The sequence below is a fragment of the Thamnophis sirtalis genome, unplaced genomic scaffold (genome assembly GCF_051295495.1).
Source record: "Thamnophis sirtalis isolate CommonGarterSnake01/CBP01778 unplaced genomic scaffold, rThaSir2_p1.2 scaffold_1, whole genome shotgun sequence".
In the NCBI taxonomy this organism is placed as follows: domain Eukaryota; kingdom Metazoa; phylum Chordata; class Lepidosauria; order Squamata; family Natricidae; genus Thamnophis; species Thamnophis sirtalis.
In genome coordinates, this window is record NW_028261381.1 from 172,571,706 (window position 1) to 172,709,278 (window position 137,573).

A 137,573-nucleotide genomic window follows, 5' to 3' on the forward strand; every position below is an offset into this window, starting at 1 on the left:
GGATATCAGTGACGTTTATTAAACTGCTAAAATGAGGCGAGGGAGTTCCTATCTCTCCGATATCAAATTTTTGTACAGGTGTATTTCCCGATGGATAAAATCGAGCAAGATTGAATAAAATTGAAACTGACTTTTTAAGTCACTGCCGACATCTCTTTTTTTTTAATTGCTCATTCTACTAATGACCATATTTTTTTCCCCAAAGCTTTGAAGTCCGAAATTTTGAGCCGTGGGGATGGGAAAAACTCCAAATTACGGGCTCTCGGTTGCTACGAGAGAAAGAAAATTATTGAAACGATTGGAATGGCAGACATTTCTCATGGGAATTGGAGTGGGGGGGGGGGTTGACAGAGCCGAGGTGGCACAGTGGTTAGAGTGCAGTACTGCAGGCCGCTTCAGCTGACTGTTATCTGCAGTTCGGCTGTTCAAATCTCACCGGCTCAAGGTTGACTCAGCCTTCCATCCTTCCGAGGTGGGTGAAATGAGGACCCAGACTGTTGGGGGCGATATGCTGACTCTGTAAACCGCTTACAGAGGGCTGAAAGCCCGATGAAGCGGTATATAAGTCTAACTGCTATTGCTATTGCTATTGAATGTGTTTGTTTATTGCACATGGCGAGGAATGTGTGCAAAAAAAATGGAGGTTTGATCCTTTCAGAATTTGGGTCATCATGAACTTGGGAAGAGCGAATTTCAAACCGATTGCTGCACACCGAAAAGAAAAGGAAAACAGAGGGATAGAATCAAGATCACGGGAAGTGTTAATACCACTCGGTAAAACCAGGGGTGGGTCTCAATTTTTTTTACTACCAGTTCGGTGGGCGTGGCTAGATGTGGGGGGGCATGTCACTGAGTGGGCGTGGCCAACCTGACATCACTCACGCACACTCAGTCACATGACCTCCTCAAGAAGCCATACCCAACGAAACAGTGGCAAAAAGTTTTGACCGGAGGGGAGTGGGGAGCTCCAGCCATGCCAGAACTAAGGACCCAGTAACAATAAAAAAAGTTTTTTGTCCTCCCTGGCCCCCAGGAACACTCTGCACGGGCTCAGTGAAGGCAAAAATGGCCCTGTTTTTGTGAAAAATGGGCCAGTTTTCGCAAAAACGGAGGCATTTTTCCCTTCCCCCAGCCCTGCTGATGCCTGCAGAGTGCTTCTGGGGGCTGGGGAAGGCAAAAATGCCTCCGTTTTTGCAAAAAAGCGGCTTGGCACAGAAATTCACGGGCAGATCTTCACACTACTGAAACTAACAAAAGAATGAACGAATTGTTTCCTGCAAACGCCCCCTCCCCTTTCGCTCCTCTTTTATTTCCTATGGGAGGGGCCAATCATCTCCAAGGCGTGGCTTTACTCCCAAGTCAACCCCTGATTTCTCATCTCCTGGCAGCTCTGTGCATGCGCACACTGGGAACAGACTCCACCTGTTCCTCTGCCTCACTCAGCTCCAGAGGCAGCTGAGAACTGTCAGAAGGCCTCGGGCCCTGTCTCTGCCTCCGACGCAGAGCAATAGCAATAGCAATAGCAGTTAGACTTATATACCGCTTCACAGGGCTTTCAGCCCTCTCTAAGCGGTTTACAGAGTCAGCATATCGCCCCCAACAACAATCCGGGTCCTCATTTTACCCACCTCGGAAGGATGGAAGGCTGAGTCAACCCTGAGCCGGTGAGATTTGAACCGCCGAACTGCCGAACTAGCAGTCAGCTGAAATGGCCTGCAGTACTGCACTCTACCCACTGCGCCACCTCGTCAGTGCCTTCCCCAGACTCCAGGGCTGGTCCATGTTCCTCACTGTCTGACTCCGCTGCCAGTTCCGCTGGCGGGCCACAACGAGTGGTACCTGTTTAACTACTCGCATTTGCATCCTTTCGAATTGCAGGAGTTGGGCCAAGGACGGGAGCCCTAATTTCCATCCGATCGCAGAGAGGCCCAGCCTTCTGAATTTCGCATGTGCGTCGTAAGTCCATCCCTCCTCCCCGCTTTTGGGGTCGGTCATAACATTGAATGGTTGCTAAATGGCCGGTCGTAAGTCGAGGACTACCTGCATTTTCCCCACAACCCTGTGAAGCCGGCTGGGCCGAGCGGGAACCACCTGGCCCAACATAACCACCACGCTGCGCCAAGGTACCAAAGAAAGCGGCATCCTGTGTTTTAGCCAACAACGTTCTCTTGTTTCCCAAGCAATCTGTTCGTCTCGGTGGTTTCTTGGAAAAGGAAAGCGTAGGCTGGGAAACGGAGTTTTTTACCACCCTGCCAGTTTTTCACTTCAACAAAAAAAACACAAAAAGCTTTAGACAGAGTGGAAAATGAGAGGGCGGCACAGATGCCAAAGAGAGGATTGCGAGCCCGTTGGCATTCTGCGGTGCCACACTGGAAGATTAAAGAGACTTGGGGAATTTACAGATATGACTAAATCGGTTTTGCAACATTATTGATAGCAGGTTGTCGGATTAAGATACCTTTGCATTCAGGGGTGGAGCGTGTTTTGTTGCGGCTGTGTGTGTGGTTTTGAGCTTTTAAGGGTGGCTTTCTGAGCAAGTGGATCGTTTTTTTTATAAATGGACAGTTGTTTTAGTTAGTGTGCCTCAACCTTAAGTACTTTAGGAGGTATGGACTTCAACTCCCAGAATTCCCCAGCCAGAATTCCCCAGCCAGCCAGCCATGGCTGGCTGGGGAATTCTGGGAATTAAAATCCACAGATCCATTTGAAGTTCTAACAGCCTTGGAAATAGTGACTTACATCCTGACCTTACAAACATTGAACCACCATCCAGGGTAAAAGTAAAGGTTCCCCTCGCACATATGTGCTAGTCGTTCCGGACTCTAGGGGGCGGTGCTCATCTCCGTTTCAAAGCCGAAGAGCCAGCACTGTCCGAAGACGTCTCCGTGGTCGTGTGGCTGGCATGACTCAATGTCGAAGGCGCATGGAACGCTGTTCCCTTCCCACCAAAGGGGGTCCCTATTTTTCTACTTGCATTTTTTACGTGCTTTCGAACTGCTAGGTTGGCGGAAGCTGGGACAATTAACGGGGAACTCACTCCGTTACGCGGTGCTAGGGATTTGAACCGCCGAACTGCCAACCTTTCTTTTTTTTTTTTTTTTTTTTCATAATAGACACCTGTGTTTTGTTTTGTTTTTCTGATTTTTTTTTTGTCTTTTTCTGTATTATCTGTAATTGATTGATATATTAAGAAAGATGTTGTACCAGTTTTAAACTAAAACTAAAAAAATATTTAATTTAAAAAAAAAAAAAAACCGAACTGCCAACCTTTCTGATCGAAAAGCTCAGCGTCTGAGCTGGTCGTATTATCAGATCCGGTTCCATGATGACTCATTTAACAACATTGCTTAGCAGTCCCAATGATGTTCGTAAGTCGAGGAATAACCGCTAACCTCTCCATCTGGGATCTCTGCATCTTTTTCGAAATCTTATGATGTCCTTTTTTATATTTTATAGAACTGAGGAGGAATTTCCTGACAGTGAGAACAATTAACCAGTGGAACAACTTGCCTCCAGAAGTTGTGAATGCTCCAACACTGGAAGTTTTTAAGAAGATGTTGGATAGCCATTTGTCTGAAGTGGTATAGAGGTTTCCTGCCTAAGCAGGGGGTTGGACTAGAAGACCTCCAAGGTCCCTTCCGACTCTGTTATTCTATTCTATTCTTTTTTTTTAAGCTTTTAATCTTAAATTATTCTGGTTTTAGTGCTTCATTTTATGGATTGAATTGCACACCGCCTGGAGCCCTTCTCTGAGTGAGATGGGCTGTTAAAGGAGTGTGGAAAAATCAATAAATAAGGAAAGGAGAAGGGAAGGTAGGATGGAAGGACGGATTTGTAGGCTCAAAATGAGAAGGGCCGTAAACAGGCAGTGCACTAAACCAGGTCACTTATTTATTTATATTTTGTGTTTTAAACGGCCCATTTCCCTGGTGGCTGCGTTTTCACAATCCTGTGTGTGGTGTGAGTGTCATCCATTCGAGGGAGTTTTCAGAAAATCTGGACCTACTTCAGATTTGGGTATGTCTAGTTGAATGAAAAGAAGGACTTGGGGGGTAACATGATAGCGGTTTTCGAATATTTGAGGGGCTGCCACGGAGAAGATGGGAGGTCACCCAATTCTCCAAAGCACCAGAAGGCAGGACAAGAAGCAATGGGTGGAAACTAATCAAGGAGAGGAGCAGCCTGGAATTAAGGAGGCGCATCCTGACAGGACAATGAATCAGTGGAAGGGCTTTCCTCCAGAAGTTGTGGGTGCTCCAACTCTGGAGGTTTTGAAGAAGATATTGGACAACCATTTGTCAGGAATGTTACCGGGCCGTCATGGCAAACCTATGGCAAACGTACCACAGGTGGCACGCTTAGCCCTCTCTGCGGGCACGCCAGCCGTCGCCCAGTGGTGGGTTTCAAAAAATTTTTAGAACCTCTTCTGTAGGTGTGGCCTGCTTTGTGGGAGTGGCTTGCTGGCCATGTGACTGGGTGGGAGTGGCTTGCTGGCCATGTGACCGAGTGGGAGTGGTTTGGCAGTCATGTGACTGGGTGGGAATGGCTTGCCAGCCATGTGACCGAGTGGAAGTGGTTTGGCAGTCATGTGACTGGGTGGGAGTGGCTTGCCGGCCATGTGACTGGGTGGGCATGGCCAACTTGTAAAATGTGGTGAAACTCATTTAACAACGCTCTTGCTTAGCAACCAAAACATTGGCTCAGAAACTCTGGCATTTGAAGCACGCAAGTCTTAAAGCTGTCAAGTTACAAGACCCTCACACCTCTAACCCTTTAGAAAAAAAACCCCCGGGGGTGTTCAAACTTGACAGCTTTAAGACTTGTGGACTTCAACTCCCAGAATTCCTCCTCCAGTCATGTTGGCTCAGGAACTCTGACATTGAAGCACGCAAGTCTTAAAGTTATCAAGTTACAAGACCCTCGCACCCCTAACCCTTTAGGAAAAAAAAACCTGGGGGTGTTCAAACTTGAGAGCTTTAAGACTTATGGACTTCAACTCCCAGAATTCCTCCTCTCGCTCTTCATCTTGATGTTGTGTGGACAGGCGGGGGGAGGGAGCAGGAACCGGTTCTAAACGGCACGGTAGATTTGTGGAACCTCTTCTAGAGAAGAGCTTAGAACTGGCAGGAACCCACCCCTGGTTTGTTCCAAAGGGACTTTTTTTTCAAGAGGCAACTGGACTCTCTGGTTTTTCTTTGAAGACATTTCGCTTCTCATTCAAAAAGCATGAGACAGTTTTAAGACTATAAAGTTTAGATACGACTCTTAGAGGCGGGCAGGGCGATTGGTGAGCCAGCCAATCAGTGAGTGGCAGGCAGGGCAAGTATGGTGCGGACGGGGGTGGGGAGCTGGAACCGGTTCTAAATGGCACGGTAGATTTGTGGAACATCTTTATAGAAAAGGTTAGAACCGGCAGGAACCCACACCTGCCGTCGCCCCAATACGCCTCCTGCCAGCCAGCTGGTCTTTAGGTCTCAGGGCACATGCACAGTGGGGGGGGCGCATGCAGGTGAAGCGTGTACACATGCATGGGGGGCTGCATGCACGGGGGGACGCTTGCCTTGCATTTTGGGGGCTCACGCAGCACCCCTGCACCCTGTTTCGGCTTCCAGGTTGGTGCAGGAGGGCTTCCAGGCCCAATGTCGGAAGTGTTGGAGCAGGGTGCATAGGTGTGGGGAGCACACGGGGGTTGCACATGCACACACGGGAAGCAGGGTGTCACCCCCCGCATGCAATTGGGGGCACGGCATTGTGGGGTGTGCTTTCGTGATGACCAAAAGGTTAACCACCCCTTGACTAGGGTCTCCCGCTAGAGCAGAGGGGTTGGACTGGAAGACCCCCAAGGCCCCTTCCAAATGTGTTGCTCTGTTATTCACTGGAGCCGTCAACACTGCAACCGCATTGGATTCTTGGACGCCGTCCTGGAACTCAACAACAAAGCCGTTGCTTGCCTTTTAACTCACACCCAAAATTGTGCAAATCCCAAAGAGCGAGATTTTTGGCCAAGGGAAGGCCTTCCCCGGGAGACAGACAGTGGCGGGAAAAGATTAATATTCCAAAAGGCAGCAAGGCTAAACGATGTGTTAAGATCAACGCGCCTCCTCCTCCTCGTGGGTTTCCACCACACCGTTGGCAACCTGTTGTGGTGAGATGGGCAAATCTGGAAACACAAAGGCAGCGAGAGGGGGGGGAAGGGAGGGAGGGAGAGGGGGGCGAAGCGGGCGGCGGGATCTGGCTGACGCTCCCTGTCTTAACATTCCAAATTCTTGGCACAAGCGCAGGCCAAGGAACATGTACAGACAGACACGTACAGGCTATGCAAAACACACACACACACACACCAAGAGAAATTTCCTGGAAGGAAGACCTGGATCCAGACACACAGAGTGTGTGTGTTTGTGTGTGAGAGAGAGAGAGACAGAGAGAAACAGAGAGACAGAGAGCGAGAGACAGACACAGAGAAACAGAGAGAAAGACAGAGAGAGAGAAACAGAGAGAGAGAAACAGAGAGAGAGAGAGAAAGACAGAGAGACAGAGAGCGAGAGACAGAGACAGATGAGAGAGACACACAGAGAGACAGAGAGAGAAACAGAGAGACAGAGTGAGAGAGACACAGAGAGAGACACAGAGAGACAGAGAGAGAGGGGGGGAGACAGAGAGAAACAGAGAGAGACGGAGACAGAGAGAGACAGACAGGCAGACAGAGACAGGCAGACAGAGAGAGAGAGAGAAGGAGACAGAGCGAGAGACAGACACAGAGAGAGAGACACACACAGAGAGAGACAGAGAGAGAAACAGAGAAACAGAGCGAGAGAGAGACAGAGCAAGAGACAGAGAGACAGACGAGAGAGAGACACACAGAGAGAGACAGAGACAGAGAGAGAGACAGAGAAACAGAGAGAGAGAGACAGAGTGAGAGAGAGACATACAGAGAGAGAGAGACACAGAGAGAGACACAGAGAGACGGAGACAGAGAGAGACAGACAGGCAGACAGAGACAGGCAGACAGAGAGAGAGAGGAGAGAGCGAGAGACAGACACAGAGAGAGACACACAGAGAGAGAGAGACAGAGAGAGAAACAGAGACAGAGAGAGACAGAGAGAGAGACAGAGAGACAGACGAGAGAGAGACACACAGAGAGACAGAGAGAGAGAGAAACAGAGAGAGAGAGACAGAGAGTGAGAGAGACATACAGAGAGAGACAGAGAGACAGAGAGAGACGGAGACAGAGAGAGACAGACAGGCAGACAGAGACAGGCAGACAGAGAGAGAGAGAGAAGGAGACAGAGAGAGAGACAGACAGAGAGATTGAGAGACAGAGAGCGAGAGAGAGAGAGGGAGAGACAGACAGAGAGAGACAGAAGGAGACAGAGCGAGAGACAGACAGAGACAGAGAGCGAGAGAGAGGGAGGGAGGGAGAGAGGGAGAGACAGAGACAAGAGAGAGAGAAGGTCCAGCAGGTACCAAGGAGAGCCACGGAAGTGGTGTTATTGCAAAAGAGCCTTGTGGGATTCCCGCTCACCTGCTTCCCTCCAGAGGGAAACTTGGAATAACCATTTTTTCATTCTGCTTTTTCTTCTCCCCTCCGGCCTCAACGCAGTCAGCCAAACTTTTCTTCAGTTTGTCTGCAGATCTTGGACAAAGATTGTCGAACGCATCGCAGGTCGTCCTGAACGTACGACCACATTTATTGTTAATTTTAATCGAATTTTAAATGTTATTGTTAATCTTAATTGGGTTTGTTTTTTGGATACTCTAATAATTATTATTTTTTAACTTTTGTAATATGTGTCTTTTTAAAGCTGGTACGCCGCCCTGAGTCCTTGGGAGAAGGGCGGCATATAAATCCAATAAATAAACAAACATACAAACATTTGAGTCCCCCAACACTTAACGTTGCTCCGTGAGAAATGTGTGAATTGTGAGTTTTGTCCCGTTTTACAGCTTTTCTCGCCACATTTGCTAAGTGAATCACTGCGGTTGCCAGAGGAGAAACACTGGCTGTTAAGTGAATCTGGTGTCCCGGTTGATTTGGCTCGTCGGACGGTCGCAAAAGGGGATCCCGTGTCCCTGGGACATTGCGACCATCGTAAATGTGAGCCGGTGGTCAAGCATCCAAATGTAAATCACATGACAGCGCGGACGCTGCAACAGTCGTAAGTGTGAAAACCGGTCACAGGTCCCTTTTTTCAGTGCCGTTGTAACTTCGGTCACTAAATGAACTGTTGTAAGTCGAGGACTATGTACAAAACCCAGCTGCCAAGCAGGACGTGATGGTGGCTGTTGGGAGTATACTCCTAGTGTTGGGTAGACAATATATATCTTATCTCCAACAACAAATGATGGTTGTTGCTTTAAATGAGTGGATGTACTCAACAGTTGTAATTAACTTTACTATAAGTAGGAGTCAAGAGCTCACTCTCTCTCTCTGCTTGTCCTATGCTTGATGACTGGAATGTGAACTGCGACAGTAAGCAATTGTTTGTTCTTTGAATTGTGTTTGGATTAATATCTACTATCACTGCTTGTGAAGCAATTATCAGTAGTAAAGCTACTTGTTTTTACTAGCAGTGTCTGAAACGCTATTCGTGTGTTTCTACTAGCAACATTCTTCCTCTCTAGCTGTACATTCCTCTCAGTGGTGGGATTCATATAATTTAACAACCGGTTCTCTGCCCTAATGACCATCTGGGTAGGTGGGGCTCTGTGGTCATGTGACTGGGTGGGCGTGGCCAGCTCAAGGTTACTCAGGTCGAGGGGCGCTTCGCCTTAGCTGTTACAATATCATAAGGGTTAACCAGAGAGGCAGATTCTGTAAGCAGGGCAATAAAGATTAAGCTAGAAACAACACCAGAATGTTTCCTTCCTGCCTTCCTTACAGGATTAGCCCTGTAAAGTGGAAAGAAACAAAAGGAGATTTCTTCCAACAACCGGTTCTCCCAACTGCTTAGAAAGTTACCAACCGGTTCTCCCGAATAGGTGCGAACCGGCTGAATCCCACCACTGATTCCGCTGCACTACTTTCTGTCTCCCAACGGAGATACCCCTAACAGTGGCGATCACAGGTAGCCCTCGACTTATAATAGTTTGTTTAGTAATCGTTCGGAGTTACAACAGCCCTGGAAAAAAGTCACTTACGACCGTTTTTCACACATATGACCGTTGCTGCATCCCCATGGTTGCGGGATCGTAATTTGGACACTTGGCAACTGACTCATATTTATGATGGTAGCAATATCCAAGTGTCACACGTTTACGACCTTCGAACAAGGAGAAAGGAAGGAAGGAAGGAAGGAAGGAAGGAAGGAAGGAAGGAAGGAAGGAAGGAAGGAAGGAAGGAAGGAAGGAAGGAAGGGGGAGAGAGACAAAAGGAAGTTAGGAAGGAAGGAATGGAGGGAGAGAGAGAGAGAAAAAGAGACAAAGATAGAAAGAGAAAGAAAGAAAGAAAGGAAGGAAGGAAATAAAGTGGGAGAGAGAGACGAAAGGAAGGAAGGAAGAGAGGGAGAGAGACAAAAGGAAGTTAGGAAGGAAGGAATGGAGGGAGAGTGAGAGAAAAAAAGAGACAAAGATAGAAAGAGAAAGAAAGAAAGAAAGAAAGAAAGAAAGAAAGAAAGAAAGAAAGGAAAGAAAGGAAAGAAAGGAAAGAAAGTGGGAGAGAGAGACGAAAGGAAGGAAGGAAGAGAGGGAGAGAGACAAAAGGAAGGAAGGAAAGAAGGAAGGAAGAAAGAAAGAAAGAAAGAAAGAAAGAAAGAGAACTTATGACCACAATTGAGCCCAAAATTTTGGTTGCTAAGCAAGAGCGTCGTTAAGTGAGTTTCACCACATTTTCCAAGTTGGCCACACCCACCCAAAGCCCCTGAGGGCAGGACAAGAAGCAATGGGTGGAAACAAGTCAAGGAGTGAAGCAACCTGAAATTAAGGAGAAATTTCCTAAAAGTGTGAACAATTAACCAGTGGAACAGTTTGCCTCCAGAAGTTGAGTGATTCATCATTGGAGGTTTTTAAGAAGAGGTTGGAGAACCATTCGTCTGAAACGGTATAGGGTTGCCTGCCTAAGCAAGGGGTTGGACTAGAAGACCTCCAAGGTCCCTTCCAAATCTGCTATTCTATTCTCTTTAATGATCTTTCACCCATGATTGCTTGCCGTGCCCTCAGGTGCCATGGAGAATAGCCTGATCACCATCTTCTCTCTCGAGAGCCCCTCAAGTGCTGGAAGGCTGCTATCATGTCACCCCTGCGTCCTTCTCTTCATTAAACTAGATGTTCCAATTTTTTGCAAATTGTTCATTGTATTTTAGCTTCCAGAGTCCTAATCGTCTTTGTTGCTCTTCTCGGCATTCTTTCTAGGGCAGGGGTGTCGAACTCAAGACCCGGGGCCCGGATCCGGCCGGTGGGGTACTTAGATCTGGCCAGTGGTGAGATTCACCCAGTTTGCACCGAGTCAAGGTGGCGCAGTGGTTAGAGTGCAGCACTGCAGGCTACTTCAGCTGACTGCGGTTCTGCAGTTCGGCTGTTCAAATCTCACCGGCTCAAGGTTGACTCAGCCTTCCATCCTTCCGAGGTGGGTAAAATGAGGACCCGGATTGTTGTTGGGGGCAATATGCTGACTCTGTAAACCGCTTAGAGAGGGCTGAAAGCCCTATGAAGCGGTATATAAGTCTAACTGCTATTGCTATTGCTATTCGGGGTAACTTTCTAAGCAGTTTGGAGAACCAGTTTTGGGAAGAAATCTTTTGGTTTTTTCCCACATTACAGGGCTAATCCTGTAAGGAAGGCAGGAAGGAAACATTCTGGTGTTGTTTCTAGCCTCATCTTTATTGCCCTGCTTACAGAAACTGCTTCTCCGGTTAACCCTTATTACCATTGTAACAACTAAGGCGAAGTGCCCATCAACCTGAGTGACATTGACTTGGCCACGCCCACATGATCACATGACCACCGAGCACCACCTACCCTGCTGGTCATTAGGGCAGAGAACTGGTTGGTAAATTATTTGAATCCCACCACTGGATCTGGCCCACAGAGTTGCCCTGGAAACAGCGAAGGACCCGCCCACGATGCTTCTGCCAGTGAAAATGGAGCTCGGGAGGACCACACACAGCAGAGTGCTCGGGTCACCACAGGGGCTCCCAATGTCCAGCTGGCCACGCCCACCTCGGCCTTGCCCACCCCAGCCCTCCAAGGTCAAACGCAACCCTGATGCGACTCTCAATGAATTCGGGTTTGACACCCCTGTTCTAGGGTATCAGCATCTTTAAGAACAACAGATCCCAAAAAGTTAGCTTGTATGTATCCGAATTTACAATTTAAATGCGGTGACAAAACCGCAAGTTCTAAAGCGCTCTGACGAATGAGCTCTGAATCGCGCCGGCAACAGCGCGGCAACAGAAGCGCACTGTAAACCTCAACCTAACCCTAACCCTAACCCTAAACGTAACGCTAACCCTAACCCTAAACCTAACCCTAACCCTAACCCTAAACCTAACCCTAAACCTAACCCTAACCCTAACCCTAACCCTAACCCTAACCCTAACCTAACCCTAACCCTAACCCTAAACCTAAACCTAACCTAACCCTAACCCTAACCCTAACCCTAAACCTAAACCTAAACCTAAACCTAACCTTAAACCTAACCCTAAACCTAACCCTAACCCTAACCCTAAACCTAACCCTAAACCTAAACCTAAACCTAACCCTAAACCTAACCCTAAACCTAAACCTAACCCTAACCCTAACCCTAAACCTAACCCTAACCCTAACCCTAAACCTAACCCTAAACCTAACCCTAAACCTAACCCTAAACCTAACCCTAAACCTAACCTAAACCTAACCCTAACCCTAAACCTAACCCTAACCCTAACCCTAAACCTAACCCTAACCCTAAACCTAACCCTAAACCTAACCCTAACCCTAACCCTAACCCTAACCATAACCTAACCCTAAACCTAACCCTAAACCTAACCCTAACCCTAAACCTAAATCTAACCCTAAACCTAACCCTTACCTTAACTTAAATCGATGCGCTGTTGTAAATCTCCCTTCTGTCGCCGCGCTGTTGTCGCCGCGTTGATGACGTTGCTTTGGTCGGGTCAAGATTGTACTGGCGTTACGTGTTATCATATATGGTGGACTTGTAAAAAAGTTAAAGCATTTTGGATAAAAATATGGTGGATTATTCAAAACATTCTTAAAAAGAGGATAAAGTTCACTCCCCAGCTGTTCTTGCTAGGTATAATTACAGACTGTGCAGTTACAGAGACTAATTTGATTCTGAACTTAACAACGGCAGCAAGACTGTTGGTGGCGCAGTACTGGAAGAAGGAAGACTGTTGGTGGCGCAGTACTGGAAGAAGGTGGCACAGTGGTTAGGGTGCAGTACTGCAGCCACTTCAGCTGACTGCTATCTGCAGTTCGGCGGTTCAAATCTCACCGGCTCAAGGTTGACTCAGCCTTCCATCCTTCCGAGGTGGGTAAAATGAGGACCTGGATTGTTGTTGGGGGCGATATGCTGACTCTGTAAACCGCTTAGAGAGGGCTGAAAGCCCTATGAAGCGGTATATAAGTCTAACTGCTATAAGAATTGCCTACTATTCAAGAATGGACGTTAAAAGTAGTGAACTTAGCAGAGATGGCCAAAATCTCAGCATATTTGAACGATCATTCAGATCAGAAATACAAGCTGGAATGGAGAAGATGGATTGACTACATTCAAAATAAATATCGGGCTAAGAAATTTCAATTAGCTTATGAATGGATGAACAAGGAATGTTACAATTTATCTAACGTTAGCTTAATCAAAGGGGAGTTAAAGAGGGAGGTAGGATGCTATAGTTAGTCAGCTTATCTTAGTGTATGATTGTTAAATGTTTATACCCTGTATTTTGCCCTGGGAGGTTAGGGGGGAGGGAAGGTTGGAGGGGGGGTAAGATTGGGGCGGGGGGAGGAAAGGGGAAACATTTATAAAGTCTATTAAAACTCTTTAATAAAAAAAAAGAATAGCAGAGTTGGAAGGGACCTTGGAGGTCTTCTAGTCCAGCCCGCTGCTCAAGCAGGAAACCCTTTACCATTTCAGACAAATTATCTTGATTTATGGACCAAATGGAATCAGAAGTCAAATGCCTTTTTTTTCCTCTTTTTCCGTTTTCCCTACAAATTTTCCTTCCCTTTTCCCTCCCTTATTTTTCTACAATTTTCTTTCGCATTTTGTATTATAAACTAATAAAGAAGATCCACATGATTGTTTTTTTCCCCCTAAATCAACATCTAATTTTAACTGCATGACCAAGCAACCAGTTTGCTTATTATTATTATCATCATCTTCATTATTTTGACTGTACTAGCAACAAGGAAGGCAGCCGAGTTCTTAAGGATAATGCGGTTACTATGATGAGGGACTGTTGCTAGCACCTTTGAGGAATACAATCAAAGAGAAACAAAACTGCATAAACCTGATCGTGCTTTTAACAATTCAAACGGTGCTAATGTCAGTCTTAATTTGGGAGAATAAGTGATGCCAAAGCTGCTGTTTGTGTTTTTCTGGGTTGTTGATGTTTTTTTTTCCGCTGAGTTGGTCTCTTTTTTGTGTGAATGAAAATGGAATTATTTATTTATCACACTGTTTTCCTTGTGTCCTGCAGCCAAAGAGAGAGAGAGAGTAAGAGAGACAGAGAGTGAGAAGAGACAGATAGAAAGGGAAAGAAAGAGGGAGACACAGAGACAGAGACAGAGAAAGAGAGAAAGACAGAGAGAGAGACTCATAAAGAGAGAGAGAAAGACAGAGAGAGAGACTCATAAAGAGAGAGAGAAAGACAGAGAGAAAAAGACAGAGAGAGAAAGACAGAGAGAGATCGAGAGATCGTGCTTTTAACAGTTCAAACGGTGTTAATGTCAGTCTTAATTTGGGAGAATAAGTGATGCCAAAGCTGCTGTTTGTGTTTTTCTGGGTTGTTGATGTTTTTTTTTCAGCTGAGTTGGTCTCTTTTTTGTGTGAATGAAAATGGAATTATTTATTTATCACACTGTTTTCCTCATGTCCTGCAGCCAAAGAGAGAGAGTAATAGAGACAGAGAGTGAGAAGAGACAGATAGAAAGGGAAAGAAAGAGAGAGACACAGAGAGAGAGAGAGACAGAGACAGAGAAAGAGAGAAAGACAGAGAGAGAGACACATAAAGAGAGAGAGAAAGACAGAGAGAGAGAGATTGTGCTTTTAACAGTTCAAACGGTGCTAATGTCAGTCTTAATTTGGGAGAATAAGTGATGCCAAAGCTGCTGTTTGTGTTTTACTGGGTTGATGATGTTTTTTTTCAGCTGAGTTGATCTCTTTTTTGTTTGAATGAAAATGGAATTATTTATTTATCACACTGCTTTCCTTGTGTCCTGCAGCCAAAGAGAGAGTGAGAAGAGACAGATAGAAAGGGAAAGAAAGAGGCACAGAGAGAGAGAGAGAGACAGAGAGACACAAAGAGAGAAAGACAGACAGACAGACAGAGAAAAAAGACAAAGTGAGAAAGAGAGAGAGAGAGAGAGAGAAAGAGAGACAGAGAGAGAGAGACAAACAGACAGACAGAAACAGAGAAAGGCAGAGAGAGTGATGGAGAGAGATTTAGAATTCACAGATACAATCCACAAAGAAATCTCTGGTTTTTTTTCCTGCTTACATTTTAAAAGGCACAACAGGAAAGAAAAAGGCAGGAGGAAAAAGGCTTAGGTTTACTTCCTTACAATTTTTTCTTTCTTTCTTTTTTAATAAGAGCTGGAAGGAAAAACAATGCTCCCTTTTCACAAATGCCGGTGACCCTGCAATGATAGAGGTTGTTTTAAAAACAAAGGCAATTGTGCAATGGAGACACACCTTTCTTTTACACATGTTGAATGGGCAAAGTGGTATTGGATTTGGGTACTTGAGAGACCGCCTGCTGCCAATCACCTCCCAAAGACCCATTAGATCACACAGGGCTGGCCTCCTCCGGGTTCCATCTACTAGCCAATGCCATCTGGCTACTACCCGGGGGAGGGCCTTCTCTGTGGCGGCTCCGGCCCTCTGGAACGAACTCCCCGCAGGGATTCGGACCCTCACCTCTCTCCAGGCCTTCCGAAAAGCCGTCAAAACCTGGCTTTGCCGGCAGGCCTGGGGTTGATGAGTTCCCCTCCCCTCTCGACCTGTGTGGTTGTGTGACTCTTGCTTATTTTAATTATCTGTATTCTGTTTTATGTTCCCCCTTTTCCCTTTTTGAATTGTTCGCCGCCCCGAGTCCTCCCGGAGAAGGGCGGCATATAAATAATAAAATTCAATTTAATTCAAAGTAGCTAAATCTGAATAATAGAATTGGAAGGGATCTTGAAGTTCTCTTAATCCAACCCCCTGCTCAGGCAAGAAATATTATCCCATTTCAGACAAATGGTTATCCATTCTCTTCTTAAAAACTTCCAGTGTTGGAGCATTCACAACTTCTGAAGGCAAGTTGTCCCACTGATTAATTGTCCTCGCTGTATTTCTCCTTATTTCTAGGTTGGTTCTCCCCTTGATTAGTTTCCATCCATTGCTTTTTCTCCTGCCTTCAATTGCTTTGAAAAATAGGTTGGGCCCCTCTTCTCTGTAGCAGCCCCTCAAATATTGGAAGACTGCTATCCTGTCTCCCCTAGTCCTTCTTTTCATCAAACTAGACATACCCAGTTCCTGCAACCGTTCTTCATATGTTTCAGCCTCCAATTGCCCTAATCCTTTTCGTTACTCTTACAATACAATAGCAGAGTAGGAAGGGACCTTGGAGGTCTTCTAGTCCAACCCCCTGCCTAGGCAGGAAACCTTATACCGTTTCAGACAAATGGGTATCCAACATCTTTTTAAAGACTTCCAGTGTTGGGGCATTCACAACTTCTGGAGGCAACTTCTGTTCCACTGGTTAATTGTTCTCACTGTCAGGAAATTTCTCCTCTGTTCTAGGTTGCTTCTCCCCTTGATTAGTTTCCACCCATTGCTTCTTGTCCTACCCTCAGGTGCTTTGGAGAATAGGTTGATCCCTTCTTCTTTGTGGCAGCCCCTGAGATACTGGAAGACTCCTATCATGTCTCCCCTGGTCCTTCTTTCTATTAAACTAGACATACCCAGTTCCTGCAACCGTTCTTCATATGTTTTAGCCTCCAGTCCCCTAATCCTCTTCGTTGCTCTTCTCTGCACTCTTTCCAGAGTCTCAAAATCACTTTTATATTGTGGTGACCAAAACTGGATGCCGTATCCCAAGTGTGGCTTTACCAAGGCCTTATAAAGTGGTATTAAGACTTCACGTGATCTTGAGTCATGGGCTCATGCATGAGGGAAGACATGATTGCAGTGTTCCCATATTTGAGGGACTCCCACAAAGAAGAGGGAGTCAAGCTATTCTCCAAAGCACCTGAGGGCAAGACAAGAAGCAATGGGTGGAGACTAATCCAGGAGAGAAGCAACCTAGAACTAAGGAGAAACTTCCTGACAGTGAAGAGGACAATGGAACTACTTATTACCTCCAGAAGTTGTGAAGGTTCCAACACTGGAGGTTTTCAAGAAGAGACTGACTTTGTCTGATAGTGTCTCCGGCTTGAGGAGAGGGTTAGACTAGAGGACCTCCAAGGTCCCTTCCAACTCTGTTATTCGGTTATCTGTTGCATATTGGACAATAGGCTTGAAATTAAATGACTATGGACACTAGGGGGCAGTCTGCCCCTATATCTTTAAATTGCATTGGCAAAGGAACAGACATTTGAAAAAAATAAATAAATCTGGGAAACACTTCCCACTTTTTGTGTGTGTGTGTGTGTGTGTGTGTGTGTGTGTGTGTGTGTGTGTGTGTGTGTGTGTGTGTTTCTTGCAAATCAAAGGGAGACTTTTCTCCAGATGTTCTTTGAACCGGAAATCCAGTTTGTTTGCTTGACAATAGAGGAGAAGCAGAGCCTGGCTCGATTCCCAAAACACGCTTAGTCCCTTTTTACTGAATTACCATTTCTTAGCTTTTGCAATGGATGGCTGTGAAGGATGGACCATAAGGAAGGATGAGCGCCAAAGAATGGAGGCCTTTGAGCTCTGGTGCTGGAGAAGAAGACTCCTGCACTGAGTCCCTTGGACTGCAAGGCCATCCAACCGGTCAGTCCTAGAGGAGATCAACCCTGACGGCTCTTTAGAAGGTCCTAAATCCTGAAGAGGAAGCTCAAAGACTTTGGCCACCTGATGGGAAGGAAGGACTCCCTGGAGAAGAGCCTCATGCTGGGAACGATGGAGGGCAAAAGAAGAAGAAAGGGACGGCAGAGAATGAGGTGGCTGGATAGAGTCCCCGAAGCAGCAGGCGTGAGCTTAAATGGACCCCAGAGGATGGCAGAGGACAGGAAGGCCTGGAGGAACGTTGTCCATGGGGTTGCGATGGGTCGGACACAACTTCGCAACTAACAACAAAGCTTTTGCATAGGACATCAAATCTTAACATTAAACCAAGGCTTGGATTCACATCTTTCGTTCATTTACTGTTACAACAGCACTGAAAAACATGACCTTTTTTCACACTTATGACCATTGCAGCATCTCCATGGTCACAGGCATCCGAAAATCAACTGACTCGTATTTATGATGGTCGCAGTGTCCCTGGGGGGGCGGGGTGTCACGTGATCCCCTATGGCGACCTTCTGACAAGCGAAGTCAATGGGAAAGCCGGATTCACTTAACAACCGAGTGACTCACTTAACAACAAGCAGGGATTCACTTGCCACCCGTGCCAAGGAAGGTCGTCAAATGGGGCAAAATTCGCTTCACAAATGTCTCACTTAGTGACAAAAATTTGGGGCTCCGTTGTGGCCCTTAATCAAGGACTAGTCTTTGACTTACGACCCCAATTGGGACCCCAATTTCTGTTGCTAAGTAAGGCAAGGTGAGTTGCACCTGATTTATCACCTCTTTTGCCACGGTTGGTAAGCAAATCATTTCGGTTGTTAAGTGAACCACGGGGTTGTTAAGTGAATCTGGCTTCCCCTACTGGTTTTGAAGATCGGAAGCCAGCTGGGAAGGTCACTGCAACCGTCATAAGTACATGTCAGTTACCAAGTGCTCGGATTTTGATCAAATGACCATGGGATTGATGCAACAGTCATAACAGCGAGGACCAGTCCTAAGTCCCTTTTTTTCAGTGCCGTTGCAACTTCGAACTGTCACTAAATGAATGGTTGCACCTCTAGGTATTAATGCAATAGGACCACCAGGGGGCAGCAAAGCAATACCGGTCCTTGCAAATCTGGTACTCATCCTCTTACCACTCTATCTATAAACCCGCCTCAATTCTGGGACTGCTATGATGTCACATAGCTTCTGACCAATCACTGTGCAAGGAAGGGAAAAAGTCTTTTTAGGGCTCCATTCAGAAAATTATTGGATCCCATTGAGTTTCACTTGGAAAGAAAAGCAAAATGGCCAAAGATTTCTGCAATGGAGAGTCAAGGCGGTGTTTTGGCCTGGCGGAGTGAAATGCATCGTTTCAAGTCTCCTCCCACCCCAAATTATGATTTCTCTCCATCAATTCTCTGCACAGATACTTCCCTCTGCAGCACTGTTTGCCAACCGGCAACTTTTAAGAAATATGGACTTCAACTCCCAGAATTCCCCAGTCATCCATCCAGCCAGCCATCTCCATCCATCCAGCCATGCTTGCTGGGGAATTCTGGGAGTTGAAGTCCACTTGTCTTAAAATAATGGAGGTTGACAAATACAGTTCTATAGACGTTGTCACTTAGCCATGGTCTTCGTAGGTAGCCAGGATTTTAGCCTCCTGCTCATGAAAGAGAAACCAAGGGTATTCATTTGGCTTGCTTCTCTCTCTAACCAGGTTTGTGCCCTAGTCGCAGGGAATTTTATCACATTTTATCTGGAGAGAAATTCCACATCTTGATGTAGAAAAGTTAGCATCCACCCCTCTCCTAGGAAAATGAAATGTTTTAGGGAATATTAAAAGGGCAGAATGAAGGAGAGAAGGAGAGAAGAAAGGAGGGAAGGAAGGAGGGAATGTAGGAGAGAAGGAAGGGGGGAAGGAAGGAGGAAAGGAAGGGGGAAATGAAGGAGAGAAGGAGAAAAGAAAGGAGGGAAGGAAGAAAGGAAGGAGGGAAGGAAGGAGAGAAGGAGAGAAGGAGGGAAGGGGAAGGAGGGAGGGAAGGAAGGAGGGAAGGAAAGAGGGAGGGAGGGAAGAAGAAGTAGGACCGTTGTAAGATAAGATGGATCTATGGGATGTTAAGAAAGCAATCTTCAAGTATATTGTCACCTGTAGGGAAAAATTGTTATAAATACATATTATTAATAACAGTTATGAGATCATATAATTGTGAATGTATATATGAAATTGATAAAATAAAATAAAAAATTTAAAAAATAAAATAAAAGGGCAGAATGTTTTCCCCTAAAAGGGAGGCACAAACTCACCCCTCCAACTTTTGTCAATGGGCCATTAAGGCCCGAGCCGGTCTATTCTACATAACAAAGATCCCCTTCCTAAAGGCAGAACATTAATAGGAATCCCAAAGCCCCTTCATTACATCATCACCCAGCAAGCGTCAACCAAGCTTGGGGAAAGTGACTTAGGATTGTTTTTCACTCTTACGACCGGTGCAGCATCCCCACGGTCATGTGATCGGAATTCAGATGATTGGCAACTGACTCATATTTATGATGGGCGCAGAGTCCTGGGGTCATGTGATCCCCTTCGGTGACCTTCTGGCGAGCGAGGAAGCCAGATTCACTTAACAACCGTGTGACTAACTTAAAATCTGTGGTGATTCACTTAACGACGGTGGCAAGCAAGGTCAAAAAATGGGTCAAAACCCGCTTAACAAATGTCTCACTTAATAATGGAAATTTGGGGTTCGATTGTGCTCGTAAGTTGAGGACTACCTGTATTCCAAATTTGGCATTTCAAATTTCAAAGAGTCTGCACTAAAACCTACATGGAATATTCCCCGTCTAGCAAGATATTCCATCGCATTCCCATTTTTTTCCACCAACTTTCCCATTCCGACCCCAAATTGAGATTCAGTGTCCAATCTACACACAAACAAACACAGAAGGGCAAAAAGGGAGTTAATTTTTCCATAAAGATTTTCCTTTTGCACAAAACACAGGAATTTGGATTTTTCTGTGCGCTGCATCGCCATTTTCAGCTTCATAAAGATCGAGAAATGCAGAACAAAGACAGGAGCAGAAATCCATAGCAGATTTAAACAGAGCCATTCACACACACACCCCACAAAAAAATCCACCCGGCTTAATCTGTGAAAGCAATTGACTTGCTATTTTTATTATATTTATATTTATTGCATTTATACAGAGTCCTGAGTTATGTTCAGGAGCTCAAGGCAGCATGCAAGAAAGGGGGTTCCTGACTTACGACCATATTTCAGGGCAGAATTTCCATTGCTAAGCAGGAGTTGTTAGAGCAAGACTGGAACTCCCAGTCTCCTGGTGATTGGCCCAAAGTCACCCAGCTGGCTTCTGCCCCAAAGGCACGACTAGAACTCACAATCTCCTGGTGATTGACCAAAGTCACCCAGCTGGCTTTTGTCCCTAAAGCAGGACTAGAACTCACAATCTCCTGGAGATTGACCAAAGTCACCCAGCTGGCTTTTGTCCCTAAGGCAGGACTAGAACTCACAATCTCCTGGTGATTGACCAAAGTCACCCAGCTGGCTTTTGTCCCTAAGGCAGGACTAGAACTCACAATCTCCTGGAGATTGACCAAAGTCACCCAGCTGGCTTTTGTCCCTAAGGCAGGACTAGAACTCACAATCTCCTGGAGATTGACCAAAGTCACCCAGCTGGCTTTTGCCCCTAAGGCAGGACTAGAACTCACAATCTCCTGGTGATTGGCCCAAAGTCACCCAGCTGGCTTTTGCCCCTAAGGCAGGACTAGAACTCACAATCTCCTGGTGATTGGCCCAAAGTCACCCAGCTGGCTTCTGCCCCTAAGGCAGGACTAGAACTCCCAGTCTCCTGGGAGTTCAGCCAACTTTCATGCCTAAGGCGGGACTATTACCCCCAGTGTCCTCCTGGCGATGGGCACAAAACCAACCAGGACTAGAACTTACAGACCCCAGTTTTTTCGCCGGGCGCCTTCACCCTTAGATTAGACCAAAGTGCTTCGTTCCGAGGTAGAGTACCGTTGCACATGGAGGCTCTACCCACATTTGAGAAGGGCAAGAATTGCGCTGCGGGATGCCAGCCGAAAAAGAAAGCCATTTTCTTTTCTGGGAAAGCATTTCTGACGGCATCCTCAAGGGGTTTCCTCCCCTCCCCACTTAAATACTTTACAAGGTAAGGCTGAGAGTAAAAGAGGCCCTGGGAGACGATTGTCCTTGTCCTTCCCCACTCTAGTCCTCCCCCCTTTTTAAAGGGTTACTCAAATCCCAGACCTCTAATAGTTCCAAGGTTAGCTAATTATCCTCTCCAATCCTTTAGCTGTTAAGCTGCTCCATCCCCTCCCACTCGGAGAATTAATTCCCTTCCCCTCCAGCCCTTTTAAGCTTTAAATCCCCCCTCCCCTCCCCTCCCCTCCCTCTGCCTTGGGAAAGAGCAATGCTTCCCCCCCCCACCCCTTTTTAAACTCCACACCCGACTCCAGATCCGCCCCCCCCTCCACTTCTTCCCTGGGGGTTAAATCAATTCTCACCCCCCCCCTCCCGTTTCTTTCCATTCCCAGCTTCAGCCCTCCAGACCTTAATCCAATTTTCTTCCCCAGTCCTATTAAATCAATGCACGGAACAAAGGCACTAGTCCTTTTGAGGCGGCCAATCTTCTCTCTCTCTCTCTCTCTCTCTCTCTCTCTCTCTCTCTCTCTCCCCCTCTCTCTCTCTCTCTCTCTCTCTCTCACACACACACACACACATGGACACAAACACAAATAACACGGTTATTTGGAGCCTTAAAAAAATTCAGCCGGCTCTTGGCTGTTCAGGGGACGCAGGCAGTCCTCGTCTTACAACCGTTCGATTTAGTGACCGTTCAAAGTTGCAACAGTTCACTGAATGACTGTTCAGACTTATAACAGTTCATTCAGTGACCCTTCAAAGTTACAAGGGGCACTGAAAACAGGGACTTGTGACCGGTTCTCACACTTACGACCGATGTAGCATCATCACGTGATCAGAATCCAGACACTTGGCCACGGACTCGTATTTATGACGGTTGCAACGTCACGGGGCTGCCCTTTTGCTTCTTCTGACAAGCAGAGTCAATGGGATAGCCAGATTCGCTTAGCGACCGAGGGACCAACTGCAGTGATTCATTGAACAACTGTGGCCAGGAAGGTATGGGGCAAAACTTGATGCTTAGCAACAAAACACGATGCTTAGCAACAGAAACTGTGGGCTCAATTGTGGTTGTAAGTCGAGGACTTATGGTAGCTATATGCTTGGAATCCCTGGCCTTACACATTGAAATGGCAAAGAAATAATCTCTCTCTCTCTCTCTCTCTCTCTCTCTCTCTCTCTCTCTCCCCTCCCTCCCTCCATCTCTCTATCTATACTATCTATATCTATATCTATATCATCTATATCTATATCTATATCTATATCTATATCTATATCTATATCTATATCTATATCTATATCTATCTATCTATCTATCTATCTATCTATCTATCTATCTATCTATCTATCTATCTATCACCTATCTAATTTATCAGCAGATCAATCGAAGCTCCTCAGGATTTGAGTCCACCAGGGTGGGTTTTTCCCCACCCACCTCGATTTTCTACATTGTGCTCATCAGAACAACCTACGCATGATTGTGTGAGTTTGTGGTTTTCCGAATTCACCTAGTCCAGGGGTCGGCAAACTTAAACACTCAAAGAGCCATTTGGACCCGTTTCCCACAGAAAAGAAAACACCGGGAGCCACAAAGGTCCTAACCGGAAGCCCCCTGTTCAGTTCTGCAGCTGACCGGAAGTTCAGTTCCCCCACCATAGAGTCTCCTCCTAGCGCGGCGCCCTTTTTCCTCTACCTGTCATAACCGAAAACCCTATCGATTGTGGAGACAACTGGAAAACTCTCCCCTTGCCATAGAGTCTCCTCCTGGCCCACTGTGCTTCTCCTCCCCCCCCCCCACCGGAAGCTCCTCTCAAAATTGGGGCGCCGACCGGTGACGGAGCTACAGCAGAGGGAGGAAAGAACCACATGCGGCTCCAGAGCCGCAGTTTGCTGACCCCTGACCTAGGGCAGTGTTGGCAAACCTTTTAGGCACCGAGTGCCAAAACGGGAGCCTGTCTGGGTGTGTGCCGGGAACTAGAAAACCAGCCGCCCGGTGCACATGCGCGCACCAGGAAGATGAACTTCTGTTTTCCGGCATGCGCCTGCGCACTGACCAGCTGGTCTCCGTATGCACATGCGCACGCCAGAAACTGGATGATCATCTTTCCGGGCCACGCATGCACACCGGGTGGCTGCTTTTCCAGTTTCCGGCACTCCCGTGCGCATGAAGACCATCTGGTCTGCAGAGCAACAGGTGACAGCTTGCGTGGCCAGAGAGATGGCTCTGTGTGCCACTTCTGGCACGCGTGGCCAAGTTCGCCATCACAGACCCAGGGATCGCAATTGCAATTTAGGCCAGCCTGTCTTATAAACCTGCCAATTTCATTCAGGGAGACGATAGAACCGAGGAAAGCACACTTCGTCCTTGTCTTACACAGCAACATAGCTTGGGCCCAAAATTTCTGCCGCAAAGAGAGATGGTTGTTAAGTGAGTTTTGCCCCCTTTTACGACTGTCCTTGCCAGAATTGTTAAATGAATCCACTGCCGTTGTTAAGTCAGTTACACAATTGACAAGTGAGTCTGGCTTCCCCATTGGTTTTGCTGGCCAGAAGGTCACAAAAAGGTGATTGCATGACCCCAAGACACTCCTGTTGTGGCCCGCCAGCGGATCTGGCAGCAGATTCGGACAGTGAGGAGGGTTGGGGAGGAAGATGGGCCAGTCCTGGAGTCTGGGGAAGGCTCTGATGAGGGCTCTGTGTTGGAGGCAGAGAGGGGACCAGAGCCATCTGACAGTTCTCAGCTGCCTTTGGAGTCAGACATCAGTGAGGCAGAAGAACAGCTGGAGCCTGTTCCCAGTGTGCGCATGCACAGAGTGGCCAGACGAAGGGAACAGCTAAAGAACAGGGGTCGACTTGGGAGTGAGGCCACAGGTGGACGGTGAATGGCCCCTCCCAGAGGAAATAAAAGAGGAGCGACAGGGGAGTGGAGTTTGCAGGACAGACAATTAATTCATTCCTGCATTCTTGCCAAGTATTGAGGGCGTCTGAAAGATATCGGCCTGGCCTCTCTCCAAGCCTGATGAAGGTCAGGAATTGTGGACTATCTTGAAAGACCGTGGGAGAGGAAAGATTTGGCTGGAGAGGAATCCACTGTCAATGAAATAACAGGGATTTATCGGGATGAGGACTTGGCTTCGTGCTGCTGGGGAAGCCTCAGTCAGAACAACTGCAACCATCATAAATGTGAGTCAGTTGCCACCTGAATTTTGACCACGTGACCACGTGGGATGTTGCAACAGTCATAAGTGTGAAAAATGGTCATACGTTACTTCATTGTCATTGTAACTTTGAACGGCCACTTAATGAACTGTTGTAAGTCAAAGGCTACCTGTAGATCTCAGACTATATATTTGGGGAATAGGTTTAGTTCTTCTGAAGAAGGATTAAACAAATCTTCCAATCTGTTTCTCGAATTTTCCTGCATCAACACAGCCCAAAAATATACAGCGGTTTGTCATTTCCAAGATTCTAAGTGGGGAATAAATAAATTGACACTTACAGCTTGAAAATTAATTAGTAGTTATGACCGGCCTCTCCTCTCCCCTTCTCTCCCTCAGTCTAACTCCTTAGCATTAGAGTGTTTTTCAGATGGGGAGGGGGAGTAGAATGTCTAAAGAGGAGTCACATGCTGGCAGTTGAAACAGAATTCTTTTCCGGTGAGGAGGGGGAGTAGAACGTCTAACTCCTTAGCATCAGAGCGTGTTAATAATAATATAAGAAATACTAATGATCTGATGGTTGTTTCAGAAAATCCTTTCTTAGTGAGCACCTAGAAGCCAAGAGGAACATACGTGCCAAATTTCAAGTTTGTAGACTTTACGGTTCTGGAGATTTCATGATGATGCGTGAGTGGTATTTCGCTTTTATATACTGTACATAGATTCAGGGTTGGTCTGGTTTCCCGCTCATCTATTAGTCTCTATTGCAGTGTTGGGTTGCAGGCGGTATGCCCCAGTACGGGTGTACCGGAGCCTGCCCAGAGGGCCCGGAGGGCCCGCCCGCCTGAGCTCCTTACCTGTCCTTTAAAGCCTTCGGCGCTTCCGCGCACAGGCATGGCGCATACAGTGCCTGCGCGACGCTCCACCAAGCAGCTGGAGCGTTGTGGAGGCTTGAAGAGGCGTTGCTGGCAGGTACGACGCATGTGCGCGCCACTCATGTCTGCACGCGCACTGCACGCCTCCTTGTGGGCGACGCCGGGCTCGTTCCAACTGTATCGGTTGGAACGGGATCCGGAACCCACCACTGCTCTATTGCAGCATTTCTCATCCTAGGACAGTGTTTCTCAACCTTGGCAACTTGAAGATGTCCGGACTTCAACTCCCAGAATTCCCCAGCCAGCGAATGCTGGCTGGGGAATTCTGGGAGTTGAAGTCCGGACATCTTCAAGTTGCCAAGGTTGAGAAACACTGTCCTAGGCCATGTTAAGCCGTGTAAACTTCAACTCCCAGAATTCCCCAGCCCGCTTGAAGTCCACACCGCTCTAATAAATTTAATTTTTACTCCCTTTTTCAACCATAATTCCTTCTCACCCTCTGGACAGGTAAGAGTTAATCCTTCTGGGAGATCTTGGAAGGGTTAACCTGGTTGATCTCCTTCTCATTCCCCTGGCCTTGGGGGATTCATTTACCTCCCCCCCCTCTATTTCCCCCCCCTTTCCCCCTTTAATCCTGTTTTTTCTGTCTGGTTTGTCCACCCTCCCCCCCCCATTCTTGATCAAACTGAATCCACAGAGCCCAGCTGTTTGGGAAGCTTGCTGTCCCACACCCCACAGCCCTTTGGCTCGCACTGGTTTCCTTCTTCTTTCCTTTCCTTTTCAAGGGTTAAAAAAAATATCACCTTCCTTCCCTAAGTCCAGACTTTGCAGAGTTCAACTGCTCCCCCCCCTCCCCTGCTGCTTTTGTCCTGGAAGCTTTCTGGATCTTGAAGGGTTAACTCTGTTCCACATTGGCTTGACCTGTGTCAAGTGAAGCCGAAGGGTCTTTTCCCCTCCTGTTAAGAAAAATCTCTCTTCCTCCTCTCTGCCCTCTTTTCCCCTGTTCCCCCTTCCCCCCTTTTCTCTTTGTCCCCTTTCCCCTGTCCCCCTTTTCAGCTTCTGTCCCCCTTTTTCCCTGTCCCCTTTTCTCTCTGTTCCCCTTTTTTCCCTTCCCCCTTTTCACCCTCTGTCCCCTCTTTCCCCATCCCCTTTTCTCTTTCTCCCCCTTTTTTCCTCTGTCCCCACTTTCCCGTCCTCCTTTTCTTTCTTCCCCTTTTCCCTGCCCCCACTTTCTCTTTGTCCCCCTTTTTCTCTTTCCCCCTTTTCACCTTCTGTCCCCCCTTTCCCCATCCTCCTCTTCTCTTTATCCCCCTTTCTCCTCTGTCCCCCTTTTCCCTGTCCCCCTTTTATCTGTCCCTTTCCCCTGTCCCTTTTCTCCCTTTCCCCCTTTTCACCCTCTGTCCCTCCTTTCCCCATCCCCTTTTCTCTTTCTCCCCCTTTTTTCCTCTGTCCCCACTTTCCCCTGTCCTCCTTTTCTTTCTCCCCCTTTTCCCTGCCCCCACTTTCTCTTTGTCCCCCCTTTTCTCTTTCCCTTTTCACCCTCTGTCCCCCCTTTCCCCATCCTCCTCTTCTCTTTATCCCCCTCTCCTCTTTCCCCCTTTTCACCCTCTGTCCCCCCTTTCCTCATCCCCCTTTCCTCTTTATCCCCCTTTTTCCCTCTGTCCCCGCTTTCTCTTTGTTCCCCTTTTTCCTGTCCCCACTTTCCTCTGTTCCCCTTTTCTTTCTTCCCCTTTTCCCTGCCCCCACTTTCTCTTTGTCCCTCTTTTTCTCTTTCCCCCTTTTCACCCTCTGTCCCCCCTTTCCCTATCCTCCTTTTCTCTTTATCCCCCTTTTCCCTCTGTCCCCACTTTCCCTCTGTCCCCCTTTTATGTCCCCCTTTTCTCTCTGTTCCCCTTTTTTCCCTTTCCCCCTTTTCACACTCTGTCCCCCCTTTCCCCATCCCCCTTTTCTCTTTATCCCCCTTTCTCCTCTTTCCCCCTTTTCCCTCTGTCCCCACTTTCCCTCTGTCCCCCTTTTATCTGTCACCCTTTTCTCTCTGTTCCCCTTTTTTCCCTTTCCCCCTTTTCACACTGTCCCTTTTCCCCATCCCCCTTTTCTCTTTATCCCCCTTTTCCCTCTGTCCCCACTTTCTATTTGTTCCCCCTTTTCCCCTCTATCCCTACTTTCCCCTGTCCTCCTTTTCTTTGTCCCCCTTTTCCCTGTCCCCACTTTTTCTTTATCCCTCTTTTTCTCTTCCCCCCTTTTCCCCCTCTGTCCCCCCTTTCCCTATCCTCCTTTTCTCTTTATCCCCCCTTTCTCCTCTTTCCCCCTTTTCCCTCTGTCCCCACTTTCTCTTTGTCCCCCTTTTCACCCTGTCCCCACTTTCCCCTGTCCCTTTTCACCCTTTGTCCCCCTTTTTCCATCTGTCCCCCCTTTCGTCTTTCCCGTCCCCCTTTCCCCATCCCTCCTTTTTCTCTGCCCTCCTTCTTCCCTTGCCCTCTTTTTACCTTCTGCCCCCCCCCGTTTTCCCTGTCCCTCAATGTCCCCATTTTTCCCTCTGTCCCCCCTTCCCTTGCTCTCTTTTCACACTCTGTGCCCCCCCTGCAGCCCCTCTCCCCCCTTTTCCCTCGGCCCTCCCTTTCTCCTTCCGTCTCCCCTTTCTTCCTCTGCCCCCCCTTTCTTCCTTTCCCTCCTCATCTTAAAAGGGTTAAAACAAATCTTCTCCCCCCCCCTTGCAACCCTTTTCCCTCCCCCCACCTCTCAGCTTTTCCACCCTTAACCCCTTTCTCCACTCCTTCCCCCTTTTCAAGGGTTAAACCAATTTTCATCCCCGCCGGCACTTCAAGGGTTAAGCTTAAAAAAAGAGAGAGAGAGAGAGAGAAAGAAACGGGGGGAGGCGAAAGAGAGAGAGAGCGAGCGCTTCCCTTCTCTCTCCCCCCCCCTCCTCCTCCCCTCTCGGCTACTTCGCGTTCTATCCAGATTGACACATTTGCTACGGGAAGCCGCGCCGGACCAATCAGGCGCGTCCTGGGGTTTTGTGGCTTTCCCCCCCTTTTTTTCCCCCCCTCCTCCTCCCCCCCACGTGGGCCGCGAGCGCCTTATTTATTTCTTCCCTTCCCTTCCCTTTCTTCTCCTCCTCCCCCCCGCCCCTCTCCCTCCCCCCCTCCCTTCCCGGCGCTCTGATTGGCTGCGGCGCGTTCGACTGTGGCGAAAGAGAAAGCGGCAGACCCCACGTGGAGCTGGCGGGCGTTCCATTGATCGCTTCTCCCCCGCAAAGCTGCCGCGGGGGGGCGTAAAAGAGAGAGAGAGAGAGAGAGAGAGAGAAAGCGAGGAAAGGAAGAAGGGGCGTTGAAAAGAGGGGGGCTTCTCTCTCTTTCTCTTTCTCTCTCTTTTTTTTTCTTTCTCCCTCTTGCAAACACCCCGACAGGGCAGCCCTGACCCGGAGCCACCCCGCCCACGCTCTCCCTTTCCCCCCCCCCCCCGCAAAGGAGGAGGCGCGGGCGAATCCTGCGCCCCTGGGTGAGTGTTTCTCCCCCCCCCCCGCGGTGGAGGTAGATCTCCCCTGTCTCCTTCGGGTCCGTCTCCCCAAAGGGGCTGGGTGGGTGCAGCGCTTTCCAACGGTAGGCGGTGGGGTTTAGGAAAGGGAAGGGTGGATCTCTTTCCTGCTGGGGGGGATCTACTGGGTCGTACCTGCTGCTGGACTATTGTTAGGCTGGGAGAAATCATTTGGGGGGGGGGCGATTTTGTATCCGGGACTTGTCTTTTTTTTAAAAGAAGGGCAGGGGGGGGGGGCTTCCTAAATCGGATAAGGCGCGAGTTCCTTATTCGTGGGAAAATAGGTGGCGGTGGTTAATTGGGGCGATGGTTAATTGGGGTGCTTGGTGTGTGTGTGTGTGTGTGTGTGTGTGTGTGTGTGTGTGTGTGTGTGTGTGTGTTGGGGAGGGCTGTTCCTGTTATTTCTTTCTTTAATACAAAGAGGCATCTGGGGTTAGAAACCCCCCTCCCCATCCCCCTTGTTTTATCTCGTGCAGCTCCCCTTCCTCTCCAAATACCCACGAATTAAACTGTGATTAATGTTACTTTGCTCCTGGTTTTTCCCCCCCTCCCGTTAAGCTGGGTTTCCCTGGGAAGCAAGCAAGAGAGGGCTGGTTGCCAGCTCCAGGGGTGGCAGCATCTCTCTCTTAAGTCCTTGAAATCTCAGCCCAGTGCCTATATTTTTATTTAAATTTTTATTTCCTTCCCCCCCCCCACTCTCCTCGTGGCACAAGGGATAATAGACCACCCTGAACATGTGCCCAGTGCTTTTTCCTGGCTCCTGAAAGAAGAGAGCCAGTTTTAGCTTCCCCACCCATAAGGATTGGATGGATGGGGTGGGTGGGTGGGTGGGTGGGTGGTTGTTGGGACAGGGTGGTGGTGGAGGTTTTAAGATCCTTTAGTCAAGATCCGTAGAGAGTGTTTTGTTCGATGTTGTATACCAGTTTGCAAGAACTTTGGAAAAAACAAGCTTGTATTGTTAATTACCCCACCAAAGACCCCACTGGGTAAGATCAAATCTTAATAGGCGTTCTACACGCATTTTCTGAAACCAGAACTAACATCTGGTGACCCACAACGTGGTTAGATTGGAGGTTGATTGGGGGGAGCGTATTCAGACAATACAGGTAGTTCTGGACCTACAATTAACCCCCCAAATTTCTGTTGCCAAGTGAAACGTTGGTGAAGTGAATTCGATTTTTCTCGCCGCTCATGTTGTTAAGTGAGTCGCTGCTGCCATTGTTAAGTTGGTAAAGACGGTTGTTAAGTGAATCGGGCTTCCCCCGTGAACTTTGCTTCTAAGAAGCTTGCAAAAGATTACACGGTTCCGGGACACTGCAACCGTCATAAGTATGAGTCAGTTTGTTGCCAAACATCCGGGCATTTTGGAGGCATGTGACCACGGGGATGTTGCAATGGTCGTAAGTGTGAAAACAGCCGTACATTTGGTTTGTTGCAACGCCGTTGTCGCTTTGAATGGTCGCTAAACGAGCTGTTTGTATGTCGAGGACGTTTAGCCTGCTTAGAGAAATGAACTTTTAGTCTGTTTGTGTGCTTAGCGAATGCATTGATTTTGTTCGGCCGGATTTGCCCAGCAGACAAGAGAAGACTAAATCATCATTAAAGGCAGACTGTCTGAAGCCCACTTTGTTTTCAGATGCTTTATGAGTTGTGCAAACACTTCCTTTTCAATCATTGAACCTCTTTCCTCTAAATTGGGGGAGAGTAAGAGGCACCTGCAGATGTGAAGTTTCCATTTGTTGGAACTTTTGGCCTGGGAGATGGAGACTCCAGTTGCAGAAGCAGTCTATCTCCCACCCTTTCACTTCTTTTCCCCAATCTGTCCATGCGCCTCCTTATTAGAGTCTCAAATTTCTAAGTTGTAGGCCAGATTATGGCTGTTTTTTTATATCCCCATCTGTTTTTTTTCCCCAATCCCAATTTGGGATTCCAGCTTTTTTATTTCAAAAATTCATTAAGATACGAGTTTTTTCCCATTTGAAGGACAGCTAGTCCTCAACTTACAACAGCTTGTTTAGTTACAACGGCACTGGAAAAAAAAATGGCTTAGGACCAGTTTTCACACTTAACGACCGTTGTAGCATCCCCATGGCCACCTGATCAAAATTCAGACCCTCGGCCTCGTATTTATGACGGTTGCTGTGTCCTGGGGTCACCTTGGCGACCTTCCAACAAGCAAAGTCGTTGGGGAAACCAGATCCACGGAACAACGTTTTAACGACGGCAGTGATTCACTTAACGAAGGCGGCGAGAAAAGGCGTAAAACAGAGCCGAACTCGCTGAAATGTAGCCACATACATTTCGGGGGGGTCGATTGTGGTCGTAGGTAGAGAGGACGGGCCTGTCTGCTTTATCTGCAGGCGACATCTCGCTTTCTGACTGCATCAACGTTCCAGTTTCAGGTGGTGGTCGTATGTCGAGGACCGCCCCCCCGTTCCTGCATGTAGTTAATAAATCGGTGAAAATAATTTGAGTTTAAAACTGGTTTATTGTGGGGGTGTTTTTGTCGTTGTTGTCTGGTTGTTGTTGTTTTTAAGGAAAACCCTGCTAGCAATCCCAGTTTGAGCGTCCTTACACACACACACACAACACACAACACACACACACACACACACACACACACACCTTCCCTTCCCCTGGGGCCGATTTTCAGTTTTTTGCACATCCTTCCTGATAAAAGCTGGCTTTGATACGGAGGAATTGGGGAAGGGTGTGTGTGTGTGTGTGTGTGTGTGTAGTGAGGAAGAAGCCGCAGCTGGGAGGTTTTTATATCCTTACCTGCGAAGCAGGCAGTAACTTGTGGTGGGGGGGGGAGACGTTAAAATTAATCGAGGGGCGCGTGTAAGGACAGCTGAAAAGAGGGAATGGCGTGTGACATAAAACAAAACAAAAAAAGAATTAAATGGAAAAGAGCCGCCGTGGGGTCGGTCGGTGGGAGGTCTCTTTCTTCCTGGACCCTGGAGAAATTAAAAAGGAAAAGGGGGGGGTGAGTTGTGGCTCCTCCTCCTCCCCCCCCTCCCCAGTCACACATGTGTTAAAAAGGAAATTTATGCTTCCTGAAGTCTGCAGCCTTGGGAATTGGAAGCGGGAGGAGGGGGAAAAAAAATTACACGCCCTTGACATGCCCAGAGGAGGCCTTGTTCGCCCTGTAATTTCCTTCTCAGCAGACAGCCAATATCCTTCCGGTCTGCGAAGGGCCTTGGAGCGGTCAGCATCTCTCAAACCGATGATGTGTTTTGGGTTTTTATCCGGTTAGGGCAAAAAAAAAAGAAAATCTCTCTAGCAGGGTGGCTTTCCAGCAGTCTTTGGAGGTAGTCCTCGACTTACGACCGCAGTTGGGGCCAGAATTTCCGTTGCTAAGCAAGGCGGTTGTTTAAATGAGTTCACGCTCGATTTCACAACCTGTTTTTTTGCCTTGGTTGTTAAGTGAATTGGTTGTTAAGTGAATCGGGTGGTCGTTAAGCGAATCCGGCTTCCCTCCCCCATTGACTGCTTGTCGGAAGTCGGACGGCAAGGTCATATAAATCGTCATAAATGCAAGCCGGTTGCCAAGCTCCCAAATTTTGATCCTGTGATTGGGGGGGAAATGCTGCAGTGGTCATAAGTGCGAGGACTGGCCATAAATCATTTTATTCAGCCCCCCCCCCGTTCAGTCACTAAATGGATGGTTGTAAGTCGAGGACTACCTCCAAAGACTGCTGAAAAGCCACCCTGCTAGATTTGCTACAGGCCTCTGTGGACACAATTTAGGTTGCTGAAGGAGAGGGTCTTATAATATTTTGTGGCTTGTGGATCTTATTGCTTTTTGTTATTTTATTGCTTTTAAAAAATAGAGCATTTTAGTGATTTAAACCCCAATTTTTCCCCACGATGGGTTCCTTATTGCTATCCTAAATCAGGATTTAAGCCATGATTGCAAAGAAGAGAATACAATGGATAAACCAGAATCAAATGGTGTAGAAGGGCTTCCTACAAGAGGCAATGACCCCCATATTTTGGAAAGGAGAAGAACAATGTGTGGCAGGCTTTCTGGGGTGCTAGTCCTCATGAAGCTCTTGTTTCCCCTCACAAACAGAAGGATGACGCTCATCCCCAATACGTGACTTCTGGGTTTCTTTTATTTCTTATTCATCTGTTCCCGTCGCTTCGACGATGTGGTGTAAAATAAATTAGGTGTAAAATAAATGGATGATGCCGATAGGCAACCCTGTTCGGTTCCAATCACGGCGCATTTTATGACTGCTGGGATAACATTCGCGGCTCATTTTGAAAATCCGGTCCGCCATTTCTAGACTGCTTTTTGCTTACAGCTTTGTACTTAAAAGGTGCTTAAAATCCAGAGTTTCACAACCTTGGCAGGTTTGAAGACGGGTGGACTTCAATGAACAGAATTGCCTCAGACGGCATGGTGGCTGGGGGGATTCTGGGAGTTGTAGTTCGGCCATCTTAACATGGCTGAGATGCTCATAATTTCTGACCTTGGACCAGGTCAAGATGACGCATGCTTCCAATTTAACCATCTAATGTCTTATTCTCCCTAGGTTAACCCCAGAACCTGGGTTTCCCCCAAACCGGAGACGTAGTGGCCTTACCTAAAATCACAAACCTATGGTTGATTTACAAGGATGTTCTCCCAGAATCGGCCCCCGGTAAGTTATCTCTGAGTTGTTGTTTTTTTAAATTATTATTATTTCCCTTCCACCTCCAATCTTTAGGTTTCCAACTCCATCCGGAAAAATTAAAAATATACTTTATTTTAGGTTGATTTAACTCCTTATCCAAATGTCAGTTACTTTTTTGTTTTAATAAATAACGCCAGCCAGCCAACATCCCTAATACTCTTTCTCCTCTCCCCCCCCCCCCGGTTTTCCTCAGCAACAATAGGTGGGACACAGGCTGAGAAGACCCAGCTGGCTTTCAGGGCTAAGGTGGGACTAGAACTCACCATCTCCTGGTGATTGGCCCAAAGTCACCCAGCTGGCTTTCAGGGCTAAGGTGGGACTAGAACTCACCATCTCCTGGTGATTGGCTTAAAGTCACCCAGCTGGCTTTCAGGGCTAAGGTGGGACTAGAACTCACCATCTCCTGGTGATTGGCTTAAAGTCACCCAGCTGGCTTTCAGGGCTAAAGTGGGACTAGAACTCACCATCTCCTGGTGATTGGCCCAGAGTCACCCAGCTGGCTTTCAGGGCTAAGGTGGGACTAGAACTCACCATCTCCTGGTGATTGGCCCAAAGTCACCCAGCTGGCTTTCAGGGCTAAGGTGGGACTAGAATTCACCATCTCCTGGTGATTGGCCCAAAGTCAACCAGCTGGCTTTCAGAGCTAGGGTAGAACTAGAACTCTCCATCTCCTGGTGATTGACCTAAAGTCACTCAGCCAATTTTCAGAACGAAGGTGGGACTAGAACTCACCATCTCCTGGTGATAGGCCCAAAGCTCAGGCTGTGTTTTTAATTGGGGGAGGGGGTGGGCAGAATGAGAATTTAACTGATGACTTTATTTAGACAGGAAAAATAAGCCTTTCATGAAGACTCAACCTTCTGAAATACATGTAGTCCTCGATTTACAACAGTTCATTTAGTTCAAAGTTACAACGGCCCTGAGCAGAGTGACTTATGACCGTTGATCACACTTACAACCATGGTAGCAACCCCATGGTCACATGATCAAAATTCAGGCACTTGGCAACTGACTCATACTTTACAACGGTTGGGGTGTCCCGGGGTCACGCGATCCCCTTTTGCGACCGCCTGATGAGCAAAGTCAATGGGGAAGCCAGATCCACTTTACAACCAGGTTGCTGATTTAACACCCACAGTGATTCACTTAACAACAGTGGCAAGAAATGGGGCAAAATGCATGTAACAAATGTTTCGCTTAGCGACAGAAATGTCGGGCTCGATCGTGGTTGTAAGTCGAGGACTACCTGCAGCTTGCTTTGATTGATTGATGATTCATTGATTGATTATCAGCTGATTGACTCTCTCAACTCTCTCATTGATTGACTCTCAGCTCTCGGCTCCACTGTGCATGCGTGCGCCTCCTGCTGGCCAGCTGATTTTTGGGTCTCTGTCGTGTATGTGTGTGGAATGGGGTGCCTTCGGGAGACATGCGCGGGTGGTGGGAGGAGTGCGGCCTGATTTTGGTCTCGGGAGGCTGCAGAGATGCTTATTAGACCCCAAATGGGGCGCAGAGGGTAGTTGTGCATGTGCAGGGAGTGGGGAGGTGTGGTTCCCTCGCGGGTCGTGAGGGGGGTGTATGGCATCCCCCCGGTGGCTCATTTCTGCTCCCAGGAGGCTGCAGGAAGGCACTATTGCATGAGTATTACATTAAGGTGTGGGGGGGAGGCGCGCCTTCACCCCGCGGTGACCAAAAGGTTCGCCATCACTGACATAGACACATAAACTCCATGAAGATCTCCATATCTGGTCCTTCAGATCTTCCACACCTGCCCACCTTGCCCCTGTAAATCAAGTCCATTCCCCTTGATTCTGAGCCTCCTCCTCCTCTTCTTCTCTTTCCTTCCCTCTTTCCCAGGATCAAAACCTTCTGCAGGGAGTTGAGCTTTTGCATCGATTGACCAATTAACTGCATACTAACAAATCACTGTCGGCTCTTAGTGACCAGATAGATGGATTCTGTCCATGGAAATCTCCCTCCAGCCTGGTCCTTCGGCTCCTCCGATGGTGCCTCCATTTTCACTTTCCTTGTACTGGTGGCCCTCCTCCTCCTCCTTCTTTTTTCCCTTCCACCTTTCCCAACATCAGAGCCTTGGCCAGAGAGCAGAGTCGTCACTTCATATGGCTGAAAACGTAAATAGGAGCCTGTTCAGTGCTGCTGCCACATAGAGCAAGAATTGTTCTGCGTTTTCTTGACTGTCCATAGAATAGAAGAATAGAATAACAGTTGGAAGGGACCTCAGAGGTCTTCTAGTCCAACCCCCTGCTTAGGCAGGAAATCCTACATCACTTTAGACAAATAGTTATCCAACATCTTCTTAAAAACTTCCAGTGTTGGAGCATTCACAGCTTCTGGAGGCAATTTGTTCCACTGATTAATTGTTTCTAACTGTCAGGAAATTTCTTCTTAGTTCTAAGATGCTTCTCTCCTTGATTAGTTTCCACCCATTGCTTCTTGTTCTACCCTCAGGTGCTTTGGAGAATAGCTTGACTCCCTCTTCTTTGTGGCAGCCCCTAAGATATTGGAAGACCGCTATCATGTCTCCCCTAGTCCTTCTTTTCATTAAACATTAGACATACCCAGTTCCTGCAACTGTTCTTCATATGTTTTAGCCTCCAGTCCCCTAATCCTCTTTGTGGCTCTTCTCTGCACTCTTTCTAGAGTCTCCACATCTTTTCTACATCGTGGTGACCAAAACTGAATGCCGTATTCCAAGTGTGGCCTTACCAAGGCCTTATAAAGTGGTATTAACCCTTCACGTGATCTTGATTCTCTCCCTCTGTTGATGCAGCCTAGAACTGTGTTGGCTTTTTTGGCAGCTGCTGCCCACGGCTGGCTCCTATTTAAACGGTTGTCCACTAGGACAATAGTCTTCTCAAGAGTCTTCTCCAACACTGCCTTCAAAGCCATCAATGTTCTTCTTCTCCAGATTCTTCAAAGTTGCACTTTTAATTCCATAAAAAGTCACATGGAAGATCTTATCTTGCACAATTCTGATCTTTGTAGGTATAAACTTTGCTTTAAATCCATTGCAGATTTCTTTTTTCTACAGTGCTTCAGAGGGCATAGAAATAAAAACAGAACGAGCTTGTGGCAAAAAAAATAAATAAATTGGCATGTCAATTGCGGATAGTCCTCGACTTACAACCATTCATTTAGTGACCGTTCAAAGTTACAACGGCACTGACGGTCATCGCAGCACCCCCCCCCCCGTGGTCACGTGATCAAAATTCAGACATTTGGCAACCGACTCATATTTATGGCGGTTGCCTGTGTCCTGGGATCGTGTGATCACCTTTTGTGACCTTTTGACAAGCAGATTCACTTAACAAACATGTTACTGACTTAACAACTGTAATGATTCACTTAACAACTGTGGCAAGAAAAGTCGTAAAATGGGGCAGAATTCACTTAGCAATAGCACTTATCTACTGCTTCGCAGTGCTTTTCACAGCCCTCTCTTAGCGGTTTACACAGTGAGCCTCTTGCCCTTCCAACAATCTGGCTCCTCATTTTAACAAACTTCGGAAAGAGTTAACCTTGGACTTAACAAATGTTTCACTTAGCAACAGAAATGTTGGGCTCAACTGTGGTTGTAAGTCGAGGGCTACCTGTATTATATACCTTGCGGTGTAAAGATTTCTAGTGGGAGAACTCCAATGCTTGGAAATTCTTTGTTATGAAATGCCGAAGTGGCAAATGTTTTAAGTGGCTGGGATGAACTCATCCCTTAAAGCCAAGCAGAGTTCATTTGGTGGCGCTTGGTTCGTGGGAAATCACCTCCGAGCTGATTGGAACGTCAAAATTAAAAATGTCTTTTGCATCATTTTGAATGCTGAAAATTAGCCCAGGACATCTGGAGCAGAAAGCAGAGTCATTCATGCACAAACGGTGGGGATGAGTGATGTGCCTTGAAAGCAAATTTTCTGGTGTGGGTTGGTTAAAGCAGCGGTCACCAACTGGTGATCCATGGGCCACTGGTGGTCCTCGAGAAAATGTTGGTGGTCCACAGACAAATTATTTGCATTTTTTTATATTGCACTAAATCAGGGTTTCCTCAAACTACGGGCCCTGGGATGGATACGTGCAGGGAACGCTTGTGTTGCTGCAGAGAGTCTCCCCCTTCGGGATATTTTGGTGTGGGTCAGAGAAATTCCAACTTGGGGTCTGCTTCAGCCTCCTGGGGGGGGGGGGGGACTTTGGCCGAAGACTGGAAGGAAGCACAGCTGGTGGCAAAGAGCCAGAGGGCCTCGTTCCAATGGGACTGCATCATGGCCTGGAACTGGCTGAGCCTCCAGGCGCCGGTACCTGGCCTTGCACTCCCGCAGGTCTTCCCTCTGCTTGGAAAGCCCACACTCCTAGTCCTCGGTGATGTGCTTCTGCTGAGCCTCCTTCTCGGTCAGATCCAATTTGAACTGAGCTGTTTTGCCAATTCTTTCTCATGGGGGCTACTTAGCTCCAGCAACTGCTTCCTGTTGGGGCCCTAAGGAGCCCGGGTAGGCATGTGAGGAGTGGCTGGGAGGGGCCCCTTGATGTGAGTGACATCAAGTTGGCCACACCTACCCAATCACATGACCACCTAGCCACACCCAGCCAGCCAGTCATTAGGCAGATCATTTTAGTGGTCCGCAAGATTTAAAATTATGAATTTAGTGGTCCCTGAGGTCCGAAAGGTTGGTGACCTGTTCTGGCCCCACTCCATCCGGTAATGAACGCAGACACAGGCTTAGCTGTTTGCCACTCTTTATTCACAGCAATTATAATCCTGTTGGCTGAAAGCCCAGACACGACTCACTGGCAAGACGTTGGCAGCAACCCAGACTCCCAACAGACACGGGAACACAAGGCAGACCAGACAAGGAGTTCTCCAGATTATTACGAACGGTTGTGTCCTGCAAAAAGACTCCTCCCAAAGTCTCCTCTTATATAGTCTCTTGGGAGGGGCCAAGCCACAACCACCTGGGCTTCATTATCTCTTATGAATCTGTCTCCGTAACTGTTGCCTCCATTTCTCTGCCCACTGTTGCCTGGCGTCAAACTCCCTTTGATCTTCCCCACTGCTCCATGCCTCAGACGCTTCCTGGTGGCCAACCAGCCTCTCTGGTCCCTGCTCTTGAGTCTGAACCCTGCCCAGGGTCCTCCACATCTTCCATAGCAGACTCATAGGGGTCCTCGCTATCGGAGTCCATCGGCAGCTCCAACGGTTCCTGCTGGGCCACAACAGTGACCCCCTGGGTTAAAGCATTTTTAGATTTATAAAAGTTTTCCTCCAAGCAATTCTTTCATCTGGGGACGTCGAACCATGGCAATTTTTAAGTCTCGTGGACTTCAACTCCCAGAATTCTCCATCATGGTTATGTGAATCCAGGTCATGAAGTGACCCCCATTGTTCGCAATGGGCCGATTTGCAGAAGAATTGCATAGGATGCTCCTTTAACAATCATTGTGCGACCGGACAAATGGATGGCCACTTTTATTGCAGTGGTCATTAAGCGAATCACCCTTGGGAAAGAGGGAGGGAGGGGAAGGGGGGGGCAGGCAGGCCTCTTTCCAAAGGGGACAACGGAATGGGAGGGGGGAAACGAGGGCCGGCGCGTGATGCTTGCTCTGCCGTGGGTCATTTTGCCACTGTCTCTCGCCGTCTCCCTCCCAGGCTCACCTGCAGACGCCGCCTATGGCCACCACGGCTGTTGCCGCCACGGCTGCCGCCAGCGTCGTATCCACCACCCCTCAGTCTTTGAAACTGACTTACCCGGAGATTTTGGACCGGATCAAAGAAGAATTCCAGTTTTTGCAGAACCAGTACCACAGGTAAAAAAAAACAGACGGCCGTTTTCCCAGGGGTTGTTGAGCTGGATGGTGGGGCTTCTTCCTTTGATCCTGGTGAGTGTGTGCCTCTGTGTGTGTGTGTGTGTGTGTGTGTGTGTGTGTGTACACCCCGAAGCCAGCCTTTCAATTCCTAATTTAATCCTCGGAGCTGCCGTGAAGCGTTTGGATGGTTTTGGTCCCTCTGGGTAAGGAGCCTTTTGCAATCCAAAGAGGCCTTTGATTTTAGCGACCACAATTGAACCCCAAATTTCGGTTGCTAAGCAAAACTGTTGCTAAGCAGGTTTTTCCCCGTTTTGTGACCTTTCTTAAAAGGTCTAAGGGACGCGGTGGCTCAGTGGCTAAGACGCTCAGCTTGTAGATCAGAAAAGTCGGCCGTTCGAAAAGAGCCAGCGCTGTCCGAAGATGTCTCCGTGGTCATATAGCTGGCATGAGTCTCAACACCGAAGGCGCACAGAACGCTGTTCCCTTCCCACCAAAGGTGGTCCCTATTTTTCTACTTGCATTTTTTACATCCTTTTGAACTGCTATGTTGGCAGAAGCTGGGACAAGTCACGGGAGCTCACTCCGTTACACAGCGCTAGGGATTCGAACCGCCGAACTGCTTTCTGATCAACAAACTCAGCCACTGAGCCCTGATTTAATTCATTGATTTATTCATTGTATGTGCCGCCCATCTCACCGTTGGAGGGACTCTGGGCCACTTACAAGAGGCTTCAATGCTAAATATCAAACCGGTTAAGCTGAATGAAATTGAGAGTTTTTAAGCTGTTCAAGTTTCTAGGACTCATGACTGCGCATGGTGCGTGAGGACACCGGACAGTGCGAGGAGGGTAGCTAAAATGGGATGAGGGCCGTGGTGGCACAGTGGTTAGAAGGCAGTATTGCAGGCAAACTCTGCCGACTGCCAGCAGTTCGATTCTCACCGGTTCAAGGTTGATTCAGCCTTCCGTCCTTCTGTGGTCGGTAAAATGAGGACCCAGATTGTTGGGGGCAATATGCTAACTCTGTAAAGGAGTGGTGCGGTGGCCTACTGGTGGAGCTCTTGTCTCACAATCAGGAGGCTGTGAGTTCACTCCTAGGTAGAGGCAGATATTTCTCTCTCTGGGCGCAAAGGGAATATATCTGCTGGACAAAACTCCGCATTGGCGACAGGAAGGGCATCTGGCCATTAAACATTGTGCTAGCTCCATTCAGTTGCTCAGACTCCACCCCGCAAAGGGATTATGGGGTCTTTAAATGATGATGGTGATAAGGCTGACTCTGTAAACCGCTTCTGGAGGGCTGCAAAGCACTGTGAAGCTGTATATAAGTCGGAAGCGCTATTCCTTTTGCTTCAAAGCAATTTTGGGGAACGCGGCTCTCTTGGCTGAAGCTGTGAATAGATTATGCAAACTAGACAGGGGCTAGAATACATTATGCAAATGTGGATCTGTATTTGCATGATTTATGCAGGGAACCGCATCGAGGTTTTCTTCCCTGGGAAAACGGTATCTTTGATCGGCACCGTTATTTTGAGTTTTTTTTTTTTTCTAAAAGGGAAAGACAATTTAGCAGGAATGGGGTACAAGGTTAGGCTGGGCTTGTGTGAACCGGGCCTCCTCAAGGGCCTAGAGCAGGGTGTCAACCCTGAAGCTGAGCTGACCAAAGCCATCTTGGGGCTTCATTGTTGCCACACTGGAGCCGAGGTATAGGGGGGGGGGGAATAGAGATAACGGGGGTTTTGTAGCCAAAATGAAATACTTTCTCTTGGGAACCAAGGACATTCTCACCCCTGGCCAGAGGAAGGAGGAGTGATGTCCCCGGGCAACCAGCCAGCGCCTTGATTGGACCACGTGACCGGATTGTTTGGGGTTGAGGGGGAAACTTTCACTTTTAATTAGGTGGAAACCGCGGGAACTTTCAGGGTTGGTTTTCATCAGATCTGCGCCAATAGTTTTTGGGGAAAATAGTGGAAGTTTTTAAGAAGATGTTGGATAATCATTTGTCTGAAGTGGTGTAGGGTCTTCTGCCAAAGCAGGGGTTGGACTAGAAGACCTCCAAGGTCCCTTCCAACTCTGTTATTCTATTGTAATCTATTGAATTCTATTGTATACTACCCTATCCTATCTTTATTCTCTATTCTACTCTACCCTACCCGACCCTCTTGTTCTGTTCTACTCTACCCTAATCTACCCTCTTGTTCTGTTCTATTCTATTCTCCTCTGCCCTGCCCTACCCTGTTGTTCTATTCTACTCTACCCTCTTGTTCTATTCTATTCTACTCTATTCTATCGTACTCTACTGTACTCTGCCCTACCCTCTTGTTCTGTTCTAATTATATTCTACTCTATACTACCTCTTGTTCTGTTCTACTCTACTCTACCCTAACCTACCCTCTTGTTCTGTTCTCTTCTACTCTACTCTACTCTACCCCCTTCTGTTCTATTATATTCAACTCTATTCTATCTTACTCTACTCTACCCTACCCTCTTGTTCTGTTCTAATTCTATTCTACTCTACTCTACCTCTTGTTCTGTTCTATTGTACTCTATTCTACTCCACCCTACCCTCTTGTTCTGTTCTACTCTACTCTACCCTAACCTACCCTCTTGTTCTGTTCTCTTCTGTTCTACTCTACTCTACTCTACCCTACTCTACTCTACTCTACTCTACTCTACTCTACCCTCTTCTGTTCTATTCTATTCAACTCTATTCTATCCTACTCTACTCTACCCTACCTTCTTGTTCTGTTCCATTCTACTCTATCCTACCCTCTTGTTCTAATTCTATTCTACTCTACTCTACCTCTTGTTCTGTTCTATTGTACTCTACTCTACTCTACCCTACCCTCCTGTTCTGTTCTACTTTACTCTACCCTAACCTACCCTCTTGTTCTGTTCTACTCTACCCTAACCTACCCTTTTGTTCTGTTCTGTTCTCTCTACTCTATTCTACCTTACCACTTGTTCTGTTCTACTCTACTCTACCCTACCCTCTTGTTCTGTTCTGTTCCGTTCTACTCTACCCTAGCCTCTTGTTCTGTTCTAATTCTATTCTACTCTACTCTACTCTACTCTACCCTACCTCTTGTTCTGTTCTACTCTACTCTCTTGTTCTGTTCTATTGTATTCTACCCTATCCTATCCTCTTTTTCCATTGTATTCTATTCTACTCTACTCTCTTGTTCTGTTCTACCCTACCCTACCTACTCTCTTGTTCTCTTCTATTCTACTCTATTTTATCCTACTCTACTCTACTCTACCCTACCCTACCTCTTTTTCTGTTCTATTCTATTCTACTCTACTCTACTCTCTTGTTCTCTTCTCTTCTACTCTATTTTATCCTACTCTACTCTACTCTACTCTACTCTACTCTACTCTACTCTACTCTACTCTACCCTACCCTACCTCTTTTTCTGTTCTGTTCTATTCTATTCTACTCTCTTGTTCTCTTCTATTCTACTCTATTTTATCCTACTCTACTCTACTCTACTCTACCCTACCCTACCCTACCTCTTTTTCTGTTCTGTTCTATTCTATTCTACTCTCTTGTTCTCTTCTATTCTACTCTATTTTATCCTACTCTACTCTACCCTACCCTACCTCTTTTTCTGTTCTGTTCTGTTCTATTCTATTCTACTCTACTCTCTTGTTCTGTTATGTTGCATTCTACCATATCCTACCCTCTTTTTCTGTTCTACTCTGCTCTACTCTCTTGTTCTGTTCTGTTCTATTCTATCCTACCCTACCCTCCTGTTCTGTTCCATTCTACTCTACCCTACCCTCTTGTTCTGTTCTAATTCTACTCTACTCTGCTCTATATATCCAATAATGCTATTCTTTGAGAAATCTAGCTGCCTTGGAGTTGTGCTTGCTATGGATGTATTACTTGACACCCTGACACAGGGGTCCCCAAAAACCAGGCAGTGGCATGCCAAAAAACCCGGGCCATGCAAACAAGCGAAGTCCCATCCGCGGGATGCAAGCAGCACACAAAACCACGTCCCCTCCGGTCCATGGGAAAATCCTCTCTCTACGGAACCGGTCCCTGGTACCCCTAAGGTTGGGAGGGGGGGTGTCTCTGGCTTAGAAGCTCATCCAGACACCTCTGTTTCTTTGAAGGAGCTCGAAGGACGGTGCAATCTGTGGTCTTCCTTTTATCTTCACAGCTTGAAGCTTGAGTGCGAGAAACTGGCCACGGAGAAGACAGAAATTCAGCGACATTATGTCATGGTGAGCAACTTTTATGGTGCTGATTAAATGCGAGGCTGAGCTTGCCAGGAAAGGGAGTTTTAGAGCCCTCCCTCTTGCCTCTTCATTGGCCTGTAGTTGAGGATGATGGGAACTGTAGTAGAAAGCTGTTCTGACCCCCCCTCGTCCCACACCAGCACACACTCCAAGCCAAAGATAAGTTACGGCATTTAATTAACAGACAGACAGGTCCTTGACAGCAAACCGGCACAGATAAGCCTTGGCAGCAGTCCAGCCTGCCAAGCTCACCATAATGTTCTCCGACATTAGTTCCTGCGTTGACTTCTGCAAAAGGGGCGTGTGCACAAGCAGTCCTTTTTATAGTCTGGAGAGGAGCCTAATGACCACCAGCTGAGTGCAATTACCTCCTGTACTTGCGCAACTGTTCCTGACGCCTATTAGCTCTCTGGTGCCAGGCATCCAGGAACAACTCACTACTGGAGTGCGGACCATTCTCCCTTGTCTCCTCCCCACTGGTCCAAGGCTCAGGCGCCTCCTGGTGGCCAACCAGCCTCTCTGCGCCCTGCTTGGAGTCGGAACCCTGTCCAGGGTCCTCCACATCCTCCAGAACCGATTCATAGGGCCCCTCGCTGGCAGCTCCAACGGCTCCTGCTGGGCCACAACAGAAAGCTATCATCAGGGGAGCGAGTGGGAAGGTTTGACACTGCTGCCGAGTGTATTTTCCTGTTTTTTGGGGGGGTACAAGGGCTACGTTTTTCCAGCTGAATCTGTTCTGACCCAGCTCCCCAAACACAACAAACCGTCTGATGTGAACTCAAAAGATTCCTAGATTTTGCCCGAAGCCCCAGCAAAAAAAGTTTATCTGTTACCATAGGCTAACAAGTCAAGAAGATAAATAGTTGTCTGCCACCTCTATTCATCTCCGCCCTCTGCCTTTTATCCCCAGAGTTAGGATAGGGCCTTGCTAGCAACGATAGCTCTTCTATCCCAAGGACCGGCCCATGGATTTCCACTGCTCTCCTCTCCTTGGCCTTCTGCATATCCGTGCATCGGGCACTGGTCCCAGGTGTTCCTCCTCTTCCTCATCAGTCACCTCCAGATTTGGGGGCTGTTGACTCTCCCTCTGAGGGCTGACGGAAAGCCTAGGCACCGCCTCTGTCTCTCTCTCTGACGGCTCCATTCCCTCTCCCCCCTCGGAGGTCTCAGGCTGCCTTGATGCCTTCCCTGACTCCCACACCTCCTCCTCCTCCGATTCGGCTGCTGGAGGTGCCAGCGACAGACAGGCCCCAACACAGTCATCCCCGACATACGATCGCAATTGAGCCCCAAATTTCTGTGGCTAAGTGAGACGTCTTTTAAGTGAGTTTTGCCCCGTTTTACGACGTCACCGGTCACGGGTGCTAAGTGAATCTCTGCAGTTTTTAAGTTAGGAACGCGGTCGTTAAGCGAATCTGCCTTCCCCCTCGACTTGGCTTTCTCAGAAGGTCTCCAAAGGGGATCGCGTGACCCCCGGGGACACTGCGACCGTCATAACTACGAGACAACCAGGAGTAAATCACGTGACAGCGGGGATGTCGCAACAGCCGCGAGAGTGTGGAAAAACTGTCCGAAGTCACTTTTTTCAGTGCCGTTGTAACTGCGAACGGTCGCTAAAATGAACCGTTGTAAGTTGAGGACTACCTGTGCTGTGTTTGCAAAAAAGGAGAGTAAAGTAGGGCGGGGGACGGGACGGGACTGGCTGTGGAGCTCAGTGCTCCCCGGCTTCTCCATCTTGACCCCTCCCTTCCAGAAATAACGGTCCTCGACTTACGACCACAATTGAGCTCAACATTTCCGTTGCCCAGCAAGATAGTTGTTAAGTGAGTTTTGCCGCTTTTAACGACCTCTCTAGGTGTAAAAGGAGTCCCTGAAAGTTGTGATTTGACACCTGCAGTTTAATAGGGGTGGGAAACTGGCCTCTTGGTGTTTCAAAATCCTTTATAGAAATTCCATGGCTAACCTTGGGGTTACTTTTGTCTTCCAGTATTATGAAATGTCCTACGGGTTGAACATCGAAATGCACAAGCAGGTAAGTGGACACGCGTGTTGGAGGCAGGCGTCGGGAACCTCTTTTACTGCGACGGGGAGTCCTCGATGTACGACCACAATTGGAACCAGAATTTCGGTTGCTAAGCAAAGTATATGCCGTATTTTTCGGAGTATAAGACGCACCTTTTTCACCCCCCAAAAGAGGGTGAAAATCTGGGTGCGCCTTATACACTGAATTACAGCATTTTTGGCCACCCAAAACCCCGCCCTCTTCACAAAACTGGACGTGCAGAGGGTTTGGGAGGCCTGCAGAGTGCAAAAACTTTTTCTTTTTTAATTTAACTCTTCAAAATCTGGGTGCGTCTTATATTCCGGTGCGTCTTATAGTCTGAAAAATAAGGTGTATATATATAGAGAGAGCTGTTAAAGGAATCGTGTTTGATTTTACCACGTTTTTCGCCATGGCTGCTAATCGAAACGCTGCCGTTGTTAAGTGAATCACACAGTCGTCAACAGTTCATTTAGTGACCGTTCAAAGTTGCAGCAGCACTGAAAAAAAAGGGACTCATGACCATTCCTCATGCTTATGACCGTTGCAGCACGCTCCCACGGTTGTGTGATTTACATTCGGATGCATGACAACTGACTCACATTTATGACGGTTGAGTGATTCCCCTTTTCTTTACGGCCTTCTGACAAGCAAAGTCGAGGGGGTAACGGGATTCACTTAACAACCGGGTCTCTAACCTGCATGCCAAGCCCCCCAATTTTCACCATGTCACCCCAGGGAACGCTGCAATGGTCATAGGGGTGAGGACCTGTGTCGTAAGTCCTTCCTTCAGAGCCCTTGTAACTTTGGGCAGTCGCTAAATGAATGGTTGTAAGTCAGAGATTTGTCTGAAATGCTGTAGGGTTTCCTGCCTAAGCAGGGGGTTGGACTAGAAGACCTCCAAGGTCCCTTCCAACTCTTGTTATTCTAAATCAGTGTTTCTCAACCTTGGCAACTTGAAGATGTCTGGACTTCAATTCCCAGAATTCCCCAGCCAGCGAATGCTGGCTGGGGAATTCTGGGAATTGAAGTCCGGACATCTTCAAGTTGCCAAAGTTGAGAAACACTGTTCTAAATAGAACAATGGAAGACTGCATCTATTCTTTTGTTACGTTCAAAATGGGGATGTTTTAATTCCGAACGAGGGACTGTGGCAACTCACCTGATTGGAATTTTCATCCTGATTTGTTTTTTTCCCCATTTGCTGCAATTTAACCTTTAAAGGTGCAATGGGGGCTCCCATGCCGGCTTAGCAGCTCGATTTAGATTAATCCTCTCGCCAGTCTGTCGAAAATCGCCCCCCCCTCCATAAATGTGACAGGTTCCGAGGAGCAGAGAAAGGGCATTTAGCCCCCACCCCACCCCTGTCCACCGTACGAGAGACAGGCAAACCCAGGTTTTGACTGCATCTGTCTTCCAAATCTGAACCAGCCTCCTGTATGGGGCTTCCCTCTTCCCATCTGGGAATCCCGATGATCCACAGCTGTGATGGATTCTGGATCCCGTCGCAACTGGTACGCTGCGCACGGGGCCAGGCGTTCTAGTTGGGCTCCGTGCGACACGCAGCTGCTCGGCGGAGGTCACGCAGGCGCCGAACGCTGTGCCCGTGTGCACAATTGGCCCATTTGCATCAAAAAACAGTAAGGAATGTGGGCAGGCGGATGGGCCAAATGAGCCTCCGGTACGTGGCTGCTACTCCCAGCTACCACTGGTATGCCCGTACCACCCTGTAACGTTCCCGTGGTTCGTCCATGAGGCCAATGTGGAGAAAAGACAGGACACGAACTTTCTCGGGATGGAGCAACGACCCAAATTGGGGGTCTGGTAGCCCCTTTTATTGAGATAGGACAAAGGCAGGAGGAGCAGTAGCATGTGAGTAAAAACAGCCTGTAAAAATACAATTTCTAATCTACTGCTCAGGGAAGTTCTGTCTATATATGGTCAAATCCTGGGCGTCATTGGTAGGGCACATCTCAGAATGTTATGTTATGCACTATCAGGATGTTATGGCGTTTTAGGAGTTTGTTTTCTCCTGTGTGGTTCAGCGTGGCTCTGCATGCCCTGGTATGAAGTAGGCCATGGGTGACCCACACCTACACAAGGAACTATATTACAACACCACCCGGATCCCACCACTGATCCACAGAGTCGGAAGGAACCTTGCAGATTTTCTAGTGATGGCAAATCTTTTCGGCACCTGCCGAAAAGGGAGCACTTCACACTCATCTGGGCCGCGACCAGGAAGAGGAGCTGCCCAGGAGGGGAGAGATGCGCGTGCTGGAAAATGAACTTCCAGTTTCTGTCACGCGCATGTACATCGGCCAGCAGGTCTTCCGGTTACTGCCGCGCATGCTGATGCAACTATCAGCTGGCTGGCGCACATGCTCACTCCGGAAACCAGAAGACCAGCACTTCCGGCACTGTCGCATGGACAAAGGCCAGCTGATCGTTGCATACACATGCGCACCAGAAACCCGGAAGAGGAACGGATGCCTCCGCGCGTGCCAGGAGACATGGCTCCATGTGCCACTTTTGGGCATGCGTACCATGGGTTTGCCATCACGGTTCTAGTTCAATCCCCTGCTGAAGCAGAAAACCCTAAATTGTTTCAGACAAGTGGCTGTCCAACCACTTCTTAAAAGCCTCCAGCGCTGGAGCATTCACAACTTCTGGAGGCAAGCAGTTCCACTGGCTAATTGTTCGAGCTTTCAGGGAATTTCTCCCTAGTTCTAGGTTGCTTCTCTCCTTGATTAGTTTCCACCCATTGCTTCTTGTCCTGCCCTCAGGTGCTGTGGAGAATAGTTTGACTCCCTCTTCTTTGTGGCAGCCTCTGAGATTTTGGAAGACTGCTATCATGTCTCCCCTAGTCCTTCTTTTCATTAAACATTAGACATACCCAGTTCCTGCAACCGTTCTTCATATGTTTTAGCCTCCAGTCCCCTAATCCTCTTTGTTGCTCTTCTCTGCACTCTTTCTAGAGTCCCCACATCTTTTTTTACATTGTGGTGACTAAAAGTGGATTCCAAGTGCGGCCTTATAAAATGATATTAAAAGCCGATGTTCCATATCCGTATCCTCCCCCCCCCTCTCTCTCCTGTGTGTTTCCTTGTGATGTTGTGTGCTGTTGCATGGCAGGATTTACAACCAGCTTCAGGTGCTGCTGGCCTGGCCAGTTGCCAGAAAGCTGTCACAGCTTCCCTTCCCTCCCCCTGTTTTATTTTAAGGAGAAACTCATAACTCCGGGCTGTGACAGCCTCCAGGTGACAAATGAGAGCAGGCCTGATGTATAAGCTTTGTGGTTATCCCCTCGGCCGGCTGGCCAGCCCGTGCTGCTCGATCCCTTCTCCCCTTTCTCTATTAGAGACCCCCCCTCCTCTCTCTCCCCCCAAAGGCTGGCGCCTCCCCTTCGATTAGATTTGCCCAGCAGGTGTCTTTTTAATGTTATTCAAGGCGCCCCCCCAGGCCCCCCCTTTCCCTCATCACCTGCTTTATTGCCAGCATAAAAAGGTCACACCATTCAGTTTGATCCCGGACGAAGCCTCCTCTTAGAGTTAGCTGCTTGGTGGTCGGGTTGCGGTGGTGATGTGGGTTTCCTGATCTCCCCTCCACCCTTCTATTTCTTTTTTTTTTCTTAATTATTTTTCCAAAAGACTCTGCCTTCCTGTCGGGGAAAATGGTGCTCAGGGATGTGCGTAGGCAGGAAAACAGCCTGATGACAAAATATAAAAGAGCGGGAGAGAGAGACACACACAGAGAGACAGACAGACACAGACAGAGAGAGAGGGGAGGACAGAGAGAGACAGAGAAATAGAGGGGGGACAGAGACAGACAGAGAGAGACAGAAAGAAAGAGACATAGAGACACAGAGACACAGAGAGAGAGAGAGACAGAAAGAGAGAGAGACAGACAGAAAGAGACACAGAGAGAGACAGACAGAGAGAGACAGAAAGAGAGAGAGACAAAGAGACAGAGACAGAGTCAGAAAGAGACAGAGAGAGACAGAAAGAGAGAGAGAAAGAGACAAAGAGAGACAAAGACAGAGACAGAAAGAGAGAGAGAGACAAAGAGAGAGACAGAAAGAGAAAGAGACAGAGAGAGACAGACAGAGAGAAAGAGAGAGAGACAGACAGAGAGAGAGACAGAGAGAGAGACAGAGAGAGTCAGAAAGAGACAGAGAGAGAGACAGAAAGACACAGAGAGGGAGAGACAGAGAGAGAGACAGAAAGACACAGAGAGGGAGAGACAGAGAGAGATACACAGAAAGAGAGAGAGAGAGAAAGAGAGAGACAAAGACAGACAGAAAGAGAGAGATACACAGAAAGAGACATTGAGAGAAAGAGAGAGAGAGACAGAAAGACAGAGTCAGAAAGAGACAGAGAGAGAGAGAAACAGAAAGAGACACAGAGACGGAGAGACAGAGACAGAGAGACAGAGAGAGACAGACAGAAAGAGAGAGGGACAGAAAGAGACACAGAGAGGGAGAGACAGAGAGAGATACACAGAAAGAGAGAGAGAGAAAGAGAGAGACAAAGACAGACAGAAAGAGAGAGATACACAGAAAGAGACATTGAGAGAAAGAGAGAGAGAGACAGAAAGACAGAGAGAGTCAGAAAGAGACAGAGAGAGAGAGAGAAACAGAAAGAGACACAGAGACGGAGAGACAGAGGCAGAGAGACAGAAAAAGAGAGAGAGACAGACACAGAGAGAGACAGAGAGAGAGAGACAGAAAGAGACAGAGACAGATGCAAATGAAAGGAATCTCTTTTTTGAGAAATGAAAGCTAGGAAATTGAGGGAGGGGTTGTTGAAGTGGTTCTGTTAGCAGAAAAATAGGAGAATTGCAATGGGAGAAATTGTCATTCTTAAGGCAAGAGCCTCCGCCCCCAAAAAGGTAAAGGTTCCCCTCACACATATGTGCTAGTCCTTCCTGACTCTAGGGGGCGGTGCTCATCTCCGTTTCTAAGCCGAAGAGCCAGCGCTGTCTGAAGATGTTTCCATGGTCATGTGGCCAGCATGACTAAATGCCAAAGGCGCACAGAATGCTGTTCCCTTCCCACCAAAGGTGGTTCCTATTTTTCTACTTGCATTTTTTACGTGCTTTCGAACTGCTAGGTTGGCAGAAGCTGGGACAAGTCACGGGAGCTCACTTTAGCCATGGCCATTCGTTAAGCCATTTGGTGTTTAGTCATGCCGGCCACATGACCATGGAAACATCTTCAGACAGCGCTTGCTCTTCGGCTTAGAAACGGAGATGAGCACCGCCCCCTAGAGTCGGGAACAACTGGCACACATGTGCAAGGAGAAGCTTGACCTAACATTTAAAGATGTAGCTTGATATGGGTGTTTTTTTAAAATTTCAGTATAGGTAGTTTTGACTTAGAACCAATAATTAGCCCAAAATTCCTGTTGCTAAGGGAGACCGTTGTTCAGTGATTTTTGCCCCATCTTATGATGTTTTTTTGCCACCTTTGCTAAGTGAATCACTGCAATTGTTAAGTTAGTAACGCCCTTGTGACTTTGCTTTCCAGAAAGTTGACGTTAGGGGAATCACGTGACCCCCCCAGGACACTGCAACCGTCGTAAATGTGAGTCAGTTACCAAACGTTCAAATTTTGATCGTGACCCTTCCAAGTTACAGAGCCCTGGGAAAAGTGACATTACAACCGTTTTTCACACTTAACGACGGTCGCAGCCTCGCCAAGGTCACGTGATCAAAATTCAGACGCTTGGCAGTTGACTCGTATTTATGACGGTTGCAGTGGTTTGGGATCAAGTGACCCCTCCCCCTTTTGCGACCACCTGACATGCGGTAGCCAGATTGACTTCACAGCCACGTGCCTAACTTAACGACTGCAGTGATACCCTTAACAACTGTGGCCAGGAAACGGAGCAAAAGTCCCTTTGCTAGCGTCCCACTTAATACATCAGAAACCTTGGCTTCAATTGCGGTCGTAAGCCGAGGACTGCTTGTATTCCAGGAAGGAGTTAGGACATTTTTTGAGGGGGGAGGGGGAGTAGGGATGGAAAGGAATCCAGAAAGAAAAGTATTGTGTATATATTTGTGTGTTCCTTCTCCTTTGCACGCTGGAAGGGCGGATGGATGGATGGCAAGCAATTTTAGGCCAGGAGCAGGAAATCTGGGCAGGCGGTTTGATCGTTTCTCATCCGGGCAAGCGTTAAAAGGCCACTAAATTGAACATTAACGAGCTGAAAGTGAATTGGAGACAGCTTCCACCCCTGCAGCCCCCTCCCCTCCACCGGAGGTGCCTGGCCACAAGTGCATTAGAAAGGCAAATCCATTAAGCAGCCCCCAGGAGAGAATTAAATTTTTCCCAGAAAGTACTTACTGTCTCCGTTCCTCTCTTTTCTCCTTCTCCCTCTCTCTCTCTTTCTCTCTTCCTTCCTCCCTCTCTCTCTCTCTCCCTTTCTCTCTCTCTCCCTTTCTCTCTCTCTCTATCTATCTCACTCTCTCTCTCTCTCCCTTTCTCTCTCATTCTCTCTCTCTCCCTTTCTCGCTCCCTTTCTCTCTCTCTCTATCTCAGTCTCTCTCTCCCTTTTTTCTCTCTCTCTCCCTTTCTCCCTTTCTCTCTCTCCCTTTCTCTCTCATTCTCTCTCTGTCTCTCTCCCTTTCTCTCTCTCTCCCTTTCTCTCTCTTTCTCATTCTCTCTGTCTCTCTCCCTTTCTCTCTCTCTCCCTTTCTTTCTTTCTCTCTCATTCTCTCTCTGTCTCTCTCCCCCTTTCTCTTTCTCTCTCTCATTCCCTTTCTCTCTCCCTTTCTCTCTCTTTCTCTATCTCACTCTCTCTCTCCCTTTCTCTCTCTCCCCTTTTCTCTCTTTCTCTCTCTCTCTCCCTTTCTCTCTTGCTCCCTTTCTCTCTCTCTCCCCTTTCTCTCTCTCTCCCTTTCTCTCTCTCTCCCTTTCTCTCTTTCTCTCTCATTCTCTCTCTGTCTCTCTCCCCCTTTCTCTTTCTCTCTCTCATTCTCTCTCTCTCTCCCTTTCTCTCTCCCTTTCTCTCTCTTTCTCTATCTCACTCTCTCTCTCCCTTTCTCTCTCTCCCCTTTTCTCTCTTTCTCTCTCTCCCTTTCTCTCTTGCTCCCTTTCTCTCTTGCTCCCTTTCTCTCTCTCTCCCTTTCTCTCTCTCTCTCTCTTTCTCTCTCTCTCTCTATCTCACTCTCTCTCTCTCTCTCTCTCTCCCTTTCTCTCTCTTTCTCTTTTTCCTGGCAAGTGCTATCATTTTTTAAAAAAACAAACAAACTAGCTTTATATCCCTGCCAAAATGAATGCTAATGGGGAGGGGGAATATTTTTAAAACCTTGCCCTTTTCCTGACCAGTTTTCCATGTGTTGGCGGGTTCCCATGGTGAAATGAGAGCGAGGCTCTCTGTGCATTCTCAGAAGTCCTCTTACTCCTTAAATCACTGAGGGCGATCCCGTTTTTGCATTTTGGAGAACTTCAAAGCAGTGGCATGCTTCTCTCTGGCAAGGGGGCGAAATACAGGGAGTCCTCAAGTTACAACCGTTTGTTTAGCAACCGTCTGAAGTCACAACGGCACAGGAAAAAGTAATTTATGACCGTTTTTCATGCTCGCGACCGTTGCAACATCCCTCTCCGTTGGCCACGCGATGAAAATTCAGGCGCTTGGCCACTGACTCATATTTATGACGGTTGCAGTGTCTCGGAGTCGTGGGATTCTCCTTTTGCGACCTTCTGACCAGCAAAATCAATGGGGGGAAACTGGAATTTGCTTTACAACCATATTACTAACTGAACGACTGCAGGGATTCACTTAACAACTGTGGCAAGAAAAGTGATAAAATGGGACAAAGCTCGCAAATACAGGTAGTCCTCAACTTATGGCCGCCACAATGGCTGTTAAGTGTCTCACGTAGCAACAGAAAGTTTGGGCTCCATTGTGGCCGTAAATTGAGGACTACCTGTATTTGCAAGACTTGGGGATTAGAATATCATGGAATTATAGAAGCGATACAGATCTTGCAGGAAAGCTAGTCGTTTGATGTGCATTTATTCGTGGCACGACAAAACCGCGCTCGACTAAGCCGCGCCCGATTAAACCGCGTCGCTGACGTCATCAACAGGGCGACAACAGCGAGCGTGGAGAAAGAAGGGCGCTTTAAATAGCGCTTTGAAAGCAAGCCGATTCAAGTTAAGGTAAGGGTTAGGGTTAGGGTTAGGGTTAGGGTTAGGTTTAGGGTTAGGTTAAGGGTTAGGGTTAGGTTAAGGTTTAGGGTTAGCTTTAGGGTTAGGTTAAGGGTTAGGGTTAGGGTTAGGTTAAGCGTTAGGGTTAGGTTTAGGGTTAGGTTAAGGGTTAGGGTTAGCTTTAGAGTTAGGTTAAGGGTTAGGGTTAGGGTTAGGGTTAGGTTAAGCGTTAGGGTTAGGTTTAGGGTTAGGTTAAGGGTTAGGGTTAGCTTTAGGGTTAGGTTAAGGGTTAGGGTTAGGGTTAGGTTAAGCGTTAGGGTTAGGTTTAGGGTTAGGTTAAGGGTTAGGTTAAGGTTTAGGGTTAGCTTTAGGGTTAGGTTAAGGGTTAGGGTTAGGGTTAGGTTTAGGGTTAGGTTAAGGGTTAGGATTAGGTTTAGGGTTAGGTTAAGGGTTAGGTTAAGGGTTAGGGTTAGGGTTAGGTTAAGGGTTAGGGTTAGGTTTAGGGTTAGGTTAAGGGTTAGGATTAGGTTTAGGGTTAGGTTAAGGGTTAGGTTTAGGGTTAGGTTTAGGATTAGGTTTAGGTTTAGGGGGGTTAGGTTTAGGTTTAGGGATTAATTTTAGGTTTAGCGTTTACCGCGTGCTTCTGTCTCCGCGCTGTTGTCGCCCTGTTGATGATGTCAGCTACGCGGTTTCGTCGAGCGCGGTTTAGTCGAACGCGGTTTTGTGGTGGAACCCGTTTATTTCATTTTCATTTCTGCCGATTTGAATTTTGGAGCTGACCAACACTGGCGTTGTTTATTTCAAACTAATTTAATTTCAAATAGATTTAATTCAATTGATTTCATTGGAAGGAATCAAACTGCTCGCTACACAGGGCTTGTAACCCTCGGCTCAGAATCTGCGCTTGGTGTGGCTAGCCAAGGCTCGTGAAACCGCAGGAAATAGAAACAGCCGAGATCATAAAACCTGTCCTCCAATTATGACCGTCAATGGACTCTTGACCACTGTGGTTATTTTATAGCCGTCATGACTTAATGACCTTCACGGGCGGGCTTCCGTGACGGTCGTAATTTGAGGAGTACTGGGGAGTTGAACCCAAGATCCCGGTGAAAGGCAGTGGGAAGGCTGTTTTGTCAGGTTGGCGAGTGGGCGAAAGCGTTGAGGTGAATGAGCAGGAGGCTTGGCCTGATTTCAAAAGCAGAAAAATGCAAAGGACAGGTTGTTGCGTTACACTCCCTGTTAGGAATATAATCTAACGGTTGGGTTGGCAATATATAAATCATGTTAACAATGCTATACCTGTTTCTTTAAGTCATACTGTAGAATGTGGATCGGTTGCTGGATTTTCAGATGGCGGGATCAAACTTTGAGGGAAACAAAATAGTCCATGGACATGCTAAAGTTTAAAAGCAGAAAGTTCCGCATGAAAAGCAGATAAGCCCTGGGATCTAAGGAGGATTTTTCTGACAGTGAGAACAATCAAACCATGGAACAGAAGTTGCCTTGGGAAGTTGTGGGAGCTTCATCCCCGGAAGCTTTCAAGAAGAGGCTGGGCTGCCCTCTGTCAGAAATGGTGTAGGGTCTCCTGCTTGGGCGGGGGGTTGGACTAGATGACCTACAAGGTCCCTTCCAACTTTGTTGGTCTATTCTATTCTATTCTTTATTTTCTATTCTATTTTTTTATTTCCTATTCTAGTCTATTCTTTATTCCCTATTCTATTCTGTTCTATTCTATTCTATTCTATTCTATATTTCCTATTCTATTCTTTATTCCCTATTCTATTCTATATTTCCTATTCTATTCTTTATTCCCTATTCTATTCTTTATTTTATATTCTATTCTTTATTCCATATTCTATTCTATTCTATTCTTTATTCCATATTCTATTCTATATTTCCTATTCTATTCTATTCTTTATTCCCTATTCTATTCTATTCTGTATTTCCTATTCTATTCTTTATTCCCTAATCTATTCTTTATTTTATATTCTATTCTTTATTCCATATTCTATTCTATTCTATATTTCCTATTCTATTCTTTATTCCCTATTCTATTCTATTTTATTCTATATTTCCTATTCTATTATTTATTCCCTATTCTATTCTGTTTTTTATTTCCTATTCTAGTCTATTCTTTATTCCCTATTCTAGCCTATTCTTTATTTCCTATTCTATTCTTTATTCCCTATTCTATTCTTTATTCCCTATTCTATTCTTTATTTTATATTCTATTCTTTATTCCATATTCTATTCTATTCTATTCTTTATTCCATATTCTATTCTATATTTCCTATTCTATTCTATTCTTTATTCCATATTCTATTCTATTCTATATTTCCTATTCTATTCTTTATTCCATATTCTATTCTATATTTCCTATTCTATTCTATTCTTTATTCCATATTCTATTCTATTCTATATTTCCTATTCTATTCTTTATTCCCTAATCTATTCTTTATTTTATATTCTATTCTTTATTCCATATTCTATTCTATTCTATTCTATTCTATTCTATATTTCCTATTCTATTATTTATTCCCTATTCTATTCTATTCTATTCTATATTTCCTATTCTATTATTTATTCCCTATTCTATTCTGTTTTTTATTTCCTATTCTAGTCTATTCTTTATTCCATATTCTATTCTATTCTTTATTCCCTATTCTATTCTTTATTCCCTATTTAGTCTATTCTTTATTCTCCATTCCTATTCTATTATTCCTATTCTATTTCTATTCCGTTTTGTGGGAATTCAGGCGGATGTACTGTAATGGCGTCCTCCCTTTCTCCTGCCCTCTCCCCCCTCCCCTTTCCCCCTTGCAGACGGAGATTGCCAAGAGGCTGAACGTCATCTGTGCTCAGCTCATCCCCTTCTTGTCTCAGGAGGTGAGTGTCACGATAGGTTGATTCCTTTCTCCCGTCCTACTTGCAGAGAGGATGTAAGATTTTCAGCTTTAAAAAAACAACAACATACAGGAACCAGTTTGGCCCAGTCATGAAGGCACCAAAGCTAGAAAAAGGGAGGTGGAGAGTTCTAGTCCCATCTTAGCCATGAAAGCCAGCTGGGTGACTTTGGACCAATCACAAGGAGATGGTGAGTTCTAGTCCCACCTAATGCACAAAAGGCAGCTGGGTGACTTTGGGCCAGTCACCAGGAGACTGGGAGTTCTAGTCTCACCTTAGGTATGAAACCTCTCTGGGTGACGTTGTGCCAATCACGGGGAGACTGGGAGTTCTAGTCTCACCTTAGGTATGAAACCTCTCTGGGTGACTTTGGGCCAATCACCAGGAGACTGAGAGTTCTAGTCTCACCTTAGGTATGAAACCTCTGGGTGACTTTGGGCCAATCACCAGGAGACTGAGAGTTCTAGTCTCACCTTAGGTATGAAACCTCTCTGGGTGACTTTGGGCCAATCATGAGGAGACTGGGAGTTCTAGTCCTCTCTTAGGCACAAAAGTCAGCTTGGTGGCTTTCGACTTGTTTAATTTCAAGTTTATTGTCAAATACATTCTTGAAACAATTTATTGCTGGGTTTTGTCCCAGATTCAACCTGGTCCAAACTCAGCATGCAGGTTCCTAGTTAGGTACAGTAATTAAAACACCAGGCTACAAAGTGAGAAATCATGAGTTCAAATCCTGCGTTAGCCATGAAAGCTGGCTGGAGGACTTTGGGCCAGTCACCAAGAGACTGTGAATTCTAGTCCTGCCTTGGGGGTGAATGCCTGTCAGGTGACTTTGAGCCAATCACCAGGAGGCTGTGAGTTCTAATCCCACCTTAGGCATGAATGCCGGCGGGGTGACTTTAAGCCAATCACCAGGAGGCTGGGAGTTCTAGTCTGTGAAGTGATTCTGGGCATCTTGGACGTAAAGAGGAAGATAAATCCAGCATGACAATGATTTAAAATAGACCCAGAATATCCAAAGTTTTGTAAATGATAATCATATTTCTCACCCCTTTTGTTTTTTCGGTAGCACCAACAACAAGTTGTCCAGGCGGTGGAGCGGGCGAAGCAGGTGACGGTGGCAGAACTGAATGTGGCAATCGGGGTATGTAGGACTCTCTTTTCTGTCTCTTGCTGAGGTTTTCTTGGTGCCCAGAAGGACTGTGGTGGTTTCTGGTGAATTTGGCATGTGGCACGCTTCTCTGGGTTTAAGGGGAAACTTCTCATTGCCGGGAGTTGTACAAGATGACGCAACTTTGCTTCTAGGCGTTGGGAGTTCACCACCTGTGGTGGCTTTGAGGAGACTTCTGGGAAGTGCAAAGGTTGGACTAGTCCAGGGGTCAGCAAACTGCGGCTCTGGAGCCGCATGTGGCTCTTTCCTCCCTCTGCTGCAGCTCAGTCACCGGTCGCATGACAGAGACAGGGGGGAGGGGGAGCTCTCAAATCTCTATGTGTGTGTGTGTATGAGAGAGAGGGAGAGCGTGATCGGGGCATTCAAGCTGCTGGCAATGGTGGGGAGGTGGAAGGAGCCACCTGAGCAGCCATTTCCCCTCCTAGTGCGGCAAATTGCTTCAGTCAGGGCATTTAAGCTGCTGGTGGCAGCAGCCACCTAAGCCAGGGGTCAGCAAACTGGCTCTGGAGCTGCATGTGGCTCTTTCTTCCCTCTGCTACGGCTCCGCCACCGGTCAGTGCCACAATTTTGAGAGGAGCTTCCAGTGGCCGGGGGGCGGGGGGGGGGGGAGAGAGAAGCACAATGCGCCAGGAGAAGACTCTATGGCAAGGGAGGGTTTTCCAGTTGTCTCCACAATTGATAGGGCTTTCGGTTATGACAGGTAGAGGAAAAAGGACGCCGCGCTAGGAGAAGACTCTGTGGTGGGGGAACTGAACTTCCGGTCAGCTCCAGAATTGAACAGGGGGCTTCCGGTTAGGACCTTTGTGGCTCCCGGTGTTTTCTTCTCTGTGGGAAATGGGTCCAAATGGCTCTTTGAGTGTTTACATTTGCCGACCCCTGGACTAGGTGATCTTTAAGAGTGCCTTTCAGCTCCACAACTTTGGAATGTTTTTTTCCCCTGCATAGTGCAGAGGGTTGGAAAAGGATCAAAAATTGGCTGGAGGCAATAACAGGGGTTAAAATAGAATGGAAAACTGAATTTTTTAAATTAGGAATAATGTCTATGAAATACAAAAAAAAAGAAATCCAGTATTTAATATAATTACGGTGGCAAGGATTGCCTTTGCCCAGAAATGGAAAAACAAATTAATTCCAGCAAAGATGAAATAATAAGAAAAGTTATGGATTGTGCTGAAATGGACAAACCAACTAAAGAAATCCAGGGGAAAGAAGAATCAGAATTCTATCAGATATGGGATAAATGGTATAGGTGGATGGAGGAAAGAAACAAGAATCAATGAAGGAATGTAACAAAACTCAAAAAATAATAGTTATGAGTAAAATAAGAGGGTTACGGATGGTGAAATCCAAATGGAATACAATAGAAGGGGAAATAATATAAGGTGAGTGGTATGGATTGACAATTGCTATTAGAAAGAACAGAAAGCTCCTGTTTGTATTGTATTATATAAATGTGGTGTACGTCTAGGTTTTATGTGTGTGTATTTTACATGTTTGTTAATAAAAAATAATTTTTTTTAAAAAAAGATCAGGGGTGACAAACTCAATGCCCGCGGGCCGAATCTGGCCCACGATGAGGCTGAATCCGGCCTGCGTGGCCCTCCTGGAAGCTGTAAGGGTCCAGCCCGCCTCACTTTGGCCTGGCTCACACCATCCCAGCGTGCATGCGCGCGGCCAGACCCAGTAAGAGCCAAGGTGGCGCAGTGGTTAAATGCAGCACTGCAGGCTACTTCAGCTGACTGCAGTTCTGCAGTTCAGCGGTTCAAATCTCATTGGCTCAGGGTTGACTCAGCCTTCCCTCCTTCCGAGGTGGGTGAAATGAGGACCCAGACTGTGGGGGCGATATGCTGACTCTGTAAACCGCTTAGAGAGGACTGAAAGCCCTATGAAGCGGTATATAAGTCTAACTGCTATTGCTATTGCTATTGTCCTCCATTGCTGCGTGCAGAGCAGCTAGTCTCTGGGACTACGATAAAAAAAAAAAATAGTTCAGACCTTCCAAAGTCGCGAGATTATTATTTTTTTGTGAGAAGTTGGAAGCTCTGAGCTATTTTCTTTTATCGTAGCCCCACAGAGTATTTTAATTGCTCAGCACGTGGCAGCAGCGGAAAGAGCTGTTAGTGAAGGGATGTGGCTGCCTTGTGAAGGGGGGGTGGGCAAGGATTTGGGCTGGCTGAAGGGCCCACGGGTAAGCTGTGGGGGGTGGTGGTAGGGTATCTCTGCACCACCACCCCCGCCTCACTTCGTTCTTTGCCACTTCTCATCGCTTGCTGCTGTAACCTAGCAAGGGGCTGAGAAACGCACTGGTGCGACAGTCAAAAAGCGAGGAAATTGGGGGGGGGGAGTATGAAGGAAGGCGGTGGAGGGGTGTGGAGCTTTCCTTCCCCCCCAACGCCCTGCAATGGCTTATCTGAGCATCCCGCCAGCCTGTCGCTGAAGCGCCACAACTGCCGTTGCCACATGGTTAGAGAGAGGGGGGAGCTCTCAAAACTCTCTCTGTGTGTATGAGAGAGAGGGAGAGCGTGATAGGGCATTTAAGCTGCTGGCAATGGCGGGGAGGGGGAAGGAGCCACCTGAGCAGCCATTCCCCACCCCCCACCCCCAGTGCGGCGAATTGCTTCAGTCGGGATATTTAAGCTGCTGGCGGTGGCAGCCACCTAAGCCAGGAGTCAGCAAACTGCGGCTCTGGAGCCGCATGTGGCTCTTTCCTCCCTCTGCTGCAGCTCCGTCACCGGTCGGCGCCACAATTTTGAGAGGAGCTTCCGGAGGGGGGGGGAGAGAAGCACAGTGCGCCAGGAGAAGACTCTATGGCAAGGGGAGGGTTTTCCAGTTATCTCCGCCATTGATAGGGCTTTGGGTTATGATGGGTAGAGGAAAAAGGATGCCGCGCTAGGAGGAGACTCTATGGTGGGGGAACTGAACTTCTGGTCAGCTCCAGCATTGAACAGGGGGCTTCCGGTTAGGACTTTTGTGGCTCCCGGTGTTTTCTTTTCTGTGGGAAACGGGTCCAAATGGCTCTTTGAGTGTTTACGTTTGCCGACCCCTGACCTAAGCGGCCATGATTGCTGCCTCCCCAACCGGCCAGCCAGCCCCACCTGACTTGCTTCCTGCCTGGCCAGCCGGCGCACAACCTCGCCGTTCTCCTCCTCATCGTCATCCTCCCTCCAGCAGTGGGTTCCGCGGGACAGGCCCTCATTCCTGCTCCAGCGCAAAAAACTCCGGCGGGCTGGATGCGGGTGGGAAGGGCCTGGCTCCACAGTGCTTCCTCGCTCCATTGAAGACTTTGTTCAGCCTTCAAACAGTAAGCCTGGGCCACCTAAGCGAGCAGCACAACAGGGCCATGGACAGCGTTAGTGTTCTGATCTAGGTGTCCCAGTGGCCTGAAGCCAAGTCCTAGTCCCGATAAACCTCTTTTATTTAATTTACAATCACAGACCTTATCTAGTTTGGAGAGCTGCCAGGACGATATCTTCAAAACTTGGCCAGGAGTCTTGGAGAGTCAGGAACCAATTAAGCGAACTAATTGTCTCCTGCAAACTCCACTCCCCTTTCGCTCCTCTTTTATTTCCTCTCGGAGGGGCCATTCATCGTCCACCTGTGGCCTTACTCCCAAGTCAACCCCTGTTCTTTAGCTGTTCCCTTCATCTGGCAACTCTGCGCATGCGCACACTGGGAACAGGCTCCAGCTGTTCTTCTGCCTCACTGATATCCAACTCCGAAGGCAGCTGATAACTGTCGGATGGCTCTGGCCCCCTCTCTGCCTCCGACGCAGGGCCCTCAACAGCGTGACCCGTCAAAAGCGTGAACGTCATAAGCGCGCTGACAACACCGCGGCGCTAAAACCGCGATTTCAAAAGCGCGCCGACAACAGCGCGCCGACAGAAGTGCGATTTCATTTAAGGTAAGATTTACAGTTAGGTTGAGGGTTAGGTTGAGGGTTAGGTTGAGGGTTACGTTACAACGCGCTTCTGTCGGCGCGCTTTTGTTGGCGCGCTTTAGGGCTAATTAGTCGCTCATTCGTCACGCGGTTTTGTCACCGCGCTTTAGACACCGCGGTTTAGTCAGGCGCGCTTTTGTTGCGCACGCATTTGTGGTGGAACCCCTCAACAGAGCCTTCCCCAGACTCCAGGACTGGCCCAGGTTCCTCCCCAACCTCCTCACTGTCCAAATCTGATGCCAGCTCTGCTGCCTGTTGAGGGGCCACAACACCCAGTTCCTGCACCCGGTCGATTCCAATTCCTCAGTTGACCATAAACACGAGCAAAACTCACAACCAATTTCTCACTTAGCAACATTACTTTTTGTCCTCGGTGGTGGTCGTAAGTCGAGGGCTACCTGTAGAGAATAGTTTCTGGCAAAAAAGGTTGTGATTCATGATCACACAACGGTGGGACGCCGCAAAGATCAGGGAAGGCAACCTGGTTTGCCGAGTTGCCGAAATTGTAATCCTGTGATGACACGAACGGTTGTTGGTACTTCAAATCTGGGTTGTAAGTAGAGGCAGACCTTACAACAAGCCGTAAGTCGGGGTTTCCTGCTTGGGAGAAAAGGAAATTGTTGATTGCAAGCCCAGGCAGCATTTTCTGCGTTTGATTTCTTTACTTCTATGCTCTCCATCTTGCCCAGAGGCAGTTCTGGAAGATTTACAAACAATAAAATAAAAATTTTCAGTAGGGAAAGCTGTATTCACTTAACAACCACACGATTCATTTTACAACCGCACTGATTCGCTTACCACCTCTGGCCAAAAGCTCGTGAAATTGAACTCCCCTCATTTAACAGCCGCCCTGCTTAGCAACAGAAATTTAGAATGGAATGGAATAAGGAATAAGGATAGAATAGAACACTGATGGCTAATCTTTTCTTCACCAAGTGCCGAAAGCACCCGTGCACCCATAACGTAATGTGCGCGTGCCCCCCCCTGCATGTACACCCCCCCCATGCACCCGTCCTCCACTTCTGAACATGTGTATGTGACCCCCATGGAAGCGCAACATGGGGATGGCGTGTGCAAGCCCCGTGCGTGTGCCCCACCCCTTGCAGATGTGCAGCGGAGACCCGGAAACCAGCTGGCCGGTGGGAGGCGCTCGCACATGTACAGTGGAGCTGAGCTGGGGTGGCAGCTCACGTGCCCACAGAGAAGGCTCTGCATTCCACCTGTGGCACATCTGCCAATAGGTTCACCATCACCGGAGTAGAATATGGAATGGAATAAGGAACGAGGATAGGATAGGATAGGATAGGATAGGATAGGATAGAATAAGGAATTAGGGTATGGAATTAGGATAGGATAGGATAGAATAAGGATAGGATAGGATAAGGAATAAAATAAGGAATAAGGCTAGAATAGGATAGAATAAGGATAGGATAGGATAGAATAAGGAATAAAATAAGGAATAAGGATAGGATAGAATAGAATATGGAATAAGAATAAGGATAGGATAGAATAAAGAATAAGGATAGGATAGGATAAGAAATAAGGAAAGGATAGAATAAGGAAAGGATAGAATAACGAATTAGGATAGGATATGGAATTAGGATAGGATAAGGAATAAGGATAGGATAGAATATAGGCTAAAGAAAATAGAAGGATCTAGAAGATCCAGAAGATAGGCTCAAGATACAGAAGGATCTTGACAAACGTGATTGGGCACTATCTAATAAAATGAAATTCACCGGTGAGAAGAGTAAGGTTCTACATTTAGGCAACAAAAATGAAATGCACAGGTACAGGATAGGTGGTACCTTGCTCAATAGTAGTAACTGTGAGAGGGATCTTGGAGTCCTAGTGGACAACCATTTAAATAGGAGCCAGCCGTGTGCAGCAGCTGCCAAAAAAGCCAACACAGATCTAGGGTGCATCAACAGAGGGAGAGAATCAAGATCACGTGAAGGGTTGATACCACTTTATAAGGCCTTGGTAAGGCCACACTTGGAATACGGCCTCCAGTTTTGGTCACCACGATGTAGAAAAGATGTGGAGACTCTAGAAAGAGTGTAGAGAAGAGCAACAAAGATGATTAGGGGATTGGAGACTAAAACGTATGAAGAACGGTTGCCGGAACTGGGTCTGTCTAGTTTAATAGAATGGAATAAGAATAGAACAGAACAGAAAGCAATAAAAATGGAATAGTAGAATAGGATAGAATAATTTTATTGTCACTTTGAATGCACACTAATCAACATGCATTGAAATGAAATTTTGTGGCGTACAGCTCTCAGAGGGCCACCACTTCCAAAACGTACACCACCTACTAAATTCCGACCCCCAATTGTGGTCGCAAGCCGAGGACCCTCCGTATTTCTCCGCCTCGTTCACTTGTGCAAAACGCTTGCGGGGGTGCGAGGAACGTCCCTCGGATCAGCTACCTTGGCAATTTCCGGGTGCTTCAAAACTCCCCCCCCTTTTTGGAAGTCTTAAAAATGCCTTGTATTTTTGAACGCTCTGCCTGCCTGCCCGTTGTACAGGGGAAGAAGAAGGAGGAGGAAGGTTTCTATGCCCTTGGAAATTGCCAACGTAGCTGGCTCCAGCTCAACTGCACCGAGGCCTTTGTGGCGACTCGATTGCTTCTTTTCTTTAATATTTGATTTGAGGGCCGTAATTCGAGGGCGAGAGGAGGCTCGGCTTGGATCCTAATGGATGTCTTGCTTCTTCCTGGCTCCCCCCCATCCCCCTCCTCGCCCGATTTGCTGCAAATTCGGGCTGAGCCTTCCTCTTTCTCCCCCCCACCCACCCACCCCCCGGTCCTTTTTTTTTTTTTTTTGCAAGCTTCTTTTTGAGATCATTCATTATTTACCGAGCTGAGCCTCTCGTCTCCTGCAAACTTTGATGGATTTTGCTGCGTTTCTCGGGATTGTATTTTGTTGTTGTTGTTCAAATCGTCTTGGCCTTCATTTTCGTGTCTTTGCATCTTTTATGGGGGATGCACGGGCCCGGTTTGGGGAGGGGTGGGTGGGAACTCTCCCTTTGCAGGAAGGTAACTGCAAAATTTAGGGGGAGCAAGTGCAAGGTCGGCCCATAAGCCCCAGCTGGGATACGTAAGGGGAGAAAGAAGACACAGCTGACTAACTGCTAGGTATGAATTCAGTCAAAGGTATTTTGATTTGTGGCATCCTTGGTGGTCTCTGAGCTTAGTTGTTTTCTTCGAGGCGTTTCATGACCCAATTAGGTAACGTCATCAGGGCGAGAAAGGAATGGGGTTTGTGCAGAAAGGGGACTGTTCTGACCCAGGCTTCCCAAAAGCACAGAGCTGACTCCTCGGCCTGATAAAACCCCTTTTATTGAGTTTAAAGAGAATTCCTCTCCAGCAAAATCCCAGCCGGGAGTCTTTCAAGAGATTTCACAACTACAGGCCTTGATCAGGCTTGGAGAGCAGCCAGGCCGATATCTTCCAAACGCCACTCTGTAGCAGACAATACTTGGCAAGAAGTCAGGAACAGATCTTCACCCTAAGGAATTTGTTAGGTAAGCTCCCCGTTGGGAGAGCGAGTACGTTCAGAGAAGCATCGTGTGTTGGAGAACACACAAACCAGCATACAGAGACACTGCAGTTTAAATAGGCGTTTACTTTCGTGGAAATAGAGGTATCCGAGTCCATCAAACAGTCCCAAGTCATACACGGATAAGACAGTCAGTCATCAGTGTCTTTCAGTTAAGGGATAATCCAAATAACATAGTCCAGTATCATATAATCAGTCCGGTACTCAAAGATTGCTAGCAGTTGCAAAACTTACAATAGCTCACGGCACTTTCTAACAACCAGCTTCCAAAACACTCAGATCAGATCAGCCCAGCATCTAACAAACAGAGAGCTAACAGTCGTTCTGGCTCCCTCTTATGGCCGATTAAAGAAACAGCAGCCAATCACATTTTATAGCATGATTTAAAGAAACGGGTACAGCATTGCTATATGATTTATATATTGCCAACCTAACCATTAGATTATATTCCTAACAGAATTGAACTAATTGTTTCCTATAAACTCCCCTCCTCTTTCGCTCCCATTTATTCTCTATGGGAGGGGCCATTCACTGTCCACCCGAAGCCTTACTCTCGAGTTGACTGTTGTTCCTTAGCTGTCTGGCAACTCTGCACATGCGCACACTGGGAACAGGCTCCACCTGTTCTTCTGCCTCACTGATGTCTGACTCCGAAAGCAGCTGATAACTGGCATACGGCCCTGGCCCCTTCTCTGCCTCCGACGCAGAGCCCTCATCAGAGCCTTCCCCAGACTCCAGGACTGGCCCAGGTTCCTCCCCAACTTCCTCACTCTCCGAATGTGCAGCCAGATCCACTAGTGGGCCACAACAAGGACAGCTGTGGGGTCCTTGGTGCTCGCTCTACAGCTGTTTGTTTTCTTTCAGACGTTTCATGGCCCAACTACATAACATCATCAGGGCTAGTGGGGACATTAACATTAGCTTGATAATTAAGAAGCAAGCAATACCCCAGTCAAGGAATTGCCAAACAAGCCAGCAGTAAATATCCCAACCAAATACCACTCCCATCGATGCTGGCAGGGAGAGCCACTGGGATATAAACTGAGACGCAAACCCCACGCTCCACTAGCACTGATGATGCTACCTAGTTTGGTAAGGCAACGTCTGCAAGGAAACAACCAAGCTCAGAGAGCACCAAGGACCCCTCATTTCAACCCTAACCCGCAAATGCAGGTCGTCCCCGACTTACAACAGTTCCTTTAGTGACCGTTCAAAGCTACAGTGACACTGAAAAAAGTGACTTATGACCACTTTTCACATTTATGTCCATCACGGCTTCCCCGCAGTCACGTGATTTACATTCGGAGGCTTGGCAACCGGTTCATACTTATGACGGTCGCAGCGTCCCGGGGGTGGTGTGATTCCCCTTTTGCGGCCTCCTGACCGGCAAAGTCTAGGGGGAAGCCCGATTCACTTAACGACCGTTGTTGCCGATTTAACAAGCTGCAGGGATCCGCGTAACGAAAGGCGGCAAGAGAAGTCGTAAAACAGGGCGAAACTCGCTGAACCCATTTCTCACTTAGCAGCATCAATCCTGGGCAGCAGTTGTGGCTGTATGTCGAGGACTACCCTGTTTCCCCGAAAAATAAGACCTCTGCGGATAATAAGCCCAATCGGGCTTTTGAGCGCATGTGCTAAAATAAGCCCTCCCTGAAAATATTGCAACACAGCAGCAGCCGTGAGGTGACCACGCTCGCCGCCTCCCAAGGACCGGCCCATAGATTTCCACTGCTCTCCTCTCCTCTGCCCTCTGAGCATCCAGGCATCAGGCACTGGACTCAGCTGTTCCTCTTCTTCCTCATCAGCCGCCTCCAGACCCGAGGGCTGTTGACTCTCCATTTCAGGGCTGACGCCTGGCCAGGATTCGCCTCTGTCTCTCTCTCTCTCTCTCTCTGCCAGCTCCATTCCCTCTCCCCGCTCAGAGTTCTCAGGTTGCCTTAATGCTGACCCTGCCTTCTCCCCTGATTCGGCTGCTGGAAGGGCAGGCAGTCGACAGGCCACAGCCTGAGGAGATGGGGAGTGTTCTGGCCCAGGATGCAACCAACAATCAAATCTTTCATTGCCCTGCTACCCTGTTTTCCTCAAAATTAAGACCTCCCCAGATCATAAGTCCAATCGGGCTTTTGAGCGCATGCGCTGAAGTAAGAAAATAAGCCCTCCCCAAAAACATTGCAACACAGCAGCAGCTGTGAGGTGACCACGCTCGCCGACTCCCAAGGACTGGCCCATAGATTTCCACTGCTCTCCTCTCCTCTGCCTTCTGTGCATCCAGGCATCAGGCACTGGACTCAGCTGTTCCTCTTCTTCCTCATCAGCCGCCTCCAGACCTGAGGGCTCTTGACTCTCCATTTGAGGGCTGACGCCTGGCCAGGATTCGCCTCTGTCTCTCTCTCTCTCTCTCTCTCTCTCTGCCAGCTCCATTCCCTCTCCCCGCTCAGAGTTCTCAGGTTGCCTTAATGCTGACCCTGCCTCCTCCCCTGATTCGGCTGCTGGAAGGGCAGGCAGTCGACAGGCCACAGCCTGAGGAGATGGGGAGTGTTCTGACCCAGGATGCAGCCAACAATCAAATCTTTCATTGCCCTGCTACCCTGTTTTCCCAAAAATTAAGACCTCCCCAGATCATAAGTCCAATCGGGCTTTTGAGCGCATGCGCTAAAGTAAGCCCTCCCCCGAAAATGAGCCCTCCCCAAAAATATTGCAACACAGCAGCTGCCGTGAGGTGACCACGCTCGCCTCCTCCTCCTGCCCCTCAAAAATAATAAGACCTCCCCGAAAATAAGGCCAAGCACTTATTTCGGCGGTCAAAAGAAAATTAAGACCCTGTCTTAATTTCGGGGAAACACGACCACTACAGACAGGATGTGGGTAAACCTACATCCTGCTTTTCCCCTCAAAAAGCAACCATCCACAATCAGTGTAACACAGTCACACCAGCTGGGCCCACCCGTCGCCAGAACCCAAAGGTGCTTTTTCAAAAGGCAACTGGGTTTTGTTTTTTCTTGAAGAGGTTTCGCTTCTCATCCAAAAGGGTTCTTCCGTTCTGACTGACTGGCGGGGAATGGAAGGATTTATATTCCTTGCAGTTAGCAGGGAATCTGATTGTTAGCATTTTTTCCGAGAGTCCTCGAGGCCCCTTGGACATTTATTTTATACAGGTGACCCCCTGAGGGCACAGATAAACCTCCAAGTGGCCTCAACGACTCTCGAGAGCGTTAATGATCAGATGGGATATAAATCCTTCCATCCTCCACCCATTCAGTTACTGCCTTAATCACTGCAGGGATTCGCTTAACAACTGCGGCAAGGAAAGGTCATGAAACGGGGCGAAAATCACTGGACTGTCTTGCTTAGCAACGGAAATGTTGGGCTCAATTGTGGTTGTAAGCCGAGGACTCAGGGCGGTATTGGAGCTTGCCCGTTATTAGTCACGACAGTCGTAAAGCAGATCGTCACATGACCCACCCCATTTTTTGACCTTTGTTTGCAAAGGTCGTTAAGTGAATCACCATGATCCACGGGGAACCCCTTACTTGTTATGGGGCATTTTTGCCTAAACCTGTAAATGTGGATTGATTTCCCCAAGGTCCAAAATGTGATCCCGTGACCACGGAAGGCAAGGGGGGGATGGATTCATTGAAGCTTTGGAACCTGGTCGTAGGGACAGGTAGTCCTCGACTTACAACAGGTTCATTTAGTGACGGTTGCAGGATCTCCATGGTCGTTTGATTCACATAGAACAGAAGAATAGAATAGAAGAATAACTTCATTGTCACTTTGAAAGTACACTAATCGGCATGCATTAAAATGAAATCTCGCGGCCTACAGCTCTCAAAAGGGTCTCCACCTCTAATATACACAACATAAACAGGAAATCATACACAAAGAAATAAATGCAAAATTATGGCTATACCCACATACGTTATATAACACAGAGTGACAGCACAGTCTTGCTCCGTGATGGCGTGCTTACGGCACAGATGATTTTCGGGTCTCTGCCGCACATGCGTGGGGCACATGCATGAGATTTGGGGACGGGGGGGGGTGCAGCATGCCCCCCCCCATGCCCCATTTTACATCCCAGGAGGCTTCAGGGAGGCCTGCTAGGCCCAAAATGGCCTATGGGGGGGATCGTGCGTGCATACGCGGGTGATAGGGGAAGCAGGGGGGTCGTGTGCACAGGGGTGCGGGGGGTGCGAGGGGATGTTGCACGCGCAGTGCATTATGGGTGTGGGGGCGCGCACGCGCGCACACACACACACACATACAGGACAAAAAGGTTAGCCATCACTGGTCCAGTTTGCTTGACAACTGATGTACGTGACTTAACACTTGGAATACGGCATCCAGTTTTGGTCACCACGATGTAGAAAAGATGTGGAGACTCTAGAAAGAGTGCAGAGAAGAGCAACAAAGATGACTAGGGGACTGGAGGCTAAAATTTGGGCAACAAAAACGAAATGCACAGGTACGGTATAGGTGGTACCTTGCTCAACAGTAGTAACTGTGAGAGGGATCTTGGAGTCCTAGTGGACAACCATTTAAATAGGAGCCAGCCGTGTGCAGCAGCTGCCAAAAAAGCCAACACAGTTCTAGGCTGCATAAACAGAGGGAGAGAATCAAGATCACGTGAAGTGTGATCCAATAAGATCCCATAGATTAGGCCTCCTCCGAATTCCATCAGTCGGTCAATGTTGACTGGCAACTACCCGGAGGAGAGCCTTCTCGGTGGCTGCTCCGACCCTATGGAACGAACTCCCCGTGGAGATTCGTACCCTCACCACCCTCCAGACCTTCCGCATAGCCTTAAAAACCTGGCTGTCCCGACAGGCCTGGGGCTAAAGACTTCAACCCCACCCGAATAGTATGACTGTTGCGCTTTTAATGATGTGTTGTCTTTATGTGTGTATCTTGTTTTGTTTTTCCCTCCCCCTGGATTGTGAGCCGCCCTGAGTCCCCTCAGGGAAAAGGGCGCCATATAAATAAAGTTAAAACAAAACAAAAACAAGTGTTAACACCACTTTATAAGGCCTTGGTAAGGCCACACTTGGAATACGGCATTCAGTTCTGGTCGCCACAATGTAGAAAAGATGTGGAGACTCTAGAAAGAGTGCAGAGAAGAGCAAGAAAGATGATGAGGGGACTGGTGACTAAAACATATGAGGAACGGTTGCAGGAACTGGGTATGTCTAGTTTAATGAAAAGAAGGACTAGGGGAGACATGATAGCAGTCTTCCAATATCTCAGGGGTTGCCACAAAGAAGAGGGAGTCACAACTATTCTCCAAGGCACCTGAGGGTAGAACAAGAAGCAATGGGTGGAAACTAATCAAGGAGAGAAGCAACTTAGAATTGAGGACAAATTTCCTGACAGTGAGAACAATTAACCAGTGGAACAGCTTGCCCCAACACTGGAAGTCTTCAAGAAGATGTTGGATAGCCATTTGTCTGAAATGGTATAGGGTTTCCTGCCTAGGCAGGGGGCTGGACTAGAATACCTCCAAGGTCCCTTCCAACTCTGCTTTTGTATTTGCATGACGGACGCAATGTCCTGGAGTCATGTGACCACCTATAAAGGAAAGCCAGGGGGGGGGGGGTCAGATTCACTTAACGACACTACACCGATTTAACAAAGGTGCCGAGGACAGTCGTTGAAATGGAGCAAACTCCCTTAACAAATTTCTCACTTAACAAACAAACATTTTGGGGGCTGAATTGTGGTCGTTGAGGTTGAGGACAGTCTGGAATTTTTGGTGGGGATCTGTTGTAACTTCGAAGGGTCGGTTGTATTTATTTTTTTTAACCACACCCACTGTGGAAATCTTGGGGGACGCTGCCTTGCTCAGATAATCTGAGAGCCAAGGTGGCGCAGTGGTTAAGAGCAGCACTGCAGGCTACTGCTAGATCAGCAGGTCAGCGGTTCAAATCTCACCGGCTCAGGGTTGACTCAGCCTTCCATCCTTCCGAGGTGGGTAAAATGAGGACCCAGATTGTTGGGGGCAATATGCTGACTCTCTGTAAACCGCTTAGAGAGGCCTGAAAGGCCTATGAAGCGGTATATAAGTCTACTGCTATTGCTATTGCTATTGCTAATCTGCCTTTGAAGGGTTCGCTGACAGCTGTCCCTTATCTTTCTAGCTACCCATCTCGGCTTTCCATTCAGCTGCCAAGGCTCCTCGCAGCTAATATCTAATTAATAAAAATTAATGTAGCAATAACGGCATAAACCATAAAAGGGGATGCATTAAAACCAGCCCTTGCTGTGTCTCAATGCAAACACGGCTTCATTGTTTTATAGCCGTGTTTTTCAACCGGCGTGCCACACACACAGTTGTGCCAGGGGATTGTTTCTCCCACGCCATGAGGTTCCCCCCCCCTCCTTTTTGTATTGTGTGTATTCTGCACAATCAGTGGTGGGATTCAACAATTTTTAATACCCCTGGGATGGTGAATTCTAGTCCTATCTTAAGCCCAAAAGCCAGCTGGGTGACCAGTTGGACCAATCACCAGGAGACGGTGAATTCTAGTCCTATCTTAAGCCCAAAAGCCAGCTGGGTGACCAGTTGGACCAATCACCAGGAGACGGTGAATTCTAGTCCTATCTTAAGCCCAAAAGCCAGCTGGGTGACCAGATGGACCAATCACCAGGAGACGGTGAATTCTAGTCCTATCTTAAACCCAAAAGCCAGCTGGGTGACCAGTTGGACCAATTACCAGGAGATGGTGAATTCTAGTCCTATCTTAAGCACAAAAGCCAACTGGGTGACCAGTTGGACCAATCACCAGGAGACGGTGAATTCTAGTCCTATCTTAAACCCAAAAGCCAGCTGGGTGACCAGTTGGACCAATCACCAGGAGACGGTGAATTCTAGTCCTATCTTAAGCACAAAAGCCAACTGGGTGACCAGTTGGACCAATCACCAGGAGATGGTGAATTCTAGTCCTATCTTGGGGCGCAGGTGGCGCAGTGGTTAAATGCAGCACTGCAGGCTACTTCAGCTGACTGCAGTTCTGCAGTTCGGCTGTTCAAATCTCACCGGCTCAATGTTGACTCAGCCTTCCATCCTTCCGAGGTGGGTAAAATGAGGACCCGGATTGTTGGGGGCAATATGCTGACTCTGTAAACTGCTTAGAGAGGGCTGGAAAGCCCTATGAAGCGGTATATAAGTCTAACTACTATTGCTATTGCTTAAGCACAAAAGCCAGTTGGGTGACTGGGCCAATCATCAGGAGACGGTGAATTCTAGTCCTATCCTAAGCCCAAAAGCCAGCTGGGTGACCAGTTGGACCAATCACCAGGAGATGGTGAATTCTAGTCCTATCTTAAGCACAAAAGCCAGTTGGGTGACTGGGCCAATCACTAGGAGACGTTGAATTATAGTCTGTTAAGCACAAAAGCCAGCTGGGTGACCCTGGGCCAATCTCTAGGAGACTGAGTTCCAGTCCCTCACTCTCAGCTCAACCCACCTCACAGCGTGATGATTGTTGGGAAATTAGGAGGTAGGATGATTAAAAATGCTAGCTGCCTTGAGTTACTTACAAAGTATTACAGGCAGGATTTAAGAAACCAAATAAGTACTCGAGGCAAACTTCAAAACGTTAAAATGCAAACATAGGAACAACAGCACTTTTCTGAACCATTAAAAAAAAAAACACCCGGTTGGTCGACTTCTAAGGCTCTCCAATGACTTTCTGTCTCCCCAGCACCAGCTCCAAGCTCAACACCTCTCCCATCATGCACCCCCCATCCCGTTGACCCCTCACCCATCCAGCGTCCAGTCTGCCAGCCTGGCGAGCCTTGGTAGCGCTTCTGGGCTGCTGGCGCTGTCGGGAGCATTGGGGGCGCAGGCCCATCTGGTGGCCAAGGATGACCGAGGGCTTCTTGATGCCGACCGAGGTAAGTTTCTCCAGATAAGGTTCGTTTCTTTGAGAGTGAGCTATGAAAGATTTTCCTGATTGATCAAATTTGCCTAAATGTGGTGGTGGGGGGGAGGGGAAAGGCTGAGTCTGGCTAGTAGGGCAGCCCTGGCAACTTTAAGGTATGCAGACTTCAATTCCCAGAATTCCCTAGTCACCATTTGTGTACTTCAACTCCCAGAATTCCCCAGACACCATTTGTTGGCAAACTCCCAGAATTCCCTAGCCAGCATTTGTGGACTTCAACTCCCAGAATTCCCCAGACACCATTTGTACACTTCAACTCCCAGAATTTCCTAGCCAACATTTGTGGACTTCCAACTCCCACAATTCCCTAGCCAGCATTTGTGGACTTCAACTCCCAGAATTCCCCAGACACCATTTGTTGACAAACTCCCAGAATTCCCTAGTCACCATTTGTGGATTTCAATTCCCAGAATTCCCTAGACACCATTTGTACACTTCAACTCCCAGAATTTCCTAGCCAACATTTGTGAACTTCTAACTCCCACAATTCCATAGCCAGCATTTGTGGATTTCAACTCCCAGAATTCCCCAGACACCATTTGTTGACAAACTCCCAGAATTCCCTAGCCACCATTTGTGGACTTCAACTCCCAGAATTCCCCAGACACCATTTGTGGACTTCAATTCCCAGAATTCCCTAGACACCATTTGTGGATTTCAATTCCCAGAATTCCCTAGACACCATTTGTACACTTCAACTCCCAGAATTTCCTAGCCAACATTTGTGAACTTCTAACTCCCACAATTCCATAGCCAGCATTTGTGGATTTCAACTCCCAGAATTCCCCAGACACCATTTGTTGACAAACTCCCAGAATTCCCTAGTCACCATTTGTGGACTTCCAACTCCCAGAATTCCCCAGACACCATTTGTACACTTTAACTCCCAGAATTTCCTAGCCAACATTTGTGGACTTCCAACTCCCACAATTCCCTAGCCAGCATTTGTGGACTTCAACTCCCAGAATTCCCCAGATACCATTTGTACACTTCAACTCCCAGAATTCCCTAGACGCCATTTGTGGTCTTCAACTCTCAGAATTCTGCAACCGACATTTGTGGACTTCAACTCCCAGAATTCCCTAGCCAATATTAATAGATTTCAAGGTCCCAGAATTCTTAAAAATGCCTTAAGAGCTGCCCTGTTTGAGAAACATTGCTGTAAAGCTCGTCGGCTTTCATTGTGGTTCCCCAGAGATATGCAGAAACATTGAATGTCTAGTTTAAAACAATTCTCCCAACAGGTGACTAGCTCACATTGTCTGATATTTGGGGAGGAAGGGCGGGGGGGGGGGAGCATGCTGGTTTGGGAATTCTGGAGACTTTAAAGTTGCCAGGTTTGAGAAAATGCAGTACTGGTGTTTTGAGTCGGTTTGAAAGAATGTCTCGATCTTACAAAATCTGTTTGCTCGTCTGCATTAAGGTTGCTATTCCCGGTGAAGTGAGCTTTATAAGGTGAGAATTTTGAGGCTCCCAACCAAAAGTTAGAAATGGGGGTAATGAGAAAAAAATGTCAACTGTTCCTAAAAGTAAAAAGAAGTGTAAATGTGGAGCAGTTGGCCCGAAAACTGTTTTGAGTTTGCGGTTACTAGCTCATTTATTTATTTCATTCAGTGTATTTAGCTCAAGGGTGTCCAACTTGAAGACTTGTAGACTTCAGCTCCCAGAATTCCCTAGCCACCATGGGGAATTTCCCTAGCACGGCTGGTTGGGGAATTCTGGGAATTGAAGTCCCCAAGTCTTAAAAGTTGCCAACGTTAGACCCTCTCTGATTAGTTCCTGCTAGGTAGTATATCACCGGGACGCTGTGGCTCAGTGGCTAAGACGCTGAGCTTGTTGATCAGAAAGCAGTTCAGCGGTTCGAATCCCTAGTGCCGCGTAATCGAGTGAGCTCCCGTTACTTGTCCCAGTTTCTGCCAACCTAGCAGTTCGAAAAGCAGGTAAAAATGCAAGTAGAAAAATAGGGACCACCTTTGGTGGGAAGGTAACAGCATTCTGTGCTCCTTCGGCGTTTAGTCATGCCAGCCACATGACCACGGAGACGTCTTCGGACAGCGCTGGCTCTTTGGCTTTGAAACGGAGATGAACACTGCCCCCTAGAGTCGGGAACGACTAGCACATGTGTGCAAGGGGAACCTTCACCTTTTACTTTTAGGAGTTGATATATGATAGCTTTATTGATTAGCCTATAGGCACAAGGTTCAAACGCATATCACCCAAAAAATCTTATACAAACAATTTAAAATAAGAGTAAGGTAAAATACAATAGTTATAGGATAAGATTTAGATAATTAATGGACGGTTTATAGGTAGTCCTCGACTTACAACCATTCATTTAGAGACCTTTTGAAGGTAAAACGGGGACGACAAAAGTGACGTAGGACCAGTCCTTGTACATATGACTGTTGCAGCATCCTGGGGGGGTGGGGGGGTTTCACATGATCGCTATTTGTGACCTTCCTGGCCTACTTCCGGCAAGCAAAGCCAATGGGAAAGCTGACAGGGAAGGTTGCAAATCTCTACGGTGTGATGACTCACTTAATGACCGCAGCGATTCCCAGAAACAGCAAAGAAAAGGAGATCGTAACTTTGCTGAGCACTGGAAAAACCTCATAAAATCAGATACAGCCCCATGATGCTTCGCGTCACGGCTGCCCTGTATAGCGACACGTTTTCCTGGTCGTAAGTCGAGGACTACCCGTATTTCTTAGATTATCGGCTGCAAAGGTTTACCCATGTCAGTGGTCGAGGAGAAGAGAATTTGGAGTCCTTTTTGTTGCTAATCACCAGGTCCCACTTATTGCTGGCCCAAGGAGGCAAATGCTAGCATTCCAATAGAGATCATTTTAGGGGTGCAACTTTGACAAGGAATGAGAAAAAAAATGCATCAATTTTAGGGGGGGGGCTCCTCCTTCCCAAATGTCCTTGAAACCGCCCCCCCCCTTTCCTCCAATTAAAGAGGCGGAGTGCAACCCCGTAATAATTTAATTTTCACCGTTTGTGGGAGAGTGTTTTTATGCACAGTTTGCAGGCGGGATGGGTGGTGTTTTCTTCGTGTTTTGATACTAAAACCCTTCTCTTCTTGCCTTGTTGCCGTTCCGTGTTGCCATGGCGACAGAGAGAGACCCCGGACCCGTAAGTCTCTTTGCTTCCCCCACCCCATCCTTTCTTTCTCTGCACCCTGCCCCTCCCAATTGTTTCTCCTTCCTTCGAACCCCCAGCGGGGAAGGGAGGCTCTGAACCAGAGAGAATAGGAAAAGGCTGTTTATCTCCCCAATGGAGTATGAATGTGTGTGTGTGTGTGTGTGTGTGTGTTGTATTGTATTTGTGCTGATAAATAAATAAAGGGAGACTAGTATAGATCTATTTCAAGCTATTTAGCTCTCATCAGCTAGCCATACCCTTACTGGGATTAGAACCTGTGCTTCTAATTTGGGCATTACAGGGGTTGTGACTTTAAATACACACACACACACACACGCACAGACAGACAGACAGACGTATGTATATATGTGTGTGTATGTGTGTGTGTGTATGTATGTGTATATATATATATATATATATACACACACACACACACACACATACACACACACACACACACTCATACAATATATATATGTGTGTGTGTGTGTGTATATATACATACATACACACACATATACACATACATACATACATATATATAGTATGTATTGTATTTGTGCTGATAAATAAATATAGATATATATACATATAGTATATATGTATATCTATCTATCTCTATATGTGTGTGTATATGTGTATATATATATATATATATATATACACACACACACACACACACACACACACACACACACATATATTGTATGTATGTATGTATGTATATATATGTGTATATATATATATACACACACACACACACACATACATACATACATACATACATATATATATGTATGTATATCTATATCTATCATCTATCTATCTATCTATCTCTCTCTCTCTCTCTCTCTCTCTCTCTCTCTCTCTCTCTCTCTCTCTCTATCTATATATATATATATATATATATATAAATATATCACAAGACTCTGATAAAGATGTAAGTAGGGTGATGCTTGCACAAGACAATGAGAACCAAGAAGCTTGTACAAAAATCCTATAATTTGAAATTTGCTTCGGATTTTTTGGCCTTTAATTGAAATAATTGGAGACAATCAAGGAATAAGGACCAAGACACTTGCAAAAACATCTGACAATCTGAAATTTTCTTAGGGTTTTTTGGCCTTTAATTCAAATAATTGGAGATAATCAAGGAATAAGGACCAAAACGCTTGCAAAAACCATTTGAAATTTGCAGGGGGTGGGTGGGTGTGTTGGCCCTGAATGCAAATAACTGAGGCTCTTTCAGGACCCGATTCTGCAGGCTGAGCCCCCGACCACTTTTTTCCACTCAGAGCCCCCTCCGAAAACGTCTACACTCGGGGTGACATGTTCATCAATCCCGTACAAGATTTTTTTTTTCCTTGCCAAGCAAAGCAAGAAGGCAAAATCAGAAAAAGGAGAAATGACAAATCAATGCTTTGACTTCCTTTATTAAAAAGCGTTGTGATCACGTTTTAGGACGTTTTCCCATTCGTTTTCCCGAAAAATTGATATTTCTGTTTTTTTGGGCAAAACGATGCCCATAGAAAATCACCGATTCACCTAACGACTGCCTTGCTTGCTTAATGACCCCTGCAAACAAACAAACAAAAACAACAAAAAAACAGATTGTAAACTCAGCTCAATGGTGCAATCTGCCCATGTTAATGACCCTTCACTGTTTGCGTCCTTTGTGGTCGTAACTCGAAGACTTACTGGCAGCAGAGTCAGCACAGTGCGTGGAAACAGCCTCCCGCTCACACAGAATTTTTAGCGCACGTTGTTTCCCCCACCCTATTTCGTTTGTGGTTGTCCTCTCCCTGCCTGGCAAACCAAGACAGGAGGAACCCTGGCTTGGCTTTACCGCTATAGTGGGCAGGGGTCTTGGGGGGGGGAGGGGGGTCCCAGCCCCTCTTGTTGTAGGTGCTCCATTCTGCACTTCATTTTATTGGGGGCGCTGAACTCTCCTCTCCATTGAACTCGTCTCTGCAGCCTTTCCACACACACACACACACCACACACACCACACACACGCACACAAATCCATTTCATGAATGAAATATGGAAAGGATGACAGTCTTGTTTGTTTTACAAGTTCATTGATGGAACTGTGAAATGATGGGCCTTTTGTTTTTAAAATGGGATTTAAGGCTGCGCTTGGGAAAAGTTCTCTGTCTTGTAAGGAGCCTGGACTCACTTAACAGTGAGATTGGCAGCATATAAATATGATAAATAAATAAACAAACTTCCCTTCCCTCTCTATTTGCTTCCCTTCTCTTCCTTTCCCTCTTCCCTTCCCTTCCCTATCTTCCTTTCTTTCCTTTCCCCTTCCTCTTCCCTTCTTTTTCCTTGCCTGTCCATTCTCCTCTCCTCCCAATTCTTTTCCCCTTCCCTTCTTCATCAATTGCTTTTCTTTCTCCTCTACTTTTTCCCCCCACTCTTTAGTTTGCTTTTCTTCCTTCCTCCCAAGTCAACGATGGGAAGGCAGATGTACTTAACAACCGTGTTACTATTAGTAATCCACTGCAGTGATTCACTTAGCAGCTGTAGCAAGAAAGGTCGTAAAATGGGACAAAACTCACTTAACAAGTGTCCCACTTAACAACAGAAATGTTGGGCTCCTTTGTGGTCATACAGGTGAGGACTACCTGTATAGACTGTGTTTCTCTGCTAAATAACCCACAGATTTTTCACAGCAGGTTAAACTAGAGTAAAACGGCAATAGAATGGAATGGAATAGAGCAGAACAAAACAGAACAGAACAGGATAGAATAGAACAATAAGGGATAGGATAGGATTGAATTGAATTGGGGATAGAATAAGGGATGGATAGGATAGAACAGAATAGAATAGAATAAGGGATAGGATAGGATAGGATAGGATAGAATAGAATAAGGGATAGAATGGAATGGAATAGAATAAGGGATAGAATAGAATAAGGAATAGAATAAGGGATGGAATAGAATAAGGGATGGAATGCAATAAAATAAGGGATAGAATAGAATAGAATAAGGGATAGAATAGAATAAGGAATGGAATGGAATAGAATAAGGGGTAGAATGGAATAAGGAATAGAATAAGGGATGAATGGAATAGAATAAGGGATAGAATAGAATAAGGAATAGAATAAGGGATGGAATGGAATAGAATAAGGGATAGAATAGAATAAGGAATAGAATAGAATAAGGGATGGAATGGAATAGAATAAGGGATAGAATAGAATAAGGAATAGAATAAGGAATGGAATGAAATAGAATAAGGGATAGAATAGAATAAGGGATAGAATGGAATGGAATAGAATAAGGGATGGAATGGAATAGAATAAGGGATAGAATAAAATAGAATAAGGGATAGAATAGAATAAGGGATAGAATAGAATAGAATAAGGGATGGAATGGAATAGAATAAGGGATAGAATAGAATAAGGAATAGAATAAGGGATGGAATGGAGTAGAATAAGGGATAGAATAGAATAAGGGATAGAATGGAATGGAATAGAATAAGGGATGGAATGCAATAAAATAAGGGATAGAATAGAATAGAATAAGGGATAGAATAGAATAGAATAAGGAATGGAATGGAATAGAATAAGGCGTAGAATGGAATAAGGAATAGAATAAGGGATGGAATGGAATAGAATAAGGGATAGAATAGAATAAGGAATAGAATAAAGGATGGAATGGAATAGAATAAGGAATAGAATAGAATAAGGAATAGAATAGAATAAGGGATGGAATGGAATAGAATAAGGGATAGAATAGAATAAGGAATAGAATAAGGAATGGAATGAAATAGAATAAGGGATAGAATAGAATAAGGGATAGAATGGAATGGAATAGAATAAGGGATGGAATGGAATAGAATAAGGGATAGAATAAAATAGAATAAGGGATAGAATAGAATAAGGGATAGAATAGAATAGAACAGAGAATAACAGAGTTGGAAGGGACCTTGGAGGTCTTCTAGTCCAACCCCCTGCTCAGGCAGGAACCTTCAGATACTTGATGTTCCTCAACCATGATTTGTAAGTCGAGGTGTAGTGGTTTACTGACCATTAGAAGTTACAGCAGCCCTGAAAAAAGGGACTTATGGCTACTCCTCCCACTTACGACCGTTGCACATCCCCACAGTGACACGGTTAAAAATTCAGGCACTTGGCAATCAGCATGTCTATGTGGCATCTGTCCTGGGGTCCTGTAGTCCCCAATTGTGAGGTCCCCCCCATCCAGATTCCAACACGCCAAGTCAATGGGGGGGGGGAGCCAGTTCATTTAACAAGCACAGGGTTCGCTTAACAGCTAAAGCGATTCACTTAACAACCGTGCCCAAAAGGTTGCAAAATCGGGGTATGATTTCCTTAACAGCAACCTTGCTTAGCGATACTGGAAACGATTGTGGTCGTAAGTCAGACGCCGGCTGTACTTTGAGGGGGGGAAACCACTCCTTGGCTTCGCGTGTTTATCTGAATGCTGAGGTTTATGTCCCTCCGGCTTTCTCTTCTGCAGAGCTCTTTAATGCTGTCGAACGGAGAAAGGATGAGAGCCATTTCGGATTACTTGAACAGTAGCAAAAAGAGGAAGTCGGAAAAAGAATACGGCACGGATTACGTGAGTGGCTTCCCTTCTTGGAGCACGCAGGCTTTGGGAACAAGGGTGTTCCGACCGAGGCTTCCCGAGAGCATGAAGCAAACTCCTGGTCCTGACAAAAAAACCCTTTTATTGATTGATTGCGAATTCCGCTCCTTCACATCCAGCAAAGTCTTTCCAGGGAGGATTTATGGTCACAGACCTTATCTGGCTTGGAGAGCTGCCAGGCCGAGATCTGCAAAGCTTGGCAACGAACCAATTCAGCAAACTACTATGTCTCCTGCAAACTCCACTCCCCTTTTGCTCCTCTTTTATTTCCTCTGGGAGGGGCCATTCATCGTCCACCTGTAGCCTCGTGGCACGACAAAACCGCGCTCGACTAAAGCGCGCCCGATTAAACCGCGTCGCTGACGTCATCAACAGGGCGACAACAGCCAGCGCGGAGAAAGAAGGGCGCTTTAAATAGCGCTTTGAAAGCAAACCGATTCAAGTTAAGGTAAGGGTTAGGTTTAGGGTTAGGGTTAGGGTTAGGTTTAGGGTTAGGTTAAGGGTTAGGGTTAGGGTTAGGGTTAGGTTAAGGGTTAGGGTTAGGGTTAGGTTAAGGGTTAGGGTTAGGGTTAGGTTAAGGGTTAGGGTTAGGTTAAGGGTTAGGGTTAGGGTTAGGGTTAGGTTAAGGGTTAGGATTAGGTTTAGGGTTAGGTTAACGGTTAGGGTTAGGATTAGGGTTAGGTTAAGGGTTAGGTTAAGGGTTAGGGTTAGGTTTAGGGTTAGGTTAAGGGTTAGGGTTAGGTTAAGGGTTAGGTTAAGGGTTAGGATTAGCTTTAGGGTTAGGGTTAGGTTAAGGGTTAGGTTAAGGGTTAGGTTTAGGGTTAGGTTAAGGGTTAGGTTTAGGATTAGGTTTAGGGGGGTTAGATTTAGGTTTAGGTGTTAATTTTAGGTTTAGCGTTTACAGCGTGCTTCTGTCTCCGCGCTGTTGTTGCGCTGTGATGACATCAGCTACGCAGTTTCGTCGAGCGCCCTTTAGTCGAACGTGGTTTTGTGGTGGAACCCTGTGGCCTTACTCCCAAGTCGACCCCTGTTCTTTAGCTGTTCCCTTCATCTGGCCACTCTGCGCATGCGCACACTGGGAACAGGCTCCAGCTGTTATTCTGCCTCACTGATGCCTGACTCTGAAGGCAGCTGGCAGGCCGCAACAGAAGGTTTGGGTGCAACTGAACAACTTCTCTGCAATCCAGATGTTTTGCAAGTGGGTGACGGCGTCGGATTGTGTCATCGGTTGCCTAATGTTGCTACCAAAACCTGGATATTTTTCCTCCCTTCTAAAACTTGCAGCTCAGATTACAGGTAGATTACAGATACAGGTAGTCCTTGACTTACGACCACAATTGAGCCCAAGATCTCTGCTGCTAAGCGAGACAGTTGTTAAGTGGGTTTTGTCCCATCTTATGACCTTCCTTGCCACCGTTGCTGAGTGAATCCCTGTGGTTGTTAGTAACACGGTTGTTCAATGAATCCGGCTTCCCCATTGACTTGGCTTGCCAGAAGGTCGCAAAAGGGGGTCACATGACCTCGGGACACTGCAACCGTCATAAGTATGAGTCAGTTGCTAAGTCTCTGAATTTTGATCCCACGACCATGGAGATGCTGCAATGGTCATATGTGTGAAAAATGGTCATAAGTCATTTTTTTCAGTGCCGTTGTAACTTCAGACGGTCACTAAATGAAGTGTTGTAAGTTGAGGACTGCCTGTAGCATATTGGACAGGTAATTCTTGCCTTAAAGCAACTTGTTTAATCACCGAAATTACAATACCACTGGAAAAAAAAGTGACTTATGACAGGTTCTCATACTTAACGACTTGTGGTTACAGGATTAAATTTTGGCAGCCAGCCATCCACCAGCATATATTTAATATTTTATATATTTACCAAATGCATTTGATATGATCGCAGTGTCCCCAATTCATATGATCACCATTTTCAACCTTCCCAGACATCTTCCAACGAGCAGAGACAGTGGGGGGAATCATATTCGCTTAACGACCATATGATTCACTTAACAACTATGGTGATTCCCTCAACGACCACGTGATTCCCTTAGCTACAGGGATTTGCTCAACGACCGTGTAATTCCGAACTGATGTGTTTCGAGGAACAACCATGGCAAAAAAAAAACAGTCATCAAATCATGCGTGACTCACTTAACGACCGTATTGCCCGGCAAGGAAGTTCTGGTCCCAATTGTGGTTATAAAGTCAACAATTTTTTTTGCTGTTCTTCGGTAGGTTGCTCCTTTAAACGGGCTCCTGCTCCAATGAGCCAAATGTCCCCTCTTCAGTTTGCATCCCACCCACCCACCCACCCTGCCACCCACCCACCTCCAGCCATCCTGAAATAAATGGTTCCACCACAAAACCGCAGAGGACAAAATCGCGCTCGACGAAAGCGCGCATTTGACGTCATCACAGCGCGACGAAAACATTGCGCTGTGATCGAAAAATGTAAAAATAAAGCGAAAACCTTACCCTAACCCCCCCAAACCTAACCCTAAACCTAACCCTTAACCTAACCCTAAATCTAACCCTAAACCTAACCGTTAACGTAACGCTAAACCTAACGCTAACCCTTAACCTAACGCTAAACGTAACCCTAACGCTCTAAACCTAACCCTTAACCTAACCCTAACCCTAAACCTAACCCTTACCTTTATGTGAATCAGCTTGCTTTAATTTTAATTTTATTTCAATTTTTAATTTTTTTCGTCGTGCTGTGATGACGTCAAATGCGCGCTTTCGTCGAGCGCGATTTTGTGCTCCGCGGTTTTGACGGGTCACGAAATAAATCTCTTTTTTTCTGTTTTTCTGCCCTCCCTTTTTATTTCTTTCAGGGCAGCGATGGGGAGAAAAGTGAAGACAACCTGGTGGTGGATGAGGTTTGTGGGACTATAATTTATTTTATTTTAGAAAATTTATATTGCTGTCTACTCCCTCCAGTCGGCTTACACAGTATATACTGGGGGCGGGGCAGTTTAAAAAATGCTTTGAAAAGCAAGAAAGCTGGGGGATGGGGGTCTCTTGGCACATGGAGGGGGTTAGACCAGTGAATTTAGGGGGAGCTGGAAGGGTGGGATATACACTGAAGCAACACTGAATGGCTTAAAGGAGCAGTTCTCAACAATTGGCTGCTTTAAGATATTGTGGACTTCAACTCCCAGAATTCCCCAGCCAGCATGGCGGAGTACTTAATGATCTTTATTGTCTCCTTCAACGGGGGTCTCCAACCTTGGCGACTTTTAAGACTTGTGGGTTTCAACTCCCAGAATCCCTGGGAAGAAGAGCTGGCTGAGGAATTCTGGGAGTTGAAGTCCACAAGTCTTAACGCGGCCATGGTCGGAGACCCCTGCCCTTCAGTAGGAAGCGGGGTGGGCTTGATGATCTTCATTGCTCCCTTCAGTTTTACAATTCCAAGAAAGGGAGGTAGCAAGGGTCTTGGAAGAATGACACACACACACACACCCCAGTGGTGTCTGGGGAGCCGAGGTGGCGCAGTGGTTAGAGTGCAGCACTGCAGGCTACTTCAGCTGACTGCAGTTCTGCAGTTCGGCTGTTCAAATCTCACCAGCTCAAGGTTGACTCAGCCTTCCATCCTTCCGAGGTGGGTAAAATGAGGACCCAGATTGTTGGGGGCGGATATGCTGACTCTGTAAACCGCTTAGAGAGGGCTGAAAGCCCTATGAAGCGGTATATAAGTCTAACTGCTATTGCTATTGCTAATTCTGGAAGTTGAAGTTGAAACATCTTAAGGTAGCCGAGTTTGGAAAAAAACCACTAGCTTTAAAGGATCTATTGCCGCCTGAAATGTATTCATTTATTTATTGGATTTATAATGCTTTCTTATATTCTGTAGGACATATAGCCAGTCCTCAACTTACAGAAGTCATTCTTTGAACAGTGACCATTCAAAGTTGGTGGTGAGATTCAGCCAGTTTGGGCGAACCGGTTCTTATATTACTGGCTGGCCCCGCCCCTTCCTGCCCGGCTCCTTCCAGGAGTTCCCTAGCAGTCCATTTTTGCTACTAGGAGGCTGCAGGGAAGCCACGCCCACCATGGCCACGCCCACCCAGCAGGTCATTAGGGCAGAGAACCAGTTGTTAAATTATTTCAATCCTACCACTGTATTCAAAGTTACAACAGCACTGGAAAAAATGACTTCTGAGCTTTTTTTCACAGTTATGGCCATTGCAGCATTCCCCCCGTGGTCACGTGGTCAAAATGCAGTTGCTCAGCAACCGACTCTCATTTATGACGGCTGCAATTTCTCAGAGCCCCGTAATCCCCCTTTGCAACGAGCAAAGTCAAGGGGGAATAACAACCATGTTACTAACTAAAAGAAGAGGGAGTCAAACTATTCTCCAAAGCACCTGAGGGTAGAACAAGAAGCAATGGGTGGAAACTAATCAAGGAGAGAAGCAACTTGGAACTGAGGAGGAATTTCCTGACAATGAGAACAATTAACCTGCTTCCAGAAGTTGTGAATGCCCCAATACTGGAAGTCTTTAAGAAGATGTTGGATAGCCATTTGTCTGAAACGGTATAGGGTTTCCTGCCTAGGCAGGGGGTTGGACTAGAAGACCTCCAAGGTCCCTTCCAACTCTGCAATTGTATTGCATTGTACTGTAACTTAACCGCTGTGGTGATTCACGTAACAACTGTAGCCCACCCCCAAAAAGTCGTAAAATGGGACAAAACTCACCGAACAAACGTCTCACTTAACAACAGACCTTTTGGGCTCAATTGTGGTCGCAAGTCGAGGACTACCTGTATAACCTACCTTCTTCCCCTCGGCCTCACAGCAGCGACCCTGTTGGGTGAGTGAGGCTGAACCTGGGAGTTCAGTGGATGACATTGGGGCACGCCACTCAGTCTCGGCCTAACCTACCTCGCAGGGTTGTTGTGGCAGGCACCAGCTGCCATCTGCAGCTTTCAGAGAAGAGGAAGAATTCGAATACAATATAATGAGTCGGGATAAAACGGTGTTCCTCAAACTAGGCCGCTTGAACCCCCTGAGGACTTCAACTCCCAGAATTCCCCTGTTGGGCTGAGGCATCCTGGGAGTTGAAGTCCACAAGTTGCCAAGGTTGGAGGCCCCAGTCCTTCAGTAGGAAGCGGGGTGGACTTGATGATCTTTATTGTTTTATTGAGTTAGGCTGAAAGAGATCAGCAAGCCTAGGTGACATTGGGGCACTCCACTCAGCCTCAACCTAACCTACCTCGCAGGGTTGTTGTGGCAGGCACCAGCTGCCACCTGCAGCTTTCAGAGAAGGGGAAGAATTCAAACACAATATAATGAGTCAGGATAAAACGGTGCTCCTCAAACTAGGCCGCTTGAGCCCACTGAGGACTTCAACTCCCAGAATTCCCCTGTTGGGCTGAGGCATTCTGGGAGTTGAAGTCCACAAGTTGCCAAGGTTGAAAAACATTGTGGGGTGAATAATGAAATATGAGGGGACGAGGGCAGAAAACAGGGAGATGAGGAAGACTAAAACCTAACCTCTCTTCCCCCTCCCACAGGATCCTTCTTCGCCCCACAGCGTCCAGTCTTTCTCCTCCCGAGAAAATGGGATCGATAAAGCCACTCTGCATCGGAAAGAGCTGGGCCACCACAGCCCCACATCCCTGGCGTCTTCCAGCAGTGCCTCCCCAACTCGTCCCGCCAAGGAGCTGACCACAGTGCGTCACAAGGAGGGAGGGGTTCCTGGGTGTGCAGGGGTGGGGGCAGACCACAACTTCCGCCTCCCCCAGGCAGATGCGCCGACACATCGTGCAGTAGCATCCCTGTTTGATGCTAATTTTCACCTGCACCCGGTGCCTCCCTAGAGGTTGTGGGACTACAATTCCCAGAAGCCTTTGCTGCCTGCCTGGGAAGGTTGGAAGGGCAGGATTCACATATGGGGCAGGGGGGACACCAGCTTGGAGAGAGTGCGGGGTCCTTGGTTCCCTCTGGTTGTTTTTCTTGAAGACATTTCATTACCAAACTAGGTAACGCCATCAGTGTTAGAAGGGAGTGGTGTTAGGGAGAAGGGAGGGAAGGAAGGAAAAGAGGCGGAATGTGGAATCTTTGGTGCTTGTTTTTCTTGCAGAACTTTCATTACCCAACTAGGTAACGTCATCAGTGCTAGAAGTGGGTGTTTATTCTCATTTTCTAGAACTAGGGGCTTGCCCTGTCAATATTGGGGTAATATCGGTGTGAATGGTGTTTTGTGATTCCTTGATTGGGGTTGTTGTTTATTGCTGACTTGTTCGGAAGTTGTTTAATCGGGGTATTGTTCACTTCTTGATTGTGGGTTAACAGATGTGAATCTGTGCTTACCTGGGTGTTGATTGCTGGTGGGAAAGGTGTTTTGGCCTTTTTGTTTCCTCTTTGGATTTTTGATTGTCCCTTTCCAACGGTATGAAGATGTTGTCTATCTCTATGTGCCTGTTGATGACCCATTCGTCTGACGGCCAGGCTTACAGGAATTCTCTAGCATTTTTGGACTTTTCGGCTTGGTCTAAGATGGTCACCGTTTCCCGGTTGGAGAAGGGAGCTTTTCACATCTAGATCTTCCATTAAACCAGTGTTTTTCAAACTTGGCAATTGTTGTGACCTGCCGGCAGCCGGCAATTTTCAAATGCATGTGTTGTGGCCTGCTGGCAGCAGAATCGGACAGTGAGGAGGTTTGGGAGGAACATGGGCCAGTCCCGGGGCTGAGGAAAGCTCAGACGAGGACTCTGCGTCAGAGGCAGAGAGGAAATTAGCCAGCAGTGAGGCAGAGGAACAGCTGGAGCCTGTTCCCAGTGTGCCTGCTGCCAATTACCTCCCACAGACCCATTAGATCACACAGGGTCGGCCTCCTCCGGGTTCCGTCTACCAGCCAATGCCATCTGGCTACGACCCGGGGGAGGGCCTTCTTTGTGGCAGCTCTGGCCCTTTGGAACGAGCTCCCCGCAGAGATTCGGACCCTCACCTCTCTCCAGGCCTTCCGAAAAGCCGTCAAAACATGGCTGTGCCGGCAGGCCTGGGGTTGACGAGTTCCCCTCCCCTCTCGACCTGTGTGGCTGTGTGATTCTTGGCTATTTTAACTACTTGTATTGTGTTCTATGTTCCCTTTCCCCCCCCTTTGAGTTGTTCGCCACCCTGAGTCCCTCCCGGAAAAGGGCAGCATATAAATAAAACAAATCTAAATCTAATCTAAATCTAAATCTGCACCTGCGCAGAGCTGCCAGAAGAGAAGAAGAAGTAAGAAAGCAGGGTTGACTTAAAAGTAAAGCCACACCTGGGAGGTGATTGGCCCCTCCCACAGGAAGCAAAAGAGGAACAAACGGGGAGGGGGCTTTTGCAGGAAACAATTTGTTTCTTCGGTACGGAAAGTTCTGTTTGGGATTATAAGAGACTCTGTGCCACGTTTTGCTGTGTTTGGAAGCTAGTTATCTGGCAGCTCTCCAAAGCGAGATAAGGTGCGTGCGGATAAACATTCCTCTGGAAAGACTGTTTGCTAAGCCTTGCTGACTGTGAATGAAAGGAATTCACAATCGTGTAAATGAAAGAAGTTTTGTCGGGACCAAAACTTTGCCTCTTGCTTTCTAAGGAACAGAGTGAACCTCAACTCCCAGAATTCAATTCTGGGAGTTGAAATTCACAGGTTTGAAGACTTAGGAGTGCTGAGAAACACCTAGATCAGTGATGGCAAAACTTTTCTTGGCTCGCGTGCTAAAAGCAGGGGGAAAGTGCAGGGTGGGAGCCGTGTGCGGGCATGCCACACCCATAATGCAATGCGCGAACCCCAGCGCGCATGACCAGCGCGAACCCCCCATTTTTTGCATGCTTTTTTCGCCCTCCCCAGGCTCTAGAGCAGTAGTTCTCAACCTTCCCAATGCCGTGACCCTTTAATACAGTTCCTCATGTTGTGGTGACCCCCAACCAGGGGTGGGTTTCAACCGGTTCGCGGCGGTCCCTGCGAACCGGTTGGTCGGCGAACCCGGAAGTAAGTAACTTCCGGGAACGGCGAAGGGCCCACCCGCCCGCGCTCCTTACCCGGTTTTGACGAGCTCTGCGCTTCCACGCATGCGCAGGACGCATACAGCGCCTGCGCGATCCTCCAGGAGCAGCTAGAGCATCGCACAGACGCTAGTACGCATGCGTGCGCTGCACGCATGCACGAGGACACCGCTGGCCCCGTTCCAACTGAACCGGTTGGAACGGGGCGAGAAACCCACCCCTGCCCCCAACCATGAAATATGTGTTTTCCGATGGTCTTAGGCCACCCCTGTGAAAGGGCAGTTCGACCCCCAAAGGGGTCCCGACCCACAGGTTGAGAATCACTGCTCTAGAGGCTTTATAGGAGCCTGGGAAAAGTGAAAACGGCCCCCCCTGCCCCCTCCTTGGAAGGGAAGTTCTTGAAACCTCTGGAGAGCCTCCGGGGGTGTGGGGGGAGACTGTTTTCGCCCTCCCCAGGCTCCTATAAAGCCTCTGGAGCCTGGGGAGGGCACAAAATGACCTCAAAAAAAAGGCTGAAGTCAGCTGACAGGGCAAGGCCTCGTGTGCCCTGACAAATGGCTCCGCGTGCCACCTGTGGCACCCATGCCACGGGTTCACCATCCCCGATCTAGATCCAAGTGAGGCCGTCAAATCAAGCCAGCTGGTGACCGGATATCAATTTATCCATTAGGACAAAACAAGGCACAATGCCTTAGAGCCCCACAAAACATTTTAATCATTTTAACGTTTTAAAAATTAAATGCAACAGTGCATTTAGCGACCTTTTGAAGTTCTGACGGCACTTTTGTCAGTCCCGTTGTAACTTGGAACGGCCGCTCGACGCCTTGTCGTAAGTCGAGGACTGGCCTGTATGAGCCCAAAGCCCCAATTTCACAGTACGGGAGAAGGGCTTTAGGCAACAGCTGTTTTCTGCTCCCTCGGCCTTCCGTACTTAGCTTGCAAAGAGAGAAGGGATGTGGGTTTGTCAGGATCCCTCCCCCAACCTCAGGGCTGGAGGGAGGCATCCCTCAAACGGCTCTCTTGGGGCCCCCGGAGGCTTTCCAGACCCTGATTTTTGGCAACGGTGGCGCCAACAGCTGCAGGAAAGTTTGGGGAAAGCCGGCTGCTGCTGCTGGAATTTCCACATTTGAAGACATATCTGACTTCTCACCCCTCTCCCTTGCAACTCTCCTGGCCAGCCCCCTCCTCCTCTCTGGCAAGATGCCCCCAAAGTCCTGTCCTTCGTCCAAGACTGAAGCTTTGCTGTGGCGAGAATGCCAAATTCTGGAAAGCCTTTTATGAAGACCTCTGTTCTCTTTCCTTTTTCTCTTCCTTTCCTCTCCTCTTCTCCCCTCCTCTCACAGTACATCCATTTCATTAACCCTTTCTTTTCTTTTCTCTTCCCTTCCTTCTCTTTCCCTTCCTTTCCTTTCTTTCCCCTTCCTTTCCTTCTTTCCTTTCCTTTCCCTTCCTTTCCTTTCTCTTCCTCCTTTCCCTCCCCTTTCTTTCCTTTCCCTTCCCTTTCCCTTCCTTTCCGTTCTGTTTTTGCAACAGCTCAAATTTTACTGTGTGTTTTTCATCCCCTGGATCTTATCTACCATGCCTTACAACTAGCTGTTGTAATTTCCTTTTTACCCAATCAGGTGTCACTCAGCTCTTCTTTATGGGCTGCTACAGGTAGTCCTCGATTTGCAATGGTTCACTTAAGGACTGTTTGAAGTTACAACAGCACTGAAAAAAGTGACTTAAGATCATTTCCCACCCCTACAGACACTGCAGCACCCCAGATGTGGAGACTCTAGAAAGAGTGCAGAGAAGAGCAACAAATATGATGAGGGGACTGGAGATTAAAACATATGAGGAACGGTTGCAGGAACTGGGCATATCTAGTTTAATGGAAAGAAGGACTAGGGGAGACATGATAGCAGTCTTCCAATATCTCAGGGGCTACCACAAAGAAGAGAGAGTCAAACTATTCTCCAAGGCACCTGAGGGAAGGACAAGAAGCAATGGGTGGAAATTAAACAAGGAGAGAAGCAATTTAGAACTGAGGAGGAATTTCCTGACAGTGAGAACAATTAAGCAGTGGAACAGAAGTTGCCTCCAGAAGTTGTGAATGCCCCCACACTGCAAGTCTTTAAGAAGATGCTGGATAGCCATTTGTCTGAAGTGGTGTAGGGTTTCCTGCCTAAGCAGGGGGTTGGACTAGAAGACCTCCAAGGTCCCTTCCCACTCTGTTATTCTATTTCTTTTTTCTTTTTAACACTTTCTAACAGGCAGGGCTTCGTTTCAGAGAAGGGCCCTTTGTTTTCCTGGCGTTAGGAGATGAATGGTGGTCGGGAGGCAGATTCCTCCATGTGGTATCTCTCTGCAGATAAATGGAGGATTTGCGCTGCAAGGATTAAAAAGCTTCGTTCGGCTTCTTTGAAAGCAAGCTGCGTTCAAGGTCACCGCCGGGAAAAAAAACAGGCTGTTTTTCTCGCGGCCGTTTCCCCAAGCATTTTACCAAGGACGCCTCAACGCCCACGTTCCAACAATACAGCGTGACCACAATTGTCTGCGGTGGTTCTCAGTATGGAGACACTATCTTATAGGTTGCGGGTGTGTGTGTGTGTCAAACTGGATTTCTTCGAGGGCCAGATCAGCATTGTAGTTCTAACTCCGCAGGCCGGCTGGGGTGGGGGGAGACGGGATGGATGTCTCCTGCAGCACTTTGCTAGGCCAAAATAGGGCGCGGGGAGGAGGGGGGGGGGCTGGCAGAATGCTGCAAGGGGCTGTGTCCAGGCTGAAAACGGGGTTTGGGGGGTGCCACGTGCGGGAGGGACAGGATACACACCCCGTTTTGGCTGCCAGAGGCATTGTGGGCTGGTACTTTGCTATTTCCAGGCTGGCCAGATTTAAGCACCCCTTACGCCACTAAGACTTTAGAAAGAGTGCAGAGAAGAGCAACCAAGAGGATTAGGGGACTGGAGACTAAAACATAGGAAGAACGGTTGCAGGAACTGGGTATGTCTAGTTTAATGAAAAGAAGGACCAGGGGAGACATGATAGCAGTCTTCCAATATCTCAAGGGTTGCCCCGAAGAAGAGGGAGTCAAACTATTCTCCAAGGCACCAGAAGGCAAAACAAGAAGCAATGGGTGGAAACTAATCAAGGAGGGAAGCAATCTGGAATTAAGGAGAAGTTTTCTAACAGTGGGAACAATTAACCGGTGGAACAGAAGTTGCCTCCAGAAGTTGTGAATGCTCCAACACTGGAGGTTTTCACGAAGAGTTTTTGGATAGCCATTCCATCTGGAACGGAATGCTTGAGCTGGGGGTTGGACTAGAAGACCTCCAAGGTCCCATCCCACTCTGTTATTCTATTAGAGCACTATGGAGTGGTATATAAATCTAAGTGCTCTTGCTGTTACGAGTGCAGAGGAGAGCAACAAAGATGATTAAGGGATTGTAGAGAAGCAATGGGTGGAAACTAATCAAGGAGAGAAGCAACTTAGAACTAAGGAGAAGTTTTCTGACAGTTAGAAAAATTAACCAGTGGAACGACTTGCCTCCAGAAGTTTTGGACGCTCCAATAATGGAGGCTTTTAAGAGGAGATTGGACAACCATTTGTCTGAAGTGGTGTAGGGTTTCCTGCCAAACGGGGTTGGACTAGAAGACCTCAAAGGTCCCTTCTAACTGCGTTATTCTATTCTATTCTGTTATAGGTGGTCCTAAGTTTACAAACCTTGTTTTAATGATCGTTCGAAGCCCCAATGGTATTTTAAATTTTTACTTATGTCTGGTCCTCGCACTTACGACCGTTGCAGCATCCCCCACGGTCCCTTGATCAAAATTCAGGCGCTGGGCAGCCGGCATATATTTAAAACAATTGCAGTGTCCCAGGGTCTTATGATCCGTCAATCCATCAGAATACAGCTTGGAAGGGACCTCAGAGGTCTTCTAGTCCAACCCCTTCCTCGAGCAGGAGATCCTGTACCATTTCAGACAAGGGACTGTCCAGTCTCTTCTTGGAAACGATCTCCAGCGATGATTGGAGTGGAGCACCGTTTTGTGACCTTCCCAGCCGGCTTCTGGACCAGTCAATTCAAATTTGATCACACACATTTTTTACAAGTTTGATGACGCAGAAAAGCGGTAAATTTTGGTCAACGTCATTTATCGGTTCATTCAGCCACTTTTGATGTTCCAACTAATCCTGGGTAAGGTCCCAATCCTTAGCTTCTTATAAAAATCACAAAATACAAACAAAAACCAGACAGGAAGAAATGCAAATGATTTTGAGGGCCGGCGTTGCCCTTGGAAAGCTAAGGTGTCAAATATAAATAAATAAGCATTTTACTTTATTCTCTATTTCCATGGAAATAAATAAGCAGTGTTTTGCAGGTAGAAAAAGCAGTCACCCCCGGTTTGAAGTCGAACACCCCAAATTCCCAAGGCGAAGGGACCATGCCCGGATCTTCTGGCACCCTCTCCCAGTTCCGTCCAGGAGTAACGAAGCAGACGGTGGAATCACTCGGTAATCCTCTTCATTTAACGACCCCATAATCCCTTGCAGGATGGAGTCTGGGCAACTGAATGGAGCTAGCAGAGTGTTCGAATGGCCGGATGCCGTTCCCTGTTGCCAATGCGGAGTTTTGTTTGGCAGATATATTCTCATCGTGCCCAGAGAGAAATACCTGCCTCTACCCAGGATCGAACTCACAGCCTCCTGCTTGTGAGTTCTGTGTTTTAATCTTTTTAAATATTTTTTAAATTGCTTTTATGTAAGCCGCCCGGAGTCCTCCGGGATTGGGCGGCATACAAATCTATTAAAATTACAAATTACAATTACAAAATTGTGAGGCGAGAGTTCCACTTCTAGGCCTCTGCACCATCCCCGGAGTCGCTTGGTAATGAGGATGGTGAAAAGGGATGCTGGAAGTGATAGAATCAGGTTTAGGGGGAGATTCAGTGGTGGGTTGCAGGCGGAACACCCCGGTACGGGCATACCAGAGCTTGCCCGGAGCACTGGGTACTGTTCCGGTACGGTGCTCCGGCGGGCCCATCTGCCCGCCCATCGTCCTTACCTGTATTTGAACTCTTCGGCGCTTCCACGCATGACGCTCCACCAAGCAGCTGGAGCCTTGCGGAGGCTCACGGAGGCGTCGCTGGAGGATAGGACGCATGCTCGCGCTCCGTGCATTCATGTGGTGGACGCCGGGCCCGTTGCAACATACCGGTTGCAACGGAATCCGGAACCCACCACTGGGGAGATTGCAACTTGCTACATTTTTAGGCCTCTCCTGTGGTGGTCCATCGGCAGCCTGAGGAGTTGGCCCCAGAGTCAGACAGTGAGGAGGTTGGGGAGGAACATGGGCCAATCTTGGAATCTAGATAAGGCTTTGCGTCGGAGGCCGAGAGGGGGCCAGGGCCATCTGGTAGTTATGTGCTGACGTCAGCAAGGCCAGAAGAACAGTGTGAGCCTGTTCCCAGTGTGCGCATGCACAGAACTGCCAGAAGGCAAGAGCAATTAAGACAAAAAGGGTGACTCAGGAGTAAGGCTTGGAGATGATTGGCCCCTCCCATAAGACATAAAAGAGGAACAAATGGACAGTGAGCCTTTGCAGGAAGCAATTAGTTCATCTAGCCGGTTCAAGCTCTGAGACCTCCTGTTTGACTCTGTGCTATACTACCATATTTTTTGGACGCACCTTTCTCCCCCTAAAAGAGCGTGGAAATCTTGGTGTGTCTTATACACTGAATACAGCCATTTTTGGCCTCCCGACACACACACAAACACCCGGGATCTCATTTTTGTGAAAAATGGGCAAAATAACGGGTCGCTTTTCACCAAAACGGAGGTGTTTTTGCCTTCCCCCACCCCTCAGAAGCACTCTGCGGGCTTCAGCGGGGCTGGGGGGAAGGGGAAAATGCCCCCATTTTGGTGAAAAATGGGGGTGTTTTTGCTTTCCTCCAGCCCTGCGAATCCTACAGAGTGTCCCTGGGGGCCGGGGAAGAAAAAAACTTTTTTTTCCCTTACCTCGTCGAAATCTTGGTGTGTCTTATACACCGGTGCGTCTTATAGTCTGAAAAAATAGGGTAATTGGCAATTAGGTCTCTGGGAGATAAAGGTGGGTTCTTGTCAATTCGAGCAGGCATCTGTCGGGATCTTCACAGAATGTTTGTGGATCATTACGGGCTGTGAATGACCATAATTCACAGCCGTCTAAATAAAAGAGGGTTTTGGGGGGGACTAAGTTTGAGATTTATGCCTTCTCGGGGAAGCCAAGGTTGGAACATCTCCCAGCATTGAGAAAATTAGCACACACTTACTAGTTTTCTAACTGCGGGCTGGGAATTGGTAATAGAGTCCCTAATGAAAAAACAAAATTTTAGGATCAGGAATGTCTCCTACCTACCTCACCCTTTCTCTCTCTTCAGTTTTTGAAACTTTTATTTAAAATTAAGCTATGATTGCTGTGTGAAGCCTTAAGAAGCCGGAATGAGTCATGAATAGTTGTGGAGTCAGCAGTATAACAAATCTCACAAAAAGAGGGCAAATTTCTATACTACCCCTGGTTGAAGAAAAAAAAAAGTTCTTTGGGAGGCAAAAAATAATAATAATAATCTGAAGTCTGGAGAACTCCAAAAAATAGTGAGAAAAACATGAAAGATTAGTTAATCAAATTTCTGAATTCTTTTTGCCGTATGGACTAAAGGCTTCAGTTTTCTGGGCATCAGATCGATGGAAGAAAAATCTATTGTCCTTTTAATCGTTTTAAAAACAAGCCAGTATTGAGAAATTGTCCTGGTCCTGTTTCACAAATGTCTGCGTTCATCATAAGGACTAGAAACTTGAAGCAATTCCCATTGGATTAACAAAGAAGAGTTGCAAGGAGGCTTTTTGTGTGTGGTGGTGGTGGGGGAAGCATTTGTGGCAGGAAGTCACCACTGTAGTCGGGCTGTTAAGAAGGCAGTAAAACAAATAGAATAAAATGGAGGGCCAAGGTTAGCTGAAGGAAGAGGCAAAACTGATGAAAGGACAGTTTTAAAGCACCCCTGTCAATAAGCTCATAAAAATTACTACAGTGGTTGGCCAGAATGTTAATTGGCTTAGAGTGTGTAACTCGCAGCTTACTCATTTTTAAGGTTGGGCCTGTGAGTGTGGGTGAGAGAGAGAGAGAAAGGGGAGTTAAATTGAAATGCAGGCCTGCTTTTAAGACCATATTTCTCAGCTCCAGCAACTTTAAAGAGGTGTGGACTTCAACACCCATAATTCCTCAGCCCAGATCTGTGCACTTCAGCTCCCAGAATTTCTCAACCCAGATCTGTGGACTTCAACTCCCAGAATTCCTCACTCTAGATCTATGCACTTAAACTCCCAGAATTCCTCAACCCATATCTGTGGACTTCAACACCCAGAATTCCTCAACCCAGATCAGTGGACTTCAGTTCCCAGAATTCCTCAGCCCATATCTGTGGACTTCAACACCCAGAATTCCCAGATCTATGGACTTCAACTCCCAGAATTCCTCACTCTAGATCTGTGGACTTAAATTCCCAGAATTCCTCAATCCAGATCTGTGGACTTCAATTCCCAGAATTCCTCAACCCAGATCTGTGGGCTTCAACACCCAGAATTCCTCAGCCCAGATCTGTGGACTTCAGCTCCCAGAATTCCTCAACCCAGATCTGTGGACTTCAACACCCAGAATTCCTCAACCCAGATCAGTGAACTTCAAGTCCCAGAATTCCTCAATCCAGATCTGTGGACTTCAATTCCCAGAATTCCTCAGCCCAGATCTGTGGGCTTCAACACCCAGAATTCCTCAGCCCAGATCTGTGGACTTCAGCTCCCAGAATTCCTCAACCCAGATCAGTGAACTTCAATTCCCAGAATTCCTCAACCCAGATCTGTGGACTTCAATTCCCAGAGCTCCTCAGCCCAGATCTGTGGATTTCAACTCCCAGAATTCCTCAACTCAGATCAGTGACCTTCAATTCCCAGAATTCTTCATTCAATCTGTGGACTTCAACTCCCAGAATTCCTCTGACTGACTGGGGAATCTTGGGAATTTCAGTCCATACAGTTGCTAAGACTGAAAAACGGGGTGAATTTGAAGCAATTGGGGGAAATGAACCAGAGAATCTTCTCTTTCGGTTTCAGCTTTGAGCCTTCGGAATCCGCTCACCGTCCAGAGCTCCTATCAAGCTGCTTTTAACGTCGCCCACGTTTCAGTCAACGGCGACATGGTGGGCACCGGAGCCTACGCCGGGCTGCACCTGGTCTCCCCCCAGCTGAACGGGGCCGCCGTTGTGGGGACGGGCAGCTACGGGCGTTCCCCCTTGGTGAGTCTGTGGGGAGAAGCCCCCTTGCAGGGGAGGGGTGGGTGGGCTTCCCTGGTATTAACCAGAGTTCCTCTGTCCTTCTAGGTAGCTTATGATCCCCACGTGCATTTGAGGGCTTCCAGCCTTTCGGCAGGGATGCAAGCCAGCATGTCTTCTTCCAAGCCGTAAGTGTGTGCAGGAGCTCAGCCATGTTCCCCCTTTGAGAGCAGAGGGGTCTGAATCACCCCCTGCCCCCCTCTGGGATGGTGGTCCTGGACATAATGCATGGCAAAAAGTTCCCTTCTTTCCTTCTCTCTTTCTTTCCTTCCCCCTTCCCTTGTCTCCTTCCCTTCTTTTCCCTCTTTCCTTCCTTTTCCTTCCTTTCCTTTCCCCCCGCACTTCCTTTTCTTTCCCTCTTTTCTTCCCTTCCTTATCCTCTTCCTTTCCTTTCTCTTCCCTTTCTTTGCTTTCCCTCTTTCCTTCCCTCCATTGCCCTCTTTCTTTCCTTTCCCTCTTCTTTTCTCTTCCCTTTCTTTGCTTTTCCTTTTCCCTTCTCTTTATGTCCCTCTTTTCTTCCCTTCCCTTTTCCTTCCCTTCCTTTCCCTCTTCCTTTTTTTCTCTCTTCTCTTTCTTTCCCTCTTTTCTTCCCTTCCCTTTTTCCTTCCCTTCCTTTCTCTCTTCCTTTCTCTCCCTTTTCTTTGTTTTCCCTCTTCCCTTCTCTTTATTACCCTCTTCCATTCCCTTCCTTACCCTCTTCCTTTCCTTTCTCTCTTCCTTTCTCTTCCCTTTCTTTGCTTTCCCTCTTCCCTTATTCTTTCCCTCTTTTCTTCCCTTCCCTTTTTCCTTCCCTTCCTTTCTCTCTTCCTTTCTCTTCCCTTTCTTTGCTTTTTCTCTTCCTCTCTTCCCTTTCTTTTCTCTCTTTCCTTCCCTCTCCTTCCTTTCCTTTTCCTCTTCCTTTCCTTTCTCTCTTTCTTTGCTTTCCCTCTTCCCTTCTCTTTCTTTCCCTTTTCTTCCCTTCCCTTTTTCCTTCCCTTCCTTTCTCTCTTCCTTTCTCTTCCCTTTCTTTGCTTTCCCTCTTCCCTTATTTCTTTCCTCTTTTCTTCCCTTCATTTCCCTCTTCCTTTCTTCTTTTCTCTTCCCTTTCTTTGCTTTCCCTCTTCCCTTCTCTTTATTTCCCTCTTTTCTTCCCTTCCCTTTTTCCTTCTCTTCCTTTCTCTTCCCTTTCTTTGCTTTTTCTCTTCCCTTCCTTCTTCCCTTCCCTTCCTTTCCCTCTTCCTCTCTTTTCTCTCTTCTCTTTCTTTCCCTCTTTTCTTCCCTTCCCTTTTTCCTTCTCTTCCTTTCTCTTCCCTTTCTTTGCTTTTTCTCTTCCCTTCCTTCTTCCCTTCCCTTCCTTTCCCCCTTCCTTTATTTTCTCTTGAGTCCCCTTCGGGGAAAAGGGCAGCATAGAAATATAATCAATTCAATTCAATTCTCTTTCTTTCCCTCTTTTCTTCCCTTCCCTTTTTCCTTCTCTTCCTTTCTCTTCCCTTTCTTTGCTTTTTCTCTTCCCTTCCTTCTTCCCTTCCTTTCCCTCATCCTTTCTTTTCTCTCTTCTCTTTCTTTGCTTTCCATCTTCCCTTCTCTTTCTTTCCCTTCTCTTCCCTTCCCTTTATCCTTCCTTTCTCTCTTCCTTTTTTTGCTTTCCCTCTTTTCTTCCCTTCCCTCTTTTCTTCCTTCTTTCCTTCCCTTGTCCTTCCCTCCCTTCCTTCACCCATCCAGCTGCTATCAAACTGCTCTTAATGTGTGGGGGAGGGGGAGATCCAAAATAGGGAGAAATGGCAAGAGCTGAGACTCTCAAAAGAGTGGAATAAGCAACAAGGCCAGCAGTTCAGAGCTTCGGAGAGCTGGGCTTAACATCTGATCTTGCCTTCCAGATGTTGGTCGATTGCAGCCACTCGAGCGGCCCTGTTCCCCGGGGCCCTTCGTGGGCTGCCTGTGTAAGTGAGCCTTCTCTGTCCTCCCACCCAGAGCCTATTCCTTCCACGTGAGCGCTGACGGGCAAATGCAGCCGGTGCCCTTCCCTCCCGACGCCCTGATCGGCTCCGGCATCCCACGCCACGCCCGCCAGCTCCACACGCTCTCCCACGGCGAGGTGGTCTGTGCCGTCACCATCAGCAATTCCACCCAGCACGTCTACACGGGGGGCAAAGGCTGCGTCAAGGTCTGGGATGTGGGGCAGCCGGGCACCAAGACCCCCGTGGCGCAGCTGGACTGCCTGGTAAGCCAAGCGGGAGGCTCCCTGAATGAATGGCCGGGTGCAAAGCGTTGGCGTTGGCTGGATTTTATGATGATGCTTCTTCTCCCTCCTTCTCCTTCTATCTCTTCCCTTCCCCATCTTTCCTTCCTTCCTGCCTTCATTCATTCATTCACTTCTCCCCTTTCCTTCCTTCCCTCTCCTCTCTTTTTCCTTCCCTCCTTCCTTCTCTTTCCCTTCTTCTCTTTCTTTCCTTTTTTCCTTCCTTCTCTCTTTCCTTCTCTTACCTCCCATCTTCCTTTGCTCCCACTCTCTTCTCTCCTTCTTTCCTTGTCTATCTTCCTTCTTTCTTCCCTTTCTTCCTTCCTTTCTTCCTTCCTGTCCCCAATCTCCTTCTTTTCCTTCCTCCCTCCCTCTCTCTCCCTCCCTCCTTGTTTGTTGTCCCCCAACTCCTTCCTTCCTTTTCTTATTTTTCCTTCCTTCCTTCTCTTATTTTTCCTTCCTTCCTTCTCTTATTTTTCCTTCCTTCCTTCTCTTATTTTTCCTTCCTTCCTTCTCTTAATTTTCCTTCCTTCCTTCTCTTATTTTTCCTTCCTTCCTTCTCTTATTTTTCCTTCCTTCCTTTTCTTATTTTTCCTTCCTTCCTTTTCTTATTTTTCCTTCCTTCCTTCTCTTATTTTTCCTTCCTTCCTTCTCTTAATTTTCCTTCCTTCCTTCTCTTATTTTTCCTTCCTTCCTTCTCTTATTTTTCCTTCCTTCCTTTTCTTATTTTTCCTTCCTTCCTTTTCTTATTTTTCCTTCCTTCCTTCTCTTATTTTTCCTTCCTTCTCTTATTTTTCTTTCCTTCCTTCCTTCCTTCTATTTTCATTTTTCCTTCCTTCCATTTTCATTTTTCCTTCCTTCCTTCCTGTACCTACCTACCTACCTACCTTCCTTCCTTCCTTCCTGTACCTTCCTTCCTTCCTTCCTTCCTTCCTTCCTTCCTTCCTTCCTTCCTTCCTTCCTTCCTTCCTATAGTAATCAACTGAAAGGAAACCCTCCCACCCAACCCGGCTATTTCCCTAGCTTTAAATCTCTCTGCGCAAAGCTCAGCCTCCCCCCAGAAACGCTTATGGTGTTTTATAGCATCAATTCTTCACGCTGGCATCTAGATTTAAAGTTGGTCTCTCTCTTCTTCCTACGGCTGGCTCCCCTCCCTTTCCTCCTGCTTTCCATCCTCACTGAAGGAGCTGGGAACTTTTCTTTTGCAATCCCCTCGGATTCTCAAGAAAGGAGGAAGGGAATCTTTTCCCAGAGAGCAAATTGGTGGGGGCCCCAACGCCGCCCCTCGCAAGGGACGGGAATGCCGTTCTTCCCCCCTTTTCCTGATTTTCCTCTTTTCTACCCCCTCCCCCTCTCCAGAACCGAGATAACTACATTCGATCCTGCAAGCTTCTTCCCGACGGCCACAGCCTCATCGTTGGGGGCGAGGCCAGCACCTTGTCCATCTGGGACTTGGCAGCCCCCACGCCCCGGATCAAGGCCGAGCTGACCTCCTCCGCCCCGGCCTGCTACGCTCTGGCCATCAGCCCCGACGCCAAAGTCTGCTTCTCCTGCTGCAGCGACGGCAACATCGTGGTCTGGGATCTGCAGAACCAAACCCTGGTTCGGTAAGGACTCTCGTCTGGGCCGAGGGGCTGCTGTGACCTCTTGGCACGGGGGAGCACCAACTCCGGGCTTCTACTGGTCACAGGCTTTGGCTGTCCTGTCCTCACCTCACCTTAAAACAAAACAGAGTTCTGACCCAGGCTTCCTTAAAAAGCAAGAAGCAGAGTCTTGGTCCCAGCAAAACCCCTTTTATTTACACGACCGCAAGGCTTGGCAAACAGTCTTTCAAAGGAATGTTTATCCACACGCACCTTATCTCGCTTGGAGAGCTGCCAAACGCAGGGCAAGGCAACACTTAGCATAGAGTCTCTTATAGTCACAAACAGAACTTTCCACTCTTTAACCGACCGAAGGAATGAATTGTTTCCTGCAAAAGCCCCCTCCCCATTCGCTCCTCTTTTGTTTCCTGTGGGAGGGGCCAATCACCTCCAAGGTGTGGCTTTACTCCTAAGTCGACCCTGCTTTCTTAGTTGTTCTTGTCTTCTGGCATCTCTGTGCATGCGCACATGGGGAACAGGCTCCCGCTGTTCTTCTGCCTCACTGATGTCTGACTCCGAAGGCAGCTGATAACTGTCGGACGGCTGTGGCCCCCTCTCTGCCTCCGACACAGAGCCCTCGTCAGAGCCTTCCCCAGACTCCAGGGCTGGCCCATCTTCCTCCCCAACCTCCTCACTGTCCGAATCCGCTGCCAGCTCCGCTGGCCACCAATGGGCCACAACAACTGGGCAGAAGTTGAATTTAATATTGCAATTAAACAAAAGGGGTTAACTGAATTACTTCCATATTTCTGGATTGTATCAGCGAAAAGGGAACACATAGGAACGTAAAAAATAGTTCCATAACACAACAAACAATCCATCTTCCAAAAGATGCCAATTATTTATAGGGTGTCTCCGATACTGACGATTTCTTTCTAGTTTGGGTATTTCTAGCAGGCATGGCTGTGAAATGCACTTGGGTACACTTTCAGGTCTATAAGGAGTAGGAGCTTGTATGAGTTTGGTAAAATGAGTTTCTGAAGATAATTTTACATCCGTGGAATGGGAATGTATTTTTTTTTTTTTGCTCATGATTCTCCTTTCCTTTCTCCTCCATTTTTCTTCTCTTCTTCCTCCTCCTCTTCTTTTCCCTTCTTCCTTCTCTTCCTGCTCCTATTCTTCTTCCCTTTCCTCTTCTTCTCCTCCTCCTTCCTTCTCCCTTCTTCCTCCTCTTCCATTTTTCTCTTATTCCTCTCTTTCTCCTGCTCTGCCTCTTCCTCCTCCTCTCTTCCTCCTCCCATGCTTCTATCCTTCCTTCGCTTTATCCCCCACCATCTCCTCTTCTCCGAATTACTCCTCTTCCATTTGTCTCTTCCTCCTATTCATCTTTCTCTCCCACCCGTGTTTCTTTACTTCCTTTTCTTCTCCTTCCTCCTCTTCCTTTTCCTCCTCTTCCTTTCTGTCCTCCTCTCTCCCTCCTCCGTTGCTTTTTTTCTTCCTTCCCTTTTTCCTTCTCCCTCTTCTCCTCTTCTTCCTCCTTTGTCTTCTCCCCCTCCACTTATTCTCCTCTCCCTCCAGACAGTTCCAGGGTCACACGGACGGGGCGAGTTGCATTGACATTTCCAACGATGGCACCAAACTCTGGACCGGCGGTTTGGACAATACTGTCCGGTGCTGGGACCTCCGCGAAGGCCGGCAGCTGCAGCAACACGACTTCAGTTCCCAGGTCAGCTGGGAGCAAGGAGGGGAAAACCAGGTTGGGGAGATCAGAGGGATGGCCCAGTTACATCATTGGGGACTTGTGGTATATCATGTCAAAAAGTCTGCAAAATACAGATAATCCTCGACTTGCGACCACAGAATTTCCGTGGCTGTGAGAAATTTCTTAAGTGAGATCTGACCCATTTTCTTGCCACAGTTGCTAAGTGAATCACTGCAGTTTTTAAATTAGTAACACGGTTGTTAAGCAAATTCCCCATTGACTTTGCTTGTCAAAAGGTCACAAAAGAGGATCGTGTGACCCCGGGACACCGCAACCGTCATAAATATGAACCAGTTGTCTATCATCTGAATGTAAATCACGTAGCACCTGAGGATGCCGCAACAATCCTAATTGTGAAAACGGTCACAAGTCACTTTTTTTTCCAATGCTGTTGTAACTTAGAACGGTCACTAAATGGATTGTTGTAAGTGAAGGACAGCCTTCTGCCGTCCTTCTCCTCTTGTTAACTTTGTCTCTCATATAAAACCACCCTGCCTTTTATCTGGCTTTCAGTAAGATTGCAATCTCATTAAGCTTTGGTCCTCATGAGGACTAGGAACTTCGGACTGAAATTTGGGGCCGCTTTTAGTTTCCATTTCCCCTTTCCTCTGCTCGGGTTGCAAGTCTCCCATCTTTTTCCTCCTCTCTCTCCAGATCTTCTCCCTGGGCTACTGCCCCACGGGAGAGTGGCTGGCCGTGGGGATGGAGAGCAGCAACGTGGAAATCCTCCACGTGACCAAATCGGAGAAGTACCAGCTGCACCTTCACGAGAGCTGCGTCCTCTCCCTGAAGTTCGCTTCCTGTGGTGGGTTTCACTCCTTTCACTCCTTGGCATGCCTGTTTCTGCGGGAAGATGCCCTCCCTCCGTGTTTTTCCACTTCTGCCCTCAAAACGACTCCACACCAGAACAACCACCTACAGAGCCGAGGTGGCGCAGTGGTTAAATGCAGCACTGCAGGCTACTTCAGCTGACTGCAGTTCTGCAGTTCGGCTGTTCAAATCTCACCGGCTCAAGGTTGACTCAGCCTTCCATCCTTCCGAGGTGGGTAAAATGAGGACCCAGACTGTGGGGGCGATATGCTGACTCTGTAAACCGCTTAGAGAGGGCTGAAAGCCCTATGAAGCGGTATATAAGTCTAACTTGCTATTGCTATAACTAGCACAAGGACAGTTCCACCCCACCCCCCCAAATGCCATCACTCTGCTAAACAACTAATTCCCACAAATAGTAAAAATATTTACTAAGGCTGTATTACTATTCTTTTTTTTTTTAATCATAAAAAAACAACGTTAAAAAATTCTCATCCATTACATACAGCATACTGTTTGGTTACGAGTGTTTTTGCATCCATATTCTCAATTACATTTACAGTCACAGATTTTCCGTCTAATATAACTAGATGCCTCACTTTCATTGTACAACATGTATTCAGTTATGATTAATATTTCTTTCTTTTCAATCCCCTTACATTCTTGATTGTCTGTTTAATAACAATGTACCTTTATGTAATCACTTATCCCATTCTGAATATTTTTAGAGTATAAAAGAATTTGCCAACTGTTTATATTTAGATATCACTATTTTCAATTATGTATAATCCCACCAATCATCCCCTCAAGTATGCTTATGTTCGTTATTGTCCTTGTACATCGTACATTCAAACAAAAATGTTATTCCTTCATTTTTCAACAAGGTATGTATTACTATTCTTCTTCTCGTCCTTCACATTATCTATCTCCTCTTTACTTCCTCTTCATTTATGACTAGTACCATCTTGCTTGCATCTTTACCATTTGTATTGTTTTATTTAGTTTCCTAGTATGGTTTTGATTGCTTATTTAGTATCCTATGACTATCATTAAGTGTTGTATCTTTTATTCTTGATGAATGTATTCTTATTCTCCAGAGAGCATCTGCACCAAAGACAAGTTCTTTGTGTGTCCAATCACACTTGGACAATAGAGAATTATTCTATTCTATTCCATTCCATTCCACTCATTTTTCTTCTTTTTTCTATTCTATCCTATTCTATTCTATTCTTATTTTATTCTAATTCTTATTCTATTCTTCTAGTCTAATCGTATTCCTTATTCTATTCTATTCTGTTGTATTATTCTTATTCTATTCGATTCAATTATTCTATTCTTATTTTATTCCATTCCACTCCACTCATTTTTTTCCTTCTTTTTTCTATTCTATACTATTCTATTCTATTCTAATTTTATTCTAATTAATATTTTGTTCTTCTAGTCTAGCCTTACTCCTTATTCTATTCTATTCTATTATTCTTGTTCTAATCTATTCCATTCTATTCCACTCATTTTTTCTTCTTTTCTTCTTTTTTCTATTCTACCCTATCCTATCCTAGTCTATTCTTATTTTATTCTAATTCTTATTCTATTCTTCTGGTCTAGTCTTATTCCTTATTCTATTTATTCTATTCTATTCTTATTTCATTCCATTTCACTCATTTTTTCTTCTTTTTTCTATCCTATCCTATTCTATTCTTATTTTATTCTAATTCTTATTCTATTCTTCTAGTCTAATCTTATTCCTTATTCTATTTATTCTGTTCTATTATTCTATTCTTATTCCATTTCATTTCACTCATTTTTTCTTCTTTTTTCTATCCTATTCTATTCTATTCTTATTTTATTCTAATTCTTATTCTATTCTTCTAGTCTAGTCTTATTCCTTATTCACTCTATTCTGTTGTATTATTCTTATTCTATTCGATTATTCTATTCTATTCCATTCCACTCATTTTTTTTCCTTCTTTTTTCTATCCTATTCTGTTCTAATCTAATTCTTATTCTATTCTTCTAGTCTAGTCTTATTCCTTATTCTATTCTATTCAATTATTCTATTCGATTATTCTATTTGATTATTCTCTTCTTATTCTATTCTATTACATTCCATTTCACTCATTTTTTCATCTTTTTTCTATCCTATTCTATTCTATTCTATTCTTATTTTATTCTAATTCTTATTCTATTCTTCTAGTCTAGTCTTATTCCTTATTCACTCTATTCTGTTGTATTATTCTTATTCTATTCGATTATTCTATTCTATTCCATTCCACTCATTTTTTTTCCTTCTTTTTTCTATCCTATTCTGTTCTAATCTAATTCTTATTCTATTCTTCTAGTCTAGTCTTATTCCTTATTCTATTCTATTCAATTATTCTATTCGATTATTCTATTTGATTATTCTCTTCTTATTCTATTCTATTACATTCCATTTCACTCATTTTTTCATCTTTTTTCTATCCTATTCTATTCTATTCTTATTTTATTCTAATTCTTATTCTATTCTTCTAGTCTAGTCTTATTCCTTATTCACTCTATTCTGTTGTATTATTCTTATTCTATTCGATTATTCTATTCTATTCCATTCCACTCATTTTTTTTCCTTCTTTTTTCTATCCTATTCTGTTCTAATCTAATTCTTATTCTATTCTTCTAGTCTAGTCTTATTCCTTATTCTATTCTATTCAATTATTCTATTCGATTATTCTATTTGATTATTCTCTTCTTATTCTATTCTATTACATTCCATTTCACTCATTTTTTCATCTTTTTTCTATCCTATTCTATTCTATTCTATTCTTATTTTATTCTAATTCTTATTCTATTCTTCTAGTCTAGTCTTATTCCTTATTCACTCTATTCTGTTGTATTATTCTTATTCTATTCGATTATTCTATTCTATTCCATTCCACTCATTTTTTTTCCTTCTTTTTTCTATCCTATTCTGTTCTAATCTAATTCTTATTCTATTCTTCTAGTCTAGTCTTATTCCTTATTCTATTCTATTCAATTATTCTATTCGATTATTCTATTTGATTATTCTCTTCTTATTCTTTCTATTACATTCCATTTCACTCATTTTTTCATCTTTTTTCTATCCTATTCTATTCTATTCTATTCTTATTTTATTCTAATTCTTATTCTATTCTTCTAGTCTAGTCTTATTCCTTATTCACTCTATTCTGTTGTATTATTCTTATTCTATTCGATTATTCTATTCTATTCCATTCCACTCATTTTTTTTCCTTCTTTTTCTATCCTATTCTGTTCTGTTCTAATTCTTATTCTATTCTTCTAGTCTAGTCTATATTCTTATTCTATTCTATTCAATTATTCTATTCGATTATTTCTATTTGATTATTCTCTTCTTATTCTATTCTATTACATTCCATTTCACTCATTTTTTCATCTTTTTCTATCCTATTCTATTCTATTCTTATTTTATTCTAATTCTTATTCTATTCTTCTAGTCTAGTCTTATTCCTTATTCACTCTATTCTGTTGTATTATTCTTATTCTATTCGATTATTCTATTCTATTCCATTCCACTCATTTTTTTTCCTTCTTTTTTCTATCCTATTCTGTTCTAATCTAATTCTTATTCTATTCTTCTAGTCTAGTCTTATTCCTTATTCTATTCTATTCAATTATTCTATTCGATTATTCTATTTGATTATTCTCTTCTTATTCTATTCTATTACATTCCATTTCACTCATTTTTTCATCTTTTTTCTATCCTATTCTATTCTATTCTTATTTTATTCTAATTCTTATTCTATTCTTCTAGTCTAGTCTTATTCCTTATTCACTCTATTCTGTTGTATTATTCTTATTCTATTCGATTATTCTATTCTATTCCATTCCACTCATTTTTTTTCCTTCTTTTTTCTATCCTATTCTGTTCTAATCTAATTCTTATTCTATTCTTCTAGTCTAGTCTTATTCCCTTATTCTATTCTATTCAATTATTCTATTCGATTATTCTATTTGATTATTCTCTTCTTATTCTATTCTATTACATTCCATTTCACTCATTTTTTCATCTTTTTTCTATCCTATTCTATTCTATTCTTATTTTATTCTAATTCTTATTCTATTCTTCTAGTCTAGTCTTATTCCTTATTCACTCTATTCTGTTGTATTATTCTTATTCTATTCGATTATTCTATTCTATTCCATTCCACTCATTTTTTTCCTTCTTTTTTCTATCTATTCTGTTCTAATCTAATTCTTATTCTATTCTTCTAGTCTAGTCTTATTCCTTATTCTATTCTATTCAATTATTCTATTCGATTATTCTATTTGATTATTCTCTTCTTATTCTATTCTATTACATTCCATTTCACTCATTTTTTCATCTTTTTCTATTCTATTCTATCCTATTCTTATTCTATTCTTCTAGTCCAGTCTTATTCCTTATTCTATTCTATTATTCTTATTCTATTTTATTATTCTATTCTAGACAAATGGACTTCTGGGAGTTGAAGTCCACTTGTCTTAAAATGGCAGAGTTTGCAAAACACTGCTCTAACTGAAGGATTTTATTGCCCATTGCCCTCGGGTTACCCAGAACCATTGAATAGCGAGTTTCAAACAAACTCCCTAACGGAGTTGGTCTCAGGTTGGCAAGAGCTGGCCAGGATCCGACCTCGAAGAGACCCACAAGCTTGATTCTGTTTCTCTCCTATACAGGGAAATGGTTTGTCAGCACCGGGAAGGACAATCTGCTAAACGCCTGGCGGACCCCTTACGGAGCCAGCATATTCCAGGTAAGGTTGTGAAAGCTTCAACACTGGTTTGGAGATTGGGCAAGCATTTGTCTGGAATGGTATAGAGCAGTGTTTCTCAACCTTGGCGACTTTCGTGGCACGACAAAACCGCGCTCGACTAAGCCGCGCCCGATTAAACCGCGTCGCTGACGTCATCAACAGGGCGACAACAGCGAGCATGGAGAAAGAAGGGCGCTTTAAATAGCGCTTTGAAAGCAAGCCGATTCAACTTAAGGTAAGGGTTAGCTTTAGGGTTAGGTTAAGGGTTAGGGTTAGGTTTAGGGTTAGGTTAAGGGTTAGGATTAGGATTAGGTTTAGGTTAAGGGTTAGGTTTAGGGTTAGGTTTAGGATTAGGTTTAGGGGGGTTAGGTTTAGGTTTAGGGGTTAATTTTAGGTTTAGCGTTTTCAGCATGCTTCTGTCTCCGCGCTGTTGTCGCACTGTTGATGACGTCAGCTACGTGGTTTCGTCGAATGCGGTTTAGTTGAACGCGGTTTTGTGGTGGAACCAGCGACTTTAAGTCCTGTGGACTTCAACTCCCAGATTCTGGGAGTTGAAGTCCACAGGACTTAAAGTCGCCAAGGTTGAGAAATACTGGTATAGAGTATGTCTATACACAAGAGCCGAGGTGGCGCAGTGGTTAGGGTGCAGTACTGCAGGCCACTTCAGCTGACTGTTATCTGCAGTTCAGCGGTTCTAATCTCACCGGCTCAGGGTTGACTCAGCCTTCCATCCTTCCGAGGTGGGTGAAATGAGGACCCAGACTGTGGGGGCGATATGCTGACTCTGTAAACCGCTTAGAGAGGGCTGAAAGCCCTATGAAGCGGTATATAAGTCTAACTGCTATTGTCTGTGTGTCCCGGCACCCATAATGCAAAGCGCATCCCCACATGTGTGCCCCCCCTCCATGTGTGCTGCACTGCTTGCCTCAAAGCTGAGTTTGCTATTTCCTCCGGGGGGGGCAATTTCAATCCCTCCCAGGCTTCAGGAAAGCCTCCGGGGCCTGGGGAGGGCCAAAAAGGGACCCAACATGCCAAAACCAGAACCACGTTGGGCCCGTTTTCCACCCTCTTCAGGCTCCGAATGCTTTCCTGAAGCCTGGGGAGGGTGAAAACCGCCTCCCCCAGCAGCCCTTTGGAAGCCAGAAACGAATTTTTTCCCAATATTCTGGTTGGTCCGTTGGGCCTGTTTTTCACCCGGCTCCGGAGTCTTTCCTGAAGGCTGGGGAGGGAGAAAACGGCCTCCCCCAGCCCTTCGGAAGGCCGAAAACCAGCTGGCACATGTGCACTGGAGCTGACAGCTCGTGTGCCAGTGGATTTGGCTCTGCAGGCCACCTGTGACACATGTGCCATAGATTCACCATCACGGATATAGAGTTTCCTGCTTGAGCAGGGGGGTGGACTAGAGGACCTCCAAGGTCCCTTCCAACTCTGTTATTCTATTCTACTCTATTCCATTCTCTATTCCCTTCTCTTTCACTCCACTCCACATTCCTATTCTATTCCAGTCTTATTCCTATTCTATTCTATTAATCTTTTACATTTTATCCCGTAAATTGGAACTTTAGTATAGATACACCTTGTATAATTGACAGACTGGATTTTATCACAGATTTCAGTTCGTGTCCCAGTGGATTTGGCTCCGCATGCCACCTGTGACACGTGTGCCATAGATTCGCCATCACGGATATAGAGTTTCCTGCTTGAGAAGGGGGGTGGACTAGAGGACCTCCAAGGTCCCTTCCAACTCTATTATTCTATTCTACTCTATTCCATTCTCTATTCCCTTCCACTCCACGGCACTTTCCTACAGAGCCGAGGTGGCGCAGTGGTTAAATGCAGCACTGCAGGCTACTTCAGCTGACTGCAGTTCTGCAGTTTGGCTGTTCAAATCTCACCGGCTCAGGGTTGACTCAGCCTTCCCTCCTTCCGAGGTGGGTAAAATGAGGACCCGGATTGTTGTTGGGGGCAATATGCTGACTCTGTAAACCGCTTAGAGAGGGCTGAAAGCTCTATGAAGCGATATATAACTGCTATTCTATTCTATTGCAGTCTTATTCCTATTCTATTCTATTAATCTTCTACATTTTAACCCGTAAATTGGAACTTTAATATAGGTACACCATGTATAATTGACAGGCTGGATTATATCACAGGTTTTTAATTGTCATTTATTATCTTCTACTAGAGTTCTTAATTGTATATTTACTGGGTGTTTTTATTTGTTCTGGTCCTACGACTTTCATAAACTCAATTGAAATTGGATATATAACCTTCTGCATTTTTATCCTGGGAATTGGAAAGTGGGAGGGTCACATCGCTGCTCACGAAAAACTCAATTTTGTGGTGCTCGCGCTTCTTTTATTGATTAAAAAAAGCTAAAAGGTCGCAAAAGGGGAATCACATGACCCCCGAGGATCCTGCTACCGTCATAAGTACGAATCCGTAGCCAAGCACCTGAGTTTTGATCTCGGGACCATAAGGAAGCTACAAAAGGTTGTAACTCTGAAAAAATGGTCGTGCCACTTTTTTCAGCGCTGTTGTAACTTTGAACAGTCGCTAAATGAATGGTTGCAAGCCGAGGACTACCTGTAGGAAGTCTCCAATAAGATAATTTTACATCCGTGGAATGGGAATGTTTTTTTTTTTTTTGCTCATAATTCTCCTTTCCTTTCCTCTTCCTCCATTTTTCTTCTTCTCTTTTCCCCTCTTCCTGCTCCTATTCTTCTTCCCTTTCCTCCTCTTCTCCTCCTCCTTCCTTCCTCCCTTCTTCCTCCTCTTCTTTCTCTTCCTCCTCTTCCATTTTTCTCATTCTTCTCTTTCTCCTGCTCTGCCGCTTCCTCCTCCCATGCTTCTATTCTTCCTTTTCTTTATCCTCCTCCACCTCCTCCTAATTCCTCCTCTTCCATTTGTCTCTTCCTCCTATTCATCTTTCTCTCCCTCTTCCTCCCATGTTTCTTTACTTCCTTTTCTTCTCCTTCCTCCTCTTCCTTTTCCTCCTCTTCCTTTCTGTCCTCCTCTCTCCCTCCTCCGTTGCTTTTCTCCCTTCCCTTTTTCTTCCTCCCTCTTCTCCTCTTCCTCCTCCTATTCTATTCTATTCTTATTTTATTCTAATTCTTATTCTATTCTTCTAGTCTAGTCTTATTCCTTATTCATTCTATTCTCTTGTATTATTCTTATTCTATTCGATTATTCTATTCTTACTCTATTCCATTCCACTAGCTACAGGTAGTCCTCGACTTACAACTGTCCATTTACTGACCGTTTGAAGTTACAGTGGCACTGGAAAAGAAAGGCTTATGACCGTTTTTCACACTTATGGCTGTTGCAGCATCCCCACTGTCACCTGATTTACTCATAGTTGTCTCGTAGTTATGACGGTCGCAGTGTCCCAGGGTCACGTGATCCCCTTTTGCGACCTTCTGACAAGCAAAGTCAAGGGGAAACCAGATTAATTTAACAACCATGTGACTCACTTAACAACTGCAGTGATTCACTTAAGAAACGCAGCAAGAAAAGTCGTAAGATGGGGACAAAACTCACTTCGCAAATGTCTCAGTTAGCAACGTACGTTTTGGGCTCAATGGTGGTCATAAGTTGAGGACTTAGCTGTATCTTGTGGGGTAGGATGGTGGTGATAATTCCTGTAAAATTGGATGGCGTCAAAGGCTACGAGAAGGTTAGCTAGAGAGTCTCTTAAACCAAACTTAAACCGTCTTCCAATGCCCTCAATCCGTTCACTCGAGTTATTCAGGGCAGGAAGAATTTGAATTTGAATTTACTTTATTTGTATGCCGCCCTTTTCCCTGAGGGGACTGAGGGCGGCTCACAATTCAAGGGAAGGGAACAAAACAAACAAAATTACAAAACATAAAGACCATACACAGCTAAAAATCACAACAATCATACCATTCAGAGTGGGGCTGCAAGTCTTTAGCCCCAGGCCTGTCGGAACAGCCAGGTTTTAAGGGCTTTGCGGAAGGCCTGGAGGGTGGTGAGGGTTCGAATCTCCACGGGGAGATCGTTCCAGAGGGTCGGAGCAGCCACAGAGAAGGCCCTCCTCCGGGTAGTCGCCAGTCGACACTGGCCGGCGGATGGAATTCGGAGGAGGCCTAGTCTGTGGGATCTAATCGGTCTAGTGGAGGTAATTGGCAGCAGGCGGTCTCTCAAGTACCCAGGTCCAATACCATGAAGAGAACAAAAGACATTGCAAAAAAAAAGGCCTAAACAAAATTGTTTTGCATCTAACAAAAAAGCACAGCCGCCTTTGGAATCAAGGTCAACCCTCCCCCAATGTTTTCACTAATTGTGAGTTTTGCTGATATTGACCGGTGGGGAAATAGATCTTCATATTAAGGGAAATAGTCTGTTAATATGCAGAAGAGAACTGGGTGAAAAGTCAAAATATTAACCCTATCATGTGAGTGGGTGGGTGGGAAGGAAGGAAAAAAACAGAAGGAAGAGGAGAGGGAGGGTGGGGGTGAAAGGAAGAAGGAAAAAAGAGGAAAAGAAGAAGAAGAGGGAAGGAGGGAAGAAGGAAGGGAGGAATGGGAAAGAAAGGGAGGGAGGGTCAGAGAAAAGGAAAGAAGGAAAAAAGAGGAAGAGAAGAAGAAGAGGGAAGGAGGGAAGAAAGAAGGAAGGAATGGGAAAGAAAGGGAGGGAGGGTCAGAGAAAAGGAAAGAAGGAAAAAAGAGGAAAAGAAGAAGAAGAGGGAAGGAGGGAAGAAAGAAGGAAGGAATGGGAAAGAAAGGGAGGGAGGGTCAGAAAAGGAAAGAAGGAAAAAACAGAAGGAAGAGTAGAGGGAGGGTAGGGGGTAGAAGGAAGAAGGAAAAAGAGAAGAAGAAGAGGGAAGGAGGGAAGAAAGAAGGAAGGAATGGGAAAGAAAGGGAGGGAGGGTCAGAGAAAAGGAAAGAAGGAAAAAACAGAAGGAAGAGTAGAGGGAGGGTAGGGGGTAGAAGGAAGAAGGAAAAAGAGGAAGAAAAGTAGAGGGAGGGAAGACGAAAGGAAGGAATGGGAAAGAAAGGAGGGAGGGGAGAAGGAAGGAAGGAATAGGAAAGAAAGGGAGGGAGGGTGGGAGAAAGGGAAAGAAAGAAAAAGAAGGAAGAGATGGGGGATAGAAGGAAGGAAGGAAAAAGGAAGAGTAGAAGAAGGGAGGGAAGATGGAAAGAAGGAATAGGAAAAGAGGGAGGGAGGAAGGAATGGGAAAGAAAGTGAGGGAGGGAGAAAAGGAAGGAAAAAACAGAAAGGTAGAGTAGAGGGAGGGGTGGGGGTAGAAGGAAGAAAGGAAAAAGGAAGAATAGAGGGAAGACAGAAAGAAGGAATAGGAAAGAAGGAGGGAGGGAAGAAGGAAGGAAGGAATTCCATATTAGCAAAACTTGGAAAACGATTTTAAAAACATCTTTCTGTGAATCTTCATTGTGATGAGGAGTAAGCGGATCCATCTCCACGTGAGACAAGATACTGCAGAACAGGAAAAGACACAAAATCATAATAATTTGGATCAGCACGTATGCTGTGCCGATACATAAGGGCAGCTGCGAGGAACCCAATATCTATAGGTAGTCCTCAAGTTATGAACGTAATGGAGCCTTCCCATTACAGTCACAAGTCTTGGCACTTGTAAAGCAGGTCATTGTGTAAACAAACTTTTTTTATAGCGGTGCATTAACTGAATCATTACGGTTGTTAAGTGAATTCAAGGTTGTTAAGCGAACCCCATGTTTACTATGGTGTGCTTTTGCCAAAATCCAGAAGTCCATGCCAGTTTGGGCAAAAAAACGTTAGTTATAACCCTGGGCTACAGATACTCCTTAATTTATGACCACAAAAGCCCAAAATTCCTGTAGACAGTTGTTAAGTGAATTCTGCCGCATTTCACTACCTTATTTGCCACAGTCGTTAAGTGAATCACTGCAGTTGTTAAGTTAGCCACAGGGTTAAGTGAATCTGGCTTCCCCATTCCCTTTGCTTCTCAGACGTTTGCAAAAGGGGGGGAATCATGTCACCCCAGGACCCTGCAGCCGTCATAACTATGAGGACTTGCCAAGCGTCTTGAGTTTTGAACACGGGACTGTGCGGATGCTGCGAGGGTCATGAGTCCCTTTCTTTTTCAGCGCTGCTGTCACTTGAAATGGTCACTAAGCGAGTAAGTCAAGGGCTCCCTGTGCTTGAAATGCCGTGTCATGTAATCCGCTTTTGCGACCTTCGGACAAGCCAAGTCAATGAAAGAAGCCAGATTCGCTTAACAACCCCGTTACTAATTTAACGGTCGCGGGGATTCGCTTAACGTCCATCGTGGCAGGGAAGCTGGTAAAATGGAGCCAACCTCACTTAACAAACTGTCTTGCTTAGCAACAGGAATGTCGGGCTCTATCGTTGGAATTAGAATAACCGAGGCGGAAGGGACCTTGGAGGTCATCTAGACCAGGGCTCTCCAACCTTGGCCACTTTTAAGACTTGTGGACTTCAGCAAAGCAAAGCTGGCTGAGGAATTGTGGGAGTTGAAGTCCACAAGTCTTAAAGTGGCCAAAGTTGGAGACCCCTGTTCTAATCCAACCCTTAGATTGAGCAAGAAACCCTATATAGAGCCGAGGTGGCGCAGTGGTTAGGGTGCAGTACTGCAGGCCACTTCAGCTGACTGTTATCTGCAGTTCAGCGGTTCAAATCTCACCGGCTCAAGGTTGACTCAGCCTTCCATCCTTCCGAGGTGGGTGAAATGAGGACCCAGACTGTGGGGGCAATATGCTGACTCTGTAAACCGCTTAGAGAGGGCTGAAAGCCCTATGAAGCGGTATATAAGTCTAACTGCTATTGCTATATTCATAATGGAGAGCCTATGGCACGCATGCCATTTGTTAGGGCACGCGTGGCGTTGCCCTGTCAGCTCCAGTGCATTGGCCAGCTGACTTCGGCCATTTTTCTTCCTCCGGAGGCTTCTTTCTGTTCCCGAATTTCCAGTGTCCATGTTAGGTTGCTTTTCGTCCTTCGGAGGCTTCAGGGAAGCCTCCTGAAGCCTCCGGGTTGGGGGGAGGCTGTTTTCACCCTCCCCAGGCTCCTAGAAAGCTTCTGAAGCCTGGGGTGGGTGAAAAACAGGTCCATCGCGGACCAAAAGCGGGGGGAGGGCGGGAGTCACGCGTGCATGCGCAGGGGTGTGTGTGTGTGTCGTGCGCATAGAATTACAGGCGTGGGAACACCCGCCTGTGCTTCCCCCCCCCCCCCCCGCTTTTGGCAGGCGATGGCAAAAGGGTTAGCCATCACTGCCCTATACCATTTCAGACAAATTGTGGTCATAAGTCAATATTCTGACCGAGGCTTCCCGAGAGCATGAAGCGAACTCCTTATTATTCATTGACTGTGAATTCTGCTCCTTCACATCCAGCCAAGTCTTTCAAGGGAGGATTTACAGAGCCAAGGTGGCGCAGTGGTTAAATGCAGCACTGCAGGCTACTGCTAGATCAGCAGTTCAGCGGTTCAAATCCCACCGGCTCAGGGTTGACTCAGCCTTCCATCCTTCCGAGGTGGGTAAAATGAGGACCCAGATTGTTGGGGGCAATATGCTGACTCTCTGTAAACCGCTTAGAGAGGCCTGAAAGGCCTATGAAGCGGTATATAAGTCTACTGCTATTGCTATTACAGTCACAGACCTTATCTGGCTTGGAGAGCTGCCGGGCCGAGATCTGCAGAACTTGCCAAGGAGTATCGGAGAGTCACGAGGAGAGTCACGAGCCAATTAAGCGAACTAATTGTCTCCTGCAAACTCCACTCCCCTTTCGCTCCTCTTTTATTTCCTCTGGGAGGGGCCATTCACCGTCCATCTGTGGCCTTACTCCCGAATCGATCCTTGTTCCTTGGCTCTTCCCTTCGTCTAGCAACTCTGCGCATGCGTACACGGGGAACAGGCTCCAGCTGTTCTTCTGCCTCACTGATGCCTGACTCCGAAGGCAGCTGATAAGTGTCAGATGGCCCTGACCCCCTTTCTGCCTCCAACACAGAGCCCTCATCAGAGCCTTCCCCAGACTCCAGGACTGGCCCAGGTTCCTCCCCAACCTCCTCACTCTCCGAATCTGCCGCCAGCTCCACTGGGTACTGGCAGGCCACAACAGTCGAGGCCCACGGAGCCATCTCCCTTTGTCTAACCTTCCTTTCTTCCTCTCTCCTCAGTCGAAAGAAACCTCATCCGTCCTCAGCTGCGACGTTTCCACAGACGATCAATTCATCGTCACCGGATCCGGGGACAAGAAAGCCTCCGTTTACGAAGTCATGTACTGACGAGAATCGCGACGTTGCTTCGGAACTGACCCCAAAAGAGAAGGGGGGGGCCCTGCTCCTTGGCGCCCCTTCTCGATTGTTTTGTTTTTTTTCCAGCCAAAGAATTCCCCCCTCACAATCCAGGAACGGAAGCAGGGATCCGGAACCCACCACGAGGACGCTGGGTGGGTTTGTGGGAAGGCAGCTCCCCCCCCCACCCTCCGTCTTCCACTCAACCTGAGGTTTTCGCGGAGTTTAGTAGTGGTTTTCTCGCCAAGTTGCCCTTATCCTGGCATGGTGGGAGTTAAGGGTTGGCGCTGTCTTTTGGTGTGCGTGTGTTGGGTGGGTGTGGGTGTGCATGTGCGCAAGTGTGTGTGTGTGTGTGTGTCCACATTGAAATTCCTTTGGAAAAGTTTGTTGTGTATTTTAACCTTTTTCTTTTTTTAAAAGAAAAATAATAATAATAATGGACTTTCAAATAAAAGAGATGATGGTGTTTGGGTTACTGGCCCATCTGGATCGCTTCTGTTTCTGTGAGGTTCCTTCGCGTGGAAAAAGGGAGTGGGGCTTCCCCCAAAACGCTGGGGGCCGCCATCTTGACTCGATTGACCTACCCGGGGTTTTGTGTGGCTCTGAAAACCGCCTGGCTTTCTATTCGTGTTCAGAGGTGCAGGAGAACTGAAAACCTTTCAGGAAGTTGAGGACAGTAAGAAAGAACAGCGATAGGGTCAAAATTTTAATCTCTCTCTCACTCTTTTTTTAAAAAATGCCTTCAGTGCTTGAGATCACGAGTGTGGATCCTGGAGGGTTCTGGAAAACTTAGAAAACTGTTTCTCTTAAATTAATGCAGATTTTCGGGCAAGGTGATTTGCCGGACTGCAAAGGTTTATAACTTAAATTTTGGCAAATCCAATGAAAAGATTTATTGGAGGGCCCTGGCTGGATGCCCATAATATACAAAGTCAAAGTTAATAAACATTACAGGTCCTATCTTCCTATGTTTCTTCTGTCTATCATATGTCTGTCTATCATATATCTGTCTATCATCTGTCTATTATCTATATTTATATCATCTATCATATATATGTCTATATAACTCATCATCATCTATGTCATCTGTCTATCATCTATATGTCTCTGGCAAAGGGCTAGCAAAACAAACTACTTGTAAAAGTGGCATTTGATCACACAAGTGACATAAAGCTGGCCATGCCCCCCCCCCCCCTCCAAGGTTAAACAGCCCTGATGCACCCCTGGTCTATCATCTCTCTATTTATCTATCTATATCATCATCATCACCCTCCCTATCTATCTATCATCTATCCATCTATAATTTATCTATATCATTATCATCTATCATCTATCTATATCATCTATATCTATCTATCATCTATATCTATATCATCTATCAATCTATCTATATCTATCATCTATCTATATCTATTATCTATCTATCATCTATTTATCATCTATCTATATCATCTACCTATCAATATCATCTATCATCTATCTATATCATCTATCTATCTATCTATCATCTATCTATCTATGTCTATCATTTATCATCTCTATCATCTACCTATCTATCATCTATCCATATCTATCATCTATCTATCTATCATCTATCTATCATCTTTCTATCTATCTCTCTTCTATCATCTATCTATCTATCATCTCTCTATCATCTCTCTTCTATCTATCATCTATCTATCTATCATCTATCATCTCTCTTCTATCTATCATCTCTCTTCTATCATCTATCATCTATCTATCTTTTATCTATATCATCTATCTATTATCTATATATCTATCATCTATATATCTATCGTCTGTCTGTCTGTCTATCTATCTATCTATCTATCTATCTATCTATCTATCTATCTATCTATCTATCTATCTATCTATGTCTTTCATCCATCTGTCATCTATCCATTGATTTTGGTCTAGGAGAGGGATGGCTAACCTTTTTTTAAAGGTGTGCCAAAACTGTTTGGGTGCTTTATCATGCACGTGCCTACTCACCTGTGCATGCGCGAGCAATCTTCCCAGCCGAGCATGCGCAAGCAGCAAGTCTTAAAGATGTCAAGTTTGAACACCCTGGGTTTTTTTTCTAAAGGGTTAGGGGTGCAAGGGTCTTGTAACTTGACGGCTTTAAGACTTGTGTTCAAATGCCAGAGTTTCTGAGCCAACATTTTGGTTGCTAAAGCAAGAGCGTTGTTAAGTGAGTTTCACCACATTTTACAAGTTGGCCACACCCACCCGGTCACATGGCTGGCAAGCCACTCCTAGCCGGTCACATGGCTGGCAAGCCACTCCCACAAAGCAGGCCACACCTACAGAAGAGGTTTTTAAAAAAATTTTAAAATCCACCATTGGTTTGCCATCAGGGGTCTAGGAGATCTCTTCCACTCTGGAATTGTTAATCTGTCAACTACCATTTTTGAAAAACATAAAAAAGCAGCAAATAAAATGAGGGGGGAGGGGCGGAAATACTGGGCGAAAGGCAAGATAAAAGGGCAGAAATTGGGGTGGCGGGGGGAGGGAACAACTTCCAACTTTTTTTTCCTTACAGATAATAGATCAAAACATATATCTGACTCTTTAACAACAGTCTCTATTACGTCTATAAACCCCAGTCATTCTAATCCTCAAAACCCAAATCAAAGTTTTGCTTCTCTCGGTGTCTCATAAATATTCCTAGAGAGGTTTCCAAGTCAGAATTAAAAAGTCTTCTTCAATCAAGGCTGTCAGTTTTGCCATTTCTGCCAATTGCATTACGTAACTAAAAGTTTGGATCTGAAGATGACTCGGGGAGGGGCTTCACGATCCCTTTTGAACGCTAAAATTTCTTGCTTTGTTGATTAGCTGGGATTGGACTTTTTCCCATGTGCTCCAGTACAACGTATTTTGTCTGCTTCAGGACACAAAGGAACTCCCCAGCCAGTAATGGACCTCAACTCCCAGAATTCTCCAAACAGCATTAATGGACTTCACCTTCCAGAATTCCCCAAACAGCATTAATGGACTTCAACTCCCAGAATTCTCCAAACAGCATTAATGGATTTCACTTCCCAGAATTCCTCAACCAGCATTAATAAACAAATCCCAGAATTCCCCAAACAGCATTAATGGACCTCAACTCCCAGAATTCCCCAAACAGCATTAATGGATTTCACTTCCCAGAATTCCTCAACCAGCATTAATAAACATCAACTCCCAGAATTCCCCAAACAGCATTAATGGATTTCACTTCCCAGAATTCCTCAACCAGCATTAATAAACATCAACTCCCAGAATTCCCCAAACAGCATTAATGGACTTCAACTGCATGGTATCGGACCTGGGTACTTGAGAGACCGCCTCCTGCCAATTACCTCCCTGCGACCAATTAGATCCCACAGATTAGGCCTCCTCCGGGTTCCATCAGCTAGCCAGTGTCGACTGTCGACCACCCGGGGGAGAGCCTTCTCTGTGGCTGCTCCAGCCCTTTGGAATGATCTCCCCGTGGAGATTCGGACCCTCACCACCCTTCAGGCTTTCCGCAAAGCCGTCAAGACCTGGCTGTTCCGGCAGGCCTGGGGCTGATGAGTTCCCAACCCCACTCGAATTGTCGTGGCTGTTGTGGTGTTTTAATCTGTTCTTGTATTTTGCTTTTTGTCTTGTTTGTCTTTTTTGTGTTACCCCCATCCCCTTAGTTTGTTAGCCGCCCTGAGTCCCCCTGGGAATAGGGCGGCATACAAGTCTAATAAACTCAACTCCCAGAATTCCCCAAACAGCATTAATGGACTTCACCTCCCAGAATTCCCAAACAGCATTAATAAACATCAACTCCCAGAATTCCCCAACCAGCATTAATGGACTTCACCTCCCAGAATTCCCAAACAGCATTAATAAACATCAACTCCCAGAATTCCCCAACCAGCATTAATGGACTTCACCTCCCAGAATTCCCAAACAGCATTAATAAACATCAACTGAGCCAAGGTGGCGCAGTGGTTAAATGCAGCACTGCAGGCTACTGCTAGATCAGCAGGTCAGCGGTTCAAATCTCACCGGCTCAGGGTTGACTCAGCCTTCCATCCTTCCGAGGTGGGTAAAATGAGGACCCAGATTGTTGGGGGCAATATGCTGACTCTCTGTAAACCGCTTAGAGAGGCCTGAAAGGCCTATGAAGCGGTATATAAGTCTACTGCTATTGCTATTGCTATTGCAACTCCCAGAATTCCCCAACCAGCATTAGTGGATTCTGGGAGTTGAAGTCCACACATCTTCAAGTTGCCAAGAATAAATAATACTATTCTAAGACATTGTCCATAAAAGTTTGTTCTTTTAAAAAAATAGCTTCACAATTTTTACATATTTTTATGTTTATTTTCCCCTCTATTCACGTAACATTTGGAAAGTTCTTTCCAGAAACACTTTGAGCTAACAAATTTTTGCACATTATGTTCAAAAGCGCAAAAAGAACATTGGAGGCATGCATCTGTGGTTTTCCCGTTGCCGCAAAACAAGAGCCATCGTAATCTGGGCTACTGGTCTTACTGACCAGGGTTTGTGAGAATCGGTGGCCAATTTTAATGTTGGCTGGATTCTCATTCATGTGCTTAACCAGGTCAGTGGTGGAGATTCTCATGGGGTCCTGCTAACTTGCTGGGTGTTTGGAAAAGCAGCAGAGAGGTTCAACTTTAAATCAAGGTAATTATGAATCAAATTAACCTGGGTCAACCAGGCAGACAATCCAAAAGCCTAGACTGGCCCACTCAGTCCTCCAAGAAAAAGAGAGGGTGTTACAGAGCAGCCGAAACAGCTGTCCAGATCAAAAAAAATGGGCTAAATACAGATAGCCCTTAACTTACAACTGTAATGGAGCCAATTTGGAGTGATTTCTTTTTGCCAGAAACCGGTTCCCAGCAAAAACGTAAATCATGATGATATGACCATGGGGTGCTGCAAATGGGTGTAAATGAAGACCTAGTCAAAAAGTAGTTATTGGTCACAGGACCACAGGGGTGAAGAAGAAATTGCAACTTTGAAACCAGGTCATAAATTCCAGGGTCCGTCGTAACTTCAAAAAGTCATTAAGCAACCGGTCATAAGTCAGGGACAACCTGTAGATCTATTTGCGAGGTGCAAATGCAGCCATTCAAAAATGAAAATATGACTGCAGCATTTAGGTGGTTGGAATGTGGGCGGGGCTCGGATGAGCCTGATGTGGATTGGCTACTCAACATGTCAAACTTTGAAGTGATCTTCCAGCCCCTTCTGGGGGATAATGAAAAGATTTTGCTCCATTGGGGATCTGGAAAAAAAATTGTTTCTTGAGGGAGGAAAAATATCTTCCTGAGACTCTCAGCTCTTTCAAGTTTCTAGTCCTCATGCGTCTGCAAGGAGGGTTGGAAGCGCAAAGGCCGTTTCAGCACCACCGTCTCCGAAGCCAGTGGAGAAGATACATTTTTTCCAGGGAAACGAAAGCGTTTGGATCTCCTAGCCGCCCGAAATGAGGAACATGGCTCAGTAGACCAGCTCATAAACCGTGGCTTTCTTGTCTCCTGATCCGGTCACGATAAACTTGTCATTAGCCGAGATGTCGCAGCTCAGAACCGAGGAAGATTCTTTGGACTGCAAAAGGAAGCAGGGAAATGAAGAGAAGAAACGGACTGATTCTGCCAACGTTCAACCGGGAAACTCACCCGATTTTCACAAGACGTCTTGCTTGGCAACGCGGATTATTGGTGTCTCCTTTTGCCATACTAGAACTCACCTTCTCCTAGTGACTGGCCCAAAGGCAACCCAGCTGACTTTCATGGCTAAGGCAGAACTAGAACTCAATGCCTCCCAGTACCTTAATCACTAGACCAAACTCTTAAATAGAGAAGAAAACAGTCACCAGGAGAAAGTGAGTTCTAGTCCCATCGTCAGTATGAAAGCCATCTGAGTGACTTTGAGCCATCACCGGGAGAAGGTGAGTTCTAGTCCCAAATTAGGCATGAACACCAGCTTGGTGACTTTGAACCAATCACTAAGAGATGGGGAATTCTAGTCCTGCACCTTAGGCGTGAAATCTGACTGGGTGGCTTTGGACCAATCACCGGGAGAAGGTGAGTTCTAGTCCCAAATTAGGCATGAAAACCAGCTTGGTGACTTTGAACCAATCACTAAGAGATAGGGAATTCTAGTCCTGCACCTTAGGCGTGAAATCTGGCTGGGTGACTTTGGGCCAATCACCAGGAGATGTTGAGTTCTAGTCCCACCTCAGACATGAAAGAGAGCTGGGTGACGTTGGGCCAATCACCAGGAGACTGGGAGCTCTAGTCCCTTCCATTCCCCACCAACCTGTCAGAGCTGAAGAAGCTTTTTGCATGAGAAGCGAAACAACTTCCAAAGAAAAAGAAAACAGAAAGTCCAGTTGCCTCCAGAAAAAAAAGCACCTTTGGGACAGGTAGCTCTAAGAAGTGAGCCACGCTGCAACCTGGGTCCTCTTAAAACCCAACCTGGCTGAATCGTACAGGTCTCCCTTCCATCCAGAAATCCCGCAATCATTTTGTATTTTCGGCAGAGACCGAAAGCGTTTAGCCCAGGGGTCTCCAACCTTGGCAACTTTAAGCCTGGAGGATTTCAACTCCCAGAATTCCCCAGCCAGCCGGTTGGGGAATTCTGGGAGTTGAAGTCCTCCAGGCTTAAAAGTTGTCAAGGCTGGAGACCCCTGGTTCAGCCAGCAGCTGTGCAACCCTCAGTCTCCATTACCTGAAAGATGCTGGCGCCATAGGGAGCCCGCCATGCGTTAAGCAGATTATCTTTCCCGGTGCTGATAAACCATTTGCCTGCAGCGAGAGAGGAGAGGAAAAACAGAGAAATGATCCGGTCTGTGTGCACAACCTTTACAGATGATAAAAGAGAGAGAGAGAGAGACGCTTCTGAAGTCCCAGGAGCTGTTTAAGGGTCCTCGACTTACAATCATTCCTTTAGTGACCGCTTCAAGTTACAAGTAATAACTCCATAGAAAACAGGCAGGCATATTCCTCAAAGAGATATCGTATTGGCACAAACTGGTGAAAACCGACTCTGAAAGTTCCCACGGTTTTCCCCTTTCCCCCAAATAATCAGTCCCATTGTCCAATCAAAGTACTGGCTAGTCGCCTGGTAAGAGGACTCCTCCTCTCTCCAGCCATCTGTTGGAATGACCTTGGTTCCCACAAGAAACTATTTTGTTTCGGCTACAAAAAAACCCCCATCTGACTATGCTCCCCGTCCCTATCCCATCTTCGCACTGTGGCAACCCAGGCAGGTTCGCTTCAGAGTTGAGAACAAGGGTACTGAAAAGAGTGACTTGCAAACCAGTCCTCGCATTTACGACCACTGCAGCATTCCCAAAGTCACGCGATCAGAACTCGGTTGTTTGGCAACCCGCATGTATTTTATGACAGTTGCAACGTCCTGGGGTCATGTGAATTCCCATTTGAGACCTTCCCTTCTGACACGCAAAGTCAGACCTGCTTAACGACCGCATTATTCACTTAAAAACTGTAGCAAAACAAAAAGGGTGTCACCTCAGGTGCCACTCATTTAACAACTGTCTTTGCATAGCCATGGAAATTCTGTCCCAATTGTGGTCGTAAGTCGAGGACTACTTGTATAGTAGTTTTAAAAAAACTATAGAGGTTACTATAACCTTGACTTACGACCACAACTGAGCCCTGCATTTACGTTGCTAAGTGAGAAATTTGTTAAGTGATTTTTGCCTCATTTTACCGCAACTGTCATAAATATGAGTCAGTGGCCAAGCATTCAAACTTAAATCATGTGACCAAGGGGAAGCGGCAACCGTCGTAAGTGTGAAAAATGGTCCCAAGTCACTTTTTTCAGTGCTGTTGTAACTTTGAACAGTCAATAAGTGAGATGTTGCAAGTCGAGGACCACCTGTGCTTTCCTGCATTTTATTGCGTTGTGTGTGACGGTGACTTGGCTAAGCAGGGTTGTGCGAATGCAGCCAGGATAAGGACAGATGGGGTGAGTAAGGACGCCTGGAGCTCCACCAGCTGTCTCGTCTTTCTTACCCACGCAACCTACCACAGGAAGCGAACTTCAGGGAGAGGACGCAGCTCTCGTGAAGGTGCAGCTGGTACTTCTCCGATTTGGTCACGTGGAGGATTTCCACGTTGCTGCTCTCCATCCCCACGGCCAGCCACTCCCCCGTGGGGCAGTAGCCCAGGGAGAAGATCTGGAGAGAGAGGAGGGAGAGGGGAAGGAAGGAAGGAAGGAAGGAAGGAAGGAAGGAAGGAAGGAAGGAAGGAAGGAAGGAAGGAAGGGAAAAGAAGAGAAGGGAGGGAAGGAAGGAAGGAAAAAGAAGAGAAGAGAGGGAGGGAAGAAAGAAAGGAAGGAAAGAAGGAAGGAAGGAAGGAAGGAAGGAAGGAAGGAAGGAAGGAAGGAAGGAAGGAAGGAAGGAAGGAAGGAAAAAGAAGAGAAGGGAGGAGGAAGGAAGGAAAAAGAAGAGAAGGGAGGGAGGGAAGGAAGGAAAAAGAAGATAAGGGAGAAAGAAGGAAGGAAGGAAGGAAGAAGGGAAAAAGAAGAGAAGGGAGGGGGGAGGTACAGGAATGCAGGCAAAGGAAGGAAAGAAAGAAGGAAGGAAGGAAAAAGAAGAGAAGAAAGGAAGGAAAAAAGAAGCGAGAAGAAGGAAGGAAGGTAGGTAGGTAGGTACAGGAATGTAGGCAAAGGAAGGAAGGAAAGAAGGAAGGAAGGAAGGAAAAAGAAGAGAAGGGAGAAAGAGAGGGAGAGAGGTACAGGAAGGCAGGCAAAGGAAGGGAAGGAAGGAAAGAAAAAGTGTGAAAGGAAGGAAGGAGAAGAAAAAAGAAAGAGAAAGAGAGAGATAGGGAAAAATAGAAAGGAAGGAAGGAGGGGGAGAGGGAGAGAAAGAGGGAGGGAAGGAAGGAAGGAGAAAGAAGAGAAGAGAGGGAGGGAGGGAAGGAAGGAAGGCAGGAAAAAGAAGATAAGGGAGAAGGAAGGAAGGAAAAAGAAGAGAAGGAAGGAAGGAAAAAAGAGAAGGGAGAAGAAGGAAGGACGGTAGGTAGGTAGGTACAGGAATGTAGGCAAAGGAAAGAAGGAAAGAAAAAGAAGAGAGGGAGAAGAAAAGGGAAAGAGGGAGGGAGGTACAGGAAGGCAGGCAAAGGAAGGGAAGGAAGGAAGGAAGGAAGGAAAGGAAGGAAGGAAGGAAGGAGAAGAAAAAAGAAAGGAAGGAAGAGAGATAGGAAAAAATAGAAAGGAAGGAAGGAGGGAGGGGAGGGAGGGAGAGAGAGAGAGAGAGAGAGAGAGAGAGAGAGAGAGAGAGAGAGAGAGAGAGAGAGAGAGAGAGAGAGAGAGAGAGATGGGAACAGTTGAAGATTAAAGCTTTAAAAGGTTTAAGGGCCAGGATGGTGCATTTGAAACACACAAAGCAAAATCCACAGCCAAAGATTCTAGTCCTGATGCCTGCAAAGTTAACAGCAGGAGAAAGGCTTCATTTACATAAACTAGATTAATTCAAAGTCAAGTGATTACACTTTTACAACATGCTAAATGTAAGGTGTTTTTTTTTAAAAAAACAACAACATCGCTTTGTCTTCTTTTAGGGAAGGGAGTGACTGGCGGGCGTTATAGAAAGTCAGCCCTTGATCACTGGGGAAGCTGGTAGGAAGTCGAACGTTGCAATATGAAGTCCTCAATTAATTGCCACCACCACCCCTCCCCGTGTCACAACGGTCATCGATGAACATGATTTTTCAACATACAACCGCCTCACTTAACAGCAGAGTTCCCAGCTCCAATTACTGCCCTTAAAGGAGGACCACCCATAATTACAGCAGTCCTCCCTTACTGACCGCCTTCTTTAGCAACCGTTTGAAGCCGCAATGGTGTAAAACAAAGCTTCACAACAGGCTGCAGATAACCACAATTCGTGAAGAATGTGGAAGCAAAAATAACAATTTTGGGGAGTGGGAGGGTGTCACATAATGCCTTGGTTAAAAAAACGCAACGATTTGCTTCACCACCAAACGGGAGGTGAGCTGGTTAAGCCCATTAAAGTCGTGTGATTTTTCCACTTAGTGACAGAGTTGCTGGTCCCATTGTGATCGGTAAATGAAAATCGCCGGCTTGTCCAATATCGGTGTGCCAAAATCCTGCCCCTTCCCAGGGCTGATTGGTTGCCACCGGAGGCCCCACCCACTCAAAGGCTGTCCATCAAAGGTCTCCACCCCTTTCCCAGCTGACCTGCGAGGTGAAGTCGTGTTGTTGCAGCTGCCGGCCTTCGCGGAGATCCCAGCACCGGACGGTGTTGTCCAAACCGCCGGTCCAAAGTTTGGTGCCATAATTGGAGATATCAATGCAGCTCGCCCCGTCTGTGTGACCTTGGAACTGCCTGCAAAGGGAGGCAGAAACCAGCAAGAGCTCCTCTTATTTATTTCTGTTAAATCATAATACTGTCCCAAATCTGAACTAAGCTCCGCAATGGCAACAGAAGAGCATCCGGCCAGTAAACACTCAGCCCAATTCAGTTGCTCAGACTCCACCCACAAGGGATTATGACATCATTAAAAGAAGATGATGACACTCTCATAAATAAGTGTATAAATCAGGTGGGTCCTTATGATCACCCTCGATTTACAACCGTCGTGACTTAAGGCAGAAATTCCAGCCTCTGTTATATAAAACGAGGACTACCTGTATTTGCTTTGGGGCTGGGAGAAGCTTAGCCAGTGTGGTTTTCTGAACGAACCAGGTTTAAACAATGTGTGGTTTGATTAAATGTCAGGAGAAGAATAAAATTAATAATACGTAAGTCGTGATCCTTGACTTACGACCACAATTGAGCCCCCAATTTTGGTTGTTAAGTAAAACATTTATTGAGTTTTGCCCCATTTTATGACCTTTCTTGCCACAGTTGTTAAGTGAATCACTGCAGTTGTTAAATTAGAAACTCGGCTGTTAAGTGAATCCCCCCATTGACTTTGCTTGTCGGAAGGTCGCAGAAGCGGATCACATAGGACTCTGCAACTGTCGTAAATGTGAATCAGTTCCCAAGTGCCTCAATTTTGATCATGTGAGCATAGGGATGCTGCAACGGTCGTAAGTGTGAAAAATGGTCATAAGTCACTTTTTTCAGTGTCGTTGCAACTTCGGTCACTAAGTGAACTGTTGTAAGTTGAGGACTACCTGTAGTGACAGCAACAGCAACATCATACAACCGAAAACTTTTGTTTATTTCTTACTAAGGTTGAAGAAATATTTTAGTTTTTCTGCTTCAGGAAGGAAGGAAGGATTTTTAAAACAGGTAGTCCTCGAATTACGACCTCAGTTGAGCCCATAACTTCCACTGCTAAGCAAGACGGTTGTTAAGGGAGCTATCCCACAGTTTACAACCTTTTTTTTGCCTCAGCTATTTAGTGAATCATTGCAGCTGTGAAGTGACTCATGCGGTCGTTAAGTGAATCTGGCATCCCCCATTGCTTTGCTTGTCAGAAACCGGCTGTGAGGGTCACAAATGATGATCGCGTGACCCCTGGACATTGCAACCGTCATAACTATGAGCCAGTTGTCAAGCGCTCTGAATTTGGATCACGTGACCAGAGAGATGCTTGCTATGGTTACGAATGTGAAAACTGGTCGTGTCATTTTTTTCAGCGTCTTTGCAACTTTGGACGCTCACCAAACGAAGGGTTGTAAGTCGAGGACTACCGGTAAGGCTGCCTGCATTCCCTCCTCAGCGGTCACAACCAGCATCCCGCCGCTAAACGTCTAAAACGATCTTGGGAAAATGCCAGATTAGGCATTCATGGCTCTCTCTCACCTAACCATGGTTTGGTTCTGCAGATCCCAGACCACGATGTTGCCGTCGCTGCAGCAGGAGAAGCAGACTTTGGCGTCAGGGCTGATGGCCAGAGCGTAGCAGGCCGGGGCGGAGGAGGTCAGCTCGGCCTTGATCCGGGGCGTGGGGGCCGCCAAGTCCCAGATGGACAAGGTGCTGGCCTCGCCCCCAACGATGAGGCTGTGGCCGTCGGGAAGAAGCTTGCAGGATCGAATGTAGTTATCTCGGTTCTGGAGGGTGGGGGGAGGGGGGAAGGCAGAAAATGATATAAATCTGGTCAGAGTTTGTGGCAGCCAGAAAGCAAACACAGGTAACGGATTCAGCAGGATTCATTCACTTCTCTTTCTATATAATATAACACGGTTTTTAAGATGATGTTGGAGGATGACCATTTGTCTGAAATGACATAGGGTTTCCTGCCTGAGCAGGGGGTTGGACTAGAAGACCTCCAAGGCCCCTTCCAACTCTTTTATTCTACTAAGTACTGTATGAGTACTTGATACAGAAAACCTGAATCCTGAAAAACCAAAGAAAATATCAAGGGAGTCATCCCATTTTCGACCCAAAACTCAGCCAAACGGCTTGCAGGAATGATAGCAAAACCTTCTCAGGTCAAATCACACCAGAATTGCAAAATAATGGTACGCATGATCACAAGAGAGGCTAATTGTCGGACCGTCGTAAAAAGAAGTCTTCCTTGTACGTACCAGGCAGTCCAGCTGTGCCACGGGGGTCTTGGTGCCTGGCTGCCCCACATCCCAGAAAATGAAATGAAAATGGAGGGAAGGAAGGAACAGGAAGAAAGGAAAAATAAGAGAAGGAAGGAAGGAAAAATAAGAAAAGGAAGGAAGGAAAAATAAGAGAAGGAAGGAATGAAAATTAAGAGAAGGAAGGAAGGAAAATTAAGAGAAGGAAGGAAGGAAAATTAAGAGAAGGAAGGAAGGAAAAATAAGAGAAGGAAGGAAGGAAAAATAAGAGAAGGAAGGAAGGAAAAATAAGAAAAGGAAGGAAGGAAAAATAAGAAAAGGAAGGAAGGAAAAATAAGAGAAGGAAGGAAGGAAAAATAAGAGAAGGAAGGAAGGAAAATTAAGAGAAGGAAGGAAGGAAAAATAAGAGAAGGAAGGAAGGAAAAATAAGAGAAGGAAGGAAAATTAAGAGAAGGAAGGAAAAATAAGAGAAGGAAGGAAGGAAAAATAAGAGAAGGAAGGAAGGAAAAATAAGAAAAGGAAGGAAGGAAAAATAAGAGAAGGAAGGAGGAAAAATAAGAGAAGGAAGGAAGGAAAAATAAGAGAAGGAAGGAGGAAAAATAAGAGAAGGAAGGAAGGAAAAATAAGAGAAGGAAGGAAGGAAAATTAAGAGAAGGAAGGAAGGAAAATTAAGAGAAGGAAGGAAGGAAAATTAAGAGAAGGAAGGAAGGAAAAATAAGAGAAGGAAGGAAGGAAAATTAAGAGAAGGAAGGAAGGAAAATTAAGAGAAGGAAGGAAGGAAAAATAAGAGAAGGAAGGAAGGAAAAATAAGAGAAGGAAGGAAGGAAAAATAAGAAAAGGAAGGAAGGAAAAATAAGAGAAGGAAGGAGGAAAATTAAGAGAAGGAAGGAAGGAAAATTAAGAGAAGGAAGGAAGGAAAAATAAGAGAAGGAAGGAAGGAAAAATAAGAGAAGGAAGGAAGGAAAATTAAGAGAAGGAAGGAAGGAAAAATAAGAGAAGGAAGGAAGGAAAAATAAGAGAAGGAAGGAAGGAAAATTAAGAGAAGGAAGGAAGGAAAAATAAGAGAAGGAAGGAAGGAAAAATAAGAGAAGGAAGGAAAATTAAGAGAAGGAAGGAAAAATAAGAGAAGGAAGGAAGGAAAAATAAGAGAAGGAAGGAAGGAAAAATAAGAAAAGGAAGGAAGGAAAAATAAGAGAAGGAAGGAGGAAAAATAAGAAGGAAGGAAGGAAAAATAAGACAAGGAAGGAGGAAAAATAAGAGAAGGAAGGAAGGAAAAATAAGAGAAGGAAGGAAGGAAAATTAAGAGAAGGAAGGAAGGAAAAATAAGAGAAGGAAGGAAGGAAAATTAAGAGAAGGAAGGAAGGAAAAATAAGAGAAGGAAGGAAGGAAAATTAAGAGAAGGAAGGAAGGAAAAATAAGAGAAGGAAGGAAGGAAAATTAAGAGAAGGAAGGAAGGAAAAATAAGAAAAGGAAGGAAGGAAAATTAAGAGAAGGAAGGAAGGAAAAATAAGAGAAGGAAGGAAGGAAAATTAAGAGAAGGAAAGAAGGAAAATTAAGAGAAGGAAGGAAGGAAAAATAAGAGAAGGAAGGAAGGAAAATTAAGAGAAGGAAGGAAGGAAAAATAAGAGAAGGAAGGAAGGAAAAATAAGAGAAGGAAGGAGGAAAAATAAGAGAAGGAAGGAAGGAAAAATAAGAGAAGGAAGGAGGAAAAATAAGAGAAGGAAGGAAGGAAAAATAAGAGAAGGAAGGAAGGAAAATTAAGAGAAGGAAGGAAGGAAAAATAAGAGAAGGAAGGAAGGAAAATTAAGAGAAGGAAGGAAGGAAAATAAGAGAAGGAAGGAAGGAAAAATAAGAGAAGGAAGGAGGAAAAATAAGAGAAGGAAGGAAGGAAAAATAAGAGAAGGAAGGAGGAAAAATAAGAGAAGGAAGGAAGGAAAAATAAGAGAAGGAAGGAAGGAAAATTAGAAGGAAGAAAAAAATAAGAGAAGGAAGGAAGGAAAAATAAGAGAAGGAAGGAAGGAAAATAAGAGAAGGAAGGAAGGAAAAATAAGAGAAGGAAGGAAGGAAAATTAAGAGAAGGAAGGAAGGAAAAATAGAGAAGGAAGGAAGGAAAATTAAGAGAAGGAAGGAAGGAAAAATAAGAGAAGGAAGGAAGGAAAATTAAGAGAAGGAAGGAAGGAAAAATAAGAAAAGGAAGGAAGGAAAATTAAGAGAAGGAAGGAAGGAAAAATAAGAGAAGGAAGGAAGGAAAATTAAGAGAAGGAAAGAAGGAAAATTAAGAGAAGGAAGGAAGGAAAAATAAGAGAAGGAAGGAAGGAAAATTAAGAGAAGGAAGGAAGGAAAAATAAGAGAAGGAAGGAAGGAAAAATAAGAGAAGGAAGGAAGGAAAAATAAGAGAAGGAAGGAAAATTAAGAGAAGGAAGGAAAAATAAGAGAAGGAAGGAAGGAAAAATAAGAGAAGGAAGGAAGGAAAATTAAGAGAAGGAAGGAAAAATAAGAGAAGGAAGGAAGGAAAATTAAGAGAAGGAAGAAAGGAAAAATAAGAGAAGGAAGGAAGGAAAAATAAGAAAAGGAAGGAAGGAAAATTAAGAGAAGGAAGAAAGGAAAAATAAGAGAAGGAAGGAAGGAAAAATAAGAGAAGGAAGGAAGGAAAAATAAGAGAAGGAAGGGAGGAAAAATAAGAGAAGGAAGGAAGGAAAAATAAGAGAAGGAAGGAAGGAAAAATAAGAGAAGGAAGGAAGGAAAAATAAGAGAAGGAAGGAAGGAAAAAATAAGAGAAGGAAGGAAAAATAAGAGAAGGAAGGAAGGAAAATTAAGAGAAGGAAGAAAGGAAAAATAAGAGAAGGAAGGAAGGAAAAATAAGAGAAGGAAGGAAGGAAAATTAAGAGAAGGAAGAAAGGAAAAATAAGAGAAGGAAGGAAGGAAAATAAGAGAAGGAAAGAAGGAAAAATAAGAGAAGGAAGGGAGGAAAAATAAGAAAAGGAAGGAAGGAGTTGGGGGACAACAAACAAGGAGGGAGGGAGAGGGAGGGAGAGGGAGGGAGGGAGGAAAAGAAGGAGATTGGGGACAGGAAGGAAGAAAGGAAGGAAGGAAGGGAAGGAAGAAGGAAGGAAGATAGACAAGGAAGAAGGAGAGAAGAGAGTGGGAGCAAAGGAAGATGGGAGGTAAGAGAAGGAAAGAGAGAAGGAAGGAAAAAAGGAAAGAAAGAGAAGAAGGGAAAGAGAAGGAAGGAGGGAAGGAAACAGAGAGGAGAGGGAAGGAAGGAAAGGGGAGATGTGAATGAATGAATGAAGGCAGGAAGGAAGGAAAGATGGGGAAGGGAAGAGATAGAAGGAGAAGGAGGGAGAAGAAGCATCATCATAAAATCCAGCCAACGCCAACGCTTTGCACCCGGCCATTCATTCAGGGAGGCTCCCGCTTGGCTTACCAGGCAGTCCAGCTGCGCCACGGGGGTCTTGGTGCCCGGCTGCCCCACATCCCAGACCTTGACGCAGCCTTTGCCCCCGTGTAGACGTGCTGGGTGGAATTGCTGATGGTGACGGCACAGACCACCTCGCCGTGGGAGAGCGTGTGGAGCTGGCGGGCGTGGCGTGGGATGCCGGAGCCGATCAGGGCGTCGGGAGGGAAGGGGCACCGGCTGCATTTGCCCGTCAGCGCTCACGTGGAAGGAATAGGCCCTGTCAGGATCCAAGAATTGACCTCCATTACACCTAGTCCTCGGACATACGACCGCAATTGAGCCTAGAGTTTACGTCGCTAAGCGAGGCAGTTGCTAAGCCCCATTTTTGCGACCATTCTTGCCACCATTCTTAAATGAATCACGGCCGTTGTTAAGTGAGTAACACGGTGGTTAAGTGAATCTGGCTTTCCCGGTGACCTTTCTCGTCAGACGGTCGCAAAAGGGGATCGCCTGACTCCAGCACACGGCAACCGTCATAAATATGAGTCAGTTGCTAAGCGTCTCAGTTTTGATCGCATCATCATGGCGATGCTGCAAAGGTCTTAAAGTGTGAAATAAATCACACATTTTTTCGGTGGCGTTGTAATTTTGAACGGTCACTAAATGAACTGTTCGTAAGTCAAGACGTACTTCTATTTCTTGTTTTACCGATAAAAAGCTGCCTGATCCAAAAGTTTTGGAGATCCCTAGCCTAAATCTCCAATCGTTAATCAATGTTATTCTTTTGATGTTTCAATGTCTTTATCTTTTTGTTTTCATTGGTGATAAATCTTCTAGATCTGTGTTTCTCAACCTTGGCCACTTGAAGATGTCCGGACTTCAACTCCCAGAATTCCCCAGCCAGCATTCGCTGGCTGGGGAATTCTGGGAGTTGAAGTCCGGACATCTTCAAGTGGCCAAGGTTGAGAAACACAGATCTAGATCTTGAGTCCCCTCTGGGCAAGATAGAAATAAGCACAGAAGGAAATAAATAAAATACATAATCACCGAGAAAAATCACATCTCCACCACCACCACCACCCCCCGCTCTCAATCAGGAAACCGGACTTACGGCTTGCAGCTGGAAATAGCAGGGAGGGAGGCCGAGGGGGGCGATCCCCGCAAATGTGGGTGAGATTCAAAAGCCACCTGTGGAAACCAAGGAAGGAATCGGGGATCAGCTGGGGACTCGTGATGAAAATCTGTTTTAGCTTTGGAAGCTTCCCAGCTTAACGCACCGCTTTGATGCTGTGGAAATGACTAGTACAGGCGAAGTATGGAAAAAATACAAAATTCTGTATATACACAAAGGACCAAGCTACTGCAATGCAATGCCCTTATTTTATTCACCCCTGTTCTGATTGAGGCTTCCCAAGAGCATGAAGCAAACTAATTGTCTCTCCTGCAAACTCCACTCCCCTTTCGCTCCTCTTTTATTTCCTCTGGGAGGGGCCATTCACTGTCCACCTATGGCCTTACTCCCGAATCGACCCCTGTTCTTTAGCTCTTCCCTTCGTCTGGCAACTCTGTGCATGCGGACACTGGGAAGAGGCTCCAGCTGTTCTTCTGCCTCACTGATATCTGACTCTGAAGGCAGCTGATCACTGTTAGACGGCCCTGGCCCTGTCTCTGCCTCCGACACAGAGCCCTCATCAGAGCCTTCCCCAGACTCCAGGACTGGCCCATCTTCCTCCCCAACCTCCTCACTGTCCGAATCTGCTGCCAGCTGTGCTGGCCACTGGTGGGCCACAAAAATAGCCAACTTGAACACTCAACAGAGCAGAAAGGGTTCATCCACTCAAAACCATGAGAACTAGGATCTCACGTCTTCCTTAAAAGAAGGATTTAGATTTAGATTTAGATTTATTTTATTTGTATGCCGCCCTTCTCCGGGAGGGACTCAGGGCGGCGAACAACTCAAAGAGGGAAAAGGAAAGGGAACATAAAACACAATACAAGTAGTTAAAATAGCCAAGAGTCACACAACCACACAGGTCGAGAGGGGAGGGGAACTCATCAACCCCAGGCCTGCCGGCAAAGCCAGATTTTGGCGGCTTTTGGGAAGGCCTGGAGAGAGGTGAGGGTCTGAATCTCTGTGGGGAGTTCGTTCCAGAGGGCTGGAGCTGCCACAGAGAAGGCCCTCCCCCGGGTAGTAGCCAGGTGGCATTGGCTGGTAGACGGAACCCGGAGGAGGCCGACCCTGTGTGATCTAATGGGTCTTTGGGAGGTAATTGGCAGCAGGCGGTCTCTCAAGTACCCAGGTCAAGTACCCACGTCGAAGGAGCGAGGGCCTCGGTTTAATGTTTTAGTGCAGTGTTTTCTCCAACTTGATCACTTTAAAATGGGTGGACTTCAGTGCCCAGAATCCCCTAGCCACCTCTGTTAGCAATTATTCTCCGACACATGGACCCCCCAGTCTCTGAGTTGTAAAGTCGAAGGGAACAAGAAAGATCATCGAGTCCACCCTCTCCTTGTACTGAAGGGCCTTGGCAACTGGAATATGTTATGGCCCACCAGCAGCCAGCAGAGCTGGCAGCAGATTCAGACAGTGAGGAGGTTGGTGGGGAACATGGGCCAGTCCTGGAGTCTGGGGAAGGCTCAGACGAGGGCTCTGTGTCGGAGGCAGAGAGGGGGCCAGGGCCGTCTGACAGTCATCAGCTGCTTTCAGAGTCAGACAGCAGTGAGGCAGACGAACAGCTGGAGCCTGTTCCCAGTGTGCGCATGCGCAGAGTTTCCAGACGAAGGGAACAGCTAAGGAACAAGGGTAGACTTGGGAGTAAGGCCACAGGTGGGCAATGAATGGCCCCTCCCAGAGGAGATAAAAGAGGAGCGAAAGGGGTGGGGCTTCACTAGCAGTGGTGGCTCTTCCGTCCCAAGGACCGGCCCACGGATTTCCACTGCTCTCCTCTCCTCTGCCTTCTGCGCTTCTACGCGTCAAGCCCTGGACCCAGCTGTCCCTCCTCTTCCTCATCAGCCACCTCTAGACCTGGGGGCTGTTGACTCTCCATTGGATGGCTGACGATGGCCCAGGCTCCACTTCTGTCTCTCTCTCTCTGTCAGCCCCATTCCCTCTCCCCCTCGAAGGTCTCAGGTTGCCTTGATCCTCACGCTGACTCTCATGCCACCTCCTCCTCCTCCTCTGATTCGGCTGTCGAAGGGACCGGCAGCTGACAGGCCACAACACCTGCTACTTCTGGACTGGGGGATGGCCACTGGCTATTTTTCACCTCGTGGATGAATGATTGTCAGATAATTTGACCTAATTCAGTTTCATCTCAATCTCTCCCCCTCCCTTTTTAGAAACCCATTTGGGAAGGCTGCCCCGATGCTCACCAGAGGAGACCGTCCGTAGCCTCCGGGGCCTGCAGAAAGATGGATGCTGATGTAGGAACTCGGTGCAGACAATTCCCCATTGAGGGTAGCGTGAGGCATCACCCCAAAGGACGAACCAAAATGGCTGGTGAAAGAATTTAGCGGACTCCGCAAGGCTGTTTTAGAGAGGAAGAAGAAGAAAGGTTTGTTCCTTGTTTCAGTTAAAACAGAATCCAGGTAGGCCTCGATTTACGACCACAATTTGAGCCCAAACGTTCCGTTGCTAAGCGAGACCGCAATGAAGTGAGTTTTGTCCCGTTCTACAAGCCTTTTTTGTCACACCCGTTACTCACTGCCGTTGCTCAAACAGCCGTTGTTAAGCGAATCTGGCTTCGACGCTGACGTCCCGTCAGAAGGTTGCAAAAGCGAATCGCGTGACCCAGGACACTGCAACCATCGTAAATATGAGCCAGCTGCCAAGCATCCAAATTTTTATCGTGCTGAGCATGGGGATGTTGTAATGGTCATAAGTGTAAAAAAACAGTCACCCGTCACTTTTTCAATGCCGTTCAGAGGTGGCATTCAGCCGGTTCGTAGCGGTTCGCCTGAACCGGTGGCAGGAATTTTACCCAGTTCGGCGAACCCGTAGTGATGGCTGGCTGGCCACGCCCCCGAACTGGTCCCCCTGTTACGGGTTGCTCACCCTGCCTAGCTGGTCACCGCGGACTTACAAGGCAATGGGATGCGCATGAGCGAAGAAGATGGCGGCGATGGTAGCCACTTTTTTTGCTGACCAGAGGACTTTTCAGCGGCCTGCAGCCAGCCGCCAGCCTCTTTGAGAGCCGCTATACCAAGATCCAGCGGCTGGGAGGCTTCTTTGCCAGCCAGCTGCTTCCCAGCAGCAACAGCTGGCTGGGGGCCGCCGAAAACTCCGGTCTGCTTGCCTTCCAGACTGAACCAGCCGACCCGGAATGTAAGCCACCAAAGAGGTGGTGGTGGGGAGGGAGCGCGAAAACGGGGGCGAGTAGTGAAGGGAAGACGGTGGTAGATAGGGAAAATTTTCCAACCTTTTCCTGTGGGTGTGCCTAGTTAGGGAGGGGGGGGCGTATGACTAAGTGGGCGTGGGTGTGAGTGATGTCATGTTGGCCACGCCTACTTAGTCACATGCCACCCACCCCCACCTAGCCCTGCCCACCGAATGGCAAAAAATTTTGAATCCCACCACTGGTGCGGTTGGTCACTAAACAAATGGCTGTAAGTCAGAGAACTACCTGGACATTGAAGCAACCTCTGAGCATGCCAAGAGTTCTGCGGAAGTCAAAAAGGTTGCATGTTCTCACAAGAGCCGAGGTGGCACAGTGGTTAGAGTGCAGCACTGCAGGCTACTTCAGCTGTCTGCAGTTTGGCTGTTCAAATCTCACCGGCTCAAGGTTGACTCAGCCTTCCATCCTTCCAAGGTGGGTAAAATGAGGACCCGGATT

The 137,573-nt window shown here is 46.4% G+C and overlaps 2 protein-coding genes across 2 annotated transcripts; one reads left to right on the plus strand and one right to left on the minus strand.

Annotated features, from left to right (window-relative positions):
- The first annotated feature begins 33,374 nt into the window (after positions 1-33,374).
- Positions 33,375-117,180, plus strand: LOC106547948 (transducin-like enhancer protein 1). Its single transcript, XM_087703312.1, has 20 exons — positions 33,375-33,519; positions 39,206-39,363; positions 43,529-43,592; positions 45,595-45,639; positions 56,627-56,689; positions 57,777-57,851; positions 73,079-73,271; positions 76,437-76,453; positions 80,950-81,051; positions 83,917-83,961; positions 86,600-86,758; positions 93,432-93,564; positions 97,195-97,376; positions 97,461-97,540; positions 99,363-99,612; positions 100,990-101,237; positions 102,792-102,939; positions 103,630-103,780; positions 108,478-108,554; positions 116,712-117,180. The coding sequence occupies exons 1-20, from the start codon at positions 33,496-33,498 to the stop codon at positions 116,817-116,819; spliced, it is 2,322 nt and encodes a 773-aa protein (XP_087559438.1). The 5' UTR covers positions 33,375-33,495; the 3' UTR covers positions 116,820-117,180.
- A 3,982-nt stretch (positions 117,181-121,162) lies between these two features.
- On the minus strand, positions 121,163-132,863 carry LOC106549770 (transducin-like enhancer protein 2). Its single transcript, XM_087703315.1, has 6 exons — positions 132,769-132,863; positions 128,617-128,864; positions 127,041-127,188; positions 124,866-125,016; positions 123,543-123,619; positions 121,163-122,417 (listed from the first exon to the last, which is right to left on the minus strand). The coding sequence occupies exons 2-6, from the start codon at positions 128,622-128,624 to the stop codon at positions 122,310-122,312; spliced, it is 492 nt and encodes a 163-aa protein (XP_087559441.1). The 5' UTR covers positions 128,625-128,864; positions 132,769-132,863; the 3' UTR covers positions 121,163-122,309.
- Positions 132,864-137,573: the final 4,710 nt, after the last annotated feature.

Excerpts from the sequence above, each read along its gene's own strand:
- LOC106547948 (XM_087703312.1), top strand. The coding sequence starts at position 33,496 with ATGTTCTCCCAGAATCGGCCCCCG. Across the intron at positions 43,593-45,594 it reads TTCAGCGACATTATGTCATG|TATTATGAAATGTCCTACGG; the intron begins GTGAGCAACTTT and ends TTTGTCTTCCAG. Across the intron at positions 97,377-97,460 it reads GCTACGGGCGTTCCCCCTTG|GTAGCTTATGATCCCCACGT; the intron begins GTGAGTCTGTGG and ends CTGTCCTTCTAG.
- LOC106549770 (XM_087703315.1), bottom strand. Across the intron at positions 123,620-124,865 it reads CCTGAAGTTCGCTTCCTGTG|GCAAATGGTTTATCAGCACC; the intron begins GTAGGTTGCGTG and ends CTCTCGCTGCAG. Across the intron at positions 122,418-123,542 it reads ATGGCGCCAGCATCTTTCAG|TCCAAAGAATCTTCCTCGGT; the intron begins GTAATGGAGACT and ends TTCCTTTTGCAG.